General features: G+C 45.2%; 2 protein-coding genes and 1 long non-coding RNA gene across 5 annotated transcripts; 1 reads left to right on the forward strand and 2 right to left on the reverse strand.

Annotated features, from left to right (window-relative positions):
- Positions 1-14,836: 14,836 nt before the first annotated feature.
- Positions 14,837-71,538, reverse strand: RAB28 (RAB28, member RAS oncogene family). 3 transcript variants are annotated; one of them, XM_037529053.2, is made up of 8 exons: positions 71,413-71,538; positions 67,025-67,121; positions 61,816-61,904; positions 51,716-51,845; positions 24,949-25,052; positions 22,126-22,203; positions 20,691-20,701; positions 16,077-16,806 (listed from the first exon to the last, which is right to left on the reverse strand). In XM_037529053.2, exons 1-8 carry the CDS (start codon positions 71,485-71,487, stop codon positions 16,608-16,610), a joined length of 783 nt encoding a protein of 260 aa, XP_037384950.1. In that variant the 5' UTR covers positions 71,488-71,538; the 3' UTR covers positions 16,077-16,607. The 3 variants fall into 3 exon arrangements, with proteins under 3 accessions (XP_037384949.1, XP_037384950.1, XP_054543861.1); XM_037529052.2 differs by lacking the exons at positions 16,077-16,806; positions 20,691-20,701 and adding an exon at positions 14,837-15,385; XM_054687886.1 differs by lacking the exons at positions 16,077-16,806; positions 20,691-20,701; positions 22,126-22,203; positions 24,949-25,052 and adding an exon at positions 29,450-29,637.
- Positions 71,539-72,191: 653 nt separating this feature from the next.
- On the forward strand, positions 72,192-83,281 carry LOC119260618 (uncharacterized). The gene is made up of 3 exons (XR_005128767.2): positions 72,192-73,338; positions 75,099-76,377; positions 83,127-83,281. It is a non-coding gene; the product is annotated as an uncharacterized LOC119260618 (long non-coding RNA).
- Positions 83,282-118,742: 35,461 nt separating this feature from the next.
- Positions 118,743-121,109, reverse strand: NKX3-2 (NK3 homeobox 2). The gene is made up of 2 exons (XM_037530684.1): positions 120,586-121,109; positions 118,743-119,290 (listed from the first exon to the last, which is right to left on the reverse strand). The coding sequence occupies exons 1-2, from the start codon at positions 121,046-121,048 to the stop codon at positions 118,764-118,766; spliced, it is 990 nt and encodes a 329-aa protein (XP_037386581.1). The 5' UTR covers positions 121,049-121,109; the 3' UTR covers positions 118,743-118,763.
- Between the last annotated feature and the right edge of the window lie 10,878 nt (positions 121,110-131,987).

Consider the following 131,987-nt stretch of genomic DNA (forward strand, 5'->3'; position numbering starts at 1 on the left):
CGAGCCCATCACACTCCCATTGTCTAGTGTCTAAATAATTGAAAATGTTAATTTTCCAATTTGATTTGTGGTGAATTGGTGAGAACCATGGTGTTGCATCCAACTTCTTCCTTCCGGACCGGAAGAGAATATCGGCCAACCTCTCCCTTCCCTGGGGGGACTCAAAAGTGAGCCCAGAAACTCATCTCCTTGCCTGCTGCACACTGGGACAGACCGGGAACCTTGAGATTAGCCCACAGAGGGAAAGACGAGAGGGAAAGGCAAGAAGGAAGTGTGCTTGAACAGTTGCCTTAACTGAATGGATAACCCCACCAATTATTCAGTTAGGGTGGTAGCCTATTGTTAAAAAACAGCTCCATGGGTCATGAGGGGTATTGCCCTCTGGATAGACCTGCTTGGCTATTTATTAACTATCTCGCAGTGCAGCAGACATTCCTGGTTAAGTGACCAAACCTGACGACCTGATCCTTGTTGTCTATATCATTCTAAAAGCTACCATATGCTCTCTGCCCTACCTTGCCGCCCAGCCCATGGCCCTGTGACAGTCCAGCTCAGCTAGGAGATGGGACTCAGTCCCTGGGCGAGCTGTCTGCAGTGGGTCAAATAAGGAATGGCATAGTTGTGCATGTCCCCGTCACGAGAACTTGTGTTACCTTCCTAACAAGAATTTTGCAGGTAGGATTAAGGGAAGGATCTTGATTAGGGAGATTATTCTGGATTATCCAGGTGGCCTCATGTGACCATAGAGTCCTTGTAAGTGAGAAAGGTTGGCAGGGGGGGTCAGAGAGGGAGGTGAGACAAAAGCAGAGTCAGTGATATGGTGAGAAAAAGACTCAACCAGCTGTCACCGACTTCAAAGCAAGAAGGGGTGCCCAAGCCAAGGAATGTGGGCAGCCTCTGAAAACTGGAAAGGCAAGAAAATTGCTTCTTCCCTAGAGCCTCTAGAAGGAACACAGCCCTGCCTGACCTTAACCCAGTGAGAATCATTTCAGACTGCTGACTGTAAGAGCATAAATATGTGTTGTTTTTAGGGGTCTCCCTGGTGCCACAAGGGGTTAAGATGCAATCTATGAAGCGATCTGCAGTGGCAGCCACTGCAGCATGAGTTCAATCCCCAGCCAGGGAGTTGCCCACATGGCGCAGCAGACCTCTCCCATCTCCCTGCTGCTCCCCTCAGCAGTGTATTTCAGTCCTTCTGCTTGTTCTGCTCCCCACTCTGTCTCTGGTGAATCCTCTCACCCCCCACACCTCTGGCCTGTGCCCTGGTTCTTTCATGCATAAATGAATGAATCTTTAAAAAAAAAAAAAGTGTGTTGTTTTTAGCTACTGTTGTTTTTGTATGAAGTTTATGGGGATTTGTTACAGCAGCAAGTAGAAACTTATACAGCATCTTCTCCCCAGATAAATTCACATTACTCTCTTTCCCTTCTCTCTTCTCATGCATGGGGTGTGGGTACAGGGGGGAGCTGCCATCGTGCATTCTTGCAGGATGACCAGTGAGGATGAAAGACAGCAGGACAGAAAGGGTGGGCTGATGACTACTTCACCAAGTTGCCAGCCAGGGCTGCGCATCCCTGACTTCTTGTCACTTCGTCTCAGTCACTGCAGTGGGACTGTACTGGAGCTGACCCACTAGCTCCCGAGAATTGCCCAACTTTTCAGTGACTTTGTGGATCAGTATTGGCACATGGACTTTATTAAAAATCATTATATCCTCTTGTAATCAAATAAGTCATGTTAAAAAATAAAGGTGATAAATACTCAAAACTCCTCACTTCCTAAATATAATATTTTATAAATCTAACTATTGTCTGTGTTCTTGACACTGTCCACATCGATTGTACCTGAAAGGTAGAGCTATCACATATCTCCCAACTCTATACCGTAGACGATAATCTATTTCCTAGACACTATATGTAGCTGCCCAACTGCACGTTCAGTGACGTTGGACTGGTAGCACAAAATTACCCACGGTTTCCACCATGGAAACCAGCAAACAATTCAAGTCAGGGTTTCATTTTTCCCTGGAGTCCATCGTTAATCGTTTACAGACCTGCCACCGGTTTTGTGTTTCTATGACCAAATACATTGCTTTTATTTTTAAGATTGATTGATTGATTGATTGATTGATTGATTGATTTGCACATATAAGAACTGGGGCGTAAGCCAGGGGTGGAGGGCTGGTAAGAGGATGCACCAGAGAGAGTGGGGAACGGAACAGGCACATCTACTGAAATACACTGCTTGAGGGGAGCAGTGGCGAGACAGGAGAGGTCTGCTGCGCCATGTGTGTTGCTCCCCTGGCAGGCCAGGGATCGAACTCATGCTGCAGTGGCTGGTGACAGCTTGATAGCACTGTGTCTTTAACCCCTGCACCACCAGGGAGGCCCCCAAATACATTTCTCATTGCTGCATCACTCATGGTTTCTAACCTAAGAGCCCGACTTATCAACTCCAATTGTATTTGTGGAGAATTGGAATCAAGGAACATTTAGATACCAGGTCCTGTGCTAAATGATGCTTTCTTATCTCCCTCAGAGTATCCTGCCTATATCCCCAGAAGGTACGTGTTATGAGCCCATTCCACACACGAGCTCAGGGAAGAAGGGCTTGGTCAAAGGTCTGTGACCAGTTGCGGGCCAAGATAGGATTTGAACACACTTTCATCGCACCCAGACATTTCTGCTCATTCTCCAGCAACACAATGTATTCTGGGTGTTGCAGTCACTGAATAAATATTTGTTGAGCTATTGAAACAAAAATTAACTCTTTCCTCCAGAGAGTTGGAGACCCTTGTTGCTGGGCTCAAGAGCAGGGCGGCGTTCACACCATATGTGCAAAGACATTGGCTCCAGGCTCCTTTTCCTGAACATCAAAGAGAGTCCTGAAACACTTATGGTTAGAAGATTGAGTTTCATGAAAGTATTAAATTCATGTTTTTTTGAACAGCATCACGGGGGGAGGCACCGTGGTTACAACTCTCTCGTCTTGAAATAGACACAGAGCAATTTCCTCCTGTGCTGGTTGTTAGCCTGGCTCCCAATCATTCCCCCCAAAGCTGGCAGAATTTCAATGACTCTAAAATTAATCTGTGGGCCAGAGAGTTTGTCCAGAGCCTGGAAATTCTGGGAACTTTGCTGTGGTCTCAAAGTCAGTGCCTGGGATGGGGAGTCAGGAGGTTAAAGGTAAAATCCCAATTCTTGGCCAATTGGGAAAATCTGGACAATCCTGTAGACACTTTCTCCCCTGGTTTTATGATAAGAAAACCTGTAAGTTATCCTGAAGTCGAGTCATCAGACACTTGCTTTGCACTTCAAGGCATATACATGGGATGGTTTAACTCAATCACTCAACATTTATTTGAATTCCCAAGGAAGAGAGATGTGTGAACGGATAAACAATGTGATGTGTGTCGTGGAAAAGACATGGGGAAAAACCCGCATGGTTGCGCAGAGCCTGGAATGACTGAATCCAGAGGGGTGGGGAGGGAGGGATCGAGCAAGGCTCAAACAATGATGCCTGGTGTCAGGTTTAAAGAAAAAACTGGAACCAGATATAAGTGAGAAGTAACGATAGGGGACTATAGGCGCAGGCAATGATGCAGCTACTCATCAATTATGATGGTGAAATGACAGTCAGTTCAGTGTTATAAATTATAAGATACAAAAGGGCAGAGAAGCAAAGACCAGGATGAGAACTTGGATATCACAGAGGGGTGCTTGGTGTTTATCCCGTATGTGACGGGAAGCCATTAGGAGTTTTGGCCAGAGGCTGACATAGCCTTGGTTTGTGTAGGAACCACTATGAGGTTGTCGCAAACGAATATGTAGGAGATGAGGGCCAAGGATGGAGCGATGGAGGGAGCAGAGAACACAGGCTGCAGAGCCAGAAATACCCATGGGCAGAACCACAGGGCACAGAGATGGAGGTAGAGCTAACCCAGGATGACCCTGAATTTATGGGTTGGACAACTAGGGGGGTGGGGATCCCATTCGCAGAGACAGGCACAGAAGCAGGTCTGGCTGGTAGAGGGGTTGCCGGAGGCTCATATCAGTTGTGTGTGTGTCCTCCGAGCAGAGACGCCCCAAGGCAAGTGGACGTGTGAGCCGCCTCTCCATCAACCTAGAGAAGATCCTGGCGCACAAGTATTTGGACATTGGAAGTATTTGACAAGTATTTTGGACATTGGAAGCCTGGGAGCCTGTCTAAAGCTGGAGGGGTGCTACAAAGAGGAGGTACTATAAGAAGGGTGCTACAAGGAGGGGGTGCTACAAGGAGGGGGTGCTACAAGGAGGGGCTGCTACAAGGAGGGTGCTACAAGGAGGGGGTGCAGAAGCCACGTCATTTACTGTCGTGAAAAAGGCCTGAAGCCCTGTATGTCCAAAATCGGGCAAATGGTTGTATAATTAGGATGAATCTACCCAGTGAAATATTTCACACTCATAAAATGTAGCAGCTATGAAACTACATGACCGTAGGGGAAAGTGAGTCATAAAATGACGCTAAGGGAAAAGAATGGAAGATTACCAATGCAAGAATCACAATTGTGATACAACTACTTTTAAAATAAACTTCAGGAAATGTTCTAGAATGTTGGGCCTCCCTGGTGGCGCAAGGGGTTAAGATGCAACCTATGAAGCTGTCCGCAGCCACTGCAGCATGAGTTCGATCCCCAGCCAGGGAGCTACCCACATGGCGCAGCAGACCTCTCCTGACTCTCCCGCTGCTCCCCTCAGCAGTGTTTCTCAGTCCATCTGCCTGTTCTGTTCCCCACTCTGTCTCTGGTGAATCCTCTCACCCCCCACACCTCTGGCCTGTGCCCCAGTTCTTGTATACATAAATAAATAAATAAATCTTTTTTAAAAAATATTCTAGAATGTTAACATCAATTGTGAGCATGTTAAAGTATGAAGATTTCTTAGTATTTTGGGTCTGATATTTTCTCTGTAAGTTTCTTAAATTTATTATTTTGAAAATGTAAAAATTAAGGATAAAATAGGACTTCCTTGAGGATATGCCAAGTAATTCTCATTCCCGTATATTAACAAGAGTCTGTGCTCTAAATGGCGCTTCCCCCACACTAGAAATCTTTCTCCCGTCCTTCAAATCACACCATTCGGCAACATCTGCCTGCCTCATACTTTACCCCTCACCTTTCCTTCACACCTCACCCCCTGAAGGCCCCGAAGGGCACCCCTGGCAGGAACACAAGCTTTCAGATGAAATATTAAAAATCTGCTTCTGTCCTCACCTCAGGGCAGGTGGCCGAGTCGCCAGCCAGCCCTGCATTAGCTACACGTGCTCCATTTGACCCTGGGCCCACGGTCTCCCCTAAATCTGATAATATAATCAAGACAAGGGTCTTAGGGGCAGAGCCCAGGGGTTGGAATGAGACAGAGCTGGGGTACAATCTCCATGCTTTGCACAATCGTGAAAACGGAGCTTCAGTCTCTCCATTTGTAAAATAGGGGCAATGAAACCTACTTCACCGACTTCATAGAGAGTTTTTTTTAAGCAACACATCTGTGTGTGTCCACAGGCACAGCTCAGAGGCAGGTACTGTGGGTTTAGTCCCACATCACTGCAAAAATACTCGTATTGCAATAAAGTGAGTCACATGAATTTTCTGGCTTCCCAGTGCACAGAAAAGTCATGTTTGCACGGTCCTATGAGTCTCCTGAGCATCATGTCTATCACGCATGCAGTAACATTATGTCTAAAACAAAACAATTAAACGGGACACAGAGACACAAAGCAGGCACCTGCTGTTGGGAAAATGGCGGCAAAAGACTTACTCAAGGCGGGAGGTCACCAGGCTTCATCTTGTAAAAACAGGCAAAGTACAATGAGGTGCGTGTGCCTTGCGGCTACATCTATACCTACGCACGCCAGTGTCCACGTAACCACTCTGCACCCGTATTGACCTTAGGGCTTCATGCTTGAGGTTTGCACTTCAGTGTGGCCCTTTACAAGCTGTGTGAAAGGGACCCAACTTCTTCACTCCCAGCGACCAAGGACAATGATAACAGGGGTGACTGTCTCTGCGGGTGCTGGTGAGAACAGATGATAGTAAAGACCAAGCAGAGCAGCCTCCTTCAAAAGCTTCCAGAACTTGTTCATGACCCGGGATCAATGGGGCAGAGGGCAAGCCTAGGCGCCCCTGAGACAGAAGTTAAGTCCGTGGTGGGGTGTTTTCTTGCAGCCCCAAGTTCGGGCAGCAGAAGGAGAGTTGGCTGAGAACCGTGGGCGCGGCAGCAAGGCAAACGGCTCCTTCCTCACCAAACACTCGCACCTTACAAACCAGTCAGCGGAGGTGCAGAGAGATGAAGCAAGTAGTCACTCACCACGTATGTAGCCAATTAGAATCCGGGTCTTCCGAATTGCAGGCCCACACTCACTCCCAAATTAGTTTGTTGTGGCTTCCCCCAAAGCAGTGGCCCTGGAGCACCGTGCTCCTTGGGATGAAGCAAGGCTGGACACTGAGCCAGGACCCGAAGAGTGATTGCTGACGCTTCGCTCCTGAGGGGACAGGCATCCTGGGGAGGCCAAGCCACGACTCTCCACACGTCATCTGATCCCTTAGTTGTGTCTGAACACAGGACATGGGGCACCTTGACTGGGGTTTGATTTTCCTTCACAGAGCCCACTTTTATCAGGCTGTGCTCAAGCAGTGAGGGGCTCCACCCTGACCATGGAGTAACTGCTTCAGCTGTGGCCACTATCCTGCTCCAGGGCACCTTCTCTGTTTCTGAGGCAACGTTGGCTTAGACTCTGCATCGCCAGAGGTACTTGCAGGCGCCACACCACACCCCCCTCCATGGCCCTGTGTCCTCCACCACAGTCCGCTCCCCTCTGCTCCCCGCTCTTTTCACCCCTCCCCTCTGGTAGCCTCAATTCTGCATTATTATTTCTAGGAGGAAGATTTGGTTTGATTATATCTGTTCCTTTGTCTTGTGTCTCTATACTCCAGGGATGCGTGAAATCATCCAACATTTGTCTTCCTCCTTGTAGGGCAAAGAAAATGTCAGACTTTTCTGCCCTCCTGCCATCAGGATAGATGATGGATCCTTGCGGTCCTGAACGCATGCCTGATGGCGCCACCTGGAGTGGGGTGTGGGCCTAGGTAGATGGGATTCACCTGGGCTGAGACTGGGCTTTTAAGGGCGGCGTCACGGGGACGCCAGCAGCAGAAGCCGAAAGAGAAGCTGAGAAGCAGCAGAACGAACGCTGGAGAGCCCAGATAGAGTGAAGACTTGCTGGGGCCTGGGAGGCCTGCCAGCCTCCCAGCCCCCCAGCTAGCATCCCTGCCTGCCATATGCCTGGTGAACCCCAATAAAAGGCCTGCAAAAACCCACTGAGGACTCTGACTCCTCCTTTACCCGGTCTGCATGGGATCAGAAAACCTGCACCGTGTCCAGTCCTGCCCCTTACACTCCTCCTGACATACTTTGCTTACTTTGCCTCCAGGTGCATGCATGTCGCCACAAATGGCAAGATTTCATCATTTATATAGGCGAATAGTGTTTCAGTGTGTGTGTGTGTGTATAAATATGTGTGTGTATATGTATATATATCATCTTCTTGATCTATTCATCTGCCTTTGGGCACTTCGTTGTGTCCTTAACTTGACCCGTGTAAATAGTGCTGCAAAGAGCGCAGGCGTGCAGACATCCCTCAAAGTAGAATTTTTGCATACTCGATTCACACTCAACACTGGGTGCTCATAGCCGAGAAATAACTGCAACCACAACCGACCGAGACAGCGCAAGGACTTCCCCGCCTCGCGGGGCAGGGGACATGCTCACTGAATAGACCAGCAGGCAACTTGCCACTATGAGAGCAGTCACTCTGCCTGTCATGCTCTTTTACCAGGTTCATGGAGTTAAATCTACCGAATGAAACCCACATAGGATGTGACTCATTAACTTCCCAAAGCCATAAAGCATTGAGCTTGAGAACCAGGATCCGAGCCTGTTGCTCACTCGTCAGCCCCTGACCAAGCCTCACCCGGCTGCCTCTGAGTCACCTCGGCCCCCATTCCTTGAGCGTTAAAGATGGCGGCCTTCAGCGGCTCCTCCCTGGCATCCCAGGCCGCACCAGGCGCAGCACCGAGCTCTGCTAGGTGGGTCCCCTGAGCCGTCTGGGTTGGGCTGGGCTGTGCTCAACGGGAGCAGAGGTCATCTGGACAAGCCGAGGGGCACAGGAACCCCGGGCAGCTGTGGGAGGCCATCCATTTTCCCGGGTTGTATATGCTATAAAAAGCTAATCAAGCAGATGTTTACAACCAGGGGCCTTGCTGCATTTAACAGATTAACTGTAACATGTTGGTCTGTGACCTCACAGCCCATTTCCATGAAATGTTAGTTTACACTTGACTCTGGCCTGGTCAGTAGGCAGATAACGAGGTCAGGGGCTGACAGGGAGGAGACCGGCCAGCCCAGAGCTTCCATTAGGCAGCTGAGCCTGCTCTGTGGGCTCTGATACAGCCTAGGAACGGGTCAGAACTCATAGCTCACCTTCCGGCACAGTCGTCAGACACCGGTCGCCCTGCCGGGCCCGGGCCCTTTCTGAACAGCCCTGGGCCTGGGCTCCTGTCCAGACATCACAGGGGGACTTTGCTGTTGGTGCTTCAGTCAAGAATTCAGGTCACGACCCTGTCAGACAGGCCCAGAGGATCTCTGGGCAGGGCCAATTATATTTTCTGCTCTGGAATGCGGAAATCTGACCTCTGAGGATTTAAAGTCACACCTAGGATCCCTAATCTCCATCAGCTGCTCTCACTTCCTTGCTCGCATTTAACCCAGATGACTCCCGAGATAGGTGCTCCCCTGTCATGGGGGTAAGAAAATGGAGCCTCAGGGAGATTCAGTAACTGTAGTGATGGGATCCACTGGGGGCACCAGGAATTTTCACTCAGGTCTGTCCGATTGTAACAAGTTACAAAGCCAGGTGGCCTAATCTGGACACCCTAACTTTTCCAAGCCTTTGAGCCCATCTGTAGGGTAAGGTAAAAAGTATCAGGCTTTTCTGCCCTCCCGCCATTGGGATGGATGGTGGATCCCTGCGGTCCTGAACGCATGCCTGATGGCGGCACCTGGAGTAGGGTGTGGGCATGCGTAAGCGGGTACACCTGGGCTGAGACTGGGCTCGTAAGGCTTATCACGAGGACGCCAGCAGAAGCAGAGAAGAAGAAGCAGAACCACAAGGGAAGCCGAGAGAATGAGAGAACGCCAGAGAGCCCAGAAGGAGTGAAGACTTGCTGGGGGCTGGGAGGCCTGCCAGCCTGCCTCTGCCTGCCGTGTACCTGGTAAATCCCAATAAAAGCCTGCAAAAGCCGCCAAGGGCTCCAGGACTCCTCCTTCACCCCATCTGCATAGAATCATAGAGAACCTGCCCTGGGTCATCCTGCCCTTACACCATCTTAAGATCAGTGAGAGTGTTATAGGGCAGCCCCGATATTGAACGGGTTCCTGGCTGTGGGTCCTCACCCGCGCGCTTACAAGGGACTTATGAATACTCCACTGCAGGCACACACACAAGGTTCATAAAAGGTTTATTTACAAGGGAAAAGGAAATAAGGAAAATGTACAACTCAGGGAGAAAATAGGGAAATAAAGTCTTTCATGCGTCCTACCCGATCCGCCGACCTGGAAACCCAAAGGCACTCTCAGCGCTGGCCGGACGCTGCGAGCTGGCGGGGAGCCAAAATGGGGGACCCCCCCCCCAAAGCCCACTTGTCTGCCTTTTATATCAACCAGGCTGCTGAACCTCACCCTCAGGTCCCAGCCACCTTCCCTTGGGTGGGGATGGGATGTGGAGTTCCCAGTGTCTTTGGCTTTGGCCTGGGGTGGGGGTGGCGTCCACAAAGCCTGCATGGAATCAGCTTTAGGACACCCTTTTCCCCCTAACAAGAGGAGCAGAAACATCCGCGAGGAAGTGGACCCGGCATGCCGAGGAGACAGCCGCTCCCGGACACATTCGACTCACCAGATTTTCCTTCTTTCCAGGAGACCTGTTGTTTCCTGGCCCCGTGACTCATGACACTCGAGTGTTCACACCTTCACTGAAGTGCTTAATGATGCGAATAAAAGGCATTTATCATTATAATCCTGGTGGAGATAACAGAAATATTAGCAAAGGCCCGAGTAAAAACAGTTCAAGTGAGGCCTAATTTTTTACAAGGCCAAGGAACGATTTACTTTATCATAGCAAAGAACTTTATTTGACAAATACATACTTTATCATCTCTGGTCGGCTGAAAATATAAATTTACTTTTTTCCTAGCCATAAAATTAAAATAATTTTGGTTGCAGAAACTTCAAAGAAAGCCCATTCTAGTTTCAAGCATGACCCAAGGGTATTTAAGTGCTAAATACTGAACGTGAATAAACCACATCCCGGTCCGGTCGGGTTGGGTCCAGAAGGCCAGACTCCCAAGTCAGTAAGAGCAGAGTTCAAACTCCGTCCTCCGCTTGCTGGACTCGTGCCCTTAGACAAGACATTTCTCTCCTCCGGAGTCAGCTTCCTGGCCTGTAAGCGGAGACACGGCTCACACCCAGAGCCCGGCGTGAGGGTGAAACGAGCCGGTAAGCAAAGCGCATGTGCTACGAAGCTGGGCTCTCGGGGAAACTGTGGACTGAGAGCCCAGGGTGGGCCCGGCCAGGGAGGGTGCTACCCAGAGGCTTTCCCTCCGTCCTCCGCCTCCCGTTCCTCTCCTTATCTGTCTTCATGGGTGGACCGCCAAAGAGAACCCCAAGGCCAGCGAGCTGAGTCCCCTGGGTTCTGGGCTGCAGAAGGAGTAACAAGATGGTCCCACATCCTGGCTCACTCAGCTCTCTGCCAGCCTTTTACAGCATCATCCTGACACCCTGAGGAGCCAGGCAGCCAGCCGGCCTGCGATCCCCCCCTGCCAGTGCGGAAGACAGTCGAGAAAGTGTCAGAGGATGGGAGAAGGGCAAGAAATGGGCTGGGGGCACTTGAGAGGAATGAGTTAAGTAGGCTCAAAAGTCAAGGGTCTTGGGGCCTCCCTGGTGACGCAAGGGGTTAAGACGCAACCTATGAAGCTATCCGTACTCTCTGCAGCACGAGTTCAATTCCCCGGCCGGCCAGGGAGCAGCCCACATGGCGCAGCAGACCTCTCCTGACTCTCCCGCTGCTCCCCTCAGCAGTGGATTTCAGTTAATCAGCCTGTTGTGCTCCCCACTCTGTCTCTGGTGAATCCTTTCACACAGCCCCCCACCTCTGGCCTGTACCCCAGGTCTTGTATGCATAAATAAATCAATCTTAAAAAAAAATAAAAGCTTTAAAAAAAGAGTCAAGGATCTTTGTTGGACCAGAAGGAGATAGCCCCCCACGCCTAATCAGAAGCAACCGTGGGCGTTCCAGGGACCCTGGACTGCTGCAGGAGAGGCCTCAGCATGTAACAAGAGGGGCTCCGCTAGTTTGCTGCTGGGGATGTTTAGACAAAAGCGGTGTCCATGTTGCGCTGAGAACAGCAGACTGAAAAGCCTGACCGTCCGCGCCCTTGTCTGGGGTTGCTGTAAAGGCCTTGCCCCCAGGATGCGTCTCACGTCAGCCCCAGGAAATTCTCGAGGTGGCCCCCCTGGTGATCTCCCCTGTTTACAGGGGAGAGGTCTGCCATGCCATATGGGTATCTCCTCGGCCGGCCGGGATCGAACCCGTGCTGCAGAGGCTGCAGACAGCTTCCCAGCGCGGCGCTCAACCCGCTGCGCCACCAGGGAGGCCCAGTGTAGCTTCTGAACGCGCGGGCGGGAGGAGAGACAGCTCAGCCTGGCTTGTCACCCAAAGGCCGCTGATGTGGTCCGAGAACAGGGTGTTCAGGCTTCTTCACTTTTCTCTGTATGAAGCATTTTTAAGACGTTTATAAACGTCGTAACTTTAAGTTTTTGAAGAAATTAGTCTGAGGACAGGAGAAACCCCAACCCGACTGAATGGGGATTGCAAGTATCCAGTCTCTGTTTTTATGGACTTCCCTCGTCAGCCCGTCCTCTCGCAGGTCCATGTATATTTAGCCACCAGAATCGTTGCGTCCTTGGAGATGGCTGACGCAGCACAGGGAGAGGAGCGCGGGGTGGGAGCTGCCGGGGCCTGAAGGTCAGCCTGGGGGGTCTCTGCCATGGCTGCCCTGCAGGCCGCTGGCGCTTTGCAGCCCAGGATGGCTGCAGACAGGCCCGGAGCGCGGCCTCTCCGCTCAGGTGCAGGCGGCCGAGTCTCTGCCTCGTCTTTTCTTTCTTCCCTCCCCTTGCTCCCTCTCTGTGCTTTCTCGGAAACCTGGCCGTGTCTCCCCAGCGTCAGCTCTGATGGGTGAGCAGCTCCGTTCTGAGCCAACCACCGGGACCAGGAGGAATCAGTCCCCCTCACGGGATGAGGCCTGCGAGGCTCCGCTTAGGGCTTCGAGGGGGGACAGAGGAGGAGGCTCCAGCAGGAGATGAGGGAAGCTGTCAGGAGACGTGGACGCTGGGGGGCCGCTGGCAGACCCCACCGCCATGCCCGGCGTCTGCATTTGCTCTGCCTTGCCATCTTGGGAGCCTTTTCTCAGGACGCCCCACACGCCAGCAGCCGCGGGCAATGGGCAGAGAGCACCAGTTCTCCTGCCCCAGCCGGTGGCTTCGGCAACCGACTTTCCAGGGTCCCAGCTGACCCCCTCCTGGAATAATAAAGCAGCCCCAGGAGCTCTCCGGGTCACTCCAGAAACCACCCCGGGGCGGTTTGCCACACATAATAGCGGGTGCCCTTGAAAGCAGCGTCCAATGACCAGTTCTGGCTGAGGAGCTTTTGTGTTTTTCAAAAGCTCCCCAAGCAGCGGCGGTGACCACAATGCGTTTGAAACTTTAGAGCACGCGTCTTCAGACAAAGTGCCTCAAACTAGACGGGGAGACTTGTAATTTCTTTAATTAAAAACTGTGGACAGGAGAGGGAACAGTCAAAGCAAAATAAGCATGAATCCAACGCTTTGTTTCAAAAATAAACCCGAGGTATGGGGAAAATTGTACCGTGGGCTTCGGGAGTGGGCTTCGGCCGCACGCTGCCTGCCGGTCAAGGCGCCGGCCTTCCTGGAACCGCGGGCCCGCGGCGGCCGCTCCCGCTCACAAGGCGGCCGTCCAGCCCATGAGGCCACGGGCCGGGGCTACCTCAGTCCCCGTCCCGGTGGCCAGAGGCACAGCGGCCAGGCAGGCTGTCCGGGCACACGCCGCTGGTCCAGGGGTGCATGTGAGGGTGGAGAGGCCGGCACTGGGTCACCCCTCCCTCTACAGGACCCCTTCAGCCCCAGGAGGGGGCCCTTGGTGTGAGCTGCCCAAGCGGAAGGCGGCCTCACTCGGGGCCCGGCCTCATCCACGCTGTCTCAGCAGCGGCTTGTGTGGGTTCTAGTTTGACCACTTACTTGAAGAAGGACTTGGCACCATCATGACCAGTTTCAGTGTCCTCCAGTGGGCACAATGACTGACACCCCCGACAGATGGGCGTGAAGGAAAATGGCTCAGGTGAAAGTGCCCGGGGGTCCTCTCCCGCCCTCTGCTCAGTCCCGTCGGCACCCTCACGTCACAGGCCAGAGCCACTGGGTCTGACCACAGGCCCCTGGTGATGTCTCTGCCTCCTCTAGCATGTCCACGGCACCGCGCTCGCACCCTCCTACGTGCGTGAGTGGGTACAGCTCGTCGTTCTGCAATAACTGGATTGGAAAACATTTTCTGAGGAACCTCAAGTTTTCACAGCACAAAGGTGGTCTTGCTCCTTAAGAGAAACATGAAGTCTTGGGCAAGTTTACCAGTAGACGGCCATCAGTCCCGGATTTGAAAATGACAGCACCAAGGGCAAACGTTCTCCCTCTCAGACTGATGGTGTCTGGTAGGAGGACATCAAGCGGAAGGTTAAACTGAACGCCTTGGAAGGATTCGTGCCTTGAAAGGCTCACAGAGCTGCTTCGTTGCTACAAAATGAAAAGTAGAGAAATTAGAGGTTATTCGATTAAATTAAAAGTTCCCATTGTTTAATGAGTAGAGCCTCAATTTTTAAAAAAGTCTTAAATTTCAAAGCACTCTTGAAAGTGATTTGAGAGCCGAGTCTAGCTCTGGGATTCCATGACCTCTGGCAAGTTCCTTTTTGCCTCCCAGCTTCGGCTTCCTTAGTCACACAGGATGTGAAATAACAGACTTTCAGAAATCCCTTACCACTGTAAAATGAGGCATCCAGAATTTCTGCGCACACTTGTGGCAAGTCTCCTAGGAGGGGCGCGCCCCAGGACTGCCTTCAATAAGCTCGTGGTTTATTAAACAATAAAACACAAGGGCAGAGTAACCGTGATTCACAACAGGAACGGCTCGCGGCCACCGAGAGGTGCTCACGGGAGGTTCGGCTGTGGAGGGAGGCTGCCTTGGTGGGAGTCCATTCATCGCTGCTCCCACGTGGCAGAGGGAGGGCTGCCCGCCCAAGCCCTGGGCCTCAGCGCGAGAAACCGCTAGGACAGACAGTCCCGCCCTCAGGGTGCCAAGGGCTGGCTGGCAGGAGGCAGACATTTGGAGGGGGGTGGTATTCCAGGCCCATGCGCCCATGCCACGCACAGAGGGTGTATCCATGGTGCCCCGGGTGCCCAGGGAGGCAGGGCACCGCCAGTGGCACCGGAAGCAGCAGCCAGGCAGCCCCGACAGGCCAGGCACAGGGCTCACCCTGCGGTGGGCACGGCAGAACACCTCACCACGCACACGGCCACCAGCCTAGGAGGCTTCTCCTGATCCTGATCCTGTATCCAAATACACTTTGCTTTTCTGGAACTAAAAGGAAGATGGTTGAAAGAACATTCTGACAAGAAGTAGTTTAAATAAATTTATTTGCAGAAGAAAAATTGAACATCAGGTACAGTCTGACCCGCAGTGATCCAACAAGAGCCGAGACTCACTCGAGTCCTCCTGCCGGGTCGGGAGGGTGGCCCGGGGCGCAGCGCCCACAGGCCCGGCCCGCCCAGCCCACAGCACAGACCCGCCGTGACACAGTCACAAAAATACAATATCAAATGCTACTTTATGAGCTAGAGCTGCAATATAAACAATTTACGCCCTTTTTATAAAATGAAAAAAATATTTCTATGACAGCTTTATTGAAGCATCTTCAGTTCGGCATCAGCTTTATGTACGTTCGCAGCAGAGCAAGAGGAGACGCCTTCCGGGGCTGGTGCACATGGAGCAGCTCCCCACGGTGCAGCCAGGCCGCAGCCCGGGCGAGACCAGGCCGCCCCTGCCTGGTGTGCAGAAGGGCGGCGGGAGGCGGAGGCCCGCGCTCACTGCACGGCACACACGGAGCTGCGCTGGGGGTTCACGGTCCTGGACACGGGCTCCTGGCTGTAGTTCACGATGTCTGCCTTCACCACCCTCTGCCGTAAAGGAAAACACGGTTATTATCGGCACATCAGAACATTTAGAAAGGGCTCCTTAAAGTATATTTTCATTCTCTGAACTCTGGCGAAACTCCTGGTGACAGACGCCATAAATGAAGCGGGCGCTGGATCCTTCACGAAGGGACCGAACCAGCGAACGGGGAGTTAGGATTTGGGGGTGGAGGCTGGTTTGTTTGTCTTTTAGAAACTTAACGGCAACTCATTTGTTGAGTCTCCCCAGGTTTTATGACATTACCTTAAGGTTATCACAAGTCTAACAAAAAACTGACACATCAATTTGAAAAATGAAAACCTGGTTGTAATTTACAGCACAGGAATTTAATTACTCACACATTTTAGTTCATAGGCCAAATTTCATAATTTCAAATAAAAATGTCATTATTAATTATTTCCATAAACTAGTATATCTCGTCATAACTTTTTAAAGCGCGGTGATAGCAACTTAAGAATCAGTGAGAAGAGGCACAAACATCAAAGAGGGGTCACACAGAAAAGAGAAACGTTTTCAGTGACGCCAAGTTTTAAAATTTTCCTCCCAAATTGCTCACTTACTTCCAAATACCTCACCGCTGGGTCCTGCACAGTGACCCTAACAAAATACAGAATGGAAAATCTTAAGAAATACCTCATATTCATGTTTTTTTAAAATAATTTAAATAAGTGAAAAAAGAAACTAGCTCTGAAAAATCTCTTTCCTAATCTTTACCACATTGATTAGAGAAGAGGAAAAAGACCTCGCCCCCACCCCCAAAAAAAACTTAAACCAAAAGATGCTTTTACCTCTTCCTTGTCCCCTCTAACTCTCATTTGGAGGCCTATCTTAATTGATGAACTTAGCTATTGCTACTGCTCATCTCTAAGCAATTATTGAAGTTAAAAGGAATTCTTCACTGCACTCAACTCGTGCCCTGAATCTGCACACACAAGCACGCCAAGTGTTCACTCAAGGCAAATTTTAAAAATGCTTTTCAATGACCAGGCTTTACCAGGACAAAATGGCAAAGAATGAATGATGAAATAACTCGCCCCTTCTCCACTTCACTGCACGTGTAATAAACACAACCATAGAGACAAATATGTTTTAAAGTAACTGAAATGTTATTTTAGTTTGTTCCCAATTCCTCATCTAATTCCGAAGTCTCTTGGCAAAGAATCCATTTTTCAAAATTCTGAGACACAACTTAAGCGATATTAATTCTCAATAAGGTACAATCACACTTGAACTTCTCTTGTCGTAAGGAATAAAGAACAGGAAAACATCCACTAGTTCTGCCCAACCCCGCTCCCCAAACCAAGAATTTATCAGCCCATCCCTGCACCACTGTACTGCACAGACTCTACTCTGAGCGGAGCTGGAATGTTGAGGATCTTCTTCCCAGCACGTCACTGTTTCGGCCCTGGCAGCGCCTGTCAGTTCCACAGCACACCAAGTAAACAAGATGAAGAAGGGGGTAGGGAGAGGAAGAAGAAAATGGAAAGTATATTCAGTGAAAATAGAGGAGAACATCAGGTAGAAAAAGAAAGTCAACACAAATTTACACAAAGCACAAAAGAAAGAGCAGAACATAGACAGCCCAACAGGAAAGAAAACGAACAAAGATCCAAGAAACGTTATTCTTGACAGTTCCAGGCCCTGAGGGAGACGTGTCTACTGAACCTCCCAGTGAGTTCCCTTTTTCATCCCACAGTCACATGCCACTATACAAAGCCCAGCCTCTCAGAGGACAATGACGCATGATGGGGCTTTTCCACGCGACAGCGTGAACTCCGTGTCCTTCAGCAGACACCATGCCGGTCTCCCAGGCCGCGTCCACACTGCCCACGCAGGGGCACTCACGGCACTGTTCACCGGTCTCTTGGCCCTCACGGTGAAAGCAAGTACGAGGCTACGAGACCCCGAAAGTGCTCACTTGTGGACTTACGTGTGGTGGGAACAGCCGAAGAGCAGTTAAATTTCTTTGCAGGTATAAAGAGGCGGAGGTGTAAATCAGAGGCGGCCATACCCCATGACAATGGTTTACAGCTAACAGTGTTCCTGTCAAAGACGACCTTTGCTGCTCACCCCCCTCCCTCCATGCTTCCAAATTCCAGGTAAAATAAATCAGTTCAAATGGCAGTTTTCTGTCATTTAAAAAAAAAAAAATGACATACGATACTTAAGCACACAGCTATTGTTTTCAAATGTCTAAGGGTTTCAGAGTTTTGCTGACTTAAGAATCCAAACCACTTGGCTAGGTTTTGGATTGCCACAAAACCGAAGAAAAGACCACGTATGACAAATACATAGGACAGAGGTAACAGGCTCCCCCAGTCTTTTAGATTTAAACTATCCCTGATTTTTAAAACTAATTCCAAATATCGGGCCTCCCTGGTGGCGCAAGGGGTTAAGATGAAACCTATGGGCCTTCCCGGTGGCGCAGCGGTTGAGCGCTGGGTTGCGAAGCTGCCCGTGGCCTCTGCAGCGCCGGTTCGATCCCCGGCTGCTCCCCGGCCTCCGGAGGAGGGTCCCACATGGCGCGCAGACCTCTCCTGCCGCCCGCTGCTCCCCTCAGCAGTGTCCTTCGGTCCTTCTGCCTGCTCTGCTCCCCGCTCTGGCTCTGGTGAATTCTCTCACCCTCCCGCGCTTCTGACTGTCCCCAGTGCTTGTATAAATAAATAAATAAATCTTAAAAAAAAAAAAAATAGTAAAGAAGGAGAGATAAATACCAACATTTGAAAAAAAAAAAAAAGATGCAACCTATGAAGCAATCTGCAGCCTCTGCAGCGTAAGTTCAAATCTGGCCTGCCAGGGAGCAACCCACATGGCGCAGCAGACCTCTCCTGGCTGCCTGCTGCTCCCCTCAGCAGTGTACTTTGGTCAGTCTGCCTGTTCTGTTCCCCCACCTCTGGTGAATCCTCTCACCCCCCCCCACACACACCTCTGGCCTGTACGCCAGTTCTTGTATACATAAATAAACCTTTTTAAATAATAATAATAATTCTAAATATCTATTTCAGAAAATTCTTCCTTCATAATAATATCTCTTGATTAAGAGGTGTGGAAGAACACGCCGTGGACCATGTCGGCGACTGCATCTACAGGACTGGGCAAACAGTAAAGTGAGCACGGGGCGCTTCGCCCCTCTCCAGCAAGCAGTGCTAACTCCTGGCCCAGACTCATGATTTACTAGGCACTCTGCCTGACGCTATCAACAGGAGCATTACCAGCTGTCACGTGAGGTATGAGGGGGGTACACGGGTGAAACGCCGGACAGCACTCTCTGACCTCAGCAAGCCTAATTGTTCCGTGCAAACTATGGCTCCTCATAAAGACAAGGGATTTTCATAATCAGTGAGCAACTCATTAATCCTCAGAATGTTGGTTTAAAGCCCATCCTATAAACACAACCAGGTTACTGACCTGTGGTCGACATTTGGTCGAAGTACTGACTAACATAAATGACTTGGATTTTCACCATTAATTTTCATCACATGAAATGAAGTAACAAGGCAACATCTTTCTTGGAGGCCTTGGCTGTTTGACACAAAGTTTTGTACACAGTTTCTAAACTGGAAGCTAGAACCAAGGCTGTGCAGATTCAAAACTTTGATTTCTATGAATAAAAAAACAAAATCTCCATGCCATAAACTTCACAGAAGGTGGTTTCAAAGTAGTCAGTTTGTTTACAAACCATCCATTGATATTTTCAGAGAAAATGTTTCCTACAAAACACCTTGTTTTATTTTTTGGGCCATCAAGTACACTCATATTCCCTACTATTAGTCAATGGAGTAAAAACAACCAAGTACACCTCAGAGCAAAGCGGCCGTGTGGCTCAGCACCAGCCTCGGCCCCCTCTAGTCAAAGGGCATTTGGGAGTGGACACTGGCAATAAAAGTGGTGTCTATCTAGAGGGTTGGGAAGGCAGCAGCCGAGGAGCTGGGGCTAGGGAGCAGAAATAGACTCTTGGGAAGACACCAGAGACATTTTTGGCCACTTCTGCAATTAATCCAGAGAGGGGTAATGCATTTTCCATCACAGAAATCAGTCTGCCGTGCCTGAAGCCTAAAACATGTCACCATCATCCTAAAGTCATCGCTCCTCTAGGCACGGAGAGCAGGTAAATAACACATGGTCTCTGATTTTGAGATGTATGAAGGTCTAGCACAGAAAACAGATGCAGAAACTATTCAAGAATAGTATGACTGATAAATATTTAAAGCATGTCAAGATGAGAGCTACCAATTTAAGCTTGAATAGAACATAACACTTTGCACACAGTAGGAGCTTTAACGAAAGTGAGTCTTCTTTTCCTTCCATGTAATAGGCCAGTCTATGCCGTGAGAAACATCCATAACTGCCAGCAGTTTACTAGCCTCTCTGGCCTCACAGGGAGTTAGCAGTGTAGTTAGCACATCTAACACCTTCTCAATTAAATTTGTCTTATGCTAAGTGAAGTAAGTCAGTAGGAGAAAGACAAGTAGCAGATCATTCACTTACATGTAGAATATAAAGAAACAAAACAAAAGGCCAGATAAAACCAAACCAATACCCCCTAGAAGTCTGACTGTAGAATTGAGGCTACTTCTAAATAATACACAGTGTTGTAAACCAATATTACCTCAATTAAAAAAACAAACTATGGGGCCTCCCCGGTGGCGCAACGGTTGAGCGCTGGGCTGCTAAGCTGCCCGCAGCCTCTGCAGCGCCGGTTCGATCCCCAGCTGCCGGGCGTGGGTCCCACATGGCGTGCAGAACTCTCCTGCCGCACCCCCTGCTCCCCTCAGCAGTGTATTTCGTCAGTCTGCCTGTTCTGCTCCCCGCTCTGGCTCTGGTGAATTCTCTCACCCTCCCGTGCTCCTGACTGTACCCAGTGCTTGTATGAATAAATAAATAAATCTTTAAAAAAGAAAAAAAGTAAAAAAAAAAAAAACTGTGTAATTTCAACTTGAGAACTGACTGTTAAAAAAAAAAAAAAACCTGGATGTCTCTAAAGTCAAAAACAGTGATTTTTTTCTGGCTCCTGTAACTAAGGGGAAGCTGAGCTCTTAATGCAGCTTCGCTACCACTTCGCCTTCAAATGGATCCAAGTGGCCCAAGTCAGAGGGGCTGCCTCAGGTGTTCAGCACGGCTTCTCCAGGGGGCCCATCGACCTGGCCTTCCTGCCTTCCTCTGGACAAAACTCGCCCAAGTCCTGCATGTCTCCTGGCTCTCTCTGCCGGAGTCATAGCCCAAGTCCCACTGATTCTCCTCTGAAATGCTCCTTACACTCAGCCTTTCCTGTCACCCCTGGCTCTGGACCTTATCACACGCTGGCAGTCACCCAGTCTTCTCAATCCCCTTCCCATCCAACCACACACCAAAGAAATCGCATTAGATTAATCCTATCTAAAACCTGCTCTCATTTATTTCCTCATTTAAAAAATTACTTCCCACTGCCAATATGTTAGGTAAAATGGATCACCTAGGCATCTCTGTAATCTGTTCTCAAACGCCTTTCAAACAGACACAAAAAGCCATTATCTTAACCAAACTATTCTTCTGATTCCAAAACACAACCTAAGTTTTTCAAATTCTTTGTGCCAGTTTCTCTTTGAGCCATTTTCACACACACACACACACACACACACACACACAGTGGAATACTACTCAACTATAATAATGTATTAAAATAAAACCCAAACAACTATTTTTATGTGTGTGTGAGCCACTTACTTAGCACAAAATAGCTTAACTCTATGTCTGGCCAAAGTAAGTTCAGAAATAAATGACTTTGAATAATGAGAAATAAAAGTAGATTTCCAGAGTTCCAAATATTTTAATCCAGGCCAAGAAACAGCCACATCAAAACAACAATTTTCAACTAGCTCTGATTATTTTAAAGCACTCGCTAACACCATGAAAATAAGACAAAAGACTCCAGAGGAACTTCTTTAAGGACAAGGAAAAGACCAATATACCCTTTGAGCTGCACGGGTTAGGATGGAGTGAAGGGGATTAAAAAAATTTGCAATTTATTTGTGCTTCAAACCAAACACATCTGAGGCTGAACTTTAAAGGCTTTTGCTGTGGTTTTGTATCCTAGCAAGCATGTGCAATGGTGCACTATCGCAGCAGTATTTTTAAGTGTGTGACCACCAGCGTTAATTCCTTAGGCACAGAGAACTGTCTAGAATAATGAAAGAACTCAGAAGTCCTCAGTATTGAATACATTAAGTCAATAATAAAATAACATCAAGAATTGATATCATAATAGTGTAGAATGCCTTAGAGAAGATCAAATGGCACAGACTTTTTAAAAATAGAAAAAATATTTTATCAACTGAAACTTGGAAGATGCCAAATGGAGTAATTCTCACTAAGACTGAACTCGATGAACAGCTGCGATTTTCTATGAAATATAAAAGAATGTTATACAGTAATCCTTGGAGAACTTTAATAAAGAAGTATGAAACAATACAGTCAGAATGTTATTTAATCACTGTTGATATCTTTATTGTGTTAATCTCATCTTCTCAACACAAAAAGGATAAAACAAAAATTTCAAGGATATCATAATTTGGCAAAAAGGTAACATCCTCCATCTATTACTATAAACACTGATTTACACAAACATTTATTTCTAATACTTTTAAGGACAGGTACATAGAATGTATAAAAGTGAAAGGATTCAAGAGTGAAATTAGTATCTTTTAAGAAATAAATTGTTTTAAAATATAAAGTTCAGTATAATCACCTGTGACTGTTCTATTTCTGCTTTGTTTAATTTGATTCCAAGGATTTCAGCAGCAACTTTCTGAAAACACAGGAAGACCTACATAACAGAAATAGATTTAAATGATTTAAAACAGGCATGCTTAAGTTACTTTCAAATAAATGGAACTTTCTAAAAAATGATAAACAGCAAAAGTATGTACGAGGTGATTCCAAAATTAGCGTTATCAAAAATAGCAATATTTTAAATATAATAATTTTTAAATGATTAAAACATAATTTGAAAATCCACACAACTCACTGAACTTGTCTAAAAATAAGAATTATCCCTATAAACTTATACCTCTAAAGATTTAACATATGACAATTAATTATAACTACTACATTTTAAAAAAATCTGCCAGTGTGACAGACTCCTATATGTCCTGAAGAAAATGAAAACTACACTACCCAGGTTTTTCACAGTTAATTCTATACTGGTCTTTTGCTCTGGCTTTAGCCGTTCTTGAAGGTCTGTCTTCCCAACCCTTTAATAATTTTTGTGGCTCTCATCAATTTCAAAATAATTGTATCTCCTGAGCAAAAAAAAACTTAGGACTCTTTTCAGTGTTGTATCAGTTCAGATCAAAGGAGCAGTCTGCTCCAGACAGACAAACAAGAATCTACAAACAGCTTCCTCACCCAGGGAACTTCTGCCCAGCACTGTGACCCCTGGGGCTCCAGCCCCCACACCAGCTGTGAAGTGTGATACTTGCCTTTGCCTTAGCATCTGTCCCTACTTAGCCCACGATCATTTACTGCATATTTATCACAACTCTACTAATTTTAATTTTCATTTCTAATCAAAGAGAGACACATACCCCCGAAAGGTTGATGTCATTTGCACCTTAAAAACCTTACTTTATGTTAGCTCACCGATGATCAATGGTGAAGGAACTATATAGGAAAGCTCATATGATTGAACAGAGGGAAAAAGAGCAATTATAAAAGAAACAGCTCAAAGAAATTAAGAGGGAATAAATCAGGTAAGATCTCCTATATGTCTATTGGAAGGAATTTAGCTTTTATTCTGAGTGAAATAGAAGCCACGGGAGAATGACTCATAATGGGTGGGCAGCAGGATGCATGAGTTCAAGGAAAGGGTCTGGTCAAAGTCATGAGCCTAGAAGAGGTCACTGGGGAATAGTCTAGAAATAGAGCTATCTAAGGACTGAATCCGAGGACGCTCCAGTATCTAGAAGCTGGAGAGAGAAGAAGGAACTAGCAGAGAGGACTGAAGGAGAGTAGTTAGGAGGTAGGAGGCAACCCAGGAGGTGTACTGTGATCCTCTTAGAAGCTAAATGAATAAAGTATTTCAAAGAGGAAAGGGTAATCAACTATTTTATATGCTGTAACTAAATCAAGTAAGAGGAGGACTAAGAACAACATTGGATATAGCAAAAAGGAGATTATTGGTGACCCTGATAAAGCAGTTTGGGGACAAGGTTGGGACCCGCAACATTATTGGGGGCAAAACTCCAGAACTGACCAAGAGAAACTGGGAGCAGAGGACTGCGGACAATACTTTCAAAAAGTCCACGGGAAAGAAGCCAATAGCTATGGCAAGTTGTGGGACCAAGAGATTTCTTGTTTTTAAGATAAGTCACACTATTTTGTATGCTGGTAATCCCGTAGACAGGAAACGCTAAGGGGCTGGCAAGAGAGAACTGCTAAGCCACGGCAACTAGCAGGCAAGAAAAATGGGACTAGCACCGGCAGGGGGTCACCCAAGCAACGGCAGAGGTGGCTCACCCCACGGCAGCCACAGAGGAGGGGAAGACAGCGGCCCCAGGCAGCGGGGAGGATGGGGAAGAAGCGGTGGCAGGAGTCTGTGGACGGGCTCATCCGCTTGTCTCCACTTTCTAATCAAACAGGAAACAAGGCAATCACCTGACAGAACGGACAGGGAGGACCTGACGATGAGGGAGAGAGGAGAAACTATGGAATCTGGGGGAAGGCACCAGACCACGGACTACAGACGTGGTAGAATCACTGCACTGTGCAAAGGGGCCACTTGTAGGGAGCGAGCGTGAAAGTTCCGGAAAATCTCCCACATGCCTCTGTGGTTTTCTTCAGTCATGTTCAAATACTTGGGTGCAGCCACAGAAAGGTAGGGGTTTGGCTTCACCCAGAGTCAGCTGTTCCCAAGGGAGTCTGATGAGAGGAAGTGGAAAATGGGAAGTGCGCGTGGCGATGGTCTGACTGGCCGTGGGATGTAACTGCGGGGAGGAACAACGAGGGTGTAAGAGAAAAGGTGTCGGGGTCTATGTCTTGTAGGACAGGTGGAGGCATCAAGGGCGTGAGCTGGAGAAAGAGGCTGGCGGTCAGCGACTAGGATGCCCGCTATGGAGATGTGGGCTAACTGCGGCAGTGACAGCTGAGGACAATCCTGTGCCAGGGAGTGGCAGGCAGAGGTGGGGTGCTGGAGCCCACTGCACCAGCCATGTAAGGCTCATCTAGAAGAGAGAGGCGAGCAGAGCAGTACAGCACCTGTCACAGAGCAGGCCCCCAGGAGCTGCAACCTGCTAGCACCAGCACCAGGAAAAGATCAGAGGTTATGAGTAGGAGATTACAGGTGATTTGTATTCTTTTTAGTTCTTGTATTTTTAAATTCCCCAAAATGACCATAAAGCTATGCTAAGTGAATTACAAAATATAAACAGAGTATGATCATCGAAAACATTTTATGTCTTTAATAAGAACTAATTTGCTTCAAATGTTAAGTAATGGAAGTATACTTCTTAGAATCTTAGTAAATAAAAGCAAAATGTCACTTAGAACACTCAGTATTCATTATTTTACTTACAGAGTCGCCTGTCTTTGCTGAGACAAAGTGGCTACTAAAACCATTTTCCTGGCAAAACCGTAAGTGCTTTTCGGTTTTCACTGTCCGCATATGTTCCAAATCAACTAGAAAAGCATTAAACAGAGAATAAAATTTAATATTAGAATCAATCAATACATTTTTAACATATTTAAATTTGACTAATTTCCCAATACTATATCCCACTTAGATACTAGTTATGTAATCCCCGTCAAGCTATTTAACTTCTTCCTGCCATAGTCTCCAGATCTAAACACTGGAAATAACAAATATATTTAACTTATACAGGATTCTTTGAGAATTAATCCATGACAGGAAAATAAGGGCTCAAAAACTGAAAACAATCACTATTATTTTCTATATAGCTTCAGACACATTGAAAGTACTCCAAAAAATCTACTTAAAATAACATGCTTAGAGATAGTGATTCATGAAAAGATGCGCTTACCCAAGCAGTTCAATTGCATTATCAGAATAGTTTTATAATCACTATGAACTTTAATGCTAACACAAATACACAACTTTCTGTTAAAACATAATCAACCTTTCACTGTGTACATGTTATTTACAGTCATGGCGTAATTTCACAAAGATACAACTCAGTTGTCCATTTTGTAAGTAATAGGCAAAGTTCCTTGAACAGTCGTAGGGGCTTTAAAGCAAAGCACAGTGCCCACATCCAATGCTGGATTTATCCAGCACAGTCTGTTTTTTTCAAATGTGATCCTTTATTGAACAGTTTCCCTTTTTACAACATTACAGACCCCATTAGGGTGTTGACTCAATGCCGTCAAATTATAAGGCAAATATAGTCACAGGATTTAAGGACAACTAGGCTCTTTGAGTCAATATAGGAAAAAAAACTTAAACTGATTTCCTGAGGAAGGGACCCAACTGACTTATAAAAACTTGTAAATTTGCAAATCTAGTAAGCCTACATAATAGTGGCAATTGATTGTCAACTGAAAAATTCTTGCATGCTACATAAAAGGCTTTATTTAAAATTATGTTGAAGGTCTTTATTTGGTAGGTTCCAGAGATCTTTCTCTAGGAGATTTTTGATCTAGGGGAAGATTCCTGAGCCCCATTTATATTGCTTACCTTGGATAATATGAAGCTATTTTTCTTTTCTAGCCACAAAGTTTCTGTTCCTTAAACATCACTGAGACCTTATTTACAAGAATAGGTAAAAAAATGTCCAGATACCACAGGCATCAAGTTGCAAAAGACTAAAATACTAAGCTATTAACACTAACATTTATACATCTAGTTTCTCATAATATTGAAGCTAAAATACTTTCTTAATTCAGTGAGAGCAGGAACAAATCATTGGGGGAATCCCCAATGAAATCACTGTCCAATTAAAAAACAAAACACGAAACTTGTCATTTAATGTATGTGCATTTGTCTTTTCCAATGGAACAGCCCACAGTTCTGTTTTTCTCCTTCCTCCCTTTCCACTCCACCCTACCTCACAGCTCCCTAACGATCAACTAAGTTTATCCCTAATACTGAGCGATTTAATATGAAGCAAAAGTCTTTTTTTTTCCCAAAATAAAGGTATCCATGAGAGATTAATATTAACACTGGTCAAATGAAAAAAAAGTATTTATTCAACATTTATTAAGTACCTATTCTACAAGCAATGAGAAGAAGATGAAGAAAATATAATCTAGGTTCTCCAGTAATCATTATGAATATTAAAGTATGATGAACATCAAAGACCATTAATAATAATTCCCTTTATATATCTGAGATTCCAACCAGTGAGACCGCAGATAAAAATGCCCTACAAGGATTCCCTGTGCTGTGTTAGATTTTTAGAGGGAACACTTATGAGAGCCCAGTGACTACAGTACTTCATTCTAAATAATAGAGGAACGTAAATTGTGAAGATGAAAACATGGTAAGATACTGGTAAAAATATTTTTGTTCTTCTGTTTTTTAACAGCATCCTTAAAATGACTCTCTAGTACCCATCTTCGGAAGTGTAGAAACATGCCTGCTGCTCTGGTGATTCCATTTCCTTCTGTCCTTCAGTGAACATTCTGTTCTAGTTCTCGTATTTCATTGTTAGAAATGGACTTAAATTTTCCTAATGACAACATATGCTCATATCCCAAACATTCAGGAGAACAATCATGAAAATGTAATTGAAAATGTCATTAACAAGAGACAAGTTAACATTTTGGTGGATTTCCTTCCAATGTCTAAGTAACTGAAGCACAAAGACATTAATATTACAGACATGCAATTTGACTTCAACCACACTACACCCTGTTAAATATATTCTAACGATTCCAATGGATAACCACTAAATTGATCATTCATTCATTCATTCACTCACCAAATAACTGAGTGCCTGCTTTAGCCAAGCATTGTCCTGGGGCTGCAGATATAACAATGAGCTCATGTTTTAGTGAAGGGAAAGAGACCAACAAGCATAATAAACACATTTTATGGAAAAAGTTGAAGGGCGCATGACGGGAACAACTCTTTAAACAGGTGGGTCAAAGACCTTAGGAAGGCGAAGGAACAAGGAAATCTGGGGGAATGCCTTGCAAGAAGGTGGAACTGTAAGAACAAAGGGTTATCTTAACAGATTCAAAGAAAAAGCAGAGGCTACAGTGGCTGAAATAAGTTAGCAATCAAGAGTAAGAGTGGGAAATGAGGTTTAAAAAACCAGATCACACATAAAAGGCACTATAAGAGAGAAGTTACTGTGCAGTTGTAAGAAAAAAAAAATCGATATATTCTGACATACTTTTTAAAAGGGTCATCTGAGTTGCTTAGTTGAAAATAAATTACAGAGTCAAGTATAAAGTAAAAAAGTCATTGAGCAGGTTAATATAAAAATCTAGGAGGGAGAAGATGGTCATTTGGACAAGAGTGACAGCAGCAGAGATGGTGAAAAGTGGGCACAGCCTCACTGGAAGTCTGGAATACAAAGTGAGTAGGATGTCCTAGTGGATTTGACTGCAATGTGAAAGATAGAGAGAAATCACCTAAAGATAGCTAAGCTGGACCTGAAATGAGACATGGCATATTGCAGGTGTTGTTCCAACTACATTCAGCTGAGTGGGTGGGGTGTAAGTAGATAGTGACTTTGATTTAAGTAGAGCTGGAGTTTCCCCACCATGTGCAATAACTGAGCAGAAGGGCAGGCAAGGTGAATATAAATGTAAGGGACCTGAAGTAAATGTGAAAGAGAGATTGTAAGGGCAAAGCATGGACTGACTGTATGTTGGGGGGGGGGATTCCATAAAATGAAAAATGAAAGTGATGAAATGATGTTAAGATCTTATGTAAGTTTAAAAATTACTGGATTTGGATCACTATAGGATGAGGACTGGGAAGGGAGCAGATATCAGATTCAGATGCATGAAGCTGACACTGATGTCATGGAGAAGTGCAGAACCAGTGCCGAAGGGCTTCAGGAAAACCCTACTAGTGCAGGCGCGGGCAAGATGACTGGGGTAAACAATTCAGGGAACTGAGAGGCTAAGGCATTAGAGGATAATCTAATGGGTGCAGAAATTGCTGAGACTCTTGCCAGCAACAAGTTTTATACTTATGTACATGCAGCTTCATCCTGAAAGATACTACAGCCAACTTAATACAACGATGATTCTGATTAACCATACAGTTGCAAAACTCAAAGGTTGGGGAAAAAAAAAAAAAGATGGTCCGTGCACTTCCTTAAAAGAGGTTAAAAAACATTTTATTATTTTTATTATTTATCTCTTAATAGAAGCATCCTATCACGTATCAAGTACTATCCTAAGCGCAACCTATCACTGAGAGAACAACACAGACACTATTCTTATTCTCACATTGATGAGGGCGAAGGATGACAAACAAGTAAACAAGCACACAAGGCAATGCCACAGTTATGATCTGAAAAGGAGGAGGGGAAGTAATCAGCCAAAGAGTGACAGAGCATGACAGAAACCAACATAACAATTAGGACAAGTTTATATACCTCTGACCAGAGATCTAAATGATGATGATAAGCCAACCAAATGATGGGAAAGCTGGAAGAGAAAGTGTTACAGTGGTTGGGACACAACCCAGAAAAGGTACACACAGAGGGATGTGCCCTAGCAGACTTGGATTCAGGCTCAGCACCTGAGGCCACCTGAGGGTCTCGGCCACAAGCGCAGTGTGAGCTGCGCATTTTGAAAAATCTGCTCTACTTGAAAACAATGTATTAATTTATTTCCACACAAACAACAGCAAACAGTAAAGCAAATAAAAAAGGAAGCCAGTAGTCTCAGGGCATCCCCACCCCCCGCATCCCCACCCCCACCCCCACCCCATCCCCCAACCCCCCCCCCCCCCCCCCCCCCCCCCCCCCGCCTCTCAGGATGCTTCCACACCAAAAGTAGTTAGGACAGGAGGGACAGACTCTGGCTCCTTCCACAAGGAAGGATGTAGGAGGGCAAAAGCCGAGGTAGAGAAGTCACCCTAGGAGACTTCTGAAGTAACCTAAAGTGTCTCAAAATTTGCAAAACACTTTAAGCCTCATAACAATCCTGACAAATAAGTAAAGCATTATTCTAATTCCACACACACAAAAAACCTGGGGCTCAGAGGGACAACCAAACTCCCAACACCAGTCATCAGCAGGGGAAGATTCCACGCAGCCACGCGATTCCTCACCAGTTAGGTCTGGCAGAGAAGAAAGAACAGAAGTTTTGCGGATGAACTTTTATTTAGCGAACCCTTATTTAGAGTTTTAATGAAAAGAATAAAGACAAACTTTAAATGTTAATTATTATTTAAAAAGTGAACAATTCTATAGCTAATTAATATTTATGAGTACTTTAAAAGCAGTCATTAATAACAATAAATCATAAAACTGAACCCATTGGCCTTATAAAATAAGACACTCTTTGCCTTTATACTTGATTACATAAAATCCTTTACAAAGTACTTGCAGCTGTTTATACAAATTGTGAAATTATATAATGTTTAAAAGTGATCCATCATGATTAGGCCAAATATGACAAGAAAATTCCTTAGCTTATTAGATTTGATTTACATGCGCTTAAAATTATGTATAAATTTTGACTTCTAAAACACAGGCGAATGTTAATAAGCCAAGTACGTAATACCTTCTCCTTTCAAGTACTACGTGTACATTCAGACACCCTTTTTGGGATTCCCCTTGCATCTATCTACAGGGTCACTAACATAAAAAACAGAACTGTCTTGAAAGATACAGTACCAAGTGTAATGCAGCGGAAAAATCAGACACGATGTAAAATATTAAAACTCTGAAAAATATTACAATAGAGTGCCTACTGTGCTTTTTATATTGACCTGAGACTTAACAAAATCCTATTTTCCTAAGTTACCCTTTTTCAACATGCTAGAAGAACATATTCACTAATATTAATTTTTTATTCAAGTCCGAATATATTACTTCATTTTTTAAAAAAGGGAAAGTATTATACTATGATAATTAATTATATTATTAATGTCTATTTCCTGTCAATATAAAGAAAGTATTAAAAGCATAAACTTTTTGTGCCCCGCAGTCCATATGTCATGGCAAAAACAGAATCATCTCAGTGAAATGATTGTAAAATATGTCACAGTCTAAATTAAAGAAGTAAAAGAAAAATACAAATATAGCACTTGTAGAGATTTTCACAGTAATTTTTAGGTTATCAAGGAAACATCTAGAGTGTTGATCTGGTTATACTCAATTCAAACAAACTACTTGTCACATTAACTACCTCCAGGAAGTTACTCCAAACACAAAATAAACTGTTTATGCCCCTACTCAGATAGATAACATGACAGATTGTTATTAGTTGAAGACAGATGAAATACATTAATTTGATTGTGAGCATGTGTTTAATTTCACCCGCCATGCACACTCTCTAATGCTGTCTTTCTGTGATGCCACAGTAAATCACACTGTATTAGAACAACTGCTATTGCAAGAAATAAAGAAGTACCAGAGCTTGACTTGGACTTTGCAGATTCTTCAACCAACATTCTTAAGAAATATGACTGCCAAAAAGTCACTATGTTTCACAAACAAATCAAGAAAAATTGTGCCATCAATGAAACTAATTTGTGGTATGAATTTAAAAACTTCAATGAGGTTTAACACTTTTCCTATGTACTAGTTTTTATATTTCTTTGTCAAGTGTCCCCCCCTTTTCTCAGTTTCTATTGTGCTTTACGGTACTTGCCTTACCGATGTGGGTAAAGCAATAACCAAGACAAAGAGTATAGTTTCCATTTTCATTGCCATGTAATGCACCTTACTGTGAACATACACAATTTATACGTCTTTTCACCAAGTGAAGGAATCCCTCCCTGGATGTTTCCAATTGCTAGCTATTAGTAACAGAGAAGCATCATGATTATTCTTAATACATGACACGACACGTTTGTAGCAGTCTGTTTGAGACATATAGCAGAGTAAAACCACTGAATCATATAGTGTATGAATGTTCAGCTTAATAGAATACCAAATTGTTTTGAAAGTGATTGCATCAATTTATACTCCATCCAGCAAGCATTTTGAGTCCCTGTAGATTGAAAATACAGAAATGACAAAATTACAATAATGAAGAATAACAGATCAACAGTTCCAGGGGGCAGATGTTACTCTAAAATGGTAGCACGAAAGATTTTTTCAGAGTGGTAAAACTACACTACTTATAGCTGTGATTACACAAATCTATACTTGTGCTTAAAATTCACAATTTTCTCTATTGCTTTTTATTTCTACTTTTACCTTACATTTTCCTTTTATGTGCTTTAGGTTTAAATTGCCCTTAATGTTCTGTTTTATTAAGGTGAAAGTTTAGAGCACTAACTTTGAAAATTTCTTTTTTTGCAAATATAAGCATTTAATCTTGATAAACATTTCTCCTAAAAACTGCTGTAGCTGCATCTTAACAATTTTGATATGTGATGTTTTCATTTTTGCTCAACATAATTTTTAATGACTTCCCCTTTGACCTGTAGGTTATCTAGAAATGAACTGTTTAATTTCAAAATAGTAAGGGATATTAAAAATATCTTTCTGTTATTGAGTTCTACTTTTAATTCTATTATTGTCAGAAAATATTCAGATCTTTTAAATTTATACGAATGTTTTTATAGGCCAGGATATGGTCTATCTTGGTAAATGTCCCATGTGCCCTTAAAAGCAACATGTACGCTGCTATTGTCAATTGGAATGTTCCATAGTCAATTAGGTCCTACTAGCTGATGTTCATGTCTTCTGAGTGGTAACTCATAATTGGTCTACATGTTATTTCTCATCGGAACTGAGAGAAACTCTGTTGCCTCAGCTGCAAAGGTGAATTTGTCTAGTTCTCTTTTCTGTTCTATCAGTTTTTTGCTGTATTTTTTTTTACTTCTATTAGGCTTATATACATTTAGGATTATCTCACCAATTTTGCAATGACATTTTTGCCTTTTAAATTATGTAATGTTTTCCTTCATACCTGCAGGAACTAAATTCCTTGCTTCCGATATTAATATAGCTATCCTAACTTTCTTTAGAATTGAATTTGCAGACTAGAGCTTTTTCCATCCTTTTCCATTTAACCTAAGTATAGCTTCATATTTAAAGTTAATTTCTTATAGACATTAGCCAAAACAAAGAGACACCCTACTGATTGGGAGAATATTTTTGCACTCCATACAACTGAAAAGGGGTTGATCACAAAGATCTACAAAGAACTCACACAACTCAATAAAAACAAAGTAAACAATCCAGTCAAAAAATGGGCAGAAGAGCTAAAAAGATAACTTCTCCAGAGAGGAAATGCAAATGGCCAACAGGAATATGAAAAAAAAATTGTTCAACATCCCTTATCATTAGGGAAATGCAAATCAAAACCACAATGAGATATCACCTCACACCAGTAAGAATGGCACATTTCAAAAAAACTAGCAACAACAAATGTTGGTGAGGATGTGGTGAAAAAGGAACTCTCCTGCACTGTTGGTGGGAGTGCAAACTGGTCCAACCAGTATGGAGAGCTGTGTGGAGATTTCTTGACCTACTAAACATAGAGTTTCCGTATGATCCAGCAATTCCATTCCTAGGAATCTATCCAAAGGACACAAAAACATTAATTCAAAAGGATACCTGCACCCCTATGTTTATTACAGCACTGTTTATTATACAGTAACCCAAATGCCCAAAAATAGATGACTGGATCAAGGAGATGTGGCATATATACACAACGGAATACTATTAAACAATCAAAAAGATAAGCCTATGCCATTTGCAGCAACATGGATGGAGCTGGATGGGATCATGCTCGGTGAAATAAGTTAGAAGGAAAAAGAAAAATATTGGATGGTTTCACTTACAGGAGGAATATAGGGGAACCAAATAAGAGATTGGGGGGAAATAATAACAATAAAAAAATTAACAGGCAACTATAAATCAGAAACATTCTGCAGGGGAGGGAAGAACACAAGAGACTATGGTGATGGTGTATGGGTGAACTGGTGGTGGGAATTCTATGGGGACTACACCTGAGAGGAGAAAGCAAACATTGTAAAAAACTGAACAATGATGTAAAATATCTATCAATTATATTTAAAATAAATAAAGTGGGTTTCTTATAAACAACAGATTGTTGAGTCTTGCTTTTCTATCCATTTTTACTGTCTCTCCATTTTAATTGGTGTTTTTAGATCAGGTGCTGACAAACGTTTTCTGTAAGGGGTCATATAAACATTTTTTGTGTTGCAGGTGATAGAAGGTTTGTAGCAAATACTTAAACTCTTCCATTGTAGAAAAAAAAAAACCTGCCATAGACAAGATATAAATAGATGAGTATGGCTCTGTTCCAAGAAAACTATTTATGGACAATGAAATTTGACTTTCATATTATTTTTTTTTATTTCTTTTTCAACCACTTAACACTTTAAAAAAAAATTTCTAAAAAGTGGTCCATACAAGAAAAAGTCATGGACCAAAGACTGTTGACCCTTGTTCTAAACCACTGCTCAAATCACTCTTCTGCTTTAAAACTGCTAGTGGCTTTCTATAGCTATTCTAAAAAACCCTACCTCCTTAAACCCTACCTGCCTTGCGTCCTATGCTTCAGCTTTGAGAAAATGCTCTAAGTTTCCCCTGTATCTGACTATTTCCTAGCTTCTGAGCCTTTCCTCAACCTTACACTTCTTCCTGAACTGCCCTTTCTTGCCCTTCTGTATGCTACATTCCTGCATATTCCTTAAGACGATACTTCTGCTGTAAAGTCCCCTTGTCACCAAGCACATTACTCTGGGATAACACTATAATACTGTCTCTCCTACTATGGTACTTGGTAAAGCCAAGGCATGCATGAATGAATAAGTGAACAAATACTTTAAAATGTAAGAGGAGGGCCTCCCGGGTGGCGCAGCGGTTGAGCGCTGGGTTGCGAAGTTGCCCGCAGCCTCTGCAGGGCCAGTTTGATCCCCGGCTGCTCCCCGGCCACGGGAGGAGGGTCCCACATGGCGCGCAGACCTCCCCTGCCACCCGCTGTTCCCCTCAGCAGTGTACTTCAGTCCTTCTGCCTGTTCTGCTCCCCGCTCTGGCTCTGGTGAATTCTCTCACCCTCCCATTCTTCTGACTGTACCCAGTGCTTGTATAAATAAATAAATAAATCTTTAAAAAAAAAAAAAAAAAAAGAAATGCTACTTCATAAATAAATAAATAAATAAAATGTAAGAGGAAACAATGTATGCAAATGTTTACAACACATAAAGCAAAATGAAACTCAAATTTAGTTATTTATGATCATCAAAATGCATTTTAACCAAACTGATTTTAAGAAAAATGTTCAAATTATCACAAAAATGAAAGCATTTTCACAATTATAAAATTTCCCTTAGATTTAAATATTAAACTGTAATGTAGCAAACTCTCAGAAGATGGTGCTAGCCCAGTATGTCAAGAAACATAAACAATAAGACAACTGTCCAAAAAAAAAAAAAAAAAAAATGCTTCCTCTACTTAAGGAAAAGGCACAAGTAAATACAATTCCTAACAGAAAACTTCTTTGGTGTTCAGTTTTAAACCAAAAAATACTATCTTACAGAAATTAAAATAGATTCAATTGATAAGTTAGTTTAAATACTTACTTGTTTTTGTTTTGTTAAGACTGAAATGACTGTTCTGTACTTTTTGGCTAATCCCGAATTACAGAAAATTCTAAAATAGTATTTAATAATCACTACTGAAGGTTTTTAAAACTCCACATTGTGATATTCATTTTCAGAAGACTCACTGTTTCTATACAGAACAGCTCTATCTCCTAAGGAAATTTAGATCTACCTTTGAAAAGCAAATAGTTTCGGTGGAAGTTTAACTGAAAATTTTCTGATTTAGGAGGAAACAAATATCCATAGCAAAACCCCCAAATCTAGACTATCTGACTTCAAACTAGCAATCTTTATCTTACTGGGGTGTGCTACTAAGTGAAACACTGTAAAATACATTCCAATGCAACACGTGGTGCTTCTTAACATTAAACCTGAGAAGTATATTTCACAGATGCAATATGTTCTATGAAGCTGAAACAGCAAACATTAAGAGTTTACACCAAAAAAGCTATCTGAAAAGGGAAGCTGTAAAGTCACTCCACTAACATTTAACAATATTTTTATTAAAATTTAATCATATTTTATGTTCAACATCACTTGTCATCAGGGAAATGCAAATCAAAACTACCATGAGATACCATCTCACACCAGTGAGAATGGCACATATTAAAAAAACTAGCAACAACAAATGTTGGCGAGGGTGTGGAGAAAAAGGAACTCTTCTGCACTGCTGGTGGGAGTGCAAACTGGTCCAACCACTATGGAGAGCTGTGTGGAGATTCCTCAGTCTACTAAAGATAGAGCTTTCATATGATCCAGCAATTCCACTCCGAGGTATTTACCCAAAGGACACAGAAACATCAATTCCAAAGAGCACCCGCACTCCTATGTTTATAGCAGCACTGTTTACAATAGCTAAGCTTTGGAAACAGCCCAAATGCCCAAAAATAGATGACTGGATCAAGAAGATGTGGTACATATATACCATGGAATATCACTCAGCATTCAAAAAAGATAAACACATGCAATTTGCAGCAACATGGATGGCACTGGAAGGGATCATGCTCAGCGAAATAAGCCAAAAAGAAAAAGAAAAATACCGGATGGTCTCACTCATAGCAGGAATCTAGAAAACTTAAATAAGGGACCAGGAAAACGAATAACTATAAGAAAGTGAAAATCAAAATCAACAAAAAACTACCAACCAGAGACACTTTTAGGGGGGCGGGGGCGGGAGGGGAGGGATTGGGGTCAGAATGGGGGGGCTGCAATTGTATGGGGAATATAAAAATAAAATTTATTATTTAAAAAAATAAAAAAAATAAAGAATCTAAAGCTAAAAAAAATTTAATCATATTTTAAATTCATTAAATTTTAATTCATTCAATATTTATTACATTACCTTTTATACATAAGTGCTTCAGAATGAAATAAAGCATTATAATAAAATCCTAAAGTGCCAAAGTGGCACCAATTAACCTGAATAGCTACAAATAAATCTGTCTATTTACAACTAAAAGTCAGTTTCAAAATTCAAAATATACTACACCTGTGATATTAAATAACTATGATGAAAATAAAGACATTGAAATCAGTTCCAATTAAGGACCCCCTGATACTGACAGAGGTGATGAAACTTTAAAGTCCCCCCCCCAAAAAAAAAGTCTTAGAGTTAATTTATAATTAATCACATCACATTACATTATAAGTCTACAAAAAAGTTTCAAAATATGTCTGAATTTTGGTTGTCAAACACTTCTTACTATGCCTTTGCTGCAGTGTTGATTTAAAATGACACTCTGTCTCCCTCTAAGCCATTCACATGTAATTCTTGTGGTTTCTTTGTACACTTTCCAGCTCACTCTTGTTAAATGGGTCTTTATGGTTAAAAAAAATCAATTGTTTTTAAAAGACTGTTAAGTCTGTTTAAATATTTTTAAAACTAATATTTAAATACAATATTTTAATCTAAATCAAGTATTTTAACCTAAACTAAATTACTTAACATTCAAAATATCAGTGAGATGACAAATGAAATACTAAAGATGAGAATACACAGCAGCACTAACAAAAAACAAGGAAAAGGTTCCAAGTGTAGAAGAGAAACAGAACAATTCTTGCAAAATTAAAAAGAGCTAATAGAAATAACTTTCTAAACTCAGGATCTAATGTAAAAGGTTTCTAGAGGGCCATGCAACAGACATAGTGTATCCATTAGGAGCAACAGAGGTGACAACAAAAATGGACATCTCAGAAGGGTGGGACCTCACAAGACTGCAGGAGCTGTCACAGCAGGGGCAGGCTGCTGCCTCTGCATCCAGTCCCGGACCTAAAGACACCGTGGGTCAGTCAGTCCAGCAGTCAGGGAGGCTACAGGCTAACAAGAGCGGGTACTAAGTGGAACAGCAAGGATGAGCTAGAACCAAAAGAGATAAATGAAATCCACAAGAGCAACCAACCTGTGAGAACAGGAACTGGCACAAACTAGAATTCACATCTGTCCCTCCCCAACACCAGCCCTGATGCCAGGGGTGAGACCCACACCCTTCCTAGACAGCTGCACATGCAGAGCAAGTGCTCAGAGGAGCTGAATGGAGACACCTGGCAGGAACTAGGGACCTGCCAGTCCTCACGCAATCCCTCTCCTACACTGTGAGCTAGTAAATCAGTGACATGGCTTGAGTTGCCACAGTGCCTGGTGCTCAGCGCTGACCCTCAGAGTCAAAGGCACGTCACTTTCAACTTGCAAATCTGCACCGAATGGCTCTTGTGACCAATGCTTAACCAGAGCAACACTGGGAAGGAAATTTTGAGAAACATATTTCCAGCTGAGCCATGCTGGCTTACTACAATGCCACCACAGAGAGAAACAGGCCAGTGCCCACAAGAGCGTCAAGCTGCTACAAAGGCATAAGGAGAGACAGAAAGGACAACGGCACCAAGTGATAAGATGCTCTAATCGGCTCAAGCTCATTTCTTTCTAACTTCTACAAAGGACGGGGGTCTCAGTTATCGCCCATATCAGAATTATGCCCACATCAGAACAGCACTGGTCAACCTGTGATCAGTGCTCTCTGGTCAAGCTGCATTACAGCTTGCAAGCTCTGAAGTCTATCCTCACAGTCAAGGTAAGAAATTGCTAAAAAAAAAAAAAAAAAATCCAATAATGACCTTCATCGTAAATTTTAAAACCCAGATTAACTAATACCACTCAATTCCATCTTCATATTTAAATAGTAATAGGTAGAATAACCTTTGAACCTCACAGTGTAAAACATGGCTTCCTGGGCAGAGACAGCGCTCCAAGAACAGTCAGTCACCATTAGGAGGACTTTCAAATGGTCTGAAACCACTGACTACACATGCAAAAAAAATGAATTTAGAGAGCACACACGCGCTCGCTCTCTCTCTCTCCTTTCATTTCCCTTTTAAATAAACCTTTTATTAAGCTTTCTCTGTGTGCCTGCTCTTGGGTCTCGTCCTGAGTTGTTTTTTTTTTTTTTAAGTGCACAGGTGAGGACTCACACCCATTTCCCTTTGGGGTTGCCCTGTCACAATCGGGGGATATTAGGACACAGAGGAAAGACCAGGTGAAGACAGAGGGCAAAGACAGTCATCAACAAGCCAAGTCAGCGGAACCCACTGCTGACGCCGTCATCTTGGACTTACAGCCTCCATGACGGTGAGGTAATAAATTTCTGTCAACTTTTCTCTAAATTTCTAATTTATCTTAAAATGTTTACATTTTTGCCTTAAAATCAGTACTCCCACTTATACATCCAAACTCTACTAATTTTGCAAAGACTCAGTTTGAGTTCCACATTTCACTTGATCCTTACTTGACAACTTCGCCCTCCTGTTGATGACACAGCAACAAACTCTTACCTTTCCTCTGCCTCTTGACCACTGTGATCTTACTCCCACAACAAGAATCGAAGCTTCCTGAAGGCAGGGCTCATGATTCGCATAGCAACCATGTGCTCACCTAGAACTTACTACTTTACACATCGACAGTGTTAAACAGGTACATTAAGTTTGTTATTGTCTCTCCATGTTATTTAATTTAAAGATATTTCAAATTAGGGAAAGCTCAGAACATGCCTTTGATTTAACACATATACAGAAAAATACACAGATTTGAAAACATCTAAAGAACCACATAATTTAGCCTTATTAATCACATAATTAACTCTTTAAACTATTAGTTAAAATACAGACTACAGTAATACCTGTTTTTATTTGTTTTCATTATTAGCAATATATCTCTTTAACAGTCTATAGCAGTTAATCTCTACCATTCCCTGAATGATAATGAAAATATATTTTCACAGTGGCAATTGGTGACATTTCTATAAATCAGTGTGCTGCAGTGATACCTAAATAAAAGCTTACTTCACTATAATGATGCTTCCAGGCTTCCCTCAACTCAGGTGGTTACTTGCAGTTAATGATCTGTGACATACCACACAAGTAGTCTTAAAAAGACTTATTATCCACTGCATGTGCAACAATATTTGCTTTATGGATGGCTAAATGAATGAAGACATTCAATGTAACTGTAAAAGTAAAATCAAAAGAAAACTTACAAGGAACATGTTTTCTTTAAGTAAAAGGGCTGTGACCATTTTCCATTAATACTTAACCTTTCGCTGGAGCAGTGCAACCACATACAATGCTCAAATCCATAAAGCCCAAGAGCTGTTCTGGGTTAATGCTAATTAACTGCCCCCAATCAAATGAGCAGTAACTCTCCCAACATGTGAGATCATCAACCTCTATTGTTGACATCAAAGTCACATTACAAAGTTTACAGAAAGATAAATAAAAGACAAATATGTTTTTTATAGAAGATGAGAGCAGATCTTTCAAGCAGATTTATAGAAATATATACAACACAACAAGCCAAGAAAAGAATTATCATTTTTGTGCTATACACAAAATCTGCTAATCTCAAACAATACCCTATCTTTCATAGCTCCCAGACTCTGTAAGCACTCACAGGTTTACCATTTATAATTTTATTTCATTTACTAGACTCGGCTTTTGTCCACCATATGTCCACTGTGCATTAACTATTCCCCCAGGCACAATCAAGGCCTTTCCATTTGTTGTAAGAAGAGCTAAGTATGAAGGACACAGCCAGAAATAACATTTATACCTCAACCAAAAACAGAAGCACATTCAGACTCAAACGATGGTTTTTGCAGCATCTTTTTTTATTAGACACATGTCTACACAGCAAAATAAACTTGAGATAAAAATTCATGGCAACTGTATAACAGCTTTCACCATTCAGACTGGATATCAAAATTCTATCCCCTCCATCAACTGAATTTAAATAATGTTTCAAAAAAAATAGACTTCTAAACTATTAGTAAAATGAAGGCTGGTCTCCAGACATTAATTATAACCAAAATGTTAACCATTTTTACGTATTTCCTGGACATGTCACAAAGTTTTTAAAGTTTTTGATTTTTATATTCTTAAATTATATATATACACACATATAGATATACACCACACACACACACATGTATATTTAGTGTACATTTATGCCTAGTCATCCTTCTTCCCATGACCCATAACTGGAAGACAGGACTTGAAGAGAAGCGGGAACACAACAGTGATGACCAATGCACCGAGTGCCAGTCATGCACAAGGTGTGGCTCCAGAGGGGTTTGATACATTTTATTCTTATAATAATTTTCCTCTGAGGTAGGTGCTATTATCATTCCCACTTTACAGATAAGGAAACTGAGATACAAGTAGGGTAAATAGCTTAACTACTACCACACAGTTGACAATCTGAACCTAGGTGGTCTGACTTACAAGTCTGTGCCTTCACCACCACTCGGTTCTGTCTCTCCACATTAAAGACATTAAGAACACACCAGAAAATAAATATCCACAGGGGAAAATACAATTTCTCATCTTTTTAAAATTCAAATTTTGAATGAAAAAATGAACAACGTATGTAACATAAAACGCTTTTTACATGATCTTATGTGGCAATAATTCAAACATCAAATGAGGCTGTTATTGAACTCCTGGTAAAAAGAGTAGGCTCAGAGTTTTACAAAAGTTAAAAAAAAAAAAAAAACCAGAATTTTCATTTTATCATCTCAAAAGGTCCACGGCTCCATCATTTACCAAGGTAAAGAATTAATAATTTTCTAAGTCACTGACAACAAGTATTTACTGAGCGCTTTCTGTGTGCTGGGGACGGGGCTAGTCACTAGACACCTAATAAGCACTTAACCAAAACCAAACTTAGGATGTTTCGCCAAAGGCAGCGGCAAGCAAGGCAGGGGCTATAGCGGTGCCTGGATAGAGCTCTCCTCATAGAGGGCCTATACCATTTCAAAAGGGAGTAAGGTTTCCCCTTAAAAAGATGATGCTTTCAGAGGAATCAGTTTAAAGAGCAAAAATTAGCAGTTTTTTAAATTAAGTCAGAAACTAGAATTCCATCCTAGTTCTTTCCTTCTTGTTCATTTCCCTCAGCCCCTCTGTAAGGAGTCTAGAAACTGGAGGAGTTCTCACGGACCCCTCACACTCTCTGCCCTTAATCAGAACGAATGCAACAAACAGAAAAGAAATGGAGATGCCAGCACTCAAAACTGGAACAATAGAACAAGTTCAAAAAATTGAAAAGGACCTGCATTTCAGAACTTCAGGTATTTAGAACCTCACGCTTGCCTCTCTCACCATCAACAGAAAGCAGGCTATGGTGTCTCCAACCTTTAAAAACAACACCCAAAAGGTGTGATCCACATCCACTCCAGCGGCTACCCTGGTCCTGACTTCCTTCAGCATTACATACACACAGGGCCTCAAGCACCATCTGCCAAGTGCTTCCTTCCCTCCCCTCTGGAACTCACTCTGCTCAGCTCTTACTCTTTCTGTGCCATGAACCTGCTCACCAAGGGCACCATCAACTGCCTCTTCGGTGCTTAAACTCATCGCCATTCTTGGTCCGCAATCGTCCATCACCCCCTCCTCTTTAAAACCCCTTTACATATGGCTTCCCGGTCACTGCACACCCATGGCTTTCCTCCCACCTGGCCACACTGCAATTCCTTTGCTGATCTCTTCACTTTCCCAAACTTGAAGACATGGTTGGAGCTGAAGGCTCCATCTCTTCACATACTCGCTGCTGTGGAAAGTTCACCCAGTCTCCAGGCTTCCAGTATCATCAGCGTGCTGCTGACTCACACTTATCTCTAGACTTGGACTTGCCCCTGAACTCCAGATGCATATATCCAGCTACCCACTGGACAGCCCACATAGATGCTTCACAGCACCTCGAATTAACAGGCCCAAAGCCGAACTTTTGATCTTCTCCCCAAATCTTTCCTCTTGCGTGCTTTTTCATCTCATTAAATCGAACCTCAGCTGTCCAGATGCTGAGGCCAAAAATCTTAGCATTATCTTGCTTCTTGCCTACGCTCCACTACAGGTCTCTGAGAAAATCCATCACCCCCACCTTCAAAATAAACCCAGAAGTCAAGGCCTCTCACTACTTCCACTGATATCACCTTGGTCCATGCCACCATTATTTTTCACCTAGATTATGTCAAAAGTCTTCTCTCTGTTTACTTTGCTTCCAATTTTATCCACTATAATATATTATCAGAACAAACACTATAGGGATGCTTTCAAAATACAAGTTAAGTCACTTCTCTCTGCTCAAATCCCTCGGTGGTTTTCCACCTCACACAGTGTAAAAGTCAAAGCCCTTTAAATAACCTACAAAGTCTTCCCTCATCTGTCCTCTTCCTAGATCATTTCCTCTTTACATCTAACTTCATCTATTCCTTTCATTCACTATTCCCTGCATACAGCTACAGACACAGACATGAGCGCACAGACACCTCCTTGGAGTTCCCAGGAAAAAAAAAAACACCCAAAATACTAGTGGGGCCTGTGCCTTACTCCTCCCTCTACTTGCCTGGTTCTTCATCCACTATCTGGCTGGTTCTCGCCTCCCTTCTGTATCTGCTCAAATGTAATCTTCTCAGACTTCCCCCCACTACCATGTTTTACACTGTAACACACCCTCTGTCAACACCTCCTTTTTCTCCCTTCCCTGATTATCCATCAACACAGTGCTTTTCACCATTTAACATATTACATCTCTTACTTTTTTTATTTACTTCCTATCTTCCTCTACTGGGCCAGCTAGATGAGAGAAAAGATTTTTATCTCTTCATTTCTGTAGCCCTTATACCTGGAGCGGTAGTAGTGGTCATATTTCCAAGATATACCTAGAAAATAGTAAGAATTCAATAAATCTTACTTATTTTTTAATTCCCATTATCATCATCATCACCGTCCTCACCAGCACTATTATCATCAGGTACATGCGCCTATCCATTCACATAGAAAATGGATTCTTAAAAATCTTACAGCTGAATGATAAGATGAGCCTAATCAATCATCCCTGAAAGATAAGACAAGATTGAGCTGCATATAAAGTTAAAATTAAACTCTCTTAAAATTGTATGATGATAAATGTTTATCATATTTTACAAGATGTTTATAATTCCTTAGTATAATCCCTTCATTTCATACAGAGGATGATCTTATGGGATGGAATGAATTGTCCAAAGTAACACATCTAGGGCCTCCCTGGTGGTGCAAGAGGTTAAGTCTCAGCACTATAACTACTGCCAGTCACTGCAACATGAGTTCAGTGCTGGGGCAGGATCCCACATGGCGCAGCAGACCTCTCCTGTCTCACCTGCTGCTCCCCTCAGCAGTGTAGCAGTGTATTTCTTTTTTTTTTTTTATAAAGTTGGTTTTTTTTTTTTTTAAGATTTATTTATTTATTTATACAAGTACTGGGTACAGTCAGAAGCGTGGGAGGGTGAGAGAATTCACCAGAGCCAGAGGGGAGAGCAGAGCAGGCAGAGTGACGAAGTACACTGCTGAGGGGAGCAGTGGGCAGCAGGAGAGGTCTGCGCGCCATGTGGGACCCTCACCTGGTGGTGGGGGATTGAACCAGCAGCGGGCAGCTTCGCAACCCAGTGCTCAACCGCTGCGCCACCGGGGAGGCCCTCAGCAGTGTATTTCAGTAGATTCAAGATCCACCTGTTCTGCTCCCCACTCGGTCTCTCGTGAATCCTCTCACCCCATGTACCTCTGGCCTGTGCCCCAGTCCTTGTATGTGTATTTAAACAACAAAAAAGTGACACATCTAGACAAAATGACAGAGCCAGAAGAAAGCTGAAGTGTTCTGCCCCTACTCTAGTGCTTTTTTAATTTTTTTTAAAGATTTATTTATTTATGCATACAAGAACTGGGGTACAGGCCAGAGGTATGGGTGGGTGAGAGGATTCACCAGAGACAGAGCGGGGAACAAAACAGGCAGATTCACTGAAATACACTGCTGAGGGGAGCAGCGGGGAGACAGAAGAGGACTGCTCTGCCATGTGGGTTTCTCCTGGCCAGGGATCGAACTCGTGCTGCGGTGGCTGCAAACAGTTTCATAGGTTGCGTCTTAACCCTTAAGCCACCAGGGAGGCCCTCTAGTGCTTTTTTAAATCTCTATTGGATTTCTTCACAATCACAGCAGATATAAATTAAAATAAATAATTAAAGGGGGTTGGTTAAATTACATAAATGAAAATTTCAAATCTCCTTGCTACAAATAAATTTTTAGCTATGTTTCTTAATTTAATGTTTTCTTTAATATTAATGTTTAATAATTTCTACTGAAATTTAAAATCAGAGATTCATCATAACAGAAACAAAAACAAGGTACATTATGCTTTCTTTAGCATTTAATAAACTTTCTCTATCAGATGATTTCATTCATATAGAATACATGGGGGGGCCTCCCCTGGTGGCACAGCAGTTGAGTGCTGGGCTGTGAAGCAGCCCGCAGCCTCTGCAGTGCCGGTTCGATCCCCGGCGACCGGCGAGGGTCCCACATGGCGCATGGACCTCTCCTGCTGCCCGCTGCTCCCCTCAGCAGTGTATTTCGTCACTCTACCTGTTCTGTTCCCAGCTCTGGCTCTGGTGAATTCTCTCACCCTCCCGCACTTCTGACTGTACCCAGTACTTGTATAACTAAATAAATAAATCTAAAAAAGAATATATTGGGGGGTGGGGGGGTACTGAAAAAACTAAACCAAAGCAAACCCTAGAAATCCAACTGCAGAATTCAGGCTGCTGGTCGGGGAGGAAGGACGGGAGTAGGAACAAGTGAGGAGGCCCCAGTGGCTTCAGGTAAAGGCCTATGATGCTTCGTGGGCGGCATGGTGTGGTCGCACACCTCTGAGGAAGTGTGAAGCTATTCGTCTGGGTCGTGTACAGGGTTGTAACCAGTATTACCTCAGTAAAGAAAATATAAGTAAGAAACAAACTTTATCATGACAAAGATGAAATTATAAAATTATAAAGATTTTTATGAACAAAATACTTATACCCATCTACCAAAATGAGACCAAACCACAAAAACCTTAATATTTGTTAGTTTATGTAAACTACAACACTGTTGAAAATGGCTCGAAGTAGCTTAACTCAAAAATTAACTATGAAATGACACAACAACATGACTGCAACAAGTCAACTTTGATTACTATTATGAAAAGCACTCATTTGACATTTGCTCCCCCAAGAGTTAACAATCATGACCAGTCTGACTGCAAGCTTATGCATCTAATTTGAGGAAACCTCCCAGCAAATGAAACTTGAAATGCTGGTCACATGTTCTGAAAGTGGAGTAGGAATGTGAATTGTACAATTGGAATGTGAATGTAAGCGTATATATTGAAATACTCTCTCATTCAGGATACAGAAATGCTACCAGCATCTTTCAGTCAGTAAATAATCATAGCTCTATTTGACAAATTCGCACAGAGGAAAAAGTTAAAAAAAATAAAAATAAAAGCAGAAATATCAGGTTCGTCTGAAAGGGACACTTGGATTTAACACTTAGGGATTATAAAAAGAACCAAATTATTAAAAGAATGGGGAGAGAGGTAAAATGCTTTAATTTACAATGTTTAAACAGAATGAACTTTTGAAATCGTCAAGAGTTTATATAAATTATAAGCTGCCTAAACTGATAATAATGACTCACTCATTTACTGTTATATTATAGATAACTTCTATACAAGATGATATATATCCCTCAAAATGGGAATCAAAGTAAGTGCTACCTAGTTTATAGTTTCATATAGCTACTCTCCAGATAAAATAATAATTTCTGAAGATTTAAAAGAATCACAGTACAGCAAGTACATTTATGTAAATCCCCATGATGTTTCTCAAATTGGACATATAGCCATCACCCACACATCTCTATTACTGAGAATAAAGAATAGTCTTTTAAAAGCCTTCTGATAATTTATTGAGAGCAACAGTAAATTTTCAACTTGAAATTTACTTGTTTTACTAATACATTTCCACTGAGTTCAGGGAACACAACTTACAGGGTACATTAAAATGTAACCTTTGAACCTCACAGTGTAAAACATCACTTCCTGGGCAGAGATAGCACTCCAAGGACCATCAGTCACTGTTAGGAAGAATATACACTCCAACATTGTTAATTAGTGTTGATGCACTCTTCTCTATGCCCTCATCTGTCATGAAGATTGTTTAAAAATCTGAGTTATTAGTCTTTATTTGGGAAAGGATCTGGTTAATATCTTTAAGAGTAGAAATCACTCATCCATCCACTCTATCCTGGAGCGTGATAATTCCTACTCCCAATACAAGTTACTGATACCCACCACCCCTGAACCAACTAAGAAGCTATAAATCAGGAAGAGGGCAGCTCCTATGCAACCCCAGTTAATTTCTGTTTACAATCTATCCAACAGAGAATGTTAGCTCGTCAAGGAAGCAACAGACTGATTGATCAGATAGTAGGAAAACATAGCAGCTTAATGACAGAAAATAACAAAATGACAAATCAAAAGGCTATATGTGATTTAAAAAGATTGAATCAAAAATTTATCTTTAAATATATGAATATTCCTGAATGTTCATTTCATTTCAGTCTGCACCTCCCTGAAACACTCAAAGAAAAATTAAACCTATACTTCAGTGGAGATTGATTTTTTTTTAATTAAACATAAAAATTAAAACTTTAAAAGTCAGAAGAGTGGAATTCTACCATTAGGTAAAAGTAGTTAGGAAAAAGAAGCAAAATTCCAAAATATTTTACAGTCTAAAATCATGACATTAAACTTTGACAATTTATCTCAAAATGATCCAGCATAATATCAACAGAAATTGGAAGCATCTCCCAAGAAGCTCTCAACATCATTTACCCAGTGGAATTTGGCAGCCCAGCTAGGCCTGTGAACGAGCTAATAGAGTCCCTGTATCTCCATATGTATTTTTCCTCATTAAGAAAACCAATTTCCCTGGATAACACATGTCAGGCCATAAACACTTCTAATCTCAACAGTTTTCATAAAAAGGCTTTTATTTGTTCAGTTTTCATTCATTCAGGTACTGCTTTAAGTGAAGAGGGCCTTGGCTCTCAAAAAGTTTAGATTTTAATGGGAAAAGACAGGGGAGAGACAATACTGATGGGGATGGAAGTATGCAGATAACTGCAGCACAATGTCCTGACAGAAAGGGGATGACCTGGACGATTGAACGGTCAAGGAAGACAACTCTGAGGAGATGATGTGTAGGAGGAGATCCAAATGACAAGATGAAGCCAGTCAAACAAAGGCTGGAAGAAAAATCATTTGTAAAAGGAAAAACCATAGGTAAAAAACTTGGAGGGAATAAAGGGAAGCTGTGTCTTACATGGGCTAGGAAGCGTGCGAGGCAGAGAAGGGTGGGAAGGAGGCAGGAGCAGCTTGCCCAAGGACGGGGAAACCTGGATGAGGAGTTTGGATTCAAGTGAAAGCACCCCAGTGCTGGGGAAGCCAGCCCTCTGAGCCAGGACACCAGGTACGAGGCCTCCTAGATATGCCCACGACTTGCAGAGGTTGCTGGAGATGGTGGTGTAATCATTCCCAGGTGCTCAGGTGGCTGGATCTGTGTCCTGTCAGAAATCTCACTCCTCCTGAAGCTGTCAATATCATCAAAGCTCAGCAGAACCCTCATGAAATACAAGGAATAAGATGCTTTGCCCTTTTCCCCATCTTGAAAGTTACCTATCAGAATTTACTTTTACCTCACTAGGGGAAAGTAGAACCTTCCATGAGGATTTGGACATAACTGTACTTATTAATCGCAACAATCGGAACAAAAGAAAGTCAAATATTTAGAAAATCTGAAAATGGTAGGGAAAAAGAATAAAATTAAGACTTAATTAAGCAGATTCTAATCAGGTCTTAGGCACTCTCTCCAGCTAACCTCTGATCAAATTAACACAGGCTAGCTGAGTACACTGGCTGGGACTCAGTGATGACTGAACAAACTGCCTGGCTGAACACATGGTATGAGAACCATAGCTAGAGGAGAAAGAAAAAAAGAGAGTAAAGTCATTTCCTCCAGACCACTTCTGTGCATCTATTTCAGCTCTACTAATTTGTAACTTGTGATCATGTAAATTCTTGAAGATCTAGTCAGTAATTTTCAAAGGCTACTTTGATTAACAGTAATAGTTACTGAGCAATTACTATGTATAAGACCACATACTTAGTGCTTTTCGTGCATTATCTCATTTAATCTTTAAACCAATTTTATCAGAGAGAAACTATTATCCTTATTTCCAGATGAGAAAATTGAAGCATAAAAACATAAAGTAAGCTCTCTGATGTCACACTACCAGTTAGTGAAGAAACAGAACTTGTAAGCAAATTCTGTCTAAAAATCAACTCAATGCTTCCTTTAAAATCTTAAATAGTGGGCCTCCGTGGTGGCACAAGGGGTTAAGAACCGTACTATGAAGCAATCCGCAGCCTCAGCAGCACGAGTTTGCGAGTTCCATCCCTGGCCAGCCAGGGAGCAACCCACAGGGTGCAGCAGACCTCTCCTGTCTCACCTGCTGCTCCCCTCAGCAGTGGTTTTCGGTAGATCCACCTGTTCTGCTCCCCACTCTGTCTCTGGTGAATCCTCTCATCCCCCAGCATCTCTGGCCTATACCCCAGCTCTTGTATGCATAAATAAATACATCTTTAAAAAATAAAATTTTTTTAAAAATCTTAAATAGTGCAAAGAAAGAACACTAACTAGTACTACATAACCACTCTGAACACAATACAGTATGAAATTAAGTATTATATAGTTTTAAGCACTGTATACTAAAATAATTTATTAATTCTTAATTCTGTCTATTCCACTCCTCTACTGGCCATTTCATTAGCTGCTCTATATATTCTTTACATTTAAACAAAATAAACCCATAATTCATTCTCACATAAGAGGATCCCTAATCCTCAGCCCAAATTTCTGAGAGTGTACTATATTCCTAAAAAAAAAAAAAGGCAAGGGAATTTATAACTTACTAATTATAAGCTCTTCATACAAAACAAATTCTCACACATACACACACTTTGTATGGAAATTTTCTTTGACCTTTAGCCAAAAGATGGCTACTACTGCTGCCACTTATTTTCACAACCGACATATTTATTTTCAACTTTCTGTTTAAGAAGCAAAGAAGAGGACACAATAATGATTAATCACTTCTAGGCAAAAGATGACTATATATAGGAAATGAGCATAATAATTTAGTTTTAGATGTCTTCCCATAATTTTTCTTTTGCTTTGCCCTTAACCAATATGTACAGTCTTTGCTAATTCCTTAGCTTTTCAACAGAACTACACTGCCAAGAAAGAAAATGTTTATATCACTTAGAAATACAAATTTTAAGATCTCTCATTATACACAATCACATGAAATCAGATCAGTGACAGATTATGCAGTAAATATCCAGGAAAATGTTCATACATACTCTCTTCATTTTAAATATACAATATGCTGTGTGACAGCAATTGATATCATTCCAAGTATTTTATAAATCCATACAAGGGGCTAGAGCTAAGTCAAAAGTAAAAAAACTCTTGACTTTCATGCTATTAAATCTCAAACCAAACATAACACTGCATTAACATCTTGCATAAGTTCATATAACTTACATAAAAGTTTGTTTTTAAAACTGGGGAATGGTACCACCAGCACAGTCTGACAGCCCACCGAGTCTGGGACCCTGTCTTTGACAGTGACCAATGATAGATGCCTCACACAAGAGCACAAACACGTAACATAATGTATATAATTATGCACTACGACACCATTACTCCAGATGGTGGTTAGATTATAGCCTGAAAGAAATAAAAACAAATCCCCCCTGCTCCCCTTCCCTACTCTATAATTTCCCAAAAGGTGATGGGAAACCGCCAATAAAGCACAAATTGAGCGATAATATCTATGTTTCTGTAACATAACAATTGTCTAAGAAATGGTCTCATAAACTAAAAAGCTGTACTGAGAATTTGAATCTAAGATCACCAAAACATATGATTTATGATACGGGATGTCAATGAATCGGAAAGCATCCGATTCACTCAGAATTATTTACAAAACAGATGAGCAAATTTTAACTAAAATTTAAAAAGAAACTGTAGCTTTAACCCAAGCCATCCATTTGGGGATATGTAACACTGTTTTCTAGAATGTACTATTGCATTTTATTTTAACTTTTTAGACAAGAACTCTTCAGAGAAGTAATATTCGCACTTGATTTGTAAAGTTATTTAAAGTAAAGCTAGGATTTATAAAATGTTAATCTAAGTGTGCAAAACCACATAATGAAGAAATCTTGGTTTGGTCCTTCAGGAAGTACCATTTCCTAAGTAATTATAGACCAAAAATTCACTGGCTTTTAAAGACCTTTGGAGAAGATAACTCTCTTGGTAGTATACTTGGGTATTGACTTAACGCTTGCAGTCAGGAAACAGTTCCTGACTTAAAACCTCCATGGTATAATTTGAATTCATTTTCTCTTTTTCTGACCTCAAATAAGTTGTGGAAAATTAGCTCATATCACAATACTTTATACATTTGAAAACCCTTATTAAGGTCTCCTTTTCCAGTAACTGAATTACAGGAATATAAACCAAACAACATCCTATACTGAAATCATAATTTTTATATTACATATGCCATAGCCCCAGAGACAGAGCTCAAAAATTACTTACCATCACATTTACCAAACATTATTCCTCCCCTGATATAACATTCTTTCCTCAAAAAATTATCTATATTTCAGACAAAAAAAATCAAAACTTAAGAAAGTTTTATGAGAAGTGGGAACAAGGAATAATGCATGCAAAGTTCCACACAGACATCGCATCCTTCCCTAAAACCGGGATCATTTAATGAGATGTATCTCTCAAAATCTCTGGGGCAAAGCTGAAGCTGCAGAGCAGTACCATAAAATCTGCAGCTGTGTTGCTGTTCTTAATAGTCCACGCTACTTCCTTAGACCACAGGAAGCCAAATACACACTGCCTGAACAGAACTTACCTTAACAGGAGTTCGCCAAAGCAGCAGTTATGATAGATCACACATCAAAACTGTTATTGAAATGATTGTACATGTCTTTAGGAATTTTCTACTCAAGCTATTTGCTCACTGCAAAAAAGATGTATCTATTTGTTTCCAAAAATCAATTTTTGTAGGAATTAAAAAGTACAGGATAGGTACATAAACTTTACTATATATAAACAAGCATTAACAACTTACTTTTATTGCCCACTAAGGCAACCAGTGGCTGAATTTCTGACTCCTCGCTCACTTTCTTCACCACAGTATACCAGTCTTCTAAATTTTCAAAACTTTGATAATTTGTAATATCATATACCAAAAGGATTCCCTGTCAAAAAGAGTTAAAGAATATTTGTAATGCAGAACTTGAAAAAAATTAATACTGTCTTCTCTCAATGGTCCAAGCATATTTCGGAGAGTGTAAAACCGCAAATGTAGACTGTTTTACATACTAACTGACCTCGAATCCACTACTAGCAAACAATACTGATTTTTTTTCATTCAAAATAAACTCAACAATTAAGATGCAATGCAAGCAAAAGAATATTATCAAACTGTAAATGGTTTCCCAATTAGATACCTAGATTATGCTTGGTAAATTATAATAAAAATGAAATTATATCTTAGAGTTGGAAACGGCTGCAAGATCTATAATCCTGCCTGTCACTTTCATGAGGTCAAATATTTAAACCTTTCAGTAAGTTGCCATCTGCTGCTGCTCTTTTTAAATATTTGCAAAAATGGAGATTCCATAACATCCCTCGATAGCCAATTTCAGTGTTTAACACAATTTTCTTTCAATGAAATAAGTCAATTTCCTCTTTTGGGCCTCTGTGCATTTCAAGAAAGACATGAGCGCATCCTCCTTACAACAACCCATCATGTACTTGAAGGTAGTTAAGTAACTCCTTTTATGGTCGCCTTTCCAGAAAAAATAAACTCAATTCCTTAAACTTGCCTCAAAGGACCTATTTTCTATCCTTTAATCATAGTTGTTGGTTCTTCCCAAGACACACTACATACAGTTTTTTGACATCCTCTTTAAATTGAGCAATGTAAAACTGGACATGATACTGTAATAAGAGCCTGAACAAAGCCAAATATAACAGAGGGATTGCTTCCTGCCTCATATATATCATATTCCTCCTAATATATCCCATTATTTTGTGTGGGAAGGAAAAGAAGTATGTACACACACAAAAATAACAGTGCCACATTCTTGAGTCTCATCCAATTTGTGGTCAAATACTTAATACAAAGCTCTGTGTACAGTCTAAGTCTGGACCCTCACAGCATTTATGTTGCCTTCTAGATTTTAACATAAATGTTGACCAGTCTTTCATACCTACAATGCACCAGACAGATATCTACTTAAATGATGCTAGTTAAGTCATGAAGGCAGAATTTGAATCAAGGTCAGAATAAATATAAATCCAACTTTACTCTACATTCATTCATTCATCCCACAAACATTCATCTGTCAACTATATGCCAAGCATTATGCTAGATGCTCGCAATGTTGTAAATTTCATAAAGCTGTGCAAATTCAGAGTCTTGCATCAAAGGCAAGCACAAAAATAGAGAAGTACACAACACAAAAGGCAGTCAGTGATAGACTGATAAACATCAATCAACTGACACAGAATGGGGTGGCCTGGGGGGAGTTTAGCTGAATCATTTGCCAATTTTCGTGGTGTAAATACTCCCTTGTAGCCATTTCCAAGTTATCTGTCATGGCACTAAACAAAGAGTTGGGCAGGACAACACTACAAAGCATCTCCACAGACATAAAGAATTTCAAGAGCATATATAATAGAAATATATAATAAAATATTAAAAGATACATTTGAACATACAATGCTTTGTCTTTAATATAATTTATCAGCCTATACATAATTTTTATTCATAGCTGAATTTAGCAACTGGCTCACAAAAATTCCTGAAAACTTAACTGACTTACCGAGCCAGCTCTAGCACTCTACTATTATGACCTTCTACTCCATGTTCTTTTATTAAACTACACTGACTCTCAATTCACTTAGCTTGTCTAGGTCTCAAGTTGCTTGCCTCTAAAATCAGATCATTAAGTTAAATAGGCTCTAAGATCCTTTCAGTTTAAATGTTCTCTAATTTTTTTGCAGCATTATTTGATTCATTTCGGTAACTCAGACAGCTATTTTTGTCTATCTTCCCAAATGTTCTGAAAGAGCAGACCTATTCAAAATAAGCAGCATAATTCCACTTTCCTTATTATGAATAATGCCTAGAACTGACCTCTGAAGAAAGCTAATCTTCAATCTGTTGACCCCACCTCTGGCTGACATGTGTGACACTAAAGGGCTCTGCCCTGGAAATCAGGTTGCTGCTGGGCTGCAGTCCTGGCTCTACTATCAACTGATCCTGGACAACACTTCTGCCATCTACCTGTAAAATCTTGTCACTCCTAAATGATTAAGTAAAATACTTATTTAAAAACAAACATACCATTATTATTCTCAATGAATAAAAAACCATATTTTCAAAGCAATTTTGAGGTAGTGTTTTACACTCATAAATTGAGCCTTGACCTATTATGCCTCTTAAAACAAGATTTTTGTAACTCTTCTAGTTAATATCTGAAATCTTCATCTCAACATAAGATTGGAACATGACAGACCACATATAAACAAAACATTGCATCATCTCTTGGTCAGTATTAGACAACAGCTCTAGAATAAAAATAAAATACCACTCCACTGTAGGAGGAATATAAGAGAACCAAGTAAGACATCAGTGTAAAAAAACAATAATAACACAAAATGCAACAAAACAAAAACAGACAATTATAAATCAGAGAGATCTTGCAGGGGAGGAGGCAGGAGAGGGATCAGAGGGAGGGAGGTAGGGGAACAGGGGGTTGTGGTGATGGTGCACGGGTGTATTGGTGAAGGAAATTCTATGGGGACTACACTTGAGGGGTGATGGGGGAAGCAAATATTGTTTAAAAATGAACAATGGTATAAAAAATTTAATAAGAAAATTAAATGCCACTATCTAGGTCAGAAGATGGTAAACTAAGGCTCAGAGTTCAAATTCAGTTCATAGCCCATACACAAGTATATTGAAATATGGTCTGACTCAGTTTTTAAGTAACTATATCAATGGTTGAATTTTCACCACAACTACAGAGTTGCATAGTTGCACGAGAGACAGCATGGCCTGAGAAACCTAAAATATTTTCTACCTCTATAGAGAAATGTTTGCCAATTCTGATCTAGACCAATGTGTCCCAATATTTTTTAGTAAGCAATAACTACAAGTCTTCCAGGACTCAGAAGAAAAATAGAAGAATATGCAACTTTTCATTATTCTAGCTACCCAACAACCCAAACATCTAACTGTTCCTATGCCCCATTCTCAATACCATTTAATGTAAAAACTATCATTTTTTTCTTTGCTCTTAGCATGATGATTAGTACTAGTCTTGACCTTTCACACTGTGGTGAAAATCTGAGAAGGAAAAGTAAGTAACTACAGACATTAAAATACAAAAGACAATCTAGGACTTTTGATTTCAGCTCCAACATGTAAAAGAGTTTAGATGCCACTGTGTCTGTCTTTACAATAAGAAAAATAAAGTAAGAAACTGAAAATCAGTGGCTTTTCTTGGACACTGAAGAGTTAAATTTTCAAGGCAAATCACCATCCTGAAATCTAGAAAGAAAGTTGAATTCAGAGGATCACAGATAAATCTTACCCGGTGGAGATGCCATTAGAGCCATTAAAAAATGGCAGGGATTTTTAAATGGTAATTTTGACAAATTCCTGGAGGATAGTCTTGGAACATCCACACTTTTGTGGGTTTTACTGCTATGAACCCCACCAGATCCTTGTGTTAAAGACCCAAGAAAGATCCCCCTCATGGCTCTATCATGGTAAAGGAGAAAGTAATCATTGTAAAATATGCCCAGAGCATTATTATAAAAAAGGCAAAGTCTCCTGTTTCACTCAGTACTCCCCTTAGCAGTGCATTTCAGTAGATCCACCTGTTCTGTTCCCCAGTCTGTCTCTGATGACTCCTCTCACCTCCCACACCTCTGGCCTACACTCCAGTTCCACACGAAATAACTAAAAAAAAAAAAAAATTTTAAAGAGAGATGATTTGAAAATATTCTTTTATAATATCTGAACTAAATGTGAAGCAATATGGTGTTAAATGAAAATGGACTTAGAATAGTTAAAAGCACGTATTGCAGGGCCTCCCCGGTGGCGCAGCGGTTGAGCGCTGGGTTGCAAAGCTGCCCGCAGCCTCTGCGGCGCCGGTTTGATCCCCGGCTGCTCCCCGGCCACCGGAGGAGGGTCCCACTTGGCGCGCAAGCCTCTCCTGCCGCCCGCTGCTCCCCTCAGCAGTGTACTTCGGTCCTTCTGCCTGCTCTGCTCCCCGCTCTGGCTCTGGTGAATTCTCTCACCCTCCCGCGCTTCTGACTGTACCCAGTGCATGTATAAACAAAAAACAAACAAACAAATAAATAAATAAATAAATAAATAAATAAAAGCACGTATTGCAACTGTAGGACAATTGTTTAAAAAATGCTAAGTATAACTTATAGGCTAAAAGAAAATGCTCAAATAAAACTAAAAAAGACAAAAAGGAAAGGGAAGTTTTAAAAAAGCAGCACAAAGAATTAAAAACAAATATGACAGATATTAACCCAACTATATCAATAATCACTTTAAATGTGAATGGTCTAAATTACACCATTTAAGACAAAGATTATCAGAGTGGATGAGAAATCAAGACTCAACTATATGTTGACTATAGAAAACTCACTTTAAATATAAAGACAGGTTAAAAGTAAACAGCTAAAGAAAACCCTGATAACACTAATAAAAAGAAAGCTGGAATAGCCACATTAATTTCAGACAAAGCACATGTCAGAATAAGAAAAAATATTAGGTATAAAGACTGGCATAATGATAAAAAGGTGAATTCTTCAAGATGTAATATTCCTTTATGTATTATACACACTTAACAACAGAGTATCAAACTATATGAAGTCAAAACTGTAATGAATTCCAAATCACAGGTGCACCATTACAGAACTCAATACTCTGTTACATTAACAGACAACATTGAGTAAGCAGAAAATCAGTTAGTTAACCTGAACAGCACTAATAATCAACTTCATCTAATTGATATTTATAGAATAAGCCATCCAACAACATTAAAATTAACACTCTCTCAAGTTCATGTGAAATATTCAGCAAGATAGGCCACATTCTGGGTCATAAAACTTATCTTTACAAATTTATAAAAACTCCTACAAAGTCTATCTTTAGATTACAATGGAATTAAACTAAAAATCAGTAATAAAAATATAACTCTAAAACTCAAAATATTTGGAGACTAAACAAGACACTTCTAAATAACAGACAGCAAAAAAGAGGCCACAAGAAAAGCTTAAAAATATCTTAAACCAATAAAAGTACAACTTATCAAAATTTGTGGGATACAGAAAAAGCAGTACTTGGAGGACAATAAATACCACTGAATGTATATATTAGGAAAAAGGAAATCAAAAATCTAAGCTTCTACTTTATAAAAATAGAGAAAGAGAAACAAGTTAAGCATACTGCAAACAGAATGAAAAGTCATACAAAGTATGGGAAAAATCAATAAAATTGAAAAGAGGAAAAATTGGAGAAAATTAAAACCAAAAGCTGGTAGACCCCTACTCAAGTTAGTGAGACAGGAAAAGACAAATCACCAATATAAGAAATTAATGAAGGATCATCACTATTGATTCCATAGACATTAAAGGTACATAAGAGAATATAATGTGAATTTTTCAGACAAAAATCTTATACATGAAATGAATTGATTCTTTGAAATACACACTACCAAGACTTGCAAATGCAGCTCCAAGACTCATCTATGCAACTATTGACTCAGAGGACCTATACCCAGCAGCTTCAGCACACCAAAGCCAGATTTCTGAATACTTACCTGCTTGAGAGCCTCAAAGATCTGAAATTCATCCATCGCTCAATACAGACATCCTGTGAACCTTCAGGAAAACTATCAGAATCTTCTCAGCCACACAAAAAAACCCAAAATACAAGATGCAATACATCTCGACAACTGAAGTCAGAGAAGATCTGTGGAAAGCTGCTGCAACTAATTTTCTTAGCAATCTTGTGGCTCTCTAAACCCATCACTATGTCTCATGTCCGTGACATCCGCCCCTCATTTGATATCTTTTTATCCTATCTGTCACTCATTTCATGTCTTTCATCCGCATACTGCCATGTGCTTCCTCTTCCAAATTTATACTCCAACTGCTGCTCTTCATCCTAAATCTTTTTGTGATGGCTTTTGGAAATCAGATTTCAAGTTTTAAAATCCTATACATTTTCAAATTCTTCAATGAAAATTTCCTCCATTTTTCTAAGCCTGCCCTTCATATTTTTCCACTACAGTTCTCAGAAGATACTACCGCCCCCTTCTCTTTGTAAGCTACAAGAATAGCTTACAAAGTACATAGTACTTTGTTTCATATATTTCACTTATGCCATGCATAATATACACGATGAGTCAATAAATCAAACAGATACCACTTTCAACAGAATAACAGCAGAATAGTAAGTCTAGAACAAACACGGGTGGCAACACTTAATAGTGTTATATTTCATAGATTTAATTCTAAAATTTAACAGACACAGTATATAAAACCTTCTCAAAAAATGAAAAGTTCCCAATTCTCAAAATGCAATTCAGTTTTCAGTTTAATATAGAATATAGTAACATAGATTTAACAGCCCTAGCAATATAAACTGTGTTTTTTTTGTTTTGTGAGTACAATCTGTAAGCAGGAACTCTAACACAAGAGAAGTCTGTAAATATAATCAGTTACAAGTTGGCATCCAACTGAAAAATTCATTATAAAAGACAGCAGAGGGTCTTGGGAAGTGCAGCCTTGAGATGTGCTCTCTCCTCAGGCACCAAGTCCTTGTTCGGGTGGCAACAGGCTGATTCATCTGTGTGGGGCAGTGACACACAACAGGAGTTATGTTCCACCTCACAAATGACTACACTTCACTGAGTTTATGCTCAGTAGGGCAGTGTTTGCAAACCACTTAGATTCCAGGATGGAAAGAGCTACAAAAATGAAACATCCAGTCCTTCTCTGAGGTTTGTTATTAGCCTCTGTTAGCCACAGGTTGCAGGGCACTAAACACTATGTACTGTGTATTTGCTCATAACCACTATGAAAAATAGCCTATAACATCTTTTTGAAGACTCCTAGAAAATTTTAAGCTAATTTAAAATCTGGGAATTTAACTGAAACATATTACAATTCTCAGAACTAGGTCTTGTCAAAATAACTCACTGATTCCTTCTTGGGTGTCAATTCAATTCTGTTTCAACCAACACTATACAATAGACTATTGCTAAAGTTTAATGCTATGGGGAGAAACAGTGAAAAGAGTAAAATAATTAACTTCATTTGAATGTTAATTCCCAGCCTACAAATAAATTTCTTCCGAGATGCTACGAAATTCTTTAAAAAAGTATATTTACTGGCTTAATAGCCCAGCTACAATACAATTCTTTCAATACACAAAATATGTTGGAGGTACTAAAACAATATCCCAAATAATACATTAAATTAATGTGCTCAAAGCAGCTTGTCAAAATATTATTTATGAAAGATTTCTACCCTGTAGCATGTATACCAAAATTCAAAGTAGTTGTGAGATGTGTAATTTACAGCACCTATAACTTTAGAAAGAATATAAATCCACTTTGAAAAATAATTATATGCTTATACAGCACAAAGCTATTAAGTATATTAAAATGCTAGCAGATATTTTTGGAAACATTATTTTTTAAAAGTAAGATTTCCCACAACTTATGGCAGTGAATATAGTCGGGGTTCTCTGCCTTGGATATAAAATTAATGTATATTTTAATGAAAAAAAACTACTGGTAAATATACTATATGTCTTTTACATAGCATTTAATTGAGACTCTCTAGAAAGCAGGCAAAATTTATTACATTATCATTAACCTAAGACAATTCATCTAGGCTCTCAGAATTCCCAGTTTCCTAGGACAAATTTATGAAAATGTAGAAGAATGTCTCAGAAATGCCATACAACATAGTTGTTTAATAAAATGGATTATATGCTTATGACATTCACAGAAATTGTAAAGTCTAAACAATACAAAGAATTATCAAAAAAGTAAAAAGTTAACATGTACCTTTAAAATAGAAATCTTATATGACAAGTTCTAAGGAATATAACATTCTCTTCCTCCCAAGATGTGAGGTACTTTAGAAGAGAATAGAGATATTTTAGTAAAATCATGTACTCTGACAAAAGAAAATTTTTTTTCAAATTTCTACAAATTTTCCCATTAATGTTTACCGATTGTAAGCAGCTATGTAATAGCATAAAACATACACTTATAAAAACTGATTTAAGAAGATGGTCACACAACGCTGAATGTAGTAAATGCCAGTGATAATACACTTTTAAATATTGTATTATTACATGAATTTGACATCAAAAACCAATTTTTATACCTTTCTTAATAAACTTTAAATTGTGATAAATCAAATAACAAATTTTTTTAATTATTTGAAGGTAAAATTAAGAAAATAGAATTAACAGGCATTATATTCTTCTAAATTTTAAGGAAAACTTATTAATTACATTTTACACTATTTACTGAGATGCCTAAAATCTTGCTGTTCTTCATTAACTCTAGCTATATCTATAAACCATAAAAAACTTCTATTATGACCAGAAGACTAACTGACCTAATTTTCACTTTTAAGAAAATCAAAATACATCCTTGAAGACAGATTTTAATGAGACAAATTAGAAAAATGTTTTTTCAAGTTCCATTTACCAACCAGGTGAGTGAAACAAGGACTGCAACTTTCCACAAATCTCTGTCCAGAAATCTTTTGCTATTTTAATATTCAATTTAAAACTAATCAGCTTCAAAGAGAAAAAATTAAACAACAAAAAGTCAAATACAAAAGTCTGGACATACCTCTTAAAAACAAGGGGAAAAAAAATGAACATGCATAAAACATCAAGTCACATGGCTACAAGAAAAAATGTTAAGTGAATAAAAAATTTTCCAGGTAACAAAGAACAATGTAGAATAAAAGACAAAGAAAAGAGAATCTCAAGGGTCAAATCTGTGTAACAATAAGGGGAACACAAAGCTCTAGAGCCTTTCTACGTGATTCAGACCAAATAACCTCATTTACCCTTCCCTGATTATTGTGGAAGATAATTCAGAATCTATTTTCCATCTAAAATTAAGGCAATGGTATTTGAAAAGCATCAAAATTCATACAGAAAAGGGTTAGTATTGTGTTTTCATCTTCTAGATTCACTTCTCATGAGGAACCAAGCTACGGCTCTCCCACTTAAACATCAAACTCCAATAAAGCACTCAATGAGGATTAGGAATATTATCACCCTAAAGCTTCATGAAAAAAACACATACTAATTAAAAGGAGAAGAAAAGCAAAAAATTTAAAAATCACATGTCAATAATTGACTTTTTAATGTACATCATGACCATGCATATTCTCTATTGTATAATAATTTAATTTAAAAGCTATAAAATATGTCTATCAGTCTATGCTGTCACAGTCTCTGTTATATAATGATTCAAGTGGTATTTATTGCTCTAGTTAGATTTTCTTCTAAAAAGACATTATTGTTTTAAAATATTGTATGTATATCATACTTATATTCATACCTAGTTTCAGATACAATATATTGATATATCTATAAAATCTAAAGAACTAAAAATATTTAGTAGAGTAATTCATTGCAAAAAATATAGACATGGAATTATGCTTTTTGTCCTTACAACTTAAACTGAAATTAAATTTTCCCCTTCTATAGTTTTCATTCAGTTTATACGTTCTGAGAGTAATCACTATAACCAAATCAGCTAATAAATATCAAAATATCATTTGTCACTGCATTTACTCAATTACTGGCAATAATATCTAGTGGTATAAGTAGCATATGAAAACTATTAAGTTTCACAGCAGTTCCCTCTCCTAAATCAGTCCAAATGTAATCTAGGGGGGGAGATGAAAACAAAGTATTAGCATAAATGTAAAATCTGTCTCTCTACACTTCAGAAAAGAATGAAGTTAGTGTGTGTGTGTATGTTTGCACATGCTGGTGTGTGAGAAATTATCTGTGTGTACTAGTTTATGTCTGTTTGTGAGCGAAGTATTTTCAGTACTGGAATAATTATGGGATTTGTGTCATACCTGTGCTCCATAGATATATTTATCCAACATCTTGCCTCCTATTGTCTGCCCTCCTATATCCCAAACTTGAAGAGTAACATTCAAATTCCCTGGAACATAAAAAAAATGTATAGATAAGATTTCAAAAAAAAAAATCAAGTAACAATATAACAACGGGATACAATCTCACAAAACAGTCACAGTGATAGACCCTGAACCTAGTTTGTCTTTCATTCTAGAGTTCCATGCAGTCAGATATGTTGCCAAAAGAAATCGAGGGAAATTCAGGTTTATGCTTTCACTGCATTTCCAAGGCACCACATTTAAAATCACCTTCTGAACAAAAGAAGATAAAGTAAGTTATAATTGATAAAATCCTTAAGCCTTTAAAAAAAGAACCATTTTCCTAACCAGAGAATAGAATAGTAAAACACTATGAGTGAAGTAAGAAGTAAAGTAAAACCCGAACTTCACATACTAACCAGCCCTACTGAGCATAATGAATTTTGCAGTAAGTTTAAACTCTGTAAATCCTAAAATTCACAAAGAAATGACAGACTACAAAATGCACCCAAAGTTTCAGTTTAAATGAATGAATTAATTAGTATTTAAATATATAAAAAATGTAATGGTAAACAGAATCAAAAAATATTTTTTAATTTAACCTATAAAATATAAACACATTTGATAATTCTTTGTATGTGACATAGGATAAAAACCTAGTTCAACACTATAAATATATACTTTCATACCTGTTCAAAGCATCTCCACTGAAACATACATGTGCTTTCAAAGCCTTCATAAAATAGTATAACAAATCTTCCCCATACAAGGACTATACAAGAATTCTAAAAAACTGAAAGGCAATCTGTACATTTTTTTTGCCCATTTTGTAAAATATTTGGTTGATACAAAATTTATGAGATGTTATTCTCCTATCAATATAATTAATGACTAAACTACAAAGACAAGCTTTCCAATTTAACTTTTCAAACTATTTCTCCCTATGAAATTATGTAGTTTTCCCCAAAGGGAGAAAAAGTTTCAATTAGTACCTTCAAAATGAACTCCCATACCAAAAAATTCAACTTTCTACATGATTTGCAAATCAGGAAAACTCAAACTAGAAGCCCCAAAACTAAAAAAAAAGTCTCACTTCAAAAGCAAAAATAGGAGGCTATAAAGCATGTTTTACATATTTTATAGTGTTAGTAAAACGTTAAAATCAAAGAATGTCAGTCACACCATTCAACTTCAGCAACTGAAAAGACAGTACGACACTGAATTAATCAGCCAAGTTCCACTCTTAAATCTGAGTTGCGTTGGGTTTGCATTACAATCTTTCCATTATTTGGATGTAGGTCTGTTCCATCTGCCAACATGCAGAGGATTTATATGAGGGACTTCCATTAGCACTAACGAGAGCTACTGAAGTTTATCACCCGTCATCACACACACACACACGCACGCACGCACGCACGCACACACACACGCACGCGCGCGCTCTCTCTCTCTCTCTCTCAACCCTCACAAAGTAATGACCGAAAAAATGTTCTAAAGCTCTGTGAATATAAAAACCAAAATGTCACAACTAAGATTTGCCCAACAACTTGTTTAAATCCAATTTCTTAAAAATCTGAATTTTTCGAGATCGAACGATGAAATCATCCTTTATTAATGTTGTCTAAAAATTAAGCAGGTGAGAAAAGGTTAGCGGTCACCAGAAGTATATCAACTAGTATCAAAAGTCCCTAAACAGGCAGAACCCTATTTAATTTACTTACAAAACTATTTATAGTCATCCAAAAACCAGTGCTTAACAATATTAACCTCTTTTAAAAGTAGGATTTTAGTCAATAAAAAGCATTAAATCCCACTTTCTTCAAAACCAATAGTCCTGATCTTGTAACTTCATCTCAAAACATATAGTCTCGTTCCTTCGCTCCTGGAGTTCTGACAGTCAGATTCCATCTGAACTAGATGCTGTGAGCACTTCAGTGACATACCTTTGGGAACATGATCTTCATCACCTTCTCCGAGACCTGACCATCATTTCACGACTCCAAACCATTCGTTCAATTGCTTCCCACCTCAGAAGTTTATGTTTATGTGTTAAGGGCACTTTTTAGATCCATACCTTTGCAAATACATACTGTTTGTTGGTGGTGGTTTGTTTAACATACATGTTCTAGTGACTCAGAAATAAAAATAGCTATGCATTACTGATGACCCGCCAATATACCAAGCTAGCCAAAATAAACCTTTTACTATCATTACAGCTTCAAGAAATTATACATTAACCTCAATTATTTCATATATCTAGAAATAATTTTTTTACTACCACATTTGATTTAAGCTTATTAATGTAAAAAAAATAAAAATAAATAGTCTTCTCTATTGAGGAACAAAATCATTTGAAGATGAAACTCAAAATTCATTTTAGTTTTTGCAGGCATAAACATATGCAGTCTCCTAGTATATTTTCAACATGGCATACCTATAAAGCTTCATAAGAGTATTCAAATGATCAACAGTGCAAACATTTTTAAATTAAGAATCCATGTGATATAAATTTCCAACTAATAAAGACCATTAAGAAAATTGTCGGCAATGTAATCCCAAATGCAAAATCCTACAAAATCTCTGCTCCTCTGTAGGAAATGACATGTAACTAGGGGGGGAAATAAAATAAATGAGGTGACAAAATACAGATAAGTTGCTTTAGGTATGAATCAAAGCCACGAAGAGGATTCAACAGTGACCTTGTAAAAGTACACTTGGTGCCTTGGTTAACCTTACTTAAAGTGCTGCATAGTCAAGATGGAACTAAAAACACAACTCTGCCCACTTCTTGTACTAAAGACTTAGAAATCCTTTTCACAGTAGAACGCTGTTTACTGGACTGTACCCACAAGCTTCCTGAAAGTATTTTGACTAAGGCTCTTAAGCAGCTCTATCAGCAGAATCTCTGACTAACAGATACACTATTTTAAGCAGTAAATCTGCACAGTGGCTGCATCCAGACTATACAGCATACCGGATCATGAAATAGACTAAAATGGATGAGTCTTTGCAAAGTAATGACCTTGAAAACTTGCATGGAGAGAATGCGAATAGAGGTACAGGAGGTATTATACCTCTAACAATTTGAATGGACAGGAGACTTACTGCAATACTAACAAGTATTAGATTCGCCTACCAACCTGCAATGTTTTAACAAATGATGCAAATATTAATCATCCTACATTTGACATTACTATGAATTAAAAATATATAAAGGATATATTATGAACCCTGGAATTTATACACCTCATTTCTTAACGTACCTATTAATTAAATTCCTACTGAATTTCAACCATAATTTTGAGTCCATTAAGTAACATAAAACCAACTGCCTTTAAAAACAAAAATCTTTTTTTCTGGAACTCTGCCCATCAAAACAAAAACTTAATCAGGAAAATTAAAATACACATTCATTAAGAGTATTTTTTTATAATCTTATAAAAAGTATGTCTTTTTTAATCTAAGCATTTAAATTAGATATATAATCCAAAATATTATACTATGAATTTAGATTTCAAAAATACCAAATATTTTTACAAAGCAATCAAAATTTAAAAGTTGGTGTTATTGTACAAAAGATCAGAAATTATCACATATATCATATACATAAAAAAATTATCACATATATCACATACATTAAAAATTTTTTAATGTTTTTAATGTTCAAGTAGGTGCTTGCTCCTTTAAGCAAGCCTTAAAAAACTAAGAACTATCAAAAAATTAAGTAATATTAATGATACAGAAAGTTGGTACTTTTGTTAATTAAGCATCAAAACAAACGTCAATAACTAACTAGTATATTGAGGTTCTCCATGTTCAACTGACATAGCCGAAAAAAACTAAGTTTTCAGCATGAAGAGGACGTGATTTGTTTATGTATTCCAGGGGGGAACGCCGTAAATATTCTGAATGTGGTGTTAACCTATCCATAAGAGTGAGAATAATAAAAATTAAATGAGATTTTCAGTTTTGAATACAGTACAAGGAAATGAAATAAAATGCACATGTGTTTTTCATTAGATACATTGCTGAACAATAAGTAATGAAAAACTGGAAAACTTCTCATGTTATATCTTCTAATTAATTTTCACTGGCAGTCGATTACAGGCCATCACAAAATCTAAGAGTATGTTACTAGTAAGATAGGGAGAATACCTTCAATTACCAAGAGTTTTCATTAGCTGCTCTAAAACATTCATGGACAGTCATCTGATCGATGACAGGGTTTGTGAGATTAACATATTTCAATAACACTGGAACTTATAAGCCCTTCCCACTCTACAGCTCACAGTTCAGTATAGGAATCTGGGACCACACTTGCAACCGTTTTTATTCAAATGTGTTTCCTCAGAGAGCAGAGGGATGCACTCATTTATGAAGCCAATCAAGATAAACTGCTTTTAATAAAATACTTTAAACATATAATTTAACCATCATAAGTGAATGGGCAGAACATTTTAAAGCCCCAATTGTTCAGAAACTAACTTAAAACAGAAACCACTCTTTTTTTGTTATTATTTCCCTGTATTTCCCACAAAATGTGCTGCAACTGGCATCTAAATAGTTTCTCTGCATGGTGAACTGAAACATCTTGAATGCTCAAACTGTATTTTTATGAGTGCCTAGGGACCCTAAATTTTAGTGGTCTATTAAATGCCAGCAATTTCATGCTGCCTTGCATAAAACAGCATTCACATATCTAAGCACAGAAGTTCCATAGCTACATTATACTTCTGTTCCAACTTTCTCTCAAACAAAAAACTGAAGCAAAGGCTAATCAAAATAATATTTATAAAAACAATCCTTTCCAGTCTTTTCACATTTAGCTAATACAATATATGTTGATAACTGTACAGCAGTTAGGTTTTTTTAACTTTTTAGAATTTTATAAACAACTGCTGTTTGTCCTCAAAAAACATGTAGTGGTCAAAAACAGTGGGAGAGTTGGGGGGAGTATGTACAGGTTTTTCTCACACCCATGGACAATATGTCTTCACAGTAGATGATGCTGATGAAAGTTAACTTCCCTAAGACAGATTTACTAATTACATATATTTTCATGCAGAAGCAGCCCCCAATTTTATTCTACACATATTTTATTCTACACCTACGTTTCTCATTGTAAGCCATGCACAATTTTCTATGTGAACACCATTCAGTCTCTTACCTGGCAATGTTATCCTTCTCAAAAAGAAATCCAGTCCTATAGTTTGTTTGTACTGTTTCCCAAAAGTTTCTTGAGCAAAACACGTAGCTAAGGAAGTCTAAAAAATTAATGCAAAATTAATGTCTTTGTTTTAGAAACATAAACATAAAATCATTATTAAATCTTATTCAGTAAATCTTAATATGTATACTCTCATTGATCCAACAGCAGCTCTAATCAGGTGGAGGGGGGGAAGGACTTAACACTCCACCAGGTAAATTTCACTTGCCAGCAGCTATCAGTGGGGACAACAGACTAATCCATTAGATCCTGTTCAGTCCCCTGGCTGTCAAGCTCCTTCTCTTTGCTAGAAATTAGAATTTGAGATTTATCAATAGAAGGAACTAAAACAAAATGATTAAAGATCTGAATCTTATATCTACATATATTTATATATCAATTCAATACAAATGTCATTTCTGAGGTTAAATACTATGAGGAGCCTGTCCCCGCAGCTATTCTAAAAAGGGGAAAGCCTGCTTGTAGAATTTTTTTCTTTTTTGCCCACAAGAAAATTATCATTGCCTACTTTTTCTTTTTATTAGAGATGTGAAATGAAAATGATTTCCCAGAGCACCTGTAATATGTACCTTTTATACATAGAAGTTGGTATTTTTAATTATAGCAGACAAAAACAAATATGTTCCAAGCAAGAATCATAAGTCATAAGATTATAACGAGAGCACACATATATCTACATTTTTAAAAAATAACAACTCTTTGTATTCAAAACTCGGGTGCTTTCTATAACTGCTACTCAAGTCAAAAGATTAAACATTCTTGTAACAAATGAAATAACTCAATAACTCAAAACTTCCTTAAACATTTTAAATGTACTATTTATTTGTAAACATCCCCCAAAAAAAGAGGAAGGCAATTTCATGACGCTGTTCTCTCTTCAAGACAGCTTCCCAAAGGTAAGAAAAAAGTAGCCCCTTTTAATTTTATAAATTAAAATTAGATGTCAACTGTTAAAATAAAAATGAAGATAAACTCTCCGAGAAAGCTTATTATAATTAACTGTGATGTGAGTACAGCAGTGGAAAAGAAAACGTATCCAAATTTCAACTCATTTAAACAAAAAGACCATTTGAACACAAGACCCACATTGTTTACACAAATATCAATTTGCACACCCTCGCTCCAATCTTTTAATATTTAAATACTCAGTATTCATAATACATTTCTAAGATATTTGGGCTAAGATTTATTAAAGACTACCATAGAAGAGAGGTTCTACTGAACAATAATAAACTCACTATAGCAGAGTGAAAATATGTTTGGCTTCTTGAAGCATATAGTAATAATATAAAAACCAAAAGATCAGTGTAAACTAAGCACTCCTTTTCAAAGTCTTTTTTTTTCATTGAGTTTTATGTATACCACTGAGCTTGTTTAACTTAGAGAACAAAATCACTTGTGGAGAGGCTGAGTTCTAAAGAAAAAATAACTATCACTACCTACACTATTACAGACATTTCAAAATGTAGACAGATGGCGAAAATACTTTTATAACTCACAAAGAAACTCAAGGCACAGGTAACATCGGCAGAATGCCATTTAAGGCAATTTTTCATTTGCATTTAAGATTCTCAAAATTGAGTATTTTTATATTCTTGGAAAATAAGAAACAAGTCTTAGAAACAAGACTCCTAGCACTTTAAAAGCCTGACCCTCACACTCTTGAAGGAAACATAAAGCCACTTGTTTAACTGGAATACGTGTGATCTGTCAAAAGCACCGGTCACTGGGAACACAGACTACAGAAATGGGTTCTTCTGTGTCTCCGGTTCCCAGTGTGAGGAAGCAGCAGGATGCACTGCATCAGAAGGAGGCGCTTACTCTTCAGCTATCCAGACTCTGGGTCATGGTCCACCTTCAACGATGGCTCACCGAGGCTCTGTATGAAGACCTTTCTTTAAACATAATCAGTGGTCACTTACCACGTCTGAAGCATCTTTATGATTGTTTCTTTTGTTCTCTTAACTTCTGCTATCAATTTTTATGCATACTACAGTTACTAACACTAAAAAGTTACCCAAAAAGAACTTTTCACTTCAAAAAAGATAAGAAATGTGTAATAAAATCAAAGTATGAATCAAAACTAGGGGAGGAGTAAAATATCTCCTGGAGAAACTGAGTGGTCATCTCAATTATCTAGCGCTTCTGTCAGTGCATATAAAAATGCCCTGATTTCCAACTAGCAAGAAAAACTCACGCTAGTAAAAATGGCCAGGAGTTAAATCAAGATACAAATAAGAATGATAGCATCTGAATGCATATAAGAAAAGGGCAGTAAAAGAAATAAAATTGGGGGGGGGAGGGGGAAAGAAGAACTAGGATGGGAATGTTGGTAGCTGCCCATAACATGGCAGCTGGGAGAGGTATGGGGGGAAAAGCTTGATAACGAAATAATGCTCCTGGACAGTGGGGGGAAAAGGTGAGGTTGCTTATTATTGTGTCTGGAAATTTCTGGCAGAAAAAGCAATTGTGGTTTTAAAATAGATTAGTGAGAATACCTTATTTTGCATTCCCTAACTCCTAATTCCACAATATAGACGGGAAAAATTTAATGGTTTGTCCTGTACTAGGCCAAATTTTAGACAACAAAAAACCCTAATTATTCGCACTAAATTGACAAGGAAAAATAGACACGCCAGCCTAAGTGAAAAACCTAGAAACAAAATTACCTAGATAAAAATTTCAACTAGTACATACAGGATAACAGACAAAGCTAGAGGAAAAACAAATGTTAAAGAATTAGAAGGCAGGATGAGGAGCAATTTTTGTATCTTTTTACAAGTGTACTCTTCTTATAGATTGTCACTATAATTTTAAACAGGAAATAAGTTCAGTTAATGAGCTGACTAAAAAGATGGACAAAATGGAAAAAAGTTAAAAGACATTCAAAAAGCATGAACGAGAAAACTACAAATATAACTTCAAATGTTCATTGACTAGGGTATCAGAAAGGGCGCTGACTTAAGTCAAACAACGATCCACTCAAAAAGCGTCCTAAGTGTCTGAAAATCCCCACAGTACTTTATAAACTGATGCCACATTCGTTCCTTTATGAAAATGCTTAAAAGTAATCACAGTGCATCTGTTGTCTTTCCTCCACAATAAAGTCTGCAACGAAGCAGGCAAGAAAGAAGTTAACAGAATTCTCCACGTTTTGCATCAGAAAGACACCTTGTGGGGGACTCAAATCTCAGGACCAAAGACCAGCCCAGATGGGCAGTGCCAGCCTCCAGGGCAGATGCACAGGGAGGTCCTCGCCGCAGACACCAGGGAAGCCGGAGACCAGCAGCCCAGCAGCGTGGACACAAGGGGTCCCAACCGGAGGCTGGAACTTTGCAACCTGCTGGCTCCTGGCTCGGGCCGACGGGGAGGGGAAGCTGCAGCGCTCCCAGGAAGGGTGGGCCTGACAGGAGCCGCAGGTGCAGGCACGGGGGCTGCTCGCTCACCTGGGGGTGCATCACAGGCCCTGCGAGAGCCGCTGACCCTCTGCAAACATCAAGTCCCAGGCCACGTTCACTCCCTTTCGGGAGCCTGCGTCGCAGCCTGGGGGGTGCGGGGCCTGGCCGAGGAGGTTCTCAGGCACTTACTCCCCCACCGTGGCCCAAGGCGAGGCTGGAAGTGGGGGTCCCCTCTGCTGCGGCGGCTGCTCCGCCCCAGCACGCACCACGAGGAGCTCGGACTCTGGGGTGAATGATGCTTGTGCTGACAGGTGCGTGCGGGGTCAGAGGGAGGAGCAGGTGCGGTGCCAGGAGACAGCAGCGAGGGGTCCGGCGCGCACCCCGGGTCTGTCACACTTGCAGGCGGACGCCCCCCGGCAGCCTCCAGGGCGAGCCTCTCAGCACCCACTCTGCAGAGCTGCACAGAGAGGTCCGCCCCAGCGCCCCGACAGCGGGAGGCGGACCCCAGCTCGCACCCCGGAATCTGCGGCGCCAGCCCTCGGGGCTCGCCGCTCCGGGGCTCGCCGCTCCGGGGCGGCATCAGCAGCCGGAAAAGGGGGGCACGGGGCGAAGTGGGGCCTGGCCCGCCTGGACAGAGAGGGGGCGCCGGGGAGACCCCCTGGGTCTCAGAGGCGAGCGGCGGGGGCGCCTCCCGGGAGGCGCAGCCGGCCCGCGCCCCGAAGGAGCGGGGGCTGCTGCCGGCGGGGGCCGGGGCGCGACTTTTTCGGGGTGCAGCAGCCGGACGGCCGCGGCGCCTCCGCGGGCGCCCCCCGGGCGCGGCCCGGCCCGGCAGCGGCGGCGGGAGCCCGGGCGCGGGGCGGGCGGCGAGGCGGGGCCGCGGCCGGGGCGGGGGCGCGGGGCCCGGGCGGCGGGGGCGGCCGCGGGACTGACCTTCCCGGAGGTGCCGTCCCCCAGCACGACGATCTTCAGCTGCCGGTCCTGGCTCTCCTCCTCGGAGTCCGACATGCTGTCCCGGGAGCCCGCCCGCCGCCGGCCCCGGAGAGCGGGGGCGCGGGGGCCGCGGGGCGGGGAGGGAGGACCGGCGGCGGCGCGGGCAGGGCCCCGCCCCGGTTCTCGGCGGCCGCGGGAGGGATGCGGCGAATCACTCGCCGGGCGCCATCTTGCCCGCCGCCCCGCCCCCGGCGCGGCCCCGCCCCCGCGCGCGACGTCGAGCGCGCCCCCGCCGTCAGCCCGCCCGCGCGCCCGCGAGCCTGCGGGGCGGGCCAGCCCATTCCGGGCGCGGGGCGGGGGAGACCCCCGAGCCGAGCAGGCGGGAGGCGGGGCCGCCTTCTCAGGAGCGCCCGGCGAGGAGAAAAACGAGAAGCGTCCTGTGCGAACGAGTGGAAAACTGGACCTTGGCAGCGCTCGAGCGTCTATCAAATCCCCCGCTCTCCCCCGCCTCCCTCGCAGCCCCCCGGGAGCGAATGGTTTAGCCCGGGCGGTGACGCCGGACCTGCGCGCCGCGGTCGCCATGGAAGCCGGAGGGGACGTTCGACGGCGGGGCGGGGCCTGTCGCTGGGCGCCGGGGACGCCGGTTGCCAGGCGGAGCGCGGCGGGGGACGCCCGGAGCTGGGGGCGCCGCGGGGGTCGCGCCCCGGGAGCGGCGACGGCTGGGGGCCAGGGCTCGCCCGGGGCTGGCCGCCGCGGCCCTGGGGGTCCCCGAGCCCGGCCCCTGCCTCGCCCACCTCGGGTTTCCCCCTCCAGGCAGCCCTGAGCTGCTGTTCTCAAAGAGTGTTCCGGGGACGCTTGGGGTTCCTCTGGAGATCAGAACCTATTTAGAGCAGGACAGATCCTTTTTGAAAAAGCCCTTTTTTCGTGTTCATTGTCTCCCAGGTATTCGGGGAACTTCGCCAGAGGACACAAGGTCTAGGGTATCATGACTGCTGGTAAGCAGTGATGCTCCCCCAGGGGCTATCCACTAATAATGACAGGAGTCATGACCACGCTGGTTAATATTCAGTGCTTTCTATAGGCCAGGCACTGTACTAGGTGAGCCGACTTCACCTTGACAACTTCATTAGTTCTCAAGCCTGTGAAGGAGGTTGTGTAAGTATGACATCACTCCGGGCACTAAAGGCACCTGTGCTGGTTACTCTGCTTCAACAGCTCTTGGCGTCCATGTAAGTGTGACATGGTAGCAGTCGTCCACAGAAAGAAACCTCTTTGGGGTCCACAGCAGTTCTTTAGAGGGAATTCTTAATCCCTGAGGCCCAAACGTTTCAGAACTGCTGTCCTGCCAGGAATGACATAACTGAAAATTTCACTGTAGTGAAGTCAGTTCTGCTATACTGACGCCGTCCTGCTATGTTTGTCTCCTTACTACTTTACATGGATTATCGTGCTCAGTCCTCATGGGAACTCAGGGAAATAGCCAGAATTGTCCTGTTTTACAGATGAAGATGCTTAAAGTCACAAATAGCTCAGAGGCCAGGGCTTCAAGTCACAGAATCTTGGCTCTGAAAGAATATGGGGATGCTGAGGAGAGAGCAGTACAGTGTGCTCTGGCTGAAGGCAGCAGTGAGAGTTTAATCACGGACCTCTTGACCCACAGTTTCCTCATCTGTAAAACAGAGGCACAACCTCCTTCACAGGCTTGAGAACTAATGAAGTTGGAAAATAGCCATGTTACCAGCAACTACTGCTCCAAGGATGACACGCTGATAGGAAGACCAAGAAACAGAAAAGAAAGGCCCTCACACCTCCTCCTGCCTTCCAGACTCTCTAGTGCCCCCCTCCACCGGCTGAAAGGAAACTAAAGGGAAGCAAGCTAGCCAAAGAGAATGGCACTTCGATCATCATACTGAGTCCGCACAGAAGGTGGGTTTGGAGCTGAGTGATGATGCCTTTACCCCCAACTCAACACCAGGTGTTGAGGAGGTGTGAGTCCCAGGAACACAGAGCCCACATGCAATCACTGTAGAAAACAATTTGTCATTATTTTGTAAAGTTAAAATTGTGCATGTCTATGACCCAGCCTTTCCACTCCTGGGTATATACCCTGGAATATATTTATAGTACATAAATGCACCAGGAGAAATGGGCCAGAATTTCCTTAACCTTATTTTCATTAGAGAGAAATCAACCAAAGGTCCTTCAACAGTGAAATGAATAGACTTTTGGCATATTTACCTAAGGAAACACATAGCAGGGGAAATCGAGTGAGCTACAACTATGGGGTTTAACCTTAGAAACACCATATTGAGTGGGAAAAAGCTAATCTCAAAAGACTACACACAGCCTGACACCACATTTATAAAGCTCTAAAACAAAAGCTCGAAAATAATGTATATATCTATGTGCATGCACATAGATAATAAAAATTGTCCAGAAAGATAATACTAAACATAAAATTCTAGTTAGTGGTGACTAGAAATGGAAGAGGAAAGTAGATGAAGTGGGAGAGGAATAGTTCCTCTTTCCAGATAAAAATTTTTACCTGTTGAAACCTTAACCCCCAAAATGACCATATTTGAAGATAGCTTTTAGGTAATTAAGGTGAAATGAGGACATAAGGGAGGAGAGCTGGTCCCATAGGATTGGGGGCCTTATAAGAGAAAGAGAAACACTTCTCTCCACCCACTTGCGCCAAGGAAAGGCCATGGAAGGCAGCCGTCGACAAGCCAGGAAGAGACCCCTCACCAGAAATGGACCCTGCTGAGCCTTGACCTAGGACTTTAGCCCCCAAAGCATGAGAAAGTAAACTTCTGTTATGTAGCCACTCAGTCTATAGGATTTAGTTATGGTAGCCCAAGCTAACTGAAACGCATTTTGGACACACAATTCAATCCACAGCAATATCTAAAGAAAAATAAGTGGCACCTGCCTAAATTTTGAAGTATTGAAAATAGAATAGAACTTACAGAAATGTTTTAAGTGGTATTTAAAAAATGATCATAATTAAAACTGGAATAGACAGATTAACTGATTCCTTCAACAGAATATATGAAGAAATTGAGTGGGTAGTGAAGATGCTATTTCTAGTCACTGAGGATAACATGGCATTACTCTTTGGGTGTTAATTTTTAAAGCTGTCTACCTCACTCCTTACTTCAAGATGAATTTCATATTTTTTAAATGGAGCCATAACAAACTAGGAAAAAATGGATGCATATTTAGAGCCTGGAGTGGAAATAGCTTCTGTAAGCATGGCATGACGTTTAAGTCAAAAAAGTTAAATACATTGAGGGCATTATGCTACGTGAACTAAGTCAGACAAAGGCAAACACAACTGTGAACAGAGACAAGAGGTTGGTGGTTCCAGAGGACGGGGGTGGGCTGGGGAAAATGGGCCCAGATCTCCAGTTACAAAACTTCATGGGGATTGACTGTCCAGAACAGTGACTAGAATTAACAACACTGTATTGAACATTTTCAAGTTGCTAAGACGGTAGATCTTATACATTCTCATCACGAGAAAAAATTTTCTTAGTGTGTGGTGATGGATGTTAACAAGATTTGTCAGGGTCACCACTGCACGATGGTGGATATTGTATTGTCCACCAAAACTAATTTAATGATACATGTCAACTATATCGCAATATAAATAAATAACCATTTCTGTGTACGTAAAATTTTAGGCATCCACATGGAAAACTGTACCGGTAGGATCCTATAAGATTCCAGCAGAGAGAGTAACTGCTGCATGGGACCAGTCTTGCCACTGAGGAAAGCTAGATAAACTAGACACAATGTCTTTGAATCTGTTTTGAACTTGTGAGAGTCACCATTTTTGAATATGAGGAATTATGGGACTAGGCTGGAGGCAAGGAAAGAATACAAACACAGACACTGGCGTTTAAGGCCACACTTCTGAGAAAGTATCCACTGACTCAAGAGAGATAAAGCGTCAGCAGCACTTTTAACAGTCTCACAGAGCTGGGAAAAGACGGACAACTCAGTTCAGACAGCTCAGGGAGCATGAGCCTCCTTAAGCCAGTCCCCATGCTTTGGATGAAGACCTGCACGTCACAGGAGTTTGGGAAGTCTGGTGTGAACCAGAAACAGATCACCTCCGCAGAAACTGAAGCCAATCTGTGCCCCACTGAACTCAATGCCTCACTGAACTCACATGATCTGGGGTTATTAGTACCCCTGAGAGAGCGCCCAGAAGCAGAGTGGTGGATATGCTCTCTGGACGTACATCACTGCTTTTCCATAGCCAGTATCAGGCACCCAGTCAAAACTTGGTATATGAGGATCAAGACTTAGAGACTGGAAATCAAGAGAAACTATGAACAGTAGAAGTCCATGAGGAGATTCAGATGATAGAGGAATAAAAGCAGACTTTAAATAGGTGATGTGTGAAAGGGTTTATATGACAAGATTGACAATTTTGTCAGGCAAGTTGAAGCTGTAAAAAAGAACCAAATGGAAATTAACAATAACAAGTAGACATTATCGAGAACTGTCACTTTCCATGCTTTGCATTTCTGAATTGTATGAATTTTTTTAGTACACATAACTGTATTTTGGAATCAGAAAAGAAAACATGGGAAAATTTATCAGTAACAACAGCAAACTAGTGACTTGAAGTCCTTTTCACAGTGGACAGATGCAAACTTTGTCACGTGATATAGGTGGATTTCATTGCTATAGAAAATGTGTTCGTCTCATCATCACCTAAGAGCCTTTTTTTGAAAAGGGGAAAAAAGCTCTTGCTCTAACAGACGGGGGGCTGGTGCGTGAGCTGCACCTTCGCAGCCGTCCACGGTTCTGCCTCATTGAAGGGGGATGTGCTTCAGTGACCCAAAGCCCAGCGCCAGACAAAACCGAGAATTTGTAAAGCAGCAGCATTCTCAAATCACCTCCACAGCTGTGAAAACCAACCTACCGGTGGGGCCAGCGTGATTAAATGAGGTAATATGTGTGGAAATGTCTCAAAAAAGAGAAGGGATGGTACAAAGGCAAAATATATTGAAACTTTGGCTATGTGAATTTCCCTGAGATCGAGAAACAGCAACGAGCACTCAGTCATCCCAGAGTCCGTGGAATGGCAATGGTACAAAGTCGTCCAAGCCCAAGGTCCTTCGCATTGATTCTTTACTTTCTGAAAACTCATTTTACACAGCTCTCCTCTCTAGCTGCCGGCCTGCCTGTGGCGGCGCTGTGCTGGGGTCTGATTCCCACTCCATCTGCTCTGCTCAAGTGTAGGTCTTAGGCACTCCACCTAGTGAGATACTCTTAAAAAGTGGGATCTTGGGACCTCCCTGGTGGTGCAAGGGGTTAAAGCACAGCACTATGAAGCAATCCACAGCCTCGGCAGCATGAGTTCGATCCCCAGCAGGCCAGGGAGCAACACACAGGGCGAGGCAGACCTCTCCTGACTCACCCGCTGCTCCCCTCAGCAATGTATTTCAGTCAGTCTGCCTGTTCTCCTCCTGCTCTGTCTCTGGTGAATCCTTTCACTCCCGCACACACACACATTTCTGGCCTGCACCCCAGCTCTTGTATGCATAAATAAATAAATCTTTTTTTAAAAAATGTTATCTTAACCTTAGGGTAGCATTTCCCAAAAGTGAGCTCTTTGGGACACTAATGCTCTAATTGTCTTTCAAGTTAAGTCTGGAAACAGCAAGAGGTACCCCCACTTTTAGAAAATGACTGCACTTGAGTATATCCTACTCTGAGAAATACAGCCTCCCACAATCACTTGGATTTTTTTAACCCCAAATTTCCCACTTACATGACCAAAGAACCCATCTCTAAGTAAGAGTTACTGATATTACACAGAGCCGATAATGCATGAAGCACTGTTCCAGAAACTCTGCTTTAAAACTAAAATAAAACATGCTAGACTGGCAGTGGGGTCCCAGTGGACTCTGGTTGAGGGTCGTGGGTGTTTTGGTGGTGGGCGTGGTGGTGTATGAGGCTTTGGAAGCATGTGAACCTGTGTGGTCATTCACGGCCAGTGTCATAAGCCATTGTTACCTCAATAAAATTACAAATTTTTTAAACACTAAAAAATTCTAGGATAGAATGAAATATTGAAAGCAGTTAAGAAGCTAATTTCCAATACTTAGATCCTCATTATACAAAGGTTCATAGGCAAAAGGCTTCAATTTGTCCTTACATGCTTGGAAAGCTCAGTCTTATGATAAACAAATTTTTTTTGTTTTTAAGTAAATTTTTAGTGAGTTGACATCAGTTATAACAGTAAGTTGCTGATGTACAGCATTATATTTTTTAAAATATTTATTTATTAATGCATACAAGAACTGGGGTACAGGCCAGATGCGCAGGAGGTGAGAGGACTCACCAGAGACAGAGCGGGGAACAGAACAGGCAGACTGATGAAATACACTGCTGAGGGAGCAGCGGGCAAGTCAGGAGAGGTCTGCTGCGCTATGTGGGTTGCTCCCTGGCCGGGGATCGAACCTGTGCTGCAATGGCTGCGGACAGCCTCATAGATTGTGTCTTAACCCCTTGAGCCACCAGGGAGGTCCCTGTACAGCATTATAATTCTGCATCTGTATATACAACATCATGATCATCACCAAGTCTAGTCTCCATCCCTCAGCAGTTGGCCCTCTTTACCCATTTCATCCACCCCCACTAGCCCCCTTCCCCTCTGATAACCACCAATCTAGTCTCTACATCTAAGGGCTTGTTTTGGTTTTGTTCGTCCATTTGCTTTCTTTATAGTCTATGTATGTATGACAAGATCCAGTATTATTTTTCTTTCTCCACCTGACTTATCTCACTTAGCACAATCCCATCAAGTTCCAACCACTTTCTCACAAAAGGCAAGATTTCATTTTTTATGGCTAAGCAGTATTCCACTATATATATGTATTACATATTGTGTGTATATATACATATGACATGAATTCTATATAGACACATATGTATGTGTGTATACATAATAACCGTCTCACACACACACACACACTCAACCGTTGTGTAAGCACACTCTGAGACTTTTGCACAATGACAAAATTGCCTAAGGAGACGTTTCTCAGAGCATATCCCCATTGTTAAGTGATGTGTGACTATATACCATTCCTTTTCATCGATCCATCCATCAATGGACATTTTTTCCACAACTTGGCTATTGTAAATAATGCCAATGCCAATAGAGGTACAAATATCTTTTTGGATTAACATCTTCATATTCTTTGGGTAAATGCCCAGAAGTGGAATTGCTAGAGCATATGGCAGTTCTACTTTTACTTTGTTGAGCCATCTCCATGCCATTTTCCATGGTGGCTGCGCCAACTGACATTCCCCTCGACAGTGGAGGAGGGTCCCTTCTCTCCACACCGTGCCAACACTTGCTGCTTCCTGTCTTTTTGGTAACAGCCATTCTCACAGGTGTGAGGTGGAATCTCACTCAGGTTTTGTTTAGCATTTCCATCATAATTTGTAATGATGAGCATGTTTTGATATGCCTATTGGCCACCTGTATCACCAATGTTTTGATTCAGAATGTGTTTAAGGCTTTCTCAGTGCCTCAGTCATTGTTACTAAAATAAATCTCTCTCTCTCTCTTCCCTCCCGCCCCACCTCCACTCACACCCACCCACACCCTCCCCCGGCACACACACAGATTCTTTTCTCTGGGAAAGAGCACAAGGAGCTTCTCACACACACCATGGTTAGGGCAGCGGCCGGGATGTAGAAGGACTGACTTTCATTTATACTGTTGCTGACCTTGGTCAAGTAATTAAAATTCTGTGAGATTCCATTTCTTCATCTCTGAAACAGGGATTATAGTGACAGTTCTTACTTCATAGGGTGGTTATAAAGTTTATCAACAATATAGATAATGGTACTTAGTCCAAAACCAAATCTATCACAGCCTATTATTAAAGCTCTAATTTTGCTGTCAAGCACATTAGAATATAATGAGTTAAGCCAGTGATGCTAATATTTTTTTAATATCTTTTTTTGGAAGGTTACTGAAGGTAGAGAGCATTAAGTTTTCTTGCTAAATATAGATGTTAGAGTTTGGTATGATACATGAGACACATTTCCCTAAAAGAAATAACTGAATTCAGTCAAAACATTTGCTATAGGCCCTATATAAGCAAAGCCATGGAATCATACGACATGCTGTGTGATGGTTAATTTGTAAAAACTGAGATTTCCTGGAGAACAAGAAATTCTACCTCAAGATTGTAACATAGAAATCCTGCCTGAGGTTCCAGTCTGCCAAGCTCCCCTCAAATTTCCCACTTTTTCAAACCTCCAGGCTCCTACAATCATGTGAGCCAATTCTTTACCATGAATAAACCTCTATCCCTCCCTCTCTCTCTCTCTTGCACTCTCTCACTCTCTCTACACACACACACACACACACACACACACACATTCTTTTCTCTGGGGAACCCTGACTGATACATTCTGTCAGGGATACAAAGGTGAATTCTGTCTACATTTGATGATTATTTATGCCACCTTTGCAAATAAAATAACTTACTAATTCCTCTTCTTTTTCAGTGCTCTTTATGAAACGGTATCTTGTAGGGAACATAGACATTAATTTTTCTAATTTTGTCCTCATGATGACCCAAGAAAGTAGTTAGAGCTTAAATTTTAATTTTCAGTTTCTAAGTTGCTTTACAGAACATAAGACCTTAAGAAGGGATTGAGAATATACAAAAAGTAAAGCAGGAAGTAAAGAAGAGTGAAAGCACAAAAAATAAGAGAAAAAGAAATGACTCTAAAAATCTGTTGTCATTTAGTCAGGAAACATTTTTGAATTATCTTGGGATGAGCCTAATTAGCTTTCTCCAAAAAAATTGTGACTTTTGTATGGTGGAAAAGGTATATCTTTCCCTAATTACTTAACCCTCCATGATTCCATAGCATAAACATGGAAATTATTTAAGAATGTACATTGGAAAAATTATGGAATATAATGAGGGTCACAAAGCATAGGTTTGATTTCAGTTCTACATATTACTGGAGCTCATGGGCCTTGGACTCAATTTTGTTTACCCACAATACGTAAAAAAAGACTTAAAGAACTTGGAGAGCTTAGGACAGGATGGGAATGTGTAACAACATGCCGCTGGAGCTGGGGGAGGCACTCAGGGGCTTAGAGATAGGCTTTCACCAAAGACCGCCAGGTGGCCAGCAGGCACCTGATGTGATGCTCAGCTTCACTGATATGTTGGGAAATACTAATCCAAACCACAAGGAGATTTCCCTCCCACTGGTTAGAAATGCTGATTATCAAAAAGTCAAGAAACAACACCTCCGGGAAGGATGTGAAGAAAAAGGAACTTTCTTACAGTGTTGGTAGGAATGCAAATTGGTGCCATCCCCATGGGAAACAGTATGGAGATTCCTCAACATATTACAGATCTTCCATGTGATCCAGTATTTCTGGGTGTTTATCTGAAGAACATGAAAACACTAGTTTGAAAAAATGTTCCCCCCACCACCACCCTTGTGTTCACTGCTGCGCTGTTCTCAACAGCCAAGCTATGGAAACAAGCCAAGGACTCATCGACAGATGATTGGATAAAGAAGAGATGAAATATATACATAGATTTCATAGATGCACACACAAATAGACACACATAGATACACACACATGCAACTGTAAAAAAAAATCCTGACACCTGCAACATGGCAGATCTTTTTTTTCAAGATTTAAGAGCTGGGGTACAGGCTAGAGGTGAAGGGGCATGAGAGGATTCACCAGAGACAGAGTGGGGGGCAGAACAGGCAGACTGACTGAAACACACTGCTGAGGGGAGCAGTGGGCGAGTCAGGAGAGGTCTGCTGTGCCATGTGGGTAGCTCCCTGGCCAGGGATCAAATTTCTGCTGCGATGATGGCTGCAGACAGCTTCATAGTGCTAATGCTTAACCCCTTGCGCCACCAGGAAGGCCCCTAACATGGACAGGTCTTGAGCAGATTATATTAAGTGAAATAAATCAGAAAAAGAAAAATAAGCACCGTGTATTTTCACTCATTTGTGGAATATAAAGAAACAAAGCAAATGAATAAACAAAACAAAAACAAAAACAAAGCCTTAGACTGACTTAGTAGAATGGTGGTTACAGAAGTGGGGGGGCAGGGGGAGAGGTTAGAATGGTAAAAGGGACCGTTGGTGGGGGCTGGCTGGTGACTAGACATTTGCTGCTGGTGTAATATACACAGTTGTGGAGAGAGAAACTGTGCAACTGAAGCCAACCCAGTGTCAAAAACCAGTATTACATAAATAAATCAACAGGAACTAAAAAGTAGCAAAATACACTATGCAGAAAGCATAATCAACTAAGTGGAATAATAGAAAATGACACTCCCTCTGGTTACATTTCATAAACTGCCAAAAACCAAAGAATGTTTTTCGTATATGCTAATTACAGGCTCCAATGAATTTATTTTGTTGTAGTCAGGAAAGTAAAAACAGCATGTTATAAAGATACATTTAATTGCTATTTTAAAAGTATTTTTTAAAAGCATTTGGTGTTTTACTTCAGTTGGGTTTTTCCCCTCCCTTTCTCTGTATCAGGCCAATTCATTACTTGCTGGAACTCAGACCACAAAGCATTTTTGCCAATTATTTATGTTCTTTCCTTACTTAGGTAAAGTAAATCCCATACTTTCTCAGTGGGGTTAAGGTCAAGACTCAGAGGGGAGCCACTCCTTCCTAATTAGTTCCCCAGACTCCTCTCTCTTTTTTTTCCCCCCTGTAAATGGTCACAACAGTCTAGAAAAATGTTTGGAGTCATAATCCTCCTGATAAATGAATCTCTGATCAAGCAGCTGGTCCCCAGAAGGGATGCCTTGCTGAGCTGCAGTTATGCTGGAGCCGAATGCCCGCCGTTCAAGTCACAGCCCAAGGGCTCGGGAGGAAAATACCTGTGTCTGAGCACCACTGCATGATGAGCTCAGCTGCGAGATTCCTCCTTCTTCTGCCCTCCAAAGCCCTCACCCCAAATAGCAATTTTCTTGTTAGTCAAAGAGAAAAACGCTAATGTGAATGCCCTGGAAGGTCCTCTAGTGCTGACCCAAAAGGGAGCAGGAGAGAAATGCAGTGTGCTCAGAGTGCACAGGCAACTTAATACCCATCCTGGAAATCTTGAAAAGGGATTGCTATTTATATAGTGCACTTAATTTCTGAGCTACTGAATAGTCTTTTATTAATAGTTAGCCGCACCATAGTGCCTGTTTGAGAGGTTGCACATAAAGCTACTCCAAAGGGAGCTATTCATACATAGAGTTATATCTCAGAATAAGAAAAATAGTATACTGGAAATTAGAAAAAGCTACATTTGAATACTATCAACAATGGCACTATAAAACACACAGACACTGACACAAATGCACACAAATTTTTCACCTGCACACACGCTGAATGTTTAGGTTCCAGTGACTTTTCTATAGCCCTTTCAGACGTATTTGCCCTCTCTGGGTGTTCTTGGATAATAAAAACGTTGTCTTCTTGCTCCATGTTCCAGTCTTTCCTTTCTTGGTACTGCCAGTAGTGGTATATCAACTATGAAGCTGAGCTGTGCTTTTGCCAAGAGACAATGTTAACTTCCCAGCTGTCAGTCCCTCCATTAAGAAGCATAAATTTTCATGAAACCACCATGACTCTACTTTTACCTTAATTTCAGAAAAAAAAAAAAATGTTTCTATTTTTTCTAGGAAAAAAACCTCAGAGACATTTTAGAAGACAATGGAACATTAACTGTGTGGAAAGAGATAAGGATCACCCATTCTTCAATTAACAGACAATAGGCTCAGAGAAACAGTTTGTACCACATAAAGTAGAAAAATAATTACTAAAGAGAATAAAGAAAGAATCCCTACTGTATGTGTACATTTCATCAGGTTGCTTGAGAGATTATCAACAGAAAAAATAATGGTATTTCTAAACACCAACTAAAAGAAGTATAAAGAAAGAAAAGACAACATTTCCAAACACAAAAACTATAAGGTCATGATGTTTAAGAAGTAAAGATGTTCAAGAATTTTATTGAAAAAGTGATAAAATATTATTGAATAAATGAAGATATATACGAAAATCATTCAAAGAAAGACTCAATATTACTTAAAGGTATTACTGTACAATAGCCCCAAATGTACATAAAATCTATTTAATTGCAATTAATTTTCAAATAGTTTTTAATGTGACACATGTCAGTATGATCCTAAACTTTGACAGGTAATTTTGAAAAGGAAGAATAAGGTGTGTATGTAGTATAAAAGGTACAGGCACCAGTGGGACAGAATACAGAGCCCAGAAACAGACAGATACATACATGAAAACATGGAATTTCAAATCAGCAAGGAAAGGATAAGCAGGTTAGTAAATGGTGCTTGGGCTACTGGGTACATGTATGGATAAAAAAACAAATTTTCTATCACAATCCATAAAAATAATTTATGGATATAAAATTCAAACTTTTATAATATTTTAGATGAAAGTAAAAGCCATGACTTCAAGTAGGGAAGTTGCTCTTACATTATAAAACTATAAAGGAAATGTTAATGCTCACCTTTACATCCTTAAGAATCTTTAGGGCCTAGGGATTAAGTATCAGCACTATCTATCACTGCAAAGGGCCACCATGGTGGCCTGAGTTTGATCCCCGGCCAGGAAGCTGACCCACATGGTGCAACAGAACTCTCCTGTCTTGCCCACTGCTCCCCTCAGCAGTGTATTTCAGTAAATCATTCTCTTTTGCTCCCCACTCCATCTCTGGTGAATCCTTTCACCCCCTCACACACACCTCTAGCCTATACCCCAGTTCTTCTATGCAAAAGTAAATAAAATCTTTTTTTAAAAAAAAGAATCTTTAGTGTGATAAAAACAAACTGTAAATAAAGGAAAAGAAAAGATAGGAGGAAAGATATATACTACTTATACAACCAACAAAATCCAAGTCATAAGTTGAACTTTAAACTGATCTTCAATCTACTTACTTTTGGAAGAAACAAAAATAAATCAACCCTAAGAAAAGCCATAAAGAAGCCCCACAATTAATTTTCCAAGAAAAACAGACAGTTTACAAAGATAGCTGAGCACAAAGAAATAAGGAACTGTAAATCACAATCAACTAAAACCAAACACAGCATGAACAAGCTAGAAATGACTGATTTTATAGAATTTATAGATTATGAACATATACTTAGGTTTAAAGAAATAAAAGGCAAACTTGAATATATTTGAAAAGAAGAAGAACTTATTAAAAATAACTGCAGGTATAAAAATCAACATTTTTATAAAAGTATTTTAACATGAAAATTAAAATAATTGAGATTAAAAACACAATAGACCTTATACAGATGAAAAAAGAATCTGTCAATTAAAAGATAGTCCAGATAATAATATCCAGAATGCAGTACAGAAAGAAAAAATAGATGAAATAAAACTTGAGAAGCATATAGGATAAGGTGAAAACATCTAACAAATACCTACTCTTAGTTCTAGAACAGAGTGAAAGAGCAGGTGCAATATTTATAATGATAAGGGGTGAGAGTTTTCCCCAAAAACTGATGAAAGACATTCATCCACTGATTCAAGAATCACAATGAATTTCAAACAAGTTAAATGAAAAGAAATCCACATATAGATACATCCTGTGAAAATGCAGAACTTCAAAGACAAAACGTGTCTTAAAATTAGATTATGGTTAAAAGAGTGATATACTGACTTCCGACTTCTCAACAGCCATAGAAACAAGAAATGGGATCTTCCATGTGCCACAAGAATATAACTGCTTCACTAGATTTCTATAGAGCAAGGGAATTTTGTAAAACTAAGGAAATAAAATAAATATTATTTTCAAGCTAACTAAAACAATTTACCACCATTAGAATCATTCTGAATGACATTTTAAAGGATACACATTGAGGAGGAAAATGACCCCCATATGGATTGATATGGAAGAAGAACAAATAAAATAATAAATATGTTGGTGAACAAATAAATGAATAAAAATGTTATATAATAATTATAACAATAATATCCTGTGGCATTTAAAAGGATAGAATTAAAATACATGACAATTATAAGTCAAAGAAAGAAAGACATAAATGCAATAAAAGTGTTCAGGGCCTTGATGAAGTAGGGTTTATCTCAGGAATTCAAAGTTAGTTTGATGCTATAAAACTAGATAATGTAATATACTGCACTTAAAGATTAATGTATAAAAACTATGACCATCACAACATATGGAGGAAAGACTATAATTCATAGAATTCAGCATTCTTTCATGATTAAAGTAAATCTTTTTAGTAAACTAGAAATAGAAAGGAACTTCCCTGTTTTGATAAAGGAATTGACAGAAAGCAAATATTTGACTTAATGCTAAAAGTTTTCATTTGAAGTTAGGAAGAGAATTCCCACCATCACTGATATTTATTATTGATATATTGGCAATCCTAGTTAAAATCAAAACTTAAGAAACAGAAATAGTAATAATAATCCGAAATGAAGAAATAAAACTGCCATCATTGCAGTTGATATAATTACATAAATTGAAAATCCAAAAGAATCATAGCTAGATTCTTAGTTAGTTTCATAGCTAGATTAACTACCAGAGCTATCTGCATTTCTTATCATTTGACTCCTTCCATCAAACCAAATCAGAGAGTCTCAAATTCCTCTCATGTTTTAAGAAGAGTCCAGTCCCTTTAAAGGGCTCATCTGACTACGTCAGGCCTACCCAGTTAATCTCCTGTTCTTAAAGTCAACTGTGCTACTTACCCCAATATAGTTACAGGAGCAAATTTTCCATCAAAGTCATTCACAGGGTATTTACTCATCAAGGGATGACGATCTTGTAGGTCATCTTAAAATTCTGAGTACCACACTAATTTTCCCAATTATTTAAATTTAAAATAAAGGTTGAGTTTTTTTTTTTTTACTTTTTATTTGTGTTTGAGCTCATATTATGGGCTAGATTCTTGACTAGGTAATGCACATTAGCTTATTCAATGTCTTATATTCTGTGAAGCAGTTACTGGTATCATTCCTATCTTATAGATTAAAAACAATGAATTTTTGATTCATGCCATAATTTTCCTAGGGTGTCCAAAATATAAATAGTTGAGTAGATATTCAAACCAAACCCAGTTTGCTTTCAGAGTCCTTTTTAACCACTGGCATAAACTATTTTTGCCAGTGTTCATATTAGGAGAGTATTAAGAAAAAATTCCTCTTACTTTCCTTCCAGCTATGCAAACTGCAGTCTGTTCCCATAACAAATGCTTGTTTTTCTTTCCCTCTTTTTCCATTGTCAAATCTCCTTGAGAGTTTGATTTCCCTGTACATCCATCCTAGTAGTTATTTCATTGAATAATTACATATTTCAATCACAACCTTCTAAATTGCAGTGACAGAATATGATCTCTTTTGAAAGCAAATCTCTTATTTTTATTGTTATTTAAAATCTCAAGATATAAAATACAACATTTTAATTCTTAGTTCAATTTTTAGCACCCCAGTCAATTCATTTTACTACCCGTTAATGAGTTGTGACCCACTATTCCAATTACTGTTGCTGCATAACAAATCACCCCAAGCTAGTGGCATAAAACAACAACATTTTATTATGTTCAGGGACTCTGTAGGTCAGGAATTTGGGCAGAGCACAGCAGGAGCGGCTGGTTTCTGTTTTGGGGATACAGCTGGAGAGACTCAAATGACTAGAAATGACACAAATGCCTTGGGTCTGGGGAAACTGGAGGATTCTCCACTCGAAGTGGAACCTGTGCTGGAATGACTTGAAGATTTGGGACTGTCCCTGGAGTATCTACATGTAGCCTCTCGTTGTGCCTCGGACATCTCACAGCACAGTGGCTGTGTTCCCAGAGAGACATCCTGAGAAGGTGTGATCAGAAGACTTGCATTCCCAAAGACCCAGGTAGAATCTGCAAGGATAGTATGGTGAAGCCTGGGAAGTCATATGATGTCACCCCTGCAGCATTTTATTAGTTACAGCAAGTCACTAAGGTTGGCCCAGATTCCAGGGGAAGGAAATTACACTCCATTTATCAATGGGGAGTGTCAAGGACACACTGCAGAGGAATAGCTGGGATGGGAGATTGTTGCAGTCTCTTTGGGGAAGATGTAACCAACAACATTCACCTTTTGAAAAATAATCATCTACTGAATAAAGACACATCTTTATGTACAATCTGTTTTGGGTTGAACTATATGCAAAAAGATGTATGTTGAAGTCCTAATCCCCTAGCATCTGTGACCGAGACCTAACTGGAAATAGGGTCAGTGCAGAAGTAATTATGTTAAGATGAGGTCACTGGGGTGGGCCCTTCATGGATTGTAACTGGTATCCTTATAAGTAGAGAAAAGACACAGAGAAGAAAGCCTTGTGAAGACTCAGAATTGCACAGGGAGAAGACAGCCATAGGCAGAGATTGGAGATGTATGCAGAGACTGGGGTGCTGCTGAGGCCACAAGCCAAGGAATGCCAGAGCCACCAGAAATGGAAAGAAGCAAGGAAGAATTCACCTTGGAATCTTCGGAGGGAGTGTCACCCTGGGGAAATACTGGTTTTTGACTTCTCATCGCCAGAACCATGAAAAACCAAATGTCTCTTGTTCTCAGTCACTCAGTTTAGGGTACTTTGTGATGGTAACCTTGGGAAACTAATATACAATCTCTCTTTTTCTTTCGCAAATGTTATATATCCCATTCTACATTTTGCTTGCTTTATTTATAAGTCTTTGTACTTAAGTATATTTAAATGTAAATTTTGCTTTACATCTTCAAATATCTTCTTTGTATAAAAGCTTGACTGTGATTATCAACTCACTTTCTGAGCACTTTTACCTGAAGAGTGCTAGATTTTTCTCTCCCTGTCCAATTTTTTTCTCTAATTTAATTTTAGGTGATTAGTTAAATGGTTCTCCCTTGACATTTTCTTCTTCCCACTCTAATCAAAACTAGGCAAATTTATACAGATGCAAGTTATAAAACCAGGTCACTTTGGGGACTCTTTCTTTAGTCTCCCCATTTTACATCACTTTAAATGAATGAATTCTACATGTTCTATAAAGAGCTGTTGTTTGTGACCCAACTTCTGGTACCAATATCTTCAGTTAAAACACTTTTTTCTGGGCCTCCCCTGGTGACACAGTGGTTGAGTGCTGGGCTGCGAAGCGGCCCACAGCCTCTGCACCGCCAGTGAGAATCCCACATGGCACGACAGACCTCTCCTGCTGCACCCGCTGCTCCCCTCAGCAGTGTATTTCATCAGTCTGCATGTTCTGCTCCCCGCTCTGGCTCTGGTGAATCCTCTCACCCTCCCACACTTCTGACTGTTCCCAGTGCTTGTATAAATAAATAAATAAATCTTTAAAAAAAAAACAAAACCTAAAAAAATTTTTTAAAAAAACACTTTTTTCTACCTTGCAATATAGTTAACATATTATATTAGCTTCAGACATACAATGTAATGATTTAACATATGCTTGTATGGCAAAATGATACCCCGCAATAAGTGTAGTCATTATCACAGCTACAGATCTCTTTTTTGTAATGAGAACTTCTACTCCTTTAGCAACTTTCAAATACATAATGTAGTGTTATTAACTACAGTCACCATGCTGTATATTACATCCCCATAACTTGTAACTTGAATTTTGTACCTTGTGACCCCCATCATCCATTTTACCCACCACCAGCCCTTCCTTCTGGCAACCATCAGTCTATTCTCTGCATCTGCAGCTTATTTTTGGTTTTCTTTCTTTCTCTTTTTTATATTCCACATACAAGTGAAATGTTTCACTGTTTGCCTTTGTCTTTCTTGTTTCATTTAGCAAATGCACTCACGGTCCATCCATGTAGTTGCAGATGACAAGATTGCATTCACTTTTATGGCTGAATAATATTTCAGTGTGTGTGTGTGACATTTTCTTTATTCTGTCATCCATCACTGGACACTGGGCTCTTTCCATACCTTGATTATGATAAATAATATTGCAGTAAACTTAGAAGTACAATTATCTTTTTGAGATAGTGTTTTCATTTTCTCCTGATAAGTGCCCAGAAGTGGAAAGCTCTTCTGATCAAAGTAGTAGAATACAACTTGAAGCTGACTTATTCATTTATCAGCAGGATGTAAGAGTGTCCTCTAGAAGGAAAGAGTAAGTACAGAGCCAAGCCTCACAGAGGATTTGAAGCGAGACCAACAAACTCACCAGGAAGGCAGGGAGTGTCTCTCATATTTTTCTCTCTGAGTGTCATTTATTCTACGCTCTCTATTTGGCCTGGTGTTCACTGCTTCCTTGGCCCTTCCTGGAAGACCTCAGCTCCCAGGCTTACGTGACCGAAATTCAATGGCAAGCAGAGGTGACTTCTCTGACTCCAAATCCAGATTCCACATCATTTACTGAGAGAATGTGATGGGCTCAGCTTGGTTCAGGCTTTTGTTCCAGATCTCAACTGCTGGAGCCTGGGCAGGCGGCTAGACAGAGTGCTTTGCAGGGGAGGACACTTGTCTGGAAAGAGCTAAGGGAGGATGGCTTAAATTGCTATGTCCATGGGAACAATCTGACACATTTCCTTTTAGACTTTCCTGTCCTTCCCATGTTGTTTCAGGGTCAGGCCTGGGGAATAAAGAAGAGAGGGCAATGGACTATGGTGGAGGGTTATGGGTGAGTGGGATGCATCTGAAGAGGTCTGAGCCTGTACCCCTGAACCATATACAGTGTTGCACACCAAGGTTGCCTCAATAAAAGTAAACACAATTGTTTAAAAAGTTATGTTTCCACCTTCTTTCTTCCCTTCTCTCCCTTTTGTCACTCTCTTCTAAGAAGCACCCATCTTTCTGTCTTGGAGATTTCCCTTAAAACTTTAGCTTGGGGGCCTCCCTTGGTGGCACAGCGGTTGAACGCTGGGCTGTGAAGCTGCCCGCAGCCTCTGCAGTGCCGGTTCGATCCCCGGCTGCCAGCGAGGGTCCCACATGGGGCGCAGACCTCTCCTGCCGCCCGCTGCTCCCCTCAGCAGTGTACTTCGGTCCTTCTGCCTGTTCTGCTCCCCGCTCTGGCTCTGGTGAATTCTCTCACCCTCCCGCGCTTCTGACTGTACCCAGTGCTTGTATAAATAAATAAATAAATCTTAAAAAAAAAAAAAAACTTTAGCTTGGGGCCTCCCTGGTGGTACAAGGGGCTAAGTCTCAGCACTATGAAGTTATCAGTAGCCACTGCAGCACAAGTTCGATGCCCAGCCAGGGAGCTGACCCACATGGCACAGCAGACCTCTCCTGACTCGCCCGCTTTTCCCCTCAGCAGTGTATTCAGTACATCCCCCTGTTCTGCTCCCCATTCTGTCTCTGGGGAATCCTCTCTCTCTCTCTCACACACACACACACACACACACACACACACACACACATCCGGACCTCTGGCCTGCAGCCCAGCTCTTGTATGCATAAATAAATAAAATAAACCTTTAAAAAAAAAACTTTAGCTTGCTCTTCTTCTTCTGGTGCCAACCTCCATATTGGCGTTAAGTGGGCAGGGATGGTGACAACGCATCACACGCTTATCATTGCGTTATCCCTAAAAGACAGTCCTAAGCTGAAAAGGAATTCTGGTGAATAAAATTTCTCCCTCCAAACGACATTTTGCAGCACTATTTCCAACAGCAAGGACATGGAAACAGCCTAAATGTTTCCCAGCCAAGGAGAGAAGAATACTATTCAGCCACGAGGGGAGAGGAAACGCAGCCATTTACAGTAAAATGGAGGGAGTTTGAGGTGATTGTGGGCAGTAAAGCCAAGCAGAGTGACCAAACACTGCACATTTTCACAACAAATGATTTAACAAAGTAAAATATTTAGGAAAAACTTAAGAGACAGCAATAAATGTAGGGAAGACGCTGAGGTAAACAGGGAGGGGAAGGGAGAAAGGGACAAGGAGGTATACGCAATGGTGGGAGGGGAAAAGCAAAAGCAGCATCACACGTGTATCCGCAGCTCCACGTGACACATGCACACCTTTTATCACAGCTTCGAGTAACATTCGTTTCCTTACCCTTGACATGTGTCCTCTCTCTGCTCAGAAAATGATTTGAAGCAGCTCCCCCAGCTCTTTGTCTCCTTCTTGGTCCCTTCTGCCTTTTCTGTGCCTTTTCTTGCACACGTCATGCCATGCACTTGGCCTTGAATCTTCAGACCCAGTCCTGGCACCCACAGGAATCACTGGTCTGTGGTCACGCCCGGCTCTGAACATCCTTTCTGGTCCTGCCTCTGAGCTGTCAGGTCCATCTCTGGGGGAAGATCGACAGGAGCCAGCTGGCATCCTGGACTGGGTTTCCTGGCCACAGGCTGAGAGAGCTGCCGGCAGAAGGTTTTGGGGGCATGTTCTTGGTGCGATGCTCCTAAGGAAGTCAGATGAGGCCAAGTGAGAAGCTGACCTCAGTACAGGAGCACCTGAGGCCTCAGCTCACCTCACAAGGCCCCGTGGAGCCTAGAGCCAGAGGGCTCCTCAGAGTTGCCCCAAATTGAAGCAAATTCCCAGGTCTTTGTTTTCCTGAACCAGCCAATAAGCAGCCATGAGAGGTTCTCAGGGAAGAGGCGTAACCTTGACCAAGGCAGTTTCCCCTCACTGCCATAGGATTCGGCAGGAGCTGTCAGACCCCAGCCTCCATCACGGGGGGAGGAACTGACCATGAACAGAGAATGTGGGCAGAGTGGGAGAGCAGCCTGTGTGTGTGTGTGTGTGTATGTGTGTGTGTGTAGACTTGGGGCTTTGGCCCTGGCTTTGCTAAGACTGTGTGTCCTTAGGTCACTTTATCTCCTTGGGCCTGGTGGCCTCCATTAGGAAAGATTTCGGCACAGCTGACAGGTATTTACTCTAGACCAAATGTCCCAGGTGTACATAAAGAAGGGGCAAAGGATGTGGTTATAAGAATAAAACACTCAATGCTTGGGAGGTGCTTCATAGTAAGGATTTACAAGCCCCAACTAAAAAGTACGAGGTGTATCTCATGTACTGGGATGGAAAGCTCTGCAATGATATCACACAGGGAAGCAAGGCAGCTGGTCAGGAGCTCCAGTGCGATCCATCTCTGCAGGAAATGAATCCTGCAAAACGAAAGGACCAACCTTGACTGGAAGGCTCAACACCACAGGCAGGCCACAGATACATCAACAATTACCCTCCAAAGGTTCTAGGAGGGGCAGCAGCTAAGGGGGAAGAGACAGTGAATTTTTCCACTTTTATAACATGTGTATTTTTAATAGTCACATAGTATATGTGTAACTTGAAAGAAAAAATATGGAGTAGATTAAAATATGGGGACTAAGTGTGAGCCACCAAATACCAGCTCTGAAATTCCATCATGAAGGCCACTCTGTTTTTCATTCCATTTACCTTCCTTTGACAGTCACCCACCAAAATATTGGTAATCCTAACAAGGCAGGAGTTAACATCGGCAGCAGATCCATCCTGAAGTCAAGAAATCAGAAATGGAAATATTCTCAAAAGTGTCTGCTTTTCAACCAGATGGTCTCACTCATAGCAGGAATCTAGAAAACTTAAATAAGGGACCAGGAAAAAGAATAACTATAAGAAAGACAAAATCAAAATCAACAAATAACTATGAACCAAAGACACACTATGGGGGGTTGGGGAGCGGGAAAAGGAGGGATTGGGGTCAAAATAAGGGGGCTGTAATTGTATGGGGAATATAAAAATAAAATTAAAATAAATAAATACATACATACATACATTACTAATAATAAAAAAAGTGTCTGCTTTTCAAATTGAAATATATTATCTAAGGAAACCTTCGGAGCCATTTGCAGGCTGTATCTTCTCTAACTTCGTAGTCTCAATTGAGTAAAAGCAGCAACAGCAAGAGCTATCCTAAAAGTGGAGCAGCTTCAAATAGACATTAGCCAATGTTTTAATACAGAAAGGAAAGTTAGCCCCCCAAAATGTGATAACTATCTTGGAATCCATAACCTTTAAACACGTATGTGTTGTTATCATAAGGCGTTCTTGATGTCCACCATTTTAAAAACGAGCTGTTGAAATGCTGAAGTTCAAATAACTGCTTCCCATGATCCCTTAAAGTACCCCAAAAGTAAAACCTTTTGAAGAAAGATTCTACGCACACACCAAATAATATTTACAACTTGTAAATGCTAAAGCCCTGTAATACTTACACAGGCACAGTGCTGAAATTCACCCTAACCGCATGGATAATACACAGAACACTGAAAGGCTCTCCAGAAATTCTGTCGAAGAAGGCATGGCTGTCTCCTCTCTTTCTGCCAGAATGGGAATGTTGGGGGTGGGGGCAGCTCTGGGGGGAGACTCCTTAAAGTGAAGAAAAGGGTCAGACCCAATTAAAACTGCAAAGGAAACTTTGAAAGGACCAACGCCATTAGCCCAATCTGGAATGTGGCCAAAACACCGGGTAATACTTCAACTCCAAGAAAAAGTGCCAGGGGGGTATTTAACAACTGCAGGTGGCCGAATGCTTTCTCCTAAGTCTCATCAGAAAAGTCATTTAGAGCAACAATATTCACCAAGGTCAAATAATACGACTTGACAAACTGCATATTCGATTACTGTGTTTGGACTGCAGCATCTGTCAGCTAGCAACTGCAACTGCTTCTCTATGGGACAATGGGTGGAGAACTGTAATGCTTCTGTTTGTAAGCAAGGATAGAGCACAGGAAACATGGGAACGAACTTAAGCTGGCATCGGGCTTGCCTTAAATGAAGTACCGATGACCACTTTGTCCAATAAAATAAACCCTGAGACATGCGTGCTTTGAATCGCCACTCTGGGTTTTGGAAATCTTGGAGAAATTTAAACTCAGATTTTATTTTCCACACTATCTTCTCACTATTTGCTCATTTTATATGACTTATATATCAGTTTTATATTTTCTATAACTTGCATGAGAATGAATTTGCCAACTCTAACAAATGCATCAATGCAGGTTGTGAAATAATATACAATACACTTTCTTATTTCTTAATTTATTTTTCTTTTTATCTCTTTGTTTCCTTTCAGACCTCCCTCCCTCCCACCCACCCTCCCTCTATTCCCCTCTCCACCCACCCCCCCAGGGTTATAAGAGAAACATTTTGTTAACTGTGATATAAATGCGATGGAAAATGCAGACCTGTTAAGTGACATAACACATCCTTTCTTGAATCCTGCAAAGGATATTATGTGAGCAAATGCACATAGTGAAACTGAAAAAAGGTCCAGCTTTAAAATGTTGAATGTTTGAGAGCTCTGCTTTTACCTGCTGTGATTTAAAAGGCTAGAGGCCTCATTTGAGCCACTAAAATTCAAAGTGACAGAAACCTACAAATTTTTATTGCTGTGCATTTAATAAAATTTACATTTACAAGCTGTCAGTTTGAAATGTTGAATAACTGGTACTTTCACATTCAGACTAGCAGATTAGGCTCTATTGAGGGTTCATTACTACCTACTTACCCGTTCCTTAAATACTCAAGAATAATCCTTCAATCTATGACTTTTGATATCTCTTAATTCAACACTGCACAAAAACACCATTGAGTTTGCAATAAGGTCAACAAAAGGAATTTATTGTGCTCCCATAAAGCAAGGCGCAATTAAGAGCCCCCTTTCTGCTTGTTTTAATGTGCTAATACGAGAACATTAGAACCAAGAAATTGCTAGGTGTCTGTAGCAGCTGCCTAGGTTTTGGTAATTTACTTACTCAATTATGTCTACTCTCTTAAATCCACAACACTGGTGGGTGGTAAGGTAGAGGGATCATAAAAAAACATAGAGTAGGAAACGCCTTTAATGCATGTTTTATGTGCATCTTGGGTAACATTTTTTTTGTTTGTTTGCTTTTGAGCACAAGAATTAAAGATTGTAACTTTAGGAAACACAGCACAAAATAAACGTGCCTGGGTTTCAGACACCCCTAAAAATTATGAGATGTCTAATAATCCCATGATTATGTGGTCTGTTCTGCAAAAGAATATTGAAACAAATGTTTGACTCAGTATTACAAAAACAGATTATCTAATGGCTTCCAAGAGGGAAATATGAGAAAGGCTGTTCATGAAGTTCCTTAATAGTAATAAATTATACACACTTCCTTATTCTCCACGTAAACGGAAGACAGAGAGAAAAGAACAGGCAGGATGTGGTTCCTCACGGCATCTCTGCTAGCTGCTCGCCGTCCATTTGAATCCCATATTCTTTTCAAATAACTCCAGAAGAATGCTCATTACCTGTATCTCATTTTTCTTAATAGTCAAAGAGGCTTTACCCGCCAACCTCAAGGTCTTAAATTTTAGGATAAATGGATATTGTATGCAAGTCAGAACACTCACCAGGAATAAAGGCCCGACGTGGGAAAATTCACTTTGATTTTGCCATTATTCAAATATGAAAAATTAAAGAACTGAACAAACCGCAAATTATGGACTTAACCTTGACAACTTGGATGACCTAATTTTAAATTTTATTTAAATTCTCTCTATGATTGTGAAGTTCATATAAAAGGACCCACGTCATAACATGTTGATGTGAATTGAGCTTTGGAGAAGAAAGAGGTTAAGTGATTTTCTTCAAATGTCTAAACCTATGTAGTATTCACCTTTCATTTTCTTTTCAATGTAAGTCTTGCAAAATGTCTTCGATTAATCAGCTAATCTCCATTTTACAAAAATTGCATAAGAGTTTACAAATATTAGCCTACCAGTTTAGATTACAAATTAGAGATCCTGAAATTTCCTCCTTGGAACTCTTCGCCTACTCTAAGACAATGTGGCATGATTAAAAACTAAGGGAGAGAAAAATACCCTATTTTGTAGAATTACCTTTAACCATTGTATTTGAAATCATTTTCAACTTTTGCCCCTAAAAGTTTTTTTCATTTTGGCCTCAAGGGAATCGCAGTTATAAAATACTATACCCAACTAAGTCTATGCAATACCATGTTCAGTAACGTAGGTAGCTTTCTTTCTAAAGCAATTTGTACCTTATTTTTCTTTTCAGTTGCCAGGAGTGAATTAAATAGCTAGGAAGGGAGCCTGTGAAATTTTGTTTTTAAAATGAAAAGTGAAACCAGAAAATGGCTGAGAGGCTGCAGAATGACAAAAGAATATGTAAAAATTATCTTTTCTCTTATTTCCCTAAAATGAAGTCACTGGCACTATGTGAAGTTCACAGAAATAGCCTCTATGTGAATTCTGCATTCATGATACTAACTGCACTACTTGATTCTGCATTAATAAGTCTGTTCTGAAAGGGAATGTCCCATTCAGAAAATGTGGACAAAAATAATACCATAACACAGTAAAATAATTTCGCCTCTTTGATAAACTGACAATGCAATGACTTTATGATAAACAAAGCAACAACATATCTAAGATAACAAAAAACATTGATCTACTACAGTTTAGGGTTAAAAAAGGGATTTTTTACCTCATTCATTAGCTCAGAGCAAGCTCAGGCCGAATGTGATTATTTTCAGGCTTACTCTTTCTCAGACTCTTAGTTTCAATGTCTATTTAAATCTAGGTTTATTGGTACACTGTCTGAAGGTCTGTATTAATTGACTGGTTGTCTTCAAGATAACTGAACTCTAAGTAACTAAAATAACACCAATATTAATATAATTGTATTTACTAACCTCTCGCTGCCTGGCATAAGTGTTGGAATTACAAGTCAGACAGGGCTGAGCTGCAATCTTCAAGAAAATTGCTTTAAATTGGCCTTCATTAGTGCTCACACCACTGAAAACAACCCCAGTGCATGCTTTCTGGAAGGTAAGCCAGTAGCAATATCTCCCTATTAAAAAGGCAGCACATTAACCTGCTCAATCAGCATTCACCGCATTCTATAAACACTATTAAATAAAGAATCTTCAACCACAAAATAATTTTGCTATTTCTAGTCATGGAGACTATTGGGAACAAATTTTAAATTCCTATTGTCAATGGCATGTACATTAATAACCAATTAACTGTCCCAATTTTAGATTGTAACTGAACTTTTAAATTTCTTTTCTAGAATGTTGTTCCAGAGTTATAAAAAAAAAAAAAGGCAGGAACACTTAGTAACAAAGAATAAAGAAGTTAAAATGTTAATTGGAAATGCAACGTATTTAGATACCAACACCAAGAGGAAAATACATTTCCAAAGTGAAGAAAAAATTCTGCTGTTTCATAGCTTTGCTTTGAAGACATGCTCTTTCTTGACATCTGCATAGTAAAAAGGAGTTTAATTTCCTTGGTCAACTATCCTTTCTGAAATTCCTGCATTGGCAGACTTAGAAATGGAAGGAATGTTTCCTGGGGATTAATTCAGAACTCTTCTTAACACTCAAAACGCTGAATAACTTCAGTACACAAGCCAGGGAATTTGGCTCTTGGAGTTACACTTTTTAGCAAACAAATGTTAAAGAAAATGTTCTCAACAGAAAGAGGCCACATGAAATCTATCAGATGTATGAGGTTGTCTGATATGAAACTGACATCCATCTTCACTCCCTCGGTGGAACTCCCTCTGGGTTACAGCTTGAAAATGTTCCAGCATTTCATCCTTTATATTGGTATTTCCATTTCTGAACTTTACCACTGGTTTTGTTCCAAAAAATAACATTTCAAAACAGAACAGTAAAGTAAAACATTTTAGGCCTAGCAAATAAGACCACCTTCTTGAAAACCAAGTCATTTTTCTCAAAGTCTAAGTTCATAGCCAATTCTACCATTTCAACTGAACTATTTAGTTTAGTAAACATTTTTCAAACACAGGTTTCTGTGAATTCATGTCTGTTTGGTGAACCCTGGTGATTCATGTCTCTGAAAGGGTACAGCTTAGCATGGTGGCTAAAATTTGCATCTTAAAGTCAACTGATACCAGTTTCACCATTTACTGTCGGTTTGACTGTAAGGAAGTTACTTACACTGGCTTAGGCTCAACTGTCTCATCAGTTAAATGAGGATAATAACAAAGATTCTCGTAAGAGGGAAATTAAATAATGTTGGTAAGCTCTCCAACATGGGACCTGGTACCTGAAAATTCCTCATCAGTAGTAGCTATTATCTTCATGTTTGATTTGCCAAATTTTTTCATTAAATGTTGGTTTTACAATAAAACCTAATGATTGAGCAGATCTTTTAAAACTTTACCAATATTCAGCTCATATCCCAGTAGATCCATCACAGACTGCCTATATGCAACAGATAAAATATGTAAATATGGGTCATTCATTAAAAAAAAAATGCCAACTTCCCCTCCCAGCTATCTGTTCCTGGAAACAGGACTTTAAAATGACAAATGGCATTTTTCACTTTTCTTCAAAACCTGCTACCATCTTAAAAATTATTTGTAGTCTTCTCCTTTTGGGCCATTGGTATGTGAACCAAATTGTATTATTTTAATTGTATTTATTTTAGGATTTATCTTGAAGCTGACTTTAAATTTTCTTTCCATAGTCTACTACCAAGTAATTTTCAAGCCTTGCCCTTTATTCTAATTCCAAGTGTAGGCAAGCTACACTTTTGCTAAATTCTTTTTTAACTAAGAAAAAATATATGGAAGGTAGGTGTTGTACAGCCTTGTTCCCCTTCAAAAGCACGTGCTTTTTCAATATAGGTAATATAAATTAATTTGCTTCCATTGTAACCTCCATCAGGACCTACAATTATTTATTTCTATGCCAATTGGCCTGGTCTTTACTAAGTAACCACTTTCTAGGGATCTAATTCTCCTTTTAAAAGGATTTTCAGTTTTATGATGGTGAATACAAAAAAATGTAGAAACCCAAGGTAAAAAGCCACAGGTGGCTCAATATCTGTGTGGGTGAGAGTTCACACTCATTTGCACTAGGGAAGAGGACTGGGCACAGCAGTGACACAGGAACGGGCATTTCATGTAGTTTCATATGTGGCAGATCAGGTTGAGAGAACAGTCCAGGCAAAACCAGGCTCCCCAAAAACAATGTCTAATGTAATGATGGACTTGCCATGGGGTCTCTGCAGGGGGCTTGCCACGCCCAGTTTCAGGAGGACTCAGGAGTTTCCTCCTGGGCCAGATGGCTGTGGGCTGCAGCTCAGGTTCACCATATAGGACAACACAGATTTCTCCAGCGGATGCTCAAGCAGGCCTTTTCTTACTGCCTCCCTCCAGCCACGGAGGTGGATCTGTGGAAGCCAATGGGGGTTCAGACACGTGAGTCTGTGCAAAGCAAACCATTCAGCCTAACCAGGCCCATAAAAGCCAGGAAATGAACAAGTTCAAGTTCTCATAGTGTGTTAATGTGCCCACAAATGTACCTACTTTATACATTTAACAGCTCATGTAGTAATGAAAAATGCCATGTAGAACATACAGCTATGTGCAAGGGGTGGGAGGGTAATTAATATGCCTATATGTGCTCCTTAATTGTTTCATTCCTATATTTTTGGTGAATGTAACACTGCACAATTCTATATAAATAGTTTATATTTTATATGGAATTCCACGTAAAAGAAACCAAGGGATAACGATGAATAAGGGGAAATTCTAATGGTATTCTTAATGAATTTCACTAGCTCCCTATTTTGCCTTTTTTCTCCTATGAGCTAAGAATCTATGGACACAGAACTTTCCATCCCCACCAGGTCACCTGGCAAGCCGATAAAGACTTCACAAAAGAGAAAGAACAGATTTGGGGAATGAACATTTCACATTTTCAGTCACTTCTCAGCCAAGCCACCTTGGTAAAACAGCCAGATATCAAGCATGGCGAACGCTGGGGAAGTCTAGGAGAAAGCTGACTTTTAAAGACTTCACTATTTCTAGGGAGGTCTGGTTTGGGTTGTTTTTCTAGGAGAACGCAAAAGCCAGTGGAGATGTTTTTCCACCAATTTTTCATGAGCATCGAAGCTAAAGGGGGGAAGGGTTGGCCAAAGGTGGAAGGGTGGAAGGAACTGGTTTTCTTTGGGGGAAGGAAAGAAGCAGCCACCGCAAATCATTCACCTGGACAGGTGAAGACTAGCAAACACTGTTTGCTTGTGAATCCCTGACAACTTCATTGCCGTCCACCCAAGGGAGGAGCAGAGCCTCTCGCTTCATTTCAGACGGGCAAGGAAAGCGCTTTGAGACCCGAGCTGGGGAGGGCACGTTCCAGGTGTGGGTTCGGCTCGGCGCACGCCAGAGGCCTCCGCAGGTGGCTCGCCTTGGCAGCAAGGCCCGGCACAAACCCGCCTCCTTGGGAAGCCTGACGTGACCCCCTCCCGGGCTGGCAGGAAGCGACGCCCCTGTTCTCGGGAGGAGAATGCGGCCTGGCAGGGTGGGTGGCTGCGGGGCCCGGTTTGCTCCAGCGCTTCGGGGCAAACCGCTGCCATGCAAGGCCAGAGTTAGGAAAAATGCGACTCCCCACGCTCCCCAGCTGCGGGATCGCCTCCCACCCTCCGACATCCCAGGCAAACAGAGGCCTTGTCCCGGGCTGCTGAGGCTGCGGCCACGGGCCTCCCGGAGCTGCGCAAAGGCGGCTCCCTCCCCTGCTGGGACCTGGGGGCCGGCGCTGCCCGGGATCGCGCCCGGTGTGCGCCAGGAGGCCCGGGAAACAGCCTGAGGTGCCCAGTGAACGCTGCGCGCTGAGTGGAGCAGCGGCCTCGCGGGAGGAGCCCCGGCCCAGGCCTGATGCCACTGCTCAGCTGTCACCTCCGTGCGAGCAGGTCTCAGGCTATCCGCCCCCCAACCCCACCCACAGCGCCGCCCAAGACACGCCCACGGGATCCAGGCCAGACCCCGGGCCCCCCCATCGCCCTGCAGCCCTGTCTTCCCGTGTGGTCCCCGAACCTCGGGCACCCCAACATCCCGAGGCGGGGGAAGCGCAGACCTTGGGCCCGGTCACACGGGAAACCGTGCGCGCGCCTCGCTGAATTTGCGTTTGGGAAGCGCGCCCGGGCCTTCCAGGCTTTGTCCGCAGCGGGGTCGCCGCGACCGGCCGGGCCTGAGACACGCGAGCCCGCGGCGCGGGAGAGGGCGGCACCCCGAGCGCGCGGGAAGCGGCCCTGCGCGGGGGACCTGGCGGGTGCGGGCGGCGTTCCCGCTGGAGCCAGGTGGCCAGGATTCGGCAGATGCCCCTTCGTGCCCCCGCCCACCTGAGCGGACACCCAGCCCATGAGGCCTCCAACCCCAAGGCTGCTTTCCGGGGGGAGCCTCGGTGGTGGCTGGCGCGAGCGGGAAGCGCGCGGCGTGGAGCGCAAAGGCGGGCAGCGGCCAGCCCCACCGCCCCAGGCCTCTGCCCAGCCCGAGCGCAGCGGGGAGCGCGGGGCGCGTTGGTCTGACTGGTGCCTGCGCAGCCAGGCCTGAAAATCTCCTCGAAAGCCGGGGCTGCACCCCTCGACCTAAAACCACTCCAACTTACTCCTTTGCATCCCACCCGCGCAGAGCTTCCATCCTCAGCGGGGTGCCACCCACTCCCGCGGCTCCGGCTGCTCGGCTCCGGCTGCTTCATGCACCCCTTCCTAGGTGCCCGAGGGACGAGGGACAGAAAGGGCTCGCTGAGGCCACCGGACACCCCCTTCTGCTCCCCAACCCCTCGCCAAACACATACTCTCTGGCTCGTGAGCGTCGCCCTCGCCCTCGTGTGCCCCGCACGGGTCTGGTGTTTGGGGAAGAGAAGTAGCAAGTCTGAAAGGGATGAAAAGGGGTGACCTTCCACTGCTGCGCTCCAAGAGGCAAACCTAATCGAGGGCCCCAAGAATCCTCAGAGCGCAGAGCGTCGAATTCAATCAACCCTTTGTCCGCAGGCGAAATGGAGCGGATAAACCGCGGACCCTTTTGCGCTGCTGGAAACCAGAGGAGCCGGGTGTTGAAAGCGGGGTGCGCCGGCCCAATGGCCCTGGGTCACATGATAACCGTCCCCGGGGAGAAGACGCGCCAGCTCGGCCTCCGCGCCCCTCCCGGCAGGTTGCCCCAACAATTTGGCCTGCTCGTTGGGAACACAGGACAATCGCGTCCTCTTTCCACAAATATTCAGAGGCGCCCACCAGCAGCCGGGCACCCTCCGGGGCCCCAGGGCCACTGCAGAAAGAGCAGAAAGACATGGCCAGCGACGGGAGCTGTGGACATTCAGATCCAGGCCCCACCGCTTGGTGAGCTGCAGGACCAGGGTGTGCAGTCGCGTGTGCCTCGTCCTTTTCATTGTGAGCTGGGCCGGGTGAGCGCAGCTCTTGCAGAGACTGGATGTGACCAATTACCTGATGGCCAAGGTAGCTTGTCAAGGTGACAGCGGCCTGTGGAAAGCTCACAGAGCGTCAGCCGTCGCTCTCGGCTGTCAGAATCCTGCTTTGAGTGCAGCGTGATGTCCCCAGTCTCACTGAACACCGTTCGCTAAGGACCCGAGGGAAGGGATGCAGCCGTGCAGAACGCGCCCACCCGGGACGCCGAAAGCCGGGACTCGTGCAGCCCTCCGCCTCCGTGAACCCCAGAAGGCTAAGCTCAGGGATGGGGTTTGCTCTGCTCCCAGCCCTCAGGGTCCTGGCTGAGCACCCTGGTGACGCCGACCACGTGCCCCAGACCCGGCACCAGCACGGAGCGAGCCGCGCAGGGAAGGGGCAGGTGCCCCGCGACCGGCCAGTCTGCAGCGCTGAAGCTGGCCACTGCGGAGAGGGACAGCAAGCGGCAAGAGACCCCCAAATGCACCTCCTGGATTGAACCCCTGGAATAGCTTCAGAAATGAAGATCATTCCAGCAGAAAAGATCCCCGAGCCTTATGATCTACTTAGTGAAATGGACAGCAGTGGCACCACCGGCCTTCCAGAAAGGCTTAAAAAGGCACTTGAGTCTTCTTGTAAATATGTCCCAGAAGGTGCTGCTTAGGCCCTTTAATTTCAGGCATTTGTGATCCCACTCAATAACAGGGGACCCCATTTTTCCTGGTACTCCCGTGCTAGGCACACTGCCAACCGTATTATGTGTTCTAGTTCCAAATCTACGAAATTAATGTTGAAGCCAGAGGATCTTAGTCACTGCCTGCAGCCGTAAGTAGTTCGTACAGAGTGAGGGATCAAGATTTCTGATCTGGATGGTCTCCCAGAGGAGGGCTGGTGGACTCGAGGTGAAGTCTACCCTTCCACTGGTATTATCCGAAAGACTAGAAAGTGCCCCCCCATCTCTCAATCAGGCTTTAATCCCGCTTGTCTGCTGCACCCACCGCCCTGGGGAATTACAGACAGCATTAGCATAGCTATTCACCCTTTTTGAGTGGGTGAGGCAGCTGTGGGCAACTCAAACATTGTGCCAATGGGTCCCACACTGCCAGCCTAAACCAGGAGCCTGTTTGTTCTGCCAGAGCAGCGGACAAGCTTCTAACTGTCCCAAACACCAGAGCCCATCCTGCTAGGAAATTCTGAGTCTACCCTGCTAAGTGGATGTTGTTACCCTCCTTGGAGAGGTGGCAGCCGGCTCAAAGAAGCTGTGAGTGGTGCAAGACCACCCAAGTGTGGGTGGCTACATCCATCTAGAACGCAGATCATCCCTGAAGTCCTTGTCCTCAAGGTAACACACTCAGGCTCCAGAGCATAACCAATGATGTCACCTCCTGACAGTGCCAGTCCATATGGGCCGTTCTTATACAGTGATATGAAAGATGCAGCTCTCAAGTTGAACTCTTACTGAGTGTTAGGCACTGAGATAAATGCTTTAAATTTATCTTTTTAAAATTCATTTACACAGGAGAAACTGGGGCTCAGAGATTAAGTATCTGTTACTTTAAAGGTACACTTGGCTAGTATGTGGCAAAGCTGAAATGGACGGCCAAGTCACCCTCCAAAGTGTCATTTGAAGCAACATTTTAAAACCATCTCTTTGCAGGGTTCTTTCATGCTGCACTGGTTTATAATGATCTCTGCATTTGTTTAAATCCAGGCAAGATCTGTTGCCATGAGCCGTGCATCACGTCTTTAAACATAGCTCGCGTGTACTGATTACTCACTACATGCCAACCAGCAGTCATTGGGCACTGATGACCTGCTAAGCTATGCGAGCAGCCATTCGCAAGTGTTAACTCATTTAATGCTTAGCAAAACCCCATGAAGTAGGTTCTATTGCTACCCCAATCGACACAGGAGCAAACAGAGGCCCGATGTGAAAGGGAGCGTTCGGTGACCTCTCTGGTGGCCTGGCTGCAAGGGAGTCTATATTGGACCCCAAAATGGAGAATCCCTTTGCTCAGAGGTCACGGCTCCAGCATCTACCTTAGGGCTTGTGCCCAATTTATTCACTGGCAAGTCCTCTGTCATGGGGTTTCTCTGCTGAGATAAAAGTCAAGTCACCTGAAGGGAAGTGGTGGGCGGTGGGTGGGGGGGGGCTCTCCCCAGGCTTGGTTGGCCTCAGTCTCCACAGTAAACCCAGGTGTCAAAACCACTCTTGAGGTTTTGAGGCTTGCAAATTCTGCCCGGAACCTGCACTAGAGGTGGGGGAATGGCCACTACTTTCTCAACGGGGAGAATGCAACTCCTTCTCGGCACAATGCCGCTCACTGTGGCACCATCCGTCCCCGTGCCTCGCCTTGAGGAAGGTGGCAGCAGAATCCCCTCATCTTTGGCTGAACAAGGAATGGGAGCCCAGAATCACCTCCACCTGATCCTCGCTGGCTTCGGAGCTGGCCAAGGAGGCACCGGCACCCGGCACCGGGAGCCAAACAGGCTCCTGCTTTGTTCTGCTAGTTAACTGTCCTCGGTCTCCCTTTGTGAGAGCCTCCAATGTGTTTGTGTCTTAAAAACACATTCCCAAGTCACTTACTTTTAATCAGCAAAGGCTGCCTTTGGGGGTAAGGTGTGGAGGGGTCGCTGAAGGCAGCCGGCTCTGCAGACACCTCTGTTACACCCTCCCCAGCGCTTCCTTGGCAGTTCTGAAGACCTCGAGTGAAAAAGAAAGGAAGGGAGGAAGAAGGGAGAGATGATGGGGGGAGAGAGAGAGAGAGAGAGAGAGAGAGAGAGAGAGAGAGAGAGAGAGAGAAGCAACCCGGGCTGTCACCTGAGCGAGGCTCGAGGTCTTCCGCAGCAGACCTTGGGTGCAGGGGGCGAGAAGGCGCCTGGACCTGCGCGGACCAGGGGACCGAAGGCGGACTGGGGCGCAGCACCCAGCAGAGGGGCGCGCGCGGGGAGAGGGGCCCGCGCGGGGGGATGGAGCGTCGTGGAGCCGAGTCCCGCGCCTGCTCTCAGCCCTGGACTTGCGATTTCGCGTCTCCAGCTCCCGGTTTCCGGGGTGGGCGCCGGGTTTCCTCGACCCTGGCGGGTGGACGCTGCCGCTGCGCAGAGAAGAGCGAGCTTGCACCCTAGCGGCCTGCGGAGCCGCCGGGCACCCCGCAGAGCCGCAGCAGCCGCGCCAGGGGCTAGCCCGGCCTCCTCCCTGCTCACGCCACCTTCGCCCCAGCTCGCACCCAGGACCGATGACCCCCAGGGATTCACCTGCACCCCCTAGGCAAGTCGGAGGCTTCCTTGCCTGCTTGGAGTGCGCCCTCAACATCGCCGCTTCCCCCCATTGATCTGGACCCAGGGGTTTCCCCCCACGGCGTGGGAGGGGGTTCCAGGGAATCTTTGCGTATCCCCAGGACCTGGACCCGGGGCTTCTACCAATCGCTCGTCCGTGTTCGGAAGGGGTATTTTTATTTCACACCGACTTGCAGGGACTGAATCTGAGGTTCTGTGACTATCCCCCAAGGCAGGGAGGACTTTCTGAGCAGACGCGGCTTCGCCCGAGCCCCCTGGCGCGCTCCTGGAGTCGCGGGCGTCGGCGCGAAGCACCCTGCGGCCCTGCGGAGCGCGACTGCCGCGGGGAAGGCCGGGGGAGGGGCTGGGCCTCACCTGCCGGCAGGTGGAGGGGCTGGGCGTCACCTGCCGGCTCCCTGGGCCTCTCCAGACCAGGCCTGGAGCTGGGGCAGCAGGAGGCGCGCAGGGGTGGCTCCCCAAGCAACCTGGAGAATGTCGCAGTAGTGGGGTTCGCTTCCTCCCTGGACCTCTAATGTGAGCAAGATCGGGAATGAGCAAATCGGGGACATCGTCGTGGAGGTCGTGGTTTCCCCTTTCCACTAGCTCACCCCAATCTCTTCACGCGTCAAATGGGGGTACGGTTCCGCAGGGGCTTCCGCTGCGGTGAGGGCCGGCCGTGCGCGGTCAAGGTGAACTCTGTCACCTTGGAAAGCGACTCCCGCCTTCCCCGCCCCCGCCGTGATCCTGAGCAGACCTCTTCACCCCTCTGCGCTGCACCTCCTTGCTCCACACCCACTCCTGCCAGGGAGTCGAGGTCCCTGAAGAGGTTTGCCTGGCGGATGTTTCGAGGCTGCAGATAAACGAACAGCCAGGCTCTTCCTTCCCGGGGTGGAGGGGCCGCTGGGCGCTCCAAGACTGGTTTTGAGAAAATAGCACCTTCCGAAGACCAGCCTCCAGCAAGCTGCGCACCCCCTCTCTGCCCCCGTCTGTAAAATGGGTTACTGCAGATGCTTCAGTCCCCTCCAGGCCTGGGAGTCTGTGGCTGGTGATGCGAGGAGCCTCACGCGAGGGAGACTAGAAAACCCAGGAGCCGGCATGTTCCCTCCATCCCTGGGGCGCTCCCGCGCCACCCCTTGGGGTGCGGCTGAGAGGTGGGGGCGAGAGGGGTGAAGACACCACGTGGCGACATGGCTTTGCCGCGGGCGGGCGGGAGCGCCGCGGCCCCGAGTTCCCGCTGCCACATATGGTCTGTGGATTTAGGTGTCAAAAACCGGAGAATTAGAAATGGTAATTTTCCGTCATTATGGCTGAAACGCGATCTGTCACAACAACTGGAACATGTCTCCGCGCTAGCGAAAATAATGTTCGTGATTAGGAATCATTACGCACGTCAAGCCGAGTCCATTAAGTTGTAGGGAGAAATTAGCCTTGACGGGCGGAATCAAACTACAAATATACAGGCCTCGCCTGCAGGAGGCCGAGCGGCGGCTGGAGGAGCCGGCCAGGGCCGGGTGTTTTCTTCATGGGCAACTGCCCAGGCAATGAGGCCCCCACCCCACTCGGGGGGTGCCTCCTCCTGGCCCCACACTAACACCCCGCTCTGGGGGGCGCGGGGCTGGGGGCGTGGCCGGCAGGAGCAGGCCTTTGAAGTCCTTCGCCCCCTGAGAGGTCCCCACCCTCGCTTGCAAGCTGCCTGACCCCGCCCTAGTCACTTGACCTTCCTGACCTTTGCTCCCTCCAGTGTAAAGGGGCGATAATCCCACCCACTTCATGGAGCTCCCCGAGGATGAACCGAGATCACATTTGGTCAGGGCAGAGCACTAGAGGCCCTGGGAACCTGTGAGCCCCCCAGTCCCTCTCTGGAGGTCCCCATCTGTGCTGGGGACTGGTGGGGGGAGCTGCGGGGTGGCTGGGGGTGCAGGGCCCTGGGAGAAGAAGCCAGACCTCTGAGTGGACCCCTCTGGGTGACTGACTCATGCCCCTCATCTGAGATACAGAAGGGGGCTCTGAGTCCTCCACACAGCCTCTGGGGTCTGCCTGCCCCCACCAGCATAAAAGAAGGCGAGGTCAGAGGAACCTCCTTGTCACCCCAAGACCGCAACGGCTAATGGAGCCTGGGTTGGAAGAACCTAGAAGGCGGTTCTGGCCTGTGTACCCTCATAAACTCTTGGACTTGGCTTTAGTTCACAAGGAGCTGCTGTGCCTCCACGGTTCCCACGGGGAAACTGAGGACCAGCGATTTGGGAACTCCCCCAGGGCCAAGAGGTGTGAGGACGCTGAAGTGGGGGCGAGCCCGGCGCACTTCATAAGGTCTCCCCTTGGAGCTGCGGGTGGACCCGCGCGGCCCTGGCCAGCTGACCTCCTGGATTTGCTTCTCTTTCCTCCTTCCTGGCGGCGAATTCGGCCTCCCAGAGAGGCTGAGAAAATGCAGTGAGCTCATGAATTGAGACACTTAGCTCCACGCCTGACGGGCTTCCTCTCTCAGGGCCTCGCTATTCCCCTCTGGAAATGGGAGCCTCTTCCACGCGCCGGCTCGGGGGGCGCCGGGGCGCGCGGACACGCGGCCAGGGCCCAGGAGTTTGGAGCCAGACAGCCCGGTTCGAGCCCCAGCTGCAGCGGAGGGTCGATCCCAAAGCGGGTTCATGGCCGTCGAGCAGCCGGGAGCAAGGAATGAAATGATCCACCTCGCGCGCTGGGGAAGCAGACGAAGCGCTAAGGAAGCGCTGGTGCCTGGATGGGCCCGCGCAGCCCGGGAGGGTAGAAGGAGGCGCCCAGATAAACTGCCCGCGGCCCCTCCGGAAACTTCTCGGCGATTCCTGCAGCTCGGAGCAGCGGGGAGCCGATGCCGCCCCCGAGGGCGCGGGGTCTCCAGGCCGCCTGCGCCCTCCCGCGGGCCGGGGAGCTGGAGGGTGATGAGAGGCGGGGAAGGGAGGGGCGGGGTGGGCGCTGCGGACCCGGCTCCCCACCAGGCTCGCGGGGGCAGAGAGCGAAAACCAGCGCCCGCGGAGGGAGAGCAGCTTCGTGCAGACCCCGAGCTCCTGGCGCGCGAGGAGGCTCTGCGCGCTCTCGCGTACCGGGCAGGCCGGTGCCCTCCTGGGCCGGGGGCAGCAATGCCACCCTCACCCCCAGCCCCCCCGCCACCAAACTCCGCCCGATCGCCGCGCTAACCCTCCAGCCACTGTATTTCCCCTCGGGCACCTTCGCCCCACCTTGCACTGGGCGCGAACCCCACCTGGGCGGGGCCCTATCTCTGAAGGCCTGACCTGGGCGAGCAGGACGTGGGCGGCGGGATAGTAAGATGAGTTAGCGGGGGAAGAGGGGTCAGACGGGTGCCACGGGAAAGATTTTTCTCTTTTCAACAAAGCGGAGTCCGGGATGCCCCGGGGAGCTTACTTTCAAGTGCGTGGCCCCTGGCGGAGCACCTGGGAAGAGGGTCACCCCCGTTCCCCCAGGCTGCTGTGGGGTGCAGTCTCCTGGAGTCAGAGCCTGAAGGCAGAGCACCAGTCGGGGTGGTCCTGGCAGCAGGGCTGGAAAACAGGTATTGTAAATCAAACAAACAGCTTTGGGGAAAATTATTTTATTTTTTAAGCTTTGGGTTTATTTATGCTGTACTAGGGGGGTAGGGAGGGTAAAAGGACTCACCAGAGACAGAGTGGGGAGCAGAACAGGCGGATCTACTGAAACACGCTGCTGAGGGGAGCAGCGGGGAGACAGGAGAGGTCTGTGCCATGTGGGTCAGCTCCCTGGCCAGAGATTGAATTCAGGCTGCAGAGGTGATAGCGCTGAGCCTAACCTCTGAGCCACCATGGAGGTCCCAAAATTTATTTTAAAGAAATTATTCTGCAGGTTCTTGTGGACAAAAGGAATTAACTGGGGGGGGGGTCTCCTCATTTAGTGTTATTTCCCCCTAAATTTTCAAAGTCTTTATATTGAATTTCTTTTAAAAGGGCCTCCCTGGTGGTGCAGGGCTTAAGTCTCAGTGCTATCAAGTTATCGCCAGCCACTGCAGCCTGAGTTCATCCCAGCCAGGGAGCTGACAGCTCCATCACGCAACAAACCTCTCCTGTCTTGCCTGCTGCTCCCCTCAGCAGTGTGTTTCTGTAGATCTGCTGTTGTGCTCCCCACTCTGTCTCAGGTGAATCCTCTCACCCCCTATCCCTCAACCTCTGGCCTACACCCCAGTTCTTGTATGCATAAATAAATAAAAATAAATATTTAAAAATAAAATAAAAGCACAAGTTCAGCTGCAAAGGATGCAGGGGAACTGCAGCCTCAGAGGTTTGGGGGAGCAGGGGAGGGCTGCTTGTTTTTACAATCGCTCAGCAACCTCTGTCCACCCCCGACCACCTCCTTTGACAATTTTACTTCAATAGCAAATGTCCTTTGTTTAATTTTGCAAAACTTATTGACAGTGGGGCCAGAGTATTTCCTTGGAGGTGGGAGGGGGGCATAAGGTCCTTGGACCACCCAGTCTTGGGATGGGGGGGAATTATCACATTTCTGCAGAACACCTCAGACTGGTGAAAGGTCTGGTTCCCACCCACCTTGTTCCCAGGGGGTTTCTCAGGAGGCGGTCCTTGCTGCCTTCCCTCCTGGGTATGAAAAAGACTCGGGCATCTGGGTTGATGGGTGCTTTGGTGGTGATGTCACACAGCTGAAAAGGTCAGGTACAGTGCCGTCAGCCAAGCCAACCTCACCTTAACAAAAAATAATACAATTTTTAAAAGAAGACCTGGGGCCTAAATGCCTGCATTCAGCTCTTTCACTACTGGAAGAATCACCCACTTTTCCCACAGCTGTGGCCTTCCAGGCAATGAGAACCACCTGTGGTGAGGTATGGGGCAGGGCCAGGAGAATGCCTTCTTGAAACACAACGGGCTGTCCAGAAAGAATCTTCACCAAAAACCATCTGAGTGGCTGCTACACGCCAGGCCCTGAACTGGGACTCCAGGGAGGAGGACGTTGGGTGGCTGGAAAGCAACCCTCCTTTAGATCTGATCCTGGTGCACCAGGCTGGAGCAGGCTTCACCCCAAGGCCTATGGGCTGAGCCCTTTCACCCAGCACCGATGGACCCCAGCTTCCTCTCAATGCAGTGCTGCCACCTGGTCTAAGGAAGCTGACCCCCCAAAAGTGTGCACCCCCCTGTCACCTCGCTCTAGAGCCTGCCTCCAGCTGGGCCTCTCCACAGCACAGCACACAGATTGAAACATCCCTCCCATGCCCCCATATAAACCCTGCACGCTGATTCAGGACATGGCATCTTCAGCCCTTAGCTGGTGAGTTATGCCCATTGTCATCCAATCACACTTGTGAGGGCCAAGGCATTTTGTGAGGTTGTTAGCGGCTGAGCTGGCAACGAGTCTCCTGGAAGAATCCTGAGCCTGAGACCCAGGAACTGGACCCTGAGGTGCACCTGGCTCTCACACAGGACCTTTCCTCTGGGACCTACACGCAGGAGAGGGCAGAACAGCACTCAGCGAGGCTCCCAGGTCCTCTGCCTGCCTCCCTGCCCTGGCCCTGATGTCCCACCTGTGCCTGTGGCTACGCCCCCATAGACGAGGGGTTGGGGGACAGACAGGGACACTCTGGGGTAGGGGGACAGACAGGGATGAAGCTGGTTCGTTCATACTCAAGAGTCCTTCTTGGAAAGAACTGGATGCCAAAGAGCACCCGGCTCCATGCTAGCACTGGGGTCACCGCGGGGCCCTCAGACACTGGCTTCCCAGAGGTCGCTAGCCCAGAGGCTCCGTCAGAGCAGGACACTGAACCAATAGCTCAAGTGATAAGGGCCAGTAGTGGCTGGACTTAGGAGGGGCCTTTCATCTAAATTATGGAGAAGGGGACCTCCCTGGTGGTGCAAGGGGTTAAGACACAGCACTATGAAGCTACCACAGCCTCTGCAGCACGAGTTCAATCCCCGGCCCGCCAGGGAGCTACCCACATGGCGCAGCAGACCTCTCCTGCCTCATCCTCTGCTCCCCTCAGCAGTGTATTTCGTCAGTCTGCCTGTTCTGTTTCCTGCTCTGTCTCTGGTGAATCCTCTCACCCCATCACCCTCCATCTGGCCTCTACCCCAGTTCTTGTATGCATAAATAAATAAATCTTTTTAAAAAATAAATAGATTTCAGGGAGGGATGGGCTGAGACCCACAAGTGGAGACGTGAGGACATCAAGGAATTACAGGAGAGGCTTCTCTTTAGCCCCACGCCTCTCACCTGCCCGGTGTCCTCCTGCTTCTCAACTCTTCCTGCCACCTCCTTCGTGAGTGTCTCCAGAATCTTTTCCCACGAGCAGGAGGCTCAAGGACCGAGGGGTCAATTTCCTGGGAAAGAGGATCAGCATCCCCGCCCCCAAGGAGCCGTCTGGTCACACCTGCCTCTGCGCCTCTGCATCCAGGAGCTGAGCTGACCGAGCGCTGACCGTCCTGGACGCTGGCTCCCTCCCGCCGCAGGTACCCTGGGAAATGCGAGCTGCAACCAGAGGGTTTAACTACTTGGTGTTGGAAGCCTCTGGAAGGAGCGTCAATTCCATTGTCGCCAATTGCAAAAGCACAAGCAAACGCATGATGGAGCAGGGCAGCCCCTCGGGTCTGCGGAGCCCTGGAAGCTGAGGGGCCACATCAGGCGTCCCTGGAGCCCCTGGGGACCGCCGAGGCCTCGCGGCCCTGCCTCCTCCCGTGGGGGCTGCGCCGGGGCAGGAGCCGGCTGGGACGCCCAGACCCCGCCGCAGGCTCCGCGCGGAGCCGCAGCACCAGGGCGCGGGTCAGTGGCCGGTGCGTAAAACCTCCAGCGCAGCCCACACGGCCGCGGGAGGCCTGGCCCGCGAGGGGAGCCATTCCCAGATGTTAATAAGCTTATTAAAATCAGCGGCTTTGCTGGGGCTCGTTTTGCAGCGCGCGCCCACCCTGGCCGCGGGAAGGGCGCTGCGGCGTTATTAGTATTTTCTTAACACGTTTTCCATCCAAGGGCTCGGGACGCTCTGAGCTCAGCGCGGCCACAGAGGCGGAATAGCCTCGGGTCTCCTCCCTCCCAGCGCGGGGTTTGGGGGGCAGCGTGGGAGTCTTCGTGGAAGAAAAGCCGGACTTTCCAAAATAGCTGACCACCCAGGCCCGGGATGGAGGCCCAGAGATAATGACCTTGGGGAGGCCTGCAGGGCAGCGACGTGGGGAACCCAAATCCTTTTAAAAAATAAACCCAAATAACCTTCTACTCCCCCCAAAACGGCTAATGAAGCAGTTTATTATGACTCGATATTTAAAACAGAAAGACTTTGTCCTTTACGGCTCCTCCAAGCCAGAGATGAGTGTGGACTCCAGACATCCCTGGACTCCTAAGTAGCATCTGACACCTTTTTGGTGCTGTTCATTCTCTCCCAGAGAAGAGAAGTTACTGTCTAAGATTCATCACGCTGGTGGCAGATCCACCTCCCGCCTGTGGACTCCAGTCCGGGCAGAATCATCCCCTGGATGTATGGGGCCATTGAGCAGGATTTGACCACTTCCCACAGGGGCCGTGCCAGCCTGCAGAGATGCTCTCCCTCGTGCATCTAGATTTCTAGACCTGGGGTGGGGGGAGGGGTTGCTGCTCACCTGGGAAGTGAGTGTGACCACCGAGGGAGCTGGGGAGAGGGAGGGCAGGACTCACCCCTCAGGCCCCAGGGCTGCGCTCCCCAGCACTGAATTCTCACAGTGGCGACCTAACGTTGCAACTGCAGACACAGTAAAGGGGGGGAATGCAGGTGCTAGGGGGGAGCCCTGTGGTCTGTGAACACCAGCACTCTTGGCTCCCCTCGCCTGACTGCAGGGCTGTGAGTGCACCAGGGACTAGGGCAGGAACTGGGGGCTGGTGGGAGGGACAGAAGGTGGAACACGAGCCTTGGGCTGGGGAGCGTGTCATGCACACACCCGGGGAGTGGAAGAAATGTTTGAAGATGGGAGTGATCTTCCCTGCAAGAAGCTCCAGGGCCGGAGGCCCCGCTCCGCTCCCGCAGCCATCACCAACTGTGTTCCCGTTGAACTTGACGTTCCAACAGGAACACAGAGCTGCTCTTCGCTAGTAGAGGGTTCCTGGTCAGCTCCTGACCCGCCAGAGCAACATCCCTGCCTTTGCTGCCTCCACCCAAGCAAAGGGTTTGAATGTAGCACTCCTGACAGGATGTGGGGCTGCAGGTCTGTCGGCCCACTTTCACATTCACGATTCTCCCCAATTTTGAACATTTGGATGTTTCCTTACTAAGAGCGCAGCTTCACATGCATCCACCAGGTTTGAAAGAACTTCATGGCTCAGCCCAAGCTGCAGCCGGCACCGACCACCCTGGCTCGCAGGACCCCAGGAATCAACCTTCTTTTATAAATGCCATAATGATTTAAACAGCCCAATTTACGTTCAATAACTGCTATGTGTAACTACAGAAAGAACTCCAGTTATGACATGATGTAACCATTTACAATATAACAGGTTTTTTTTTTTCTTTTTGCAACTCTACTATGGCTTTTCTCCATTTAATCAGGAGACTCAAAACCTGGCAAGGTGGGCTCTCAAGCCTCTGGGGGACCCTCTGCTGAGCAGGGGATGTAGGGCAATCCACTCTGTCCCTTCAAATCTTAGCGGTTGCCTGTAGATTTGGTCTCTGACTGGTTCTCTTAATGGCCTGTTACTTCAGGCAAATCACACCACCTCTTGGAGCCTCAGTTTCTCCAGATAAAATGGAGGTCTTGCCTGCCCCACTACGCAGGCCTTAGCAACTCCCCATGGGACAGGATCCTGAAGCACTTTTTCAACTGTGACCTCCCAGATAAGGGACAGAGTTGTTAGTAGCGTGTGTGCATGTGTTTGCATACGTGTGCTGTTTGGCTGCTCCTTGGGGCCTCTCTCCAATCAAGAGTCTCTTCCCCTGCTTCCTTCGAGGCTCTGGGGGTGACCATCACAGGACAGGGAGGGGTGGAAACACCACCAGCCACCCACAGAGGAAACACTGCACTACTTGCCCTCAGCGTTTTTGGGCTTGCAAAGCTCCTCCAGCAAAGCGCTCTCCACACCCAGCTTGGCGAGTCCTAAATGCGTGAGCACTGTCGGGCAGTGCCCATGCATCGGAGTCCTGCAGCCGCCCAGCGCTGCCCCCAGAACTGCTGCACCAGTTCTCCGTTTTGGGTGGGCAGGGGATGTCTGAGGCTTGATGGTGGCTTTCCTCTGAGGCAGGGGGCTTTCTGGAAAGACGGTTGAAGTCCCTGGACTTGCAGGAGGTCGGATTCTACCTGTTCCTGGCAGGCACCATGAAATATAGGGAGCTCCGCTGGGCCTGGACAGGGCTCCGCTGGAAAGTTAGGGAGTCAACATCCCAGGACCAGTGCCGATGGATGGGATGTCTGCAGGCCAACCGTGTGTCCTGCCAAGCGGGTCTGTGAATGATCCCTACACCTCACCTCGGGCTCTAGCTTCTCAGGCTCTGGGAGAGGCTTCCAATGAATTGCCTCTCAGGTGCAAGACTGTGGACTTGAGGTTTTCACAGACGTTCTCCCACAAAGTCACAGCTGCTCTACCCCTCGACCCTTTGCTGACTCCCAGGAGCAGCAAGCAGATAAGCTGGCTAGAAAGTCATTTATTTTCTGAAATGGAGCCCATCCCAAGTGCCCCCGGCTCAGCCCAGCGATTCCTACATATTCTTTGGGGTCACCTAAAACCTGTCCCCATGAAGAGACAGCAGCTTGAAATGTCAAGGCCAACAGGCCCAAAGTTTGAGATACACACACACACACACACACACACACACACACACACACACACACACACACACACACACCAGCAGTCTGGGCCAGGCTGTCTATCCCAGCTGTCCTGCCTAGAGCAAGATTCCCAGGCTGAGCCCAAATTCTTGGGACTGATTTCAATGCGGGGCGAATCCCCCAGCCCTGGTTCCCCACCTAAGCCTGTGGGTCTCACTTAGCAGTTCCCAAGCCAGCTCTGACCTTCACCAAGGGCGGAGAGAGCTGAGGACGAGCAAGGGGTGAGGGTCCCTGCGGCCCAGCCCAGCCGGTGCTGGGGGGGGAGCCCAGAGCCGCCCGGGGCGCGGGGAGAAGGTGGCCGAGGACCTTCTGGGGCCGGGCGCAGGGCGGCGAGGAGCGGAGCCGCTTCTAGTCTTTCCTAGGGAGGGCGGAGAGGCCCGGGGCGGGCAGCGGGGAAGGAGAGGCCCGGAGGAAAGCGGTACCGTTGGTTTCCGACCGCGGTCGCGCCGGTGGTCCGGGGCGCAGCAGAACCGAGGCCGCCAAATGCGGCGAGAAATCCTCCCAGGCCCCCTGGATCTCAGATCTCGGGGCGCTCGCGCCCCCGCCAGCACCGCGGCTGCTGAGAGCGAAACTGCAAAAACCCGGCTGTTTCGAGTCAACCCAGTAAAATAGGCCCCGGCGAGGGGTGGAGAGCAGAGGCCGCGCCGAGGGCCGCCGCCCCGCCTACAGGCGAGGAACTCCCCAGTTCTCTGCACCCCACTGCGCTGCGCGAGGAGGGCGCACACATTTCCCTCGCAGGACGCAGCCTCAGACAACCGACATTCTCCCAAAGGGGAATAAATCGATCCCCCTAAAAAAAAAATCCTCAATAATGGCGATTTCGGGAGAGAAAGGCGAGTCCAGCCCTATCGGAAATGCCCCGACTTCCGACCAGGCAAACGCGCTTTTGGTGGTGACATTTTAAGTGGGATTTTTTTTAACGTGCCAAGAAGAAACAAAGCGATGGCGGGACGTGTTGGGGAGTTAGTTGGACCTGCGCGAGGACGGGTAGAACCTGAGGCTTTTTCCCCTTTTCGCTGCGTCCAGAAATAACAATCGTTTTGCAAAGCGCTGGCAGCGCCTCTCTGTCCCCACCGCGCCCCAGGGCTGCAGGCGCCTGGGTCCTCGGGGCTCGCAAGCTTGGGGGCGCTGGGCTGGCAAAGCCACGGCTCGTGGGCTTTGGGCGCCGGGTGAAATTGAAAGCAGCGAGGCCTGGCTGCGGTTCCCAGCGCGGCCGGCCGACCCGGGGCCTGCGCGCCTGCGGCGTGGCCTCAGCTCGTCCCTGCTCGCCTGGCACCCGCGCCCGGGCAGGGCAGGGAGGATTTTGCCCCGGTGAATCCTGGGTGTTCTGGGGAGTCCTGCAATGCCAGTGGGGCGTGTTCACCTGTAAAATGGGGCAATAAATAACCCGGGCCCATCCTCTGCGCCCTGGGTGGGCATCTGGGCAGGTCAGAAGATGCCAAGTCATCAAGTCATCAAGACAGGGAAGCCCTCTGCTATAGGTGTGCCTTGGCACCCACCTGGGAGACACCTCCTGAGCGGCTCCTTCAGAATTTCAGGGAGAGTTTTTGCCAGTGTAGCCTCCAAATGAAATAAGGACAGCATCACTTAAAGAAAAGCTACCAAAACCGAAAGTGTAGGGGTCAGGCGGTTGGGGAATGGAAATTAGCTACGGCCTCAGCCGCAAGTGCTTCTCAGGCTGAACCCCAATGCGCACAAGAACAAAAGGGAATCCTAGGTATTAAGAGTCACAGGGATTCCGCTGTGGCTCCTGGCAAGTCCCTGAAGTCGAGATTCCCTGAGCTGCCGGGCTTCAACCCAGGGTGGGCTGCAGGGCGGCTCCCCCAGGGGCAAAGCATCCTTCACCCCATCTGAAAAGAGACTGGGAAAACGAACACCCCCCTATTAATATGTTACTGGTTCCCCCAAAGCCTGCCAGAAAGCGCCTCAGAGAAAACAGCATCCAGGACAGCATGTTAAACTAAAAGTTTATAAATTAAAGGGAAAAAATTACAGCGAATAGAGCTTCCAAATGTCACAAATCTTTTAAAGTTAATACTCTAGGTGGGTGCACCGTGCCGGGCGGAGGCACAAAGCTGCGAGGTTGGCAGGACCACGGTCTGAGGGCCAAGGACCGGGGTGGGAGGATTCTGAGTGGGATCTGGGAGTCGCAGAGAGACAGAGACCGAGGGGCGGGCTCAGCGCCCTGCTGCAGAGGCCGCCAGAGAGGCTGGTGGGGATATTCACATTGAATACAAAAATAACCGTCATTTGAATACAAACAACTGAAAAGTGCTACAAGTTTTAAACCTCCTTTAAAAAAATAAAAAGAACTCAAGGAAAGTTTCTGCGAAGGGCTGCAGGGTTTGCTCTCCTGGTCTGAGGAGCTTGGAGGAGCTCCCCAGGGCGCCAGGGTCTTGGAAGATGCGGGGATGGGCGGGGTGGCCCTACCCTGCCCCGTAGGCTCCCTTCCCTACATCCAACACCCAGTTGGGTGCCCCCACCCGAGTTTTGACACCGCGGATGGGATGGAGGGCCGGAAAATCAAACCCCTTCAGGGTTCAATCAACCCCTCGCCCGGGGCTCTTTGGTGGGGCTGCCGGGGTTCCGCACCCCACTTGTAATAAATGCAATTTCCAAAAATAATAGATATGTAGATACACATAGATTGGTAGCATGGATACCATGAACTCGTGTGGCCAAGCGCACAAAGCTCCCGGCAGGCCTGACCTTCTGGGGATTCAGGCTACGTGGTCTCCAGGAGTTCTCTCTGCTCTGGGGGAACGTCCTTCCCAGGCAGACACAATCCAAATCCAACATTGTCGCGGCAATAAATAACGTCCGAGGGCTTCCAGGCAGGTGAGGGGGCGTTGGGACCCCTAGGCCACAGGGTAGGCACCTCTGTCCAAGTTAGAAAAAGGCTCCCCCTCTGGGCAGGCTCGGCCCCTCAGCGGGGTCGCACGGCCAGGATAGCAGAGCCGGGGCTGCATTTCATTCTCCGTGGCCCCCTCGACGGTCGCCCCGACATAGCGCACAGCCCGCACGGCGTCCTCGGCCGCGGGGAGCTGGACCTCCGGGGCCTGAAGCTGTCTCGGCCCGGGCGGGCTCACTGGGTGCCCGCCGCGGCCGCGCACGTGGACAGTGCCCAGCCCGGGAGGCAGTAGTAGGGGTAGTAGTAGGAGGGCTGCAGGGGCAGCAGCGAGGGCGGCCGCAGCACCTCGCCGGGCAGGTACTGTCTCTGGTCGTCGCGCACCAGCACCTTCACCGCCACCTTCTTGGCGGCGGGAGCCGAGGCCAGCAGGTCCGCGGCCATCTGCCGGCGCTTGGTCTTGTAGCGCCGGTTCTGGAACCAAATCTTCACCTGCGTCTCCGTCAGCTTCAGCGACGCGGCCAGGTCCGCGCGCTCGGGCCCCGACAGGTAGCGCTGGTGATTGAAGCGGCGCTCGAGCTCGAACACCTGCGCGTGGGAGAAGGCCGCCCGCGAGCGCTTCTTGCGCGGTTTGGGCGCCGCGGGCTCCTCCTCCTCCGCGCCGCCCGCCGGCCTGCCGCTGCCGCCCGCGCCGCTGCCCAGCGCGGACACGCGCGCGCCTCCCGGGCCGACGCCTTCGTCCTCGGCGCGCGGACTGCGGTCGCCTGCGGACCCCGGTGGGAACAGAAACAAGAGACTGTCAGTGCCCTGGAGGAGCGCGGTCAGGCCTCAGCTGCAGGGCGGGGTGGGCAGGGGGCGGAACACGCGTCCCTGGACACTGCTCGGGATCCTGCCCGACGCCCTTGGGCATCTAGGCCTGAGTGTGCCGGCCGGAGCTCGGCCTCTGTCTGCGCCGCCCTGTGACCGAGACCCTGCTCCCTGCTTTCTCTGGGCCCCTCTGGAACGTGGCGACACCCGGGTCCGAGCATTTTTGCGGCCCTCCCCTCGCCGCGCCGCGCCTGGGGCTGGTGGGCCGCGCTCCGGCCTCCCTCCTGGGGCTCACGGGTCTCCCGCCACGCGGCGCTGCTTAGCACAGGCCGTGGCTGCGCGTGAGGGGAAGGTGAGGACCGGATCGCGGGGACAGGAGTGTTTGGAGTCTCCCACCTAACCCCCAGGGTGTGCTGCGGGGGCGGTGGCAGGAGGCTGTGCCAAAGCCGTGGCGGGACTTGTCCCTCTCTCTGCAAGAGCGTGAGCTGAGGGCCGGGGGATTGGAGGTGATGGGTGGGGGTGTCTCTGCCTCAGATCCTTGCAGCCTAATCTGCATCCAGCTCCTCCGCCGTGGCGCGCTCGCAGCGAGGCCTGCTAGGATGCAGATTCCATCTGCTCGGGGCCAGCGTGAGGCCTAGAGCAGTGTTCACCCGCCGAGACGCGCCCGAAGTTCTCTGACCAAATGACATGCCAGCCCTGCACCGAGGACGTCGCCTTCCCTGCAGCACCTCGTGTGACCCCCATCAAGCCCTTCTGCCTGCAGCTGCCCGCTGGGTTTCCTTGCAGCTCTTGGGTGCGCAGCCCAGGCAGGGCAGGGTCCCGAAGGAGCTAGACAAGGCTGCCTCCTCCCAAAGCCTGGTCGGGTAGATCCTCCCGCTCCGGCCCCTTAGAGGCATCCCCGGCCACGCTGGGGTCTCCAGGCAGAGCGTCCCTGCTCCCTGGGCCAGAGCACTGGCTCCCCGAGGTCTCCGGGCCCCTCGCGCTCCCCCCGAGCCGGCACTGGCGGTGCAGCCGGAGGCAGAGCTCCCGCAGCCGGTCCGGAGCGCACTGCCCCAGGACCTGGGGCTCCGAGCTCAGCTCCCGGAGGGCTAGGGCAGCCCCCGCAGCGGCCCCAGCCTCGGGTCTCCGCCAGGCCGGGGCCCCAGGGCGCTGAGTGCCGACCGCCAGCCCCCCCACTCCGCCCCGCCAAGTTGCTCCGCGCGCCCAGCCCTTCCGCCCGGCCCGGCCCCTTCCCCGCGAAGCCTCTGCGAACCTGAGACGCTGGCCGACATCTCGCTGTCGCTCCGGCCCGCGGCTTCCTCCTCCAGGTCCTTGGCGGCGGGCAGCTCGCAGACCGGCTGGCCGAGGCCCAGGGTCCCCCCCGCGCGCCCGGCTCCGCTGGCCCCCGGCGCGTGCGCGCAGCGCCGGCCGCCCTCGTTGTCCTCGCTCGGCGCCGAGTCCGAGTCCCAGCCCGGGCTCTCCGCGCTCTGCCCCGCGGCCGCCCGGGCCCCGGCGGGCGACGCCAGCAGAGAGTCCTCGGCGCCCCCCAGCGCGCCCGCGTCCGTCTCCCCAAAGAGCCTCCAGCAGCAGACCGCGGGCGCCGCGGCCACGGCCACGGCTGCGCCCCCGGGTGCCGGACGGCCGTCCGGCGCGGGCAGCCCGCCGCGCTCCTCTTTCTTGTTGAGGATCGCCTGGATGGAGAAGGGCGTCAAGGTGCCGGCGCCGCGCACCGCCATCTGCGCCGCGGGCCGGGCCGGCCGGGCGGCGGGGGCGCGGGGCCGCTCGGAGCTGGACGGAGCGCGCGGGCCGCGGCAGCTCGCGGGAGCCCGGCGCGCCAGGGCCCGGCAGCCCCCGCCCGCGCTGGCCGGGGATCCGCGCCCACCCGCGCCCCCGCTGGCGAGGCCCACCCCGCCGCGAGACCCCCTCCCCCAGGCCAGCGCCAGCCGCTCTCCCGCCGGAGCTCAGCTGGATTATCTCATCGCCTCGCGCCCCAGAGGCGGGCCGGGGCTGCCCCCTCGCAGGACGCGGGGGAGGCCCGACGGGGGGCCCTCGGCGCGGCGCCCTCTCCTGCGCGCCTCCGGGGCGCACGGCCCGAGTCCCTGTTCCCCGGCGCCGGCCTCTCCCCCGCCTGCAGGACCCGCTCCCGGCTCGTCTCGCGCGCCCCCGCCGGGCCGGCCCGTCCGGAGCCCACCCCGAGGCGGCCGGATCCCGGAGGCGCGGGCACCTCTCCACCCCCTGCCCGGGTTTTATCTGTTTCTTCCCTTCCCCGGCGGCCGCGGCATCCCCCCGCCCGCGCGGGTGTCATTCCTCTCCGCTGAGTGACGGCCCCGGGCCTCGCCCCCGGGCGGGGCCGGCCCGGCGCCCGCGTCCGCCCATTGGCTGGGCCCGGCGGGGCGACGCCGGCCCAAACCGACAAAACTGGGCACGTTGCGCCGAGAAAGTTGGGGGCTGGCTTAACCCCTTCGCGCCCCGCCGGGTCTGCCGCGCGCCCGCCCGCTCCGAGGAGGTGCGCCCCGCAGCCTCGCGCCCCGGCGCCGCGGTCCTCGCCTCTGCAGACCGACCCGAACCCCGGCGCGCGGCGCGTTCGTGGAGCGGGAGTCGCGGTCCGGTCTGCATCTGCCGAGAAAATGCAAGATAACGCGGCTGCAGAAACCGCTCTGGTAGTTTCTGTTCTTGAGGAGACTCCTGGATGCGGAGAACAAAATGCGTATTTTTCCTCCTTCGTTGCGCAATGTCTCCAGTCCTTATTCTTTGCCCTTCAGCAACCAGCGAATTAAAATCACTCTGGGAATAGTTTTCTTTCCTCACCCGGTTCGATTTGATTCGATTTTTAGGGGGGATTGAAAAGGAAAAAAAGTGGTGCAGTGACCAGCCAGGGCAGCCGAGAAACTGGAAGGCAGCTTGGAGAGGGTTTCTGGAAATTGCCTGGTCTGTCCCTGAGTGGTCAAGACTGGGTTGAGTGGGAATTTGTTAAATTTTACACCGTTCCATTTGATGTTCAGATACTCTGTTACTTGGGAGTGGGAGAAGATTAGCGAAATACGTTTGTTTAATATAATTATCTGGGATTTGACCACAACAAGGATGGCGAACTGATGCCACATGCTCTTAAAAAATAAGAAGCGCGCTGCTTTGGGTTATAGAAAGAGCCCGCGCCACGACGCAGAAATGCTGTGACTGTGTCAAGGCAGTTATTGTTTGTGTTTCAATAAAAAAAAATTGCGCAGGGGGCCTGCTCTGCTGTCTTCCACACACCAATGAGACAACTCGAACCGTCAAATAAATGTAAAGGACCGTGATTTCAATTTGGTAAATTGCTGGGGTTCTTGTTTTTGGTGTCCCTAAAACAAATGCCATTCCCCCTGGTGGATTGTTTGGGGTCGATCTTGTTCTGGAGGAAGTGCGTGCACTGTGTCCACAGTTTTCAGTCCAGCGGGGGGTGCAGTCTCTGCAGTCTCTCTCCAGCCCCCCACATCCCCCACCCCCCCCAGGTGAGCTTCCTGGCTCCCTAAGCGCTGCACACTGGACCTGCATTGCCCGGTGTTGGGGAAAAGAAAAACCGCACCCTCGAAGAGGTCACTGCCCTTTATAACCCTCTGCAATGACGTCAGTTTTGAGGAAAAGGTGTCTGAATTTGGGGGTCGGACCGGCGGGGGCTGGCGTTGAGGGACGGACGCTCTTCGGGCAGGGAGGGGACCCAAGGGACTCTGACCAGGTTGCAAAGAAAACGTGTTCTTTCCTTCTAGCGCTGACCTGTGCTTGTTCCCCACATCACCCGTCCCCAGGGCCCCAGGGGACTTCTTGTTGTTCTCTGGGGCGCGCGCGAGGACATTGCCACGGGCGCTCCGGCGGTGAGAGGGGGCAGCCGGCCCTGCGCCCCCGGGCCAGCCTCTCCCGCGGCCGGGACGTGGCGTGGGCTGATCCTCGAGTGAGTGGGGCGCGCAGACAGGCAGAGATGGTTGGGGGTTCAATGACCGAGTGGGAGAGTAAATTTGAGGCCATACAAAGACTTATTTGAAAATAATAACCCATTCTCTCTGCCCCCTCTTTTTTAAAAAAAAAAGAAACCCAAATCACAGTAGTTTCTGCCCCTGGCCACAGCTGGGGCAGAGGTTTCCAGAGCCCGGAGACGTGCGGCTCAGTGCTGTGGGGCCGGCCGGGCTTTGCGTGTCCACAGGGCAAGAGCGTGGCCGGAGGCCGGGGCGCCCGGGGAGGGGCGCGTGTCCTCGGGGCGGCTGCGGCCCGCCTGGCTGGGCCGGAGCTGGGGGTTGGCGGGGGACCCGCGCGGGCTGCAACTGCTGCAACGAGAAGCTGCTCCTAATAAGGGCCTGGGAGGGGAGTAGAGGCGCAGGGAGCGGAGCCGGCCCGCGCGCCCTGGTGCGGCGCCGTCCGCGCGGCGTCCAGGGGCGGGAGCCGGCGCGGGGCCGGGGATCGCGGCCGCCGCTCCGGGCCGGGCTTCCAGCCGGCGGAGGGCGACTGGCCCCGGACGTGGCCGCGCGCTCCAGGAGCCCGGGGCGGCCGGGCAGCTCCGGCCGTGCCGTCGGCGCCGCGCTCCGGCGGGGCCCGGGAATCGCGTCTCCGCGCAGGCACCTGGCCCGCGCCTTCCCGGTCTCCCCCCGGGCCCGGGCCGCTCTTCCTCCCTCCTCCCCCAGCTCTTTGCTCCCCGCAGCTCGGTGCCTGCGCGCCCCCTACTTGCGGCTGCCTCGCGCCCCCGCAGCGGCCGGGTCGCCAGCGCCTCGCGACCCTGAGGCCCCCGCCGGCCGCGGGCGGAGCGTGGGGCGAGGGCGCGCGACCCCCGGGACGGGGGAGCCGGGAAACCCCACTCTCGGGAGCGCGCTGCCGGCCGTGGTGCTCGCGCCCTCGCGCGCTGGGGCCGGGCCGGGCCGGGGGCGGGGGGGGGCTCGTCCAGGGGTCACCTCCACCTGCCCCGCCGCTGTCCGAGCTCTCCCCGCGGAAACCGGGCCGGCAGCGAGCGCCAGGGGCTGCTCCGCACCTGGAGGCCAGAGGGACTCAGCGCCCGGACGCGGCCGGGACGGGCGCCCCCGGGGTCAGCCCGGAGCTGGGAGAGCTGGAGCAGGGAGGGGGTCCCGGTGCGGCTCCCCGGCCAGGGCCCGCCGAGGCCGCGTCGGGAGTGAACATCTCCCCCGTAGGCAGGCTCGCGAGGGCGCCCCAAGCCTCGCCAGCCTCCCGAGAGCGGGGCGCCCCTCCCGGCCGCCCTCCTGGGCTCCTGGGCTCCGGGCCCCGCCAGGGCTGTCCACGCGCAAGGCCGGGAACACGGGCCGCGGGACGGGCGCTCGCGGGGGCCCAGGCGGGGCATCCTCAGACAAACGCCGGCCGCCCACGAGGCGCCAGAACTCGCAGTCGGAGCGCGCACCGTGACCCCCATCTTACAGCCGGGGAAGCTGGGGCGCACGATCTAAATCCCTCTCCAAGGCAGCTAACCCGGGGCCCTCTGGGCCTGTCCAAGGCGCGCTCCACGGGTCTGTCTGCTCTGGCCCACGTGCCCCGCAGACGTGTCTCTCAGCATCCTCCGCGCCCCGCAGAGCTAAGGTCTGCGCATGGGAACCTCAACCTTTTTAGGCAGAAGGACACGCACTGCTGCTCCCCAGCGCACCCCCGCGCCGGGGCCGGCAGGTGAGGGAGCAGCTTGTGCGTTCTGCAGGGTGGACGCTCAGGGTTTGCTCCAGGCCCCGAGAGGCCGTGATGGGACCTCACGGAAGACGCGTCCTCCCCTTGGGAATTCAGCTTTTAGTGGTGATCCTTCACCTGTACACGCCGGCCTGGACATCACCTCTCAGGTCTGCAGGGAACCCCTCGGCCCGGGCCCGCCGGGGCGCCGTGGGGGGCGCGCGCCACCTAGCGGCGGCACGGGGGCTGCGCGACACGCACGTCTTGAAAGGTACCAAAAAAGAAAAGGTTTCCCAAAATAGGATGGTTTTGCCCCTAGTTTTATGTTTCCACAGTGGCACGCTAGGAGTGATTTAGTGGTGAGGTGCTCCATTCAAAAACTCACCTAGACAGAGTCTAGACTCCCCCACCCACCCAGATGCGCCTCTCCAAGGCCAGGGGACAGGTGGGGTCAGCTGTAAGATGGGGTGTTTGCAGGTCCCCCCTCCCCAGACATGCACAACGCTCCTCGGGGGCCCCTTCTGATTTAGGGCAGGAGCAATCCTGTGTGAGGCGCTGGAGACTTTCCACTTCTGTGGTTAATTTCTTCATGGAGAAACTGGGATATCTCAGGCCGACAGTCAGAAAACCCAGGCATTGCAAACAAACCCATCTTGTCCTTCATGTTTTATTTTCTCGTGTAGGTTGTCTGTGGGTGCATGGTGGCGCTATTTTTGAGGAAGGTGGTTAAGGGGGGAGCAGGTGGGGTGCATAGAGAGGAAGATGTTAGTTTTCCACTCTGTGCAACCCATCCACCCCGCACAGTGCGATTTCTTCACATCGTCAACGACTCTCGATATTTTCTGCTTTTTGAAGAGTAGGCCTTCCAGTGATGTAAAGCGTATCTCATTGTGGTTTCGGTTTTCTTTCCCCTCGTGTTTAACGATGTTAATAATGTTCAAAATATCTATTCATGTGCCTTTTAGCCCCTTGAGCCTCTTCTTTGAAGAGAGGTCTCGTCATGTCTTTCGTCCATTTTTGGATTGTTGATATGTTGTTGAGTTTTCTATGTTTTCTGGATACTAATGACAATTTGCAAATATTTCTTCCATTCTGTGGGTGGTTTTGCTGAATTCTTGAAGGACTTGATGGGTTGGATCGAGAGGTGAAGGGAAAAGAGTTACCCAAGATTCCTCCTAGATTTGCGCTTCGGTGACTAATACAAGTTGTTTTTATGAATGATCCCGTGCCAGAGAACTTGCAGGTGTTTATCATTTATTTCTTTATTTAATAGATGTCTTTTTAAATAGACTGACATGCTCAGACCACAACTTAGTAATCTTTTTTAGAGTCACGTTGCAGAAGCTTTGGGACAAACTTTGAGATCATTTATAGATAATTTCCTTGATGAAATATTACCCTTTGCAAACTTTATCCCTATGACTGGCTGATTTTTTTCACTTGTGAGCCCTTTCTTCCTGCCTCCCTCTATCCCTTTCTCTCTTGCTCTCTCTCTTTCATTCTTTATATTTTCTTTCTTTTCCCTACCACCCTGTGTAGGCCAAGTTGTTTACTAGGTGGGAAAGATTTGAGAAGCCTGATCAGGAAGGGGGGAAGGTGTTGCTCTGAATATATTGTATATGAGTGCTTTATCAGACCGCCACATGGGGCGTGTGAAGCAAGCTACTGAACACACTATTTCATGAAGAGTCGGGGTTGGAGAGAGAATTGTGGGGATTATCAGACAATGGTGGATGAGCTTGCCGAGGGAATGACTGTAGACGGACAAAAGAGAGCTCTGGGGATAGCACACTGGGTCCTCCAAGGGCTGCGGTCACCTGTTCAGCAGAAAAAACCAGGTAAGGTATGTACTTGGGCAAGACAAGAGAGGAGAGCATGGTCACCGAGGGCGTGACGGGCTGTGTCTGTGCAGGCAATAGTAGGAGACCAATATAGGACCTTCCCGTGTGGCGTGGGGAAGCCACTGACCATGGGAGCTGTTTGGCAGGGTGTTGGGAATGAACTGGAAAGGGGACCAGACTGAAATGAGTTGAGGAGAACGTGGAAGGGAGAAAGGGAAGCGAGTGGATGCAGGTAGCTTTGCAAACAAGTTTGGTCGTGAAGGGTAGCAGTGTAGTGGAGAGGGGGTGGAGGGGATCCAGTGACTTGACATCTAGTCTAATTTTAAATTAAAAAAATGGAAAAAATGGCTGACATACAACCTTGTTGACATTTAAGGGTATATGTTCATTTGCTATATTTACAGTCTGTCATATGATGATACAGGTGTCCTTTCAATGACGATTAGCACTTCTGTTTGTCACATACTGATCACTGTTTTTAGTTGAAATAATCAAGATTTGGTCTCAGCAAATTTGAAGATCATGATACCATACTGTTTTCTGTGTATTCTTTTTTTTTTTAATAATTTTTTTTTTTAATAGAGGCATGTTTTTATTTTTATTTGTTTGTTTGTTTTGTTTATACATGCACTGGGTACAGTCAGAAGCGCGGGAGGGTGAAAGAATTCACCAGAGCCAGAGTAGGGAGCAGAGCAGGCAGAAGGACTGAAGTACACTGCTGAGGGGAGCAGCGGGCGGCAGGAGAGGTCTGCGCGCCATGTGGGACCCTCCTCCGGTGGCCGGGGAGCAGCCGGGGATCGAACCGGCGCCACAGAGGCTGCGGGCAGCTTCGCAACCCAGCGCTCTACCGCTGCGCTACCTGGGAGGCCCGTTTTCTGTGTATTCCACTGTCTTACTCATTGCAAGTTTGTGCCCTTAAGCAATGTCTATTCTCTCCCCCATCCTACCCGTACCCTCTAACCCCTCACCCACCCACAAGCCGAACCTGGCTACCATCATTTTGTGCAAAGAGATACTAGGATATGATTTTATACTGGTATCAATAATCCAACAGAGAGGGATTGTTGACATTGCAGGGAAGAAGAGAAAACTGCAGAAGCAAAGTCCTTGAAAAGTGCAAGGGGCTTGTCTCTGCTCAAGGGAGGGATGCAGAGATGTTTGCAGGCCGGCTCTCCGGGTGGCTGACAGTGAGTTAGTCCCGAGCATGGCCGGCATCTACTGGGCCTATGCAATGAGCCAGGGAGAATTTGGATGCTGTTTGTATATTCCTTTATTTCATTCTCCAATAACTATGAGGCTAGCTGAGTGAAGGCAGGGAGGCAACAAGGTGAGAAGTGGTGATTTGAGACCATGGAGAGGTGAGATCAGGTGAGGTAGAGCAGCAGAAATGCACTGAGGCGTTTGCCACAGTCACAGGCCTAAGCTCTAGCACTTTCTGTGCAGAGAACAGGTCTTGGCATCTGTTAATGCATGAAACTTCTCCTCACATGACCCTCTGAGATCAGCAGGGCAGGGATCAGCATTTCTACTCACAGGTGAGGAACCTGAGCTGCAAGAGGCCAACGATTTATTCAAGGTCACGGAGAACACGGAGCTGCTAGGACGCCTGTCCTGTAAAACGCCCGAGCTCCCTTCAGCCTCAGCCACATCGCTGTTCCCCCAGCCTTGTAGCACAAATAACATATTTCACTGTCTTTTGTTGTTGTTAAATCATCTTCTGAGGCCAAACTTGGAGATGTTTATTTCCAAGATGGGATGTTTTGGACTGGGTTTGAAAGAGAAAGGGCCAGAAAGCTGCGCTGTCAGAGAAAGAGGCTCAAGCTGGGGCGGGGAGAGGGGCGCTCAGGGGGGAGGTTTATGTCAAGAGCTGGCGGCTCTGTCACTGTGTCCGAGCGAGGGTGGCTAGACGCAGGGAGGGAGGCAGGATGTCGTGGGAGCACATGGGCTCGATGAAATGTCACATGAACAGACAGGGGCGAGGTGTCCTGGGAACTGTCAGAGGGGAACGCAAGGGCAGCTCGTCCAAACCGTGTCTCTGGAATCATCCGTATTCAAGTGGGGATGAAGAAGGGGTCTAGGCGGGGGTTAGGGGGAGGCAAATTCACTGAGTCAAGGCTCTCGCTGGGTTCCAAGAAAGGTTACATTTACTTTTTAAGATTCAAAAATGAGCAATTATATCCATGTAAACTTCAATGATGCATGTGGGGGAAGGGAGCTTCTTGAAGGACCAGGGATCGTAGAAATGACAGGGATGAAATTAACAGCAGCGTTCGAGGGTAAGCAGGGGACACATGAGCCCAAAATAGGAAAAGCCTTTTGCGTTCTCGGGGAATGCTTCGTCCCGGTTTGAAAAAAATGTTAGCTTGACAATTTCAAGTAAGACTAACTGCAGGCTGACAAATCGATTTCCGCAAATAAAAACAGATCTGAGTTGTGATGATAAACTCATTTTGAAAAGAAGACATTAAAAAAAAATAATGAGCAAATGCTGCTAGTGGTCACAGGGAAGGCATTTATGAAACACCAACAGAGAGGATCACCGCCAGGAGATGAAAAGCTAAGTGAATGAGGACACCGATGATTTCTACAGAGGATGGAAACATTTATTTGGAGTTTTCGCTTCAGCCAGCTTTTGCGTATTAGCTATGTGTCAAGGCTCAAGCACAGCAAAACACCCAGCCTTGCCTGCTTAATTCCAGACTTGAATTGCACACTGACTGTGGCGCACGGCGGAGTTCCTGCAGAATAAAAGAAGAAGGGAAATCCACAAGTTGTTCTTGGATGGAAATACAGGTATGGATAGAAGGGTGGGGTGCATGTGAGTCGCCCACGAGTGGCGTGTGCACTTTATGACCCTATTCTCTGCTCACTCCCAACCCGCTCTGCTATACTCTGCTTCGTGGTGACTGAAGGAGATGCTGAACATTGGTTTCTCTTTAACCAGCTGACTGCACGTCCTGTCAATTGGGGGCACTGAAAAGAGAGAAAGCTGAATTTGCAGAAGGGACTTGCTGTCCCCCCACTGCCACCGCATTACAGTCTGAGTGGGTTCTGGCTCCCAGTTTGCCCTCACTGGGAGCTGCTTCCCAGAGGGCCCAGATGTTGTCTTCAGTCTCTTCCCAGGCTCAGCCTTTTCTGTTTGTTGCCTCCTCCCAGCAGCGGGGAGGCTGGTTCCACTGTTTGACGTCCCTTTGGCTTTTTAGTTCTTGAAAGGCTGTTCCAGGGAATTCCAGTATGCGATGACGTATTAAATAACCAATGTGGTTTCTAATGACTGATTGGACCAGGACTGATATGAGGTTGGGAACCATTTCCTCTAATGTAGTAGAAGGAATTTGGACTTCAATCCTAATCCCTGGGAAAGAAAGGAGGAGGCCTGCAGCGAAACATTCCTGTAAACGTGCTCATGATGAGCCTCCGGGCAAAGAGCTGAAGGCGTTGCTGGTGCGTGTGGGGCCTCGGAGAAAGCCTGTGAGCAGGATGTACCTGGTCTCTCTGGGGTGGCTTATGGCAACAACAAATGAGCACCTCCTCTTTGGATCTGTTGATTTATGGGGCTTGGCTCCCTGGAAAATGTCACACAGACGGCACAGCCATGTGGATACGCACGTGCCCTGCCTGACAGAAGCTTCGGCGTAAGAAACTGAGCAGCAGTTATTTTTCAGAAACCTCGTGTGTTGCTCCGGGCACGTGTGTCCTGACGAAAGGGCAGGCCAAGTAGGTTGCCGGCTCCAATCTCTCTGTTCCACTTGTGCTGAGAAGCCACTTCCGTCCTTGAAACGATGAAGCTTGATGCTGGGGAAGAGCTTTGATTGATCTGAGTCTGATGGGACACTGGTCCTTATGTTACTGCAGGGCCATTTCTGAGGATGCTTCCCGGGGATATGAGAGTAAACCAGCAAGAGGAAGATGTGGGATCTAGGTATTGGGGGAGTCCAAAGGATGAGGAGTGAAGGGCACCCCAGGGTGACTCGAGAAATTGAGGTGTTGGCTGGTGTGCATGGGACCCAGCCTTGTACATATAGCACGATGCTTTCTGGCCTTAGATCCTCTTAGCACCTAGCAGCGCCTGGCGGATTGGCCTACTTCTTCCATATACCTGGCTTTCCTGGACCATGTGCTAATACAGCCCTTGTTTTCCTTCCATGCCCTCTACGAGACAGGCACCACCACCAGAAAAGCTTCTATTTGATCCTGAGTCCTAAGATACAAGGGTTACCCACAAAATGAAGTTTCTATCCAATTCAATCAAAATGAAGGACTGCTCACAAATAAGTATAAAGGGAAACGAAACCACCCACTGTGAATGTGGTTGGGGGTTTCTAGTCTATAGACACAAAGATTTATTATCCTGAGTATATAAAGCTACGCACATTTTATATAAAAACATATATAAAGAACTCCTACAAGTTATTAAGCTAAATAAAAAGCTAGAAGACAATTCACAGAAGAGGAAATAAGGATAGAAAATGCACGAGATGTTCCTTTCAGCCACTTGGAGCAAGACCGGAGAGGCACACAATTTTTAAAGGTTGCATAAAGAGTAGTTATGCAAAATCTCACTTGAGTGAAAAAAAGAAAACCATGTATTTTGTTGAAGGCACACTCTGTCCCCCTTCCTGCATCTCTGAAAGTGGAGTATCTTCATCGCTGCTACATGTGGAAGTCTCACGGAGGTTGCCATTTTCACGCACAAGATTGTCATTTGCGGTCACGTTGTTCCCTAACTGAATTATGTGCATCTTCCGTTTTATGCACTTTGACTTTAAACACCATTTAAAATGCCTCTGAATTATGTGCATCTTCCGTTTTATGCACTTTGACTTTAAACACCATTTAAAATGCCTCTGACGTGACTGCATTATGCTCTGGCATCAGAGGGCAGGTTAATATGTGCCCATTGTCCAGCTGGAGGGGGGTGAGGGGCCATCAAACGCCTGGAATTGAGGAAAAACATTTCAAGCCAGAAGCGGATGTGACGATTCACATACCAGTTAGCACTATCACTCATTTTTGTGTTGTTTTCCTTAGTTAACTGGCCGTGCCTGAGACGTCACGATGACCAGACACGCTGCCCGGTGGGTGCAGCTCCTCCCGGGATGGGTTTCGGAGCCACCAGAGCCGAGTGGTCCCGCCGCCTTCTCTGGCCACCAGCGCTCCTCCTGCAGAGCCTGTTCTAGCTTTGCCCCGTGGGTGTGGTGTCCCG

The sequence above is a fragment of the Talpa occidentalis genome, unplaced genomic scaffold (assembly GCF_014898055.3).
Source record: "Talpa occidentalis isolate TD23 unplaced genomic scaffold, MPIMG_talOcc4v2.1 talOcc4.6, whole genome shotgun sequence".
Classification (NCBI taxonomy): Eukaryota; Metazoa; Chordata; class Mammalia; order Eulipotyphla; family Talpidae; genus Talpa; species Talpa occidentalis.

Excerpts from the sequence above, each read along its gene's own strand:
- RAB28 (XM_037529053.2), bottom strand. The coding sequence starts at position 71,487 with ATGTCGGACTCCGAGGAGGAGAGCCAGGACCGGCAGCTGAAGATCGTC. Across the intron at positions 67,122-71,412 it reads GGGACGGCACCTCCGGGAAG|ACTTCCTTAGCTACGTGTTT; the intron begins GTCAGTCCCGCG and ends TTAATTTTTTAG. Across the intron at positions 25,053-51,715 it reads TGCCTTAGTGGGCAATAAAA|TTGATTTGGAACATATGCGG; the intron begins GTAAGTTGTTAA and ends ATGCTTTTCTAG.
- NKX3-2 (XM_037530684.1), bottom strand. The coding sequence starts at position 121,048 with ATGGCGGTGCGCGGCGCCGGCACCTTGACGCCCTTCTCCATCCAGGCG. Across the intron at positions 119,291-120,585 it reads GATGTCGGCCAGCGTCTCAG|GCGACCGCAGTCCGCGCGCC; the intron begins GTTCGCAGAGGC and ends CGGGGTCCGCAG.